Consider the following 129,939-nt stretch of genomic DNA (forward strand, 5'->3'; position numbering starts at 1 on the left):
CTTGGGATCAGTCCATAACTGATTGGAAGTTTTACGTATCAACTTTATTAACAGCAAAATCTAATAAACTTTATTCTTGCTTTTTTGTAAAATGATTTTAGTGAACATGTGTGAATAATCGTATTTGAAAGTCATCACAAAATAAAGTAACAGGACATTTTGCACATTTGCAGAAAGAATATCTAAAGCTATAAGATGTTAAAAAAATCCCATTAATAGATGAAAATAATCTAAGATTTTCTTTGCAAGTGTAACAATTGTTATAGCTGAAAAAGGAAAATAATTCCATTATTACTACTTTTTTTTTTTTTTAATGCAGACCTTTCAGAGTAGAAATCTCTCCTAAAAAAGATTAAATCTCACTGACAAAGCAGAACTGATGTATTTTTACCTAAGGATAATGTAAGGTGACAAGATCAAATAAAAGAAAAGGAATTATTTGAAAGCAAAACAATCAGGATGGATAGTAAAAATTCAGACATGAAAATATTTTTCTCTATTTGTATACCTAACAAAAACATCCTCAATTTAATTGCAACAGGGGGGAAAAAAAAACCCCCAACTTTTAAAATAACTCTGAAAAATTAAAGGAATATTTATTACAGCTACATGAATTCTTAAAACTCATTATAACATGCATCGCTAAATAATAATTCCGCATCTTCTCTTGTGGCCTGTGTAACTTCCATGTTAAGCCACAAATAAACAAAAAAAAGCCCCATCAGATTTCATCTGTAACAAGAAGTGAAATGTATGTTTGTAAAAGCTGTTTATTAAATCTTATTTGTAGTACTGCAGTGCTCAGGCTCAAGTCGGGGACTGGGATTCCATTTTGCTTGGCGTTCTACAAAAATTAAATAAAAGACACAATTCCTTATTTTACTGTCAGAGCACCAAGAACATTTTGATCAGGAAAAGTTACGAGTTGCCAAAAGAATAGGGAAGTTCGATATATTCAGGATAGTTTTCCTCTACTTTCAGACTCTTTAGCTGTTAAAATTTCTCTATTCCTTGGTTTTATAGTTTTAGTGATGTCATATGTAAGCATACTTTCTTTTATGTAAACATCGAGGGAAATGAAAATGTTAATCACATTATTCATGTAGCCCTTTGTTGTGAGAACCACCTATGAGAGATACTACAATACATATTTTACATTGCTAAGAAAAGACTCAAGTCACTTTATTTTTTTAAATCTTTATTAGATGGTAAATTATGATTTCATTGCCATTTCAATTATTTGAAGTGTAGATGTAAAATAAAGCCGAAACAGAGTGGTTATTGTTATAAAAACCGGGAAAAGGGAGACAGCCATAAATATATATTTATTTTTAAATATATAAAGTAAGCATAGCTACAGATAAAGTGATCCAATTCAGTATGCACGATTTTACTTCCTAAAAAAACAATCTATACTACAAAATACATTTACCCTCATGATTACAGACCACACGCTAGATTATGATTTTAATGATTTTTAGGGTACTTGATAATTCTATGTCAAAATGGGCAGCAATTAGGCATCTGCTATATAAATCTAATTTTTATCACTTTTTATAACATGACTTTATGGAAATACGTGACATTTTAGCCTCCCTTCTCTAACCTTTCACGGTTAACGTTTGTGCAATAAAGCAGAAGGGCCGCTGCAGTAAGCTTTCTCGCCATGCCAAGCACAAAGCTCAAGCAGCAGGCTCGTACACTGAGCTCGCGAGCCTTGGAAACATACATATAAAAATGCTCAACTCAGCTTCCCCGCACTTGCAATGAAATACGGTTTAAATTGAATTTTGTTAAAAGTTATATACAGGGAGCTTCAGGGTCTTTACGCACAAAATATTTTTTGTCTAGTTTCTATATTATTTCAAACATACTTTTGGCTTTGCTTCACAAGTTACATTAGTTAATAATTGGGGCAAAAGAAATACTAAAAAATAACAGCATCCCCCGTTTACATCAATCCCCACTAATTTCATTCTTATTGTCCACAAACAAGTTCATTCTTGCAAGGCCCCAATTCGACCTGAAAAAGCATAGACGCGTTGCAAACCATAAAGACGAGTAATTATGCTCCTTTAAACCCCTTCCACATCTGATACCGATTTTTTTTTTAAGGTTAATTATCAGTGGACTTTTGCTTTGTTTTTATTTTCTTTCCCTTTTTTGACTGTAAGCAGAAAACAAACAGCTACAGCGCAAATCAGGACGTTTATTCGGTACCGTCAAGCTAGCAAAGCCTGAAAGAAATAAATGATTTAATCGCTAATCAGGCTCCGTGCAACATCGCAGCCTTTCAGGAACCTTCGGTAGCTTATCGATCCGCTAGCGAATTACCTCCAGTTCAGCCATAGGTTGCAGGCATCGCCATCCCTCGCCGGTCCCCGCGTTGACAACACTCCTCCTCTTTGCCATCGCTCCCACAAGCCAGAGGATTCGTCAGCCCCCGCGTGTCCGGCTCGGTTGGCGGCAAGAACAATGAATAAAAGCGTTATTAGATATTTGGGTTGGTCTTTTTTTTTTTTTTTTTTAAAGGGAAGTTCTCAAAGCGAGCACCCAGCGAGCTCCTTCACCCTCCCTCCCCGCGGCGGCGACCGCAGGCCAGGCACCCCGACCCGGGCAGGGCAGCGAAGAAACAACGAAGAAAAAGCACGTTTCTGTTTGTTTGGGGGTTGTTGGGGTTCCCTCTCCCCCCCACCCAGAAAAAAAAAACAACCAAAAAAAACCCCCCCAAAAAACCCAACAAACCCAAGGCACGAACCCAGCCCCGGGCACAATGTTTGCAAGGATAAGAAACAACGACGCCTGACACCGGCACTTACGCGCAGACGCCAAACCCGCGGTGCCCCGAGGCCTCCGAGGGGAGCCCGGGGCCGCCGCCGCCGGCTCTGAGGGGAGCCCAGGGCCGCCCCGCGCCCGGGAGGGGCCTGGCTACGGGGGATGGTGGAGCGGGGCGGGATGGCGGGTAGGGGGGAAGAAGGAGGGCCGGGCTTTTCCTCAGCCCGCCTCCCCAGCGGGGCCGCGCTCCCCGGGGGCATTTTGGCTCCGCTCGCTTCCCATTTCTGCGACACTGAAACTCGGTAACTTCTAGCCGCCGCCGCCGCCGTGAAGAGCCGCTTTCCCCCCCACACCGCCTCCCTCCCGCCCCTCACCGCAGCCCCTCCTCCCCGTGCGTCGTATCCCTCCGCGCTCCGGCCTCCCGCAGCTCGCAGAGAAAGCGCCTTTCAGCCGCCAGCCCGCCGCCTTCCCGCCCGCCCCGCCTCTGCCGCTCCGACATCTTCTGCTGCGGCCCGCCCGCCCGATAATAAACACGTAGCGCTCGCCCCTTCTTTCCCCTATCAGCCGGGCAGCGCCGGAGGGGAGGAGGGGGGGCGCCGCTGCTGCCGCGGCGGCGGGGCGAGAGCGGGAGAAGGCGGCTTCCCCCCCGCCCTTCCCCGCCGGGCCGCCCCCGCCGCCGGGCACTGAGGGCTGTGGGGGGGAGGGGGGGGGGGGTGTGAGGAGAGAGAGGGGCGGTGCGGCGAGAGGGGCCGGGAGGGCTGAGGCGGGGGGCGCGGAGGAGGAGGAGGAGGGGACTCTTTCTCCGGGCGGAGGGATCGCGCTCGCTCGCGCTGGCTGGCGGCGGCAGCGGCGGCGTTGGCGGCGGCGTTGGTGTGAGTTGTTGTTTCCTCCTCCTCCTGCCCGTGGGTTGAATGGTGGAGCCGAGACTCTTCCCGGCGAACGAACAGTGACAGCTACCGGGCGGGCGGACGCGTTTCGCCGGGCCCCCGACGCTGCCGCGGGAGCGCGGCCCGAGCCCCCCCTTCCCTCCCCTTTCCCCCCCTCCCTCCCCCTGCTTCCCCCCCCCTCCCCTCCCCGGTTTTCGCCTCGCCATGTCCGGGGACGCCGGCAGCAGGCACACGGCGGAGCTGCGAGCGGGTGAGTGCCGGGGGAGCCGCCGTGCGGGGCGGCGGGAAGCGAGCGGGGAGGCGGGAGAGGGGTGTGTGTGTGTGGGGATAAGAGAAAGAAAAAGCCTGCGGAGAAGGGGCGAGCTCCGGCCCTCACCGCCTCTCCTCTCCCCTCAGAGCTCTACTTCCTCATCGCTCGCTTTTTGGAGGACGGACCCTGCCAGCAAGCGGCTCAGGTAGGGGATGGATGGAGGGAGGGATGGAGGGATGGCGCCGCCGGGCCTGGCGGGGAGGGGGCGGCCGGGCAGGGCGGCGCGCTTGCCGCTTCGTCCCTTCTCTCCCCCCCGCCCCCCCGCCTTTCCCCCCCCCCTCCCCTTTATTTTTAAACCGACCCCCTTTTCTCACCCCCCCCCGCCCCTTTTGTTGTCGCTGCAGGTCCTGATCCGAGAAGTGGCGGAGAAAGAGGTAAGCGGCGGCGCTCGCCCCGCCTGTGGCCTCCCCCCCCCTTCCCTCTCCCGCTTCCCCCGCCCCATCCCGGCCGCCGCCGGGGGGCTCCTCGGAGGCGGGCGGGGGGGGGGCACCGCTCACCGGGTGCCCCCTCTCCTCCCTACCGTAGCTGCTGCCCAAGCGAACGGACTGGACGGGCAAGGAGCATCCCCGCAGCTACGAGAACCTGGTAAGACGTTTAGCCCGTGCGGCGGGCAAAGTTTATTTATTTATTTATTTATTTTTCCCCCCTCTCTCACTCTCCCTGAGCAGCCCAATAAAGAAATTGAATTTCCCGCAAAAAAAAATACAACTTAAAAAAAAAAAAAAAAAACAAGCAAAAAAACTTAGAGGTTTTTTTTTTAAAAAAAAGAAAACAAACAAAACAATCTCGGCCCCTTCTAACTCCCTCCCGGCCCCGAGGGGAGACGAGGGGCTGCGGGCTCCCGCCGGTAAAAAAAAAATATAAAATAACCAGAATCGGCCGAAGGGGAGCGATCCCCGGCCTGGAAACGAGCGGTACGTCATGGCCGTGGTGCGGGCAGGCGGCAGCGCGCGGGGCGGGGCCAGCGCGGGCAGCGCGCGGGCAGGCAGCGGCGGGCGGGGGCGCTCTCCGCCGCGCCGCCCGCGCACACAATGGCTACCCCCCCACACCCCTTCCCCCCGTCGGACCGGGGCACGGTGGTGGGGCGGGGGGCGAGGATCGAGGGGGAGGTGGGGTCCCCGGTGGCCGTGCTGAGGCGCTTTAGGTTTTGGGGGGTTTTGTTTTGTTCTTTTTGGGGTTTGTTGTTCCCCCTCCTCCCCCCCTTCCCTCGCTGCGCTGTGAAGTCGGGGTCTGCATCGTTTGGGCCGGGGGCTGCATCGGGGGTGGGTTTGGTTGGAGGGGTCCTTCCCGGTTCGGTGTGTGCCCACCGAATGCTGGCAAGATGTGTTGTATGGCTTGGGGGTTTTTAATATACCGCGTATCCGGTGTGTAGGGATAGCTGTACTCGCCAGGCTCACATCACAAATTTGACTTGTGTGTCTTTTTGTTGCGCCCCCACCCCCCTTTTTTATTTTTTTTTTTAATCTCCCAGTGTGTGCTTTTCATCAATCAGGGATAAAAAAACCAAAGTATTACTTAGTGGTGTAGTTCTTGCTAGCAGACAGGGGCCTGGGTATGTATTTATTTTTTTAATATGTTGTGGACTACAGTAGCTGGGAAAACAGCAATTAAGATGTCTGAACTGTGTCTGTTAGCAACTTGTTTCCAGTATTGTTTTCATTACAGGTGCACTGTTGTATAATTTAGTCTCTGAGTTTCTGAATAGGGTTTCAGAGGAAGACTAAGCCCTGCCTGTAATATTCATCAAAGCGAAGTTTCCCTTCAGGCTTTCTGGTTGGTTATAGTAGTTCTGAACTCCAGTACTTCTGAGATTTAAATGCATGGAGAACTTTGGAGCTCACACAAAAGGAGACGGAACAGTTCCCATCTGTAGTGCGTCCGGTAAAGACTGTTGCATATGCGTTATTTTAGTTGTATTACGAATGTTACAGTATGAATCATAGGTATTTATTGTAGTTGGAGTGGGTTTGCTTACTGCATTGGTTTTCTCTGGAGCAAGAGGTGGATTTGCCCAGGCATTTTAATGTGTGCAGTGTGGAAGAATTGATAGCAGTTGACTTCTTGAAAACATACTCATATGTAACAATACATTTAAACTTTCCTGAAATCAAAGATCATAAAGAAACTCAACTGGGAATTTCAATGTGCTGATACTTTTTGCTTGATACGTTATGCTATTTATGTATTTATTTGTAAGACCATAAGGCTGTACTATACCTTTTAAACAATGGTCAGAAGTTGCTTGGCAAAACTTACCATGAAATCTCTCTTTTATCCTATAAATTACAAAGAATTGGAGCTGCAGTCTTAACATAGAATGTGTTTGGGGTTCTTTTATATAGTCAGAATATAAAAGGACATGAAGAAAGAGAAAGTGAGGAAAAAGACATTTTAAAGGTTTGAAGTAAGAAGGCGATGAGGAATAAGTTCATTCAGACTCTTCTTTCCACGAAACTTTTGTTTCTTGGAAAGCAGGTAAATATTAATTTAGTCAGAATAGGTATGTGATGACATAAGATGTACTTCCTCAAAATTTGGACTTGATCTTGCATACTTGCATTTGGAGATGTGATGCTGACTAGGTCCTTCCTCTTTTCCTAGTCTTCTGTTCCTAACAAAGATTTCTTAGACTTCCTATAAATGTTTATATGCCCTTTTCCACCTTGTCCCTACCTGGATGTTGGGGGGAAGGAAGGAGGGGAAATGGGTTACTTCATTCTTGATGTTTCTCTCCATCCTCTCTCTCTGCTCTTGCTTTGGTTGTCAAAGGTGTGTGAACTTTTGTATTACTTAACGTTTTAGGCTTGTGAAAGCTGGCACCGAAGTGTATTTGCAGGGTGACAGTTACATTTCATGCAAAAGAAGTGTTTTTCACAGGGTCTTGTTCCATTAAACAAAAACTTGTTTATCTCAAACCAAAGACTCTTTAGCTTTTAAGGCAGAGGCTGATGATGAGCTCCCTTCTGTTTTTTAATTTATTTTAATTTAAAAAAAATAATCCAGTTTAAAGATGCTGACTCTTCTTTCTGAAAAAGGTGTGTTTTGTCATGTTTTGGTACCACTTCTCAGACTTTAATGCCTTGAGTTTTCACTAAATGTCACAGAAGGGGCTGAAGGGAGAAAAGCTAGGAAATAAAAATAGCAGTAAATGTAGTTAGATGTCTGGCTTTTACTCTAGGAGGGAATAAAGGCTCTGTGTAACAGGGGATGAAATTTAATCCCAGGCTTCTGTTTTGTTGATTGCAAAATCGTGCCTTTTATTATACATCTATTTAGGTGGATATCTTTTCAAGAGATGATGTTGTTCCTGTTTGGTTTTTTTTTCCTCATTTTGAAAACATTTATTTGGGAATTCTTATTAAGAGTTAACTTTCTGCTATTAGACTGAAATTCACAGCCTTAGATATTTAATTTCTGTAACTTAATTTCTGCAAATAATGTTAAATCCAATGTAATTTTCATCTTGTAAATTACATTCATTTTTCATTTTGGTCAGTGAAAGTAAATGTTTCATTTTCTTTTAAGCTAACAGCATGCTGTGCAGGCTTGTAATGCTGCAGGAAAATACATGAGTTCAGAAATGCAATTATACTATGGTTTATATTCTTAAGTGATTTTTCTTGAATTCAAATATTTCTATATTATTTTTTTTCTACAGTCACCATTTGTGGTATAAACCACTTGAATCTTGCTTTGAGAGTGTAGTCTCTTATTTCAGAGTGCCAATCTCATTTTTATACTGTCAGCATTAAGATTTCTAGTTGTGCTGTAACCAAAGGCTTTCTGAGAATCAAGTCCCTGGTAGGCCATTTTCAACGTTGGTGTACCAAGGATGGTGGGACTCTTCAGTAATGGATCTCAGGACATTTGGTATTCTCTTGCATTTGTTGTGAAAACTTAAGAATTGTAAGCCAGCTGTTTTTCTCTTCTGTTTGAAAGACTGAGGATTTCTCATGATGAGGGGCAGAAATTGAGTTTTAAGAGCTAATAGAGCAAGGCAGCCTTGTGAATTGTTTATAGATTGTGGTTAAATGTGTTGTTTAAGTGTTGTGTCATTAGGCTTTAAAACACATGTGTTAAGGCCTTGACACGTGAACAAGCTGTGGTGCATCATTTGACTCCAGGGTAATTGCTTTTTCATGTTTCAGTTTCACTATGGGTGTAGCTACTCTAATTGTGTGCCACGGATGAAAGCTATGCATTTCTGCTGCATCCTTTGTGTAGGCAGGCACGAGCGCTCTTCCAAGTGTGCGGTCAGTCGGATAAGGGAGCTGAACTGTCTGAAAAATGAACAGTACAAAAATCACTTTCAGGTGGTTCAGCTTTCCTTTTGTGTGTGGCAACACAGGTCCTACCACCACCATGAGGGAGATGACAGGAGTGCGTGTGGAGGGCTCGGGGAATGTGTTGGTGTTGCTCCTTTTGGGAGCAAAGTGGACTTCAGCTGGATGAAGCCGGCTGTTAAGATTCACCACAACAAGTTAGAGCTACTGTAGAGGGTGGTGGGTTTTTGACTTATCAAATCATGAGGATTGGCTAAGTCAGCAGTTTTGTGCTAGCTCTCTTAATCTGAGACTGAGACACTGATGAAAAATGGTCTAAAAAAACCCCTAGGTTTGGTGTGGGGTATGTGTTTTTGTTTGTTTTTTTTTAAGGTCTTTTAGGGTACAAACATCATAGTGTACGTGATCAGAACCATTGTGTTACCTTTCTCATCTAAAGTATTCACATAACTGTTGCTTTCTCTGTTGAATTAGGATTGTATTCTTGGTGGTGGTGGTTGAGGAAAGAGAAGGCAGGGAATTCACATCAAGTAGGAAGGCGGCATGATGGGTTTAGTAGGCAGTATGCATTCTTGTTCTCAGGAACTGTTTATTACTATTTTGCTAACGTTTGTCCCTTATTCTTACCCTGCCCACAATTACTGAATGTGATTTAGAGTGAAAAGTATGTGAAGTTACAAAGAGTATCTGTGGGACTGGGACACTAAGTAAATTGACACTGTATTTCATTGTTCATATAATACCTAACATAGTAAACTCTTGTAGGCACCACTGTGGTTACTGTTTAATAATTCTGTTTCTTAATAAGTAACCAGATAATAAGTGGTTTGTTTCTTCAGGAAATCTTGCACTGTGAAGGTATTCAAAGAAATAGGGACCAAAAAATAAAACTTGCATTGAATGAGAGAGCTGTGTCATCATCTAGTTTTTGTTATTAACAGCATTTTGGGGAAAGTCTGTACGGTGTTTTGGAAGGTGATCTGAAAGACTTGGCACTGGAGGTGAGAAAACCTGCAAAACGATTGCGAGCCTTACCATTTTGGTCTCATTATCAGTGCTTCTGTTGGACATATATCAAGTTAAATTATTTCCTTTTAGTTCTAAAAGACAATAACTTTTGTTCTACGGTTTATTCCCGTAGCTGGGAATTTAGGTGATGTTAGAGCCTCTCTTTTCAAACTATTTTATTTTGATGAGGAGGAACTCCAGTTCATTGTGTGAAGTACCACACATTTGTTAAGTCAACTGTCTTGTGCCAGTTCTTTCAAACTGAGACTAAGAAATGCTGATGAGAGATGGGCTGAAGAGGAATGTCAAGTTTCTAATGTGTACCTTTTATTAAAAAAACAAATAAAAAAAAAACCCAAACCAAATAAACCCCAAAAAGAAACACAAAAAAAAAACCCCAACAAAAACAAACAAACAAAAAAAACCCTGCTGTGAATGTGTTTAAGATGGGCAAATAGGTACAGGTAATCAACAGTAATAGATGTATTTGAATATCTTAGTCCATAAGGCTGAAAATGCTACTATTGTTCATACTTTCTCATACCTTGGTAGGTAGCAAGCTTGCAGCGGTCTGTTTATACTAAGGTTTGAGTTTGTCTGCTCTGGTCTCGCACCTATAAAAACATTAAGTAGTTGAAAAACTAGTATGTTCTTGGGATGGCTGATTTCGTAAAGAATCTATTTCATTAGAGAAAAAGTAATCTCACATTGAAATCATAGGCATTCCTATGGGAAATAGTGTCTAAGTATCCAAGCTCAAGCATAATTATGTATATGTATTGTGTATGAAAAATAAACATGCTTTGGGGAAAATAGTCAATTATCAAATTCTCCCCTCTCTGTTGCCTGTTGCTTCCCCCCCCCAAAAAAAAAAAAAAAAAAGAATTTGAATGCTTCAGAGAAAAGTAATTGCACTTTACTGCAGTTCCTAATTTTAAAGTGATAAGGCAGTGGCTGGTGGTACAGGGTGCTCAATTAGATTGATGGTCTGATACAGTACAACAATTACTGTAATTCAATTTGGAGCTTGTTTTGGGTAATATGTTACATAGCAGAACAGTTAAAGCTGGGATAGCTGCTGGTATTAGTTAGATTGAGCTCTTTCATCTTGAAATATAGGTAGCTGACTGACCTAGGGTTTTTTTCTTAAATGTCCTTGTGTGGTAATGTGTTTTTCTGAAAGATATTTACAGTCAAACTTGTAGTTAAGCGTGTTAACTGTTAGCATAGAGGGGCAACAACAACAATACTTCGGAGAACGTTTTGGTATGCATAGTGCTTAGAGCAGAATCCAGAATAGGGTTATATTTTACTTCATGTCTAAAACACTCGCAGTGAATAACTGCATTATGTATTACAAATTTAACTAAAGAGTCTAGGTCAAATCATGATTCTGTTGATGCATTCGTTGTGATTCTCCTGCTGAATTATTCTGCAGAGTCATGCAGAATGAAAATATAAGTGCTTAGGCCTATTTCAAAGATAATAAAGATTTGAATGTTAGTCCACATAGCTGTGTAGCTGTGTTTTGTGTGTTCCCATGCTGTTTGTTTGGAATAAGTAAAGTCGGGGGTAGTAGGTAAAGGGTGAAGTTGAAGGTAATTCTGCTGCTTATTTTCTAGGAAATATTGTTTGTGCTAAAGATCTGAAAATTTTGTAGTAGCTAACAGAGTTCTGAATTTTATTACAGTAATGTTTAAGAAATGTTGTTAACTTGTTTTATGTGAAAAGTGTATTTCAACAAAAAGAGAGCTCATTATTACACTTATAAAAGCATATCTCTGGTGCATTGCTGATGGAAGAAAAGAGCAGAATTAGATGTTGCCAGAAAGTGTTACAGGAGGAAAGAAACCAGCTAGAATTTCAGCTAGGTGGGACTGTCAGGGAAAAAAAATCTGTGCTGTTTATATACTGCTTGACATCCCAGTTTTGGCATAAAATTTTAGAATACCTGTTTGTAGAGTCCAGTTTTCACTTTTCATTTAGAGCTGTATGAATTTTAAGTACTTGTACATCTGTGTTTTTTTCCTTTCACTTTTACTTTCTTTTTCTCTAGCAGATTTTACAATGAAATGTATCTTATTTTTTATTATTAAAAGTTTCTTGTGTGTGCTTTAGTCTTATATAGGAAAATGGGAGCCAAATTTGGCTGCGTATAGTTCATGAAATGGTTTTTATAAACTTTCTGGAACTGACAAGTATTTAGATGGCCAGTGTCACTTTTTTTTTTTAAGCCTAGGGCTCACTTAGTATTGTTGAATCAGTTTGTTAATGAGGTGTTAGCAAATGCTGTTCAGTAGCGAACAATGATTATTCAGACAAATGCTGTGCAGAAGCATCACAAAACTACTGCATAACTTGGCATAAATAGCTGTCTTCACAAAAATGGACTTAAATGAGGAAAGACTATAGTGTGGTTGTAAGGTATGTATTAAGGTCTTTATTAGGTATGATTAAGAATAATACAAATAGACCCCCCCTTTTCAAAACATTTGCTTTAAGAACTGCACGAGGAATTGAGCCTACCTAGTTTCTGCTAAAATAAAAAAGTGAACACATGGCTTATGATAAATCATGAGAAGTATGACTCAAGATGTCAGCTAGCTGTAGTTTTGGAATGTGCCAAAGCTGATTTGCTTCATTTACTGTAGATTTTGTGCATTTGTGAGCATGGGTAAAACTGAAGGGTCTTGAGCAGGATAAAATGACAACTGCACTGCATATGTAGTTCTAATATTTGTGATTAAACAAAAAAAATTACTGATAATTAATCCTGCAGATATGAAGTCTGGTTTCAGATAGAATTATACGACGGTCTGTATTTGTCAAGTTTTTGCACTCCTTTTGATAGGAGTGAAGGAGAACAAAAGCTAAGGAAATGGATCAGGGCTGTTGATGGCAGAAACTGTACTTAGCTTTGTCACTACTTAAGGCTATTCTGATATTTTAGGGCTCTCAAGTGTGTATTTTGACTGTTAACTCCTTTAGGTAGGAAAAAACAAGTTTTATTTGCATGTTACTGATAAGAACAATGAATCAGAATAGCAAGTTCTGAATTCAGTTGATTGTTTTTTGCAGCTCTTCTAACAGACCGCCTGTTTGATATTAAATTTAGTTATTTTAAATTAATAGGTCCCTCCAGTCAATTTAACTTTATTAAAAATATATATAATTTCTAATATTCTCTAAAGAAAAGTATTTTTTTAACTTGTGTGAATCTAGTAAGTTATTTAACTTTTAGGCAGTCAAGTTCAGACAGCTTGCGAGGCATTCTACAAATGTAATACAATTCAGAGAAGGAAAGCCCCTCTTTCCTGGAAACAGCTAAACGTTTGCCTGCTGATGGGAAGTAGTGAATGAATTCCTTATTTTGCTTTGCTTGCTGTGCAGCTCTTGCTTTACCTACTAAACTGTCATTACTTCAAACCCGTAAGTTTTTGCTCTTTTATGATTTTCTCCCCCATCCCACCGTGGGGGGAGAGAGTGAGCAGCAGTGGGGAGGTGAGCTGCCTACCAGGGTTAAACCACAACAGGAGCAGAAGAGAAAAGAGGAAATTTCCTCCTTCACTAGAAGGTTGTGTTGTTGTGATGGGAATTCCTGGTGTAAGCAAGGCTTTTCCAGAGCCTTGGTTTCAGACATCAGCACTTCTTATGTTAACAAACTGCTAGACTACATGAAGTGATTACAGTGTGTCAGCAAGATAGGAGCACATTTGATGAAGAATGAGGTATGTTCCTGTTAATTGGGTGTAATACAGAAGCATCGTTCTGCCTAAAATGTCAGTCACAGCTGTCTGTAGTTGCAGAAGATAACAAAACATCACCAGCTTTTACTGCAGTACTCTTTTTTTTTTTTTTTTTTTTTTTTTTTTTTTTATTCTGTGAAGTAAAGCACTGAAGAAGTTTTGTCAGGCTGTATGAAGGATAAAGCTACTACACGCCAAATCCTGTACAACAACTGAAGAAAACTGAGTTTCTATCCTCCCTCTTTATTATTTTAAATTTTCTTTGCTATACTCTAAGCTGACAATAGCTCATGCCTTTTAAAAATGCTATTTCTTAAAAAGCTTTATGTTAACAGGATTTTACTGTTGTCACATACATTTTGAAGCTTTTTTTTCCCTTGTTGTGTAAGATGGTCTTTGATCTAGAATTATAGTAGTTCAAAAGAATGAACCAGTTTTGTCTGGGCAGTCATTAATACTGGTTCATCATAATCAAGCGGTGAGAAGATCTATTGCTGGTAATAGGAACTTGTTTTGGTACTGTGTGGTTGAAAACCATGAGCAGTTACAAAAACTGGTCACGTTCGTAGCCTGATAGAGGACCTCATATACCAATTTTGAAGTTGAATTACCTAAGCCAACATTTTTGTTTAAAAGCTTTAGATGTAAAAAAAAAAAAAAAACAAACCAAAAAAACAACCCAGTGGTGGAGCTTTGACAAGGTCTTGTAACTTAGATGAGCTGAGGCAGAATATTTTTGTGTTGTCTTCTACAAAGCTATGTTACTTATGTGGTATCCAAGAATTCTGTAAATGTTGCTGTTCTTACGGTCTTTGTCTCATCTTTATTTGAGAGTAGCTTAAATTGACTAGACCACTATTTAAATATAATATTGAATGTATATTTTACATTTTTTGCTGTGATTATAAAGGAGCTTGTTAGTTTGTGACCAACTGTGCCTTAAAGTCAAAGTAGTAAATATCAACAGTTCTCTGTACAAAGTAGCATGTGCTGAATAGAAGAATTAATTAGGACCAGCTGGAATGAGTTATTGTACTAAAAGGTCATTATTGGTTTTTCTCCTTAATATACTATGATATTCTTATGAATTTGTGTAACAATCTGGGGGGGGGGGGAGATTAAACCAGTAATTCTTCAAAAATATTATGTTCTTTATCAAATGTTTTGTTTGCTTTTTCATATAATAGGTGAAATACTACAGGCACTTGGCACCTGATCACTTGCTTCAAATATGCCATCGACTTGGACCGCTTCTAGAGCAAGAAATTCCCCAAAGTGTCCCTGGAGTGCAGACGTTATTAGGAGCTGGCAGACAGTCTTTGCTTCGTACAAACAAAAGTATGAGAATTTTTAGAGTTCTTGATATTTCATGCCTTTTCCGTGTTTTCACATGAAAAAATGCTCACCTACATTTTTTGTATAATTCTTTTAAAACAGGTTGCAAACATGTTGTATGGAAGGGATCTGCTCTTGCTGCACTACATTGTGGGAGGCCTCCAGAGTCCCCTGTAAATTATGGCAGTCCACCCAGTATAGGTAAGTCAACTCTATTCTGGCATTGCCATTGTGACACCTGACTCCCAGGGTGATTGATTATTGTGATGATGAAAGCTAAGTAGCAGTTCTGTTTGTATTTGTCCTTGTTTGTGCTGTATACCTTACCTTTAGTATGTTTTTGTTAAGATTTTTTTTTATTTTTTTTAAGATGTAATTTATTTTTATTAAGATGTAATTTACCAGGAAAAAAATGGGTATTGTAAATTCATACACTACCTCTGTTCTGAAGCTAATTTTGTCTTTGAAGTATGAAATAGACTAAAATATATTCCAACAGTGAATACATACAAATAAAACTCTTATTCTTAAAGAGGTAATAAAGCTGTCAGTAGATGAATAATTAATACTATATAAAAACTTAAAACCAGGACAGCATGGCCTGCACCCATCGTTGGGGAGAATAAGTCACATAGACTGGTAATGGTTTTCTTTGGAAAGATTTGAGTGTCTTGTAGAAGTTACTCTTTCTGCTGTGGTCCATTCAGTAATTTTGTATCTGTGCTTTAGTTTACTGTGCTATACCATGAAATGTGCATGTGCTGTCTGTACCATTGAAGAAATGAGAAGCTGGAGGTCAGGGGTATTCTTTTTCTTTCTTCTAGTTAATATTTTTAAACTCTGATATGGTCACTAGAACATGTTCGTTAGCTTTCAACAAGAAGATACTTTTTGAATTGCTAGAAGAATCATGATGCATGATATTTCATGAGATTATTTAAGGAGCATCCTTTTTCTTTTGTCATGGATAGGAAAATGTGCAAAATCACTTGTGTCTTTTCATCTTTCTCTGCTGATATCCAGGGAAGGGGGAACAGCGAAGACCAAATTGCCAGTGTGGATTATACCAAAATGGTAGTTGCAGATAGATGTGTGGTGTTGGCTGACAGTGGGCAGAGAATATCCAATTGATTGGTTCCTGATGAGGTGCAGCTGCTGCAAAGACAAAGGTTTCTGTCTTGGCAAGAAAAAGACAACTGAATATATATTGGTGGAACTAATGAGTAACAGTACAAACACATAGCCAGGTGCTTTTTGGAACAGAGGCATTTTTAAAGTGTTAACTTGCCATTACAATTTTTCAATCTCCTTTTAGAGGCTATTGATAGCCTGGAAGTTTTCCATGAATTGGGAGAGGTGTGTGTATATATCTAGAAATAATTGAGAGCGCCTTATTTGGGCTATTCATCTTATTTCTAACATTGAGGAAACTCAAAATCAAATCCTCAAAATGCATGCCATTACACTTTACCCAGAGAATTATTGTTCTCCTCTAAAAGCTGAAGCAGAAGCATGCCACAGCTAAGAACCTCTTAGAATGAGCACAGCCAATTTTGACTTGGTCAGATGGCAAAGTATTTGTTGTTATAATAGCTCATCCATTTTAAAGCACAAGTTTCATGCTTTTCACGGTGTTCCTGTAGATGCTTGGAATATAGGAAGAGAACATGGTTTTGCAGGGTGTTTAGAGATAAGTTTTCAGTACCTTCTCAGCTAGTATGTGTGTTGGCCAGAGGTGGTTCCCTTAAACCCTCGTGTAGCACCTGCATCCACTCAGTGTGGTTTTGTTTTGAGCTTCTGTTTTGGTGTTCATGTAGAGAGTTGTTTCTGTGTTGTGCTCTGGATGTGGGGGAGAAAATGCTTGTTGCTGAACAGAAGAATTGTGCTTTTGAGTGGCTGTGCATTGGCTTGAAGATTGTAAACTTGGAAAATGTTGGACTAGATGAGCAGCTATTTCTGCAAGGGGGCTGGAGGACTGAACCTTCTAATAGCTAAGATTTCTTCAGTGGTTGCCTTACCTTTTCCTTTACTTGGAAATACATTTTAAAACATGTTGGAGAAATCAGAGTGGAAGAGGACTGTTTTGCATTGTACTGTTACTTGCTCCAAAACTATGTAGTTTTTAAAGGGAAAAAGATCAGTGTATGAAATCCATGGCAGCTGGAGTTTAAAGAAAGTTGTAGAGTTACAGTGGTAGTGGAATTAAATGTTAAGAAAAATAACTTTCAGACTCTTTTTAGGGAAGAACAAGTAAGGCTTTCTAAATAAATGTTATTTTTATTGAACCTTTTGCAGAGCACTGAATATTTGCAAAATTACAGTTATTTCAACATATCCCTTTTCTCATGACCAATAATTTCCTTTTCCAAACATTGAGATAAGTGCTGGTAACTGAATGTTTTTAACTGTGAAGTGTATTTGGATTTTTTTGGTGTCTGGTTCAGAGCTGCACGTGAAAGCATTTGTTTTTGATTTATCCTATCCTATTCTGATCCTCTCAATGAAATCATGAACTGGAATGACACTTGCTTATAAATTGAACTAGAAAATTTTGTTCTGTTTCCTTTAATAACTTCTCAGTTTTCCCCCGGGAAGGCTGTATTTTATGTATTTGCCCAAGAAAAAAAATTGGAATCTATTCTTCAGGCTGTATGAATTTCAGGTGGAGAACACACTAATGGTTGAGGAATAGAGAAGATACTGAAGTCTTTTTATCTTAAGGAAAACTTAATTTGCATTTCACTGGACATACAGAAATATTCATTCGTTTCCTAGCCTGATGAACCAATGCAATTAAGATGCTGATGGGATATTCTTTAGAGTACATTGTGCCAGCTGCCTTTTAGGTAGCTTGTTTATATGCGGTTAAAATGCATCTGTATAAATACGTACTTCTCCGTAAAACTATAGAATATCTGTATAACATAATAAACAAAACTTGAATATGGAATAATCTTTGTCCAGTTGCTATCACTTGTGCAATGTATCTTATAGAAAGTTGCTGAAGTGCTTAATTAAGAGCAAAAATAGCTATGTCATATGCTAATTTGTTTAGTTAAAGGTCCCATCTTGGATCCTGAAACAGAAAAAGAATTCTTTTTCCGTAATTTTCAGGAACGGCTGAAAAAGCGTAAACCAAAGCATAAAGCTTTGAGAGCTTTGAGCTCATAGCTCCTGGGGAAGCTGGTCGCTCAGGTGTCAAGACCTGAATGGGTCTGGCTTCTCATCCCATACAATAAGAATGTTCTTCCTGACCAACAAGTATATCTGCATTTCAAAAATAGTATTACATGGTCTTGCTCAGTAGTCCGCTTCAAGAAAAGTTCTGAGGCATTTTGCACTTATCTCACAGTTTCTTTATTAAATGGTGCTGCTGGTTTGGCTGTAATGAGAATGTGAAGTTCTGAAAGTGGTGTAGATGTCTGTTTCTAGAAATACAGTAAATACATTAGGCCTAAGATCTAACCTAAGAGTCCTTTGTGTCATTACATTATTCTGTTAATTAGAGTAAAAAACTAAAAGAAAAGACAGTCTTGTGTTAAGGAATCTGTGTAAAAGTAACACGTTGTTACACCTGTTTATTCAAGTATAAAGTGAATTATACTTAAGTAAATGACTTCTTGTTATGCAAGAAGAAATGAGCTATAGAAGCGTTATAGTACTTTCGTTAAAATAGAAACTGAATAAATACATAGTGAAAGCAAGTGGGATCCTGCTTTTTCAAATATCTCACCACTTACCTCTCTGAATTAGTACAGATTGACAGTTACTTTCATTGAACAAATAAATATTATATGTAAACTTTTAGATGTATGTAGAATTTCTGTATTTTAACTTTATATTTTCAGAAATGCTCCAGTGGCAGTGTACTTTTACCTTCGTGAAATGCCCAGAGGGAAGTGCTGGCTTGATCAAATTGGTAGCTTAACCACTTTGTTTGTCAATCATCTATAAGCCAGGAGAACTGGAGTGCTGTATAGAGTTTAGAAGTTGAACAGAAAAATGGTGGGAAGACAGAAGTAAATTCAAGCTGCTTTTTTGATATTGGACATCTTTACAGAAGAGGGCTGGGGGTGGGGAGGGCGCGTGGAAACAACCCAAAGTGAGTGCTTGATACCTTTAGTCTTGCTGGCTTGGAGAGTGAAGGGAGGAGTCTATCAGTCTCTTTTTTTTATTGTTATTTTTAACAACTCTGAATGCCTTGGTATTCATTAGAGGCGTGTCTAGCCTCTCAAGTTATGAAACTTGATTCAATATGAGTAAGTTGTTAGTGAAATTTATTCTTTAGGAGTCCTGCCAGGTTTCCCCTTCTGAAAAGGGAACGAAGGTGGGTTCTGTTCTTCAGAACAGAACTTTTATTGATTAAATACAACTCGAGAAAGGAAGAAAATGAAACATAAGTCATAATGATTTTTGTGTGTGCTTTTTAAAATGTAGCTTATACTTGGTACAAAATTAAATTGGGTTTACCACTGACGAGTGGATAAGGCAGATTACTGTCTGCCATCTTTAAAGGTATATTTCACATTCCAGGATAAGGCCATGTAAATAAGGTGATGTAATTGGTCACTTTGATAAGACTAAAATAAGAAAGTCAAGGCAGGGGGGTGGGGGGAATTCGGCATAGCTAATACTGCCATATCTTTCAGATCCCCAAATTTATCTTCCTTTTACCAATTGATGTTTTTCTCTGAGCTGCTGGTTCTATTTTGGGCGGGGAGTGAGTTAGAGAGATTCGAAAACTTTGAAGGCATTCAAGTTGGTGCCTGTTGCATGCCTTTTGAGTGTGAGAAAACCTGCTGTAAACCTGCTATAATCTGACAACTCTTACCACTTTACCTTCATCAGCTTTACATGTATGTTTGATATTAAATTTTTCAAAGGGAAGCCAAACACATAATGTGATCTTCGGTCTTTGAGATGTGTGGTTTTCAGATTAAGGTTGTTGGCAGCAATGAATTATAACAGCAGAAGTGAGACTTTAAAAAACAAAGTTCTATTTTACTAAGTTGGTTTAAGAGCCTAACTCTCCATTCACGGTGTAGGTTCCCGAGACGGCTTTACAAAAAAGGAATTTAAACTCACCTTTAGAGCTTAAGGTTAGAGCCTTTGTTTCCTATGTTTCTCACCCTACCCCACTTTGTTTTTTTCTTTTTTTCATACTTTAGTAAAAGGTCCTGTGCAACTTGTTGTATTTGACCCTGTTTTCAAAGGAGGATTAGACTAGATGATTTCCAGAGGTCCCTTCCAACTTCAACTATTTTGTAATTCTGCAGTAACAATAGTCGAAGTTCTGGCATTAAATCTGGTGAGGGACATGAAGGAGCACAAAACGGGCTTTTACAGGCCTAACAGCATCAGGAGGAACAGTAGGGCTTGCTGCTGAACTGGGTAGGGGACCTAATGACAGAAGACCTGGAGAAACTGAAGTATTCAATGACCTGTTGGCCTTGGAGGAGCCAGACTCTTCTCATTGGTGCCTCTTGATGGGACAGAGGCAATGGACACAAATAGAGGAAGTTCAGTTTAAACATTAGAAAACATCTTATGTTTAAGATGTGGAGGTGATCAAAGCTCTGGCACAGGCTGCCCAGAGAGGTTGCAAAGTCTTCATCCTTGGAGATATTCAAAACCTGACTGGACACAGCCCTGGGTAGCCTGCTGTAGCTGACCCTACTTGAGCGGTGGGGTTGAACTAGGCAGTTTCTAGAGGTTCCTTGCCACCTCAACCGTCCTGTGGTTCTGTGATAGCAGGCCATTTCAGTCTTTGTGGTTGGTCATATTGTGTGAAGATGAGCTCAGTTACCTAAACACTAGGAGCCAATTCATTTTATTTGGAACCAGTTGGTAAACAATTGATAGCAACTTAAATCATAAAGTTTGTGGCAAAGTGTTTTTTACATGTTCAAAACATCAACAATACTCCTGGCTTTCTCAGGCCTTCGTTTCTGCTGATCAGTTAGCTTCATTAGTAAATATGAAGAATCCTGATTTTTTCAAACTGAAATGTCATTTTGAAATAAGTGGTGGATTGTCATCCTGTGTTGCACAGCAACCACGTAGTAACATCTGCTTTTTGTTTGTTTGCTTGTTTTAAATCTTATTTATTATTTTTAAAGTAGGTTCTAATGTGAGACTAGTAGATGGGCTTGTAAAGCTAAGTTAATTTTGATTTCCTTAGTTGGCCAGGCATTGGATGGGAGTTCTTTCTGTGCAGCGTCCACTTCACAGTGCTCTTCCAGCAAGGAGCAGGCACTCTGTTCTGTTGTTTTCTTCTGTCTTCCTTTCAACCGTTCTAACTTCTCTTCATGTTGGTTGATTTCACTGTAAGGCCCAACCAGTGCTCAACTCTTCCTGCGATAAAGTCTCATCCTCTTTCCATGCCTTATTATGTATGGTTTCTGGCTCCCACTGCAGCTGTTTAACTGCTTATACCTTACCACACTCTGTGATGAACACCCTTGTGCATACTGACTCATTTGTTTGTTTGAGGCCAGGCAAAATTTAAGCGAAGACAGAAAACTGCTAATATGGCTAAAACAAGAGAGAGACTAGATTTGCTGTCACAGCAAGCTTCTAAAATTTTTTCCGAAAACAGTTAAAATCAAGCTAAAATAGATTAGAGACCACATAAAGCCTGTCAAGCATTGATGCTAGATACGGGTAACAATCATTATAAAACAAAAGGCCTGTAATTAGCACAAAGGCATTATTGTTATTAACAGTTGGTAGCCTTTCTCACCCTGGCTTGTACCAGAAAAATCAATTTTATTATCTGCTGCAGGAATTTATTTTTGAGAGACAGCTATTTTTAATTTTTACCTGTACTCTGGAGGAAAAAAGCAAATGCTATTGTGCTAACAAAGTGTGCAGGTGACACTTTGGAGTTGTCAGTGTTTGGAGTAAAAAGTGGGAATATGTCAGTTAGAGAAATCAAGCTGGATCACTTGGAAAATTCAGTGAGAGCAAATATAAATGTAGTTAAATGGAAGGCCATATTGAAGAACAATGGTGGGTGTGAGAATTTAGTTTAAAACAAGAAAAAACCAGTTTGGGAAGTCTTTTAAAAATTACATATTTATGGATGGTGTTCAAACCTGCAGGAGATTGATTCTTACCCCCAGTCATGTGCATGCCCCCCCCAACTTGTATGTGCTTGGTAAAAAAATTTCTTCCCATAGAATGTAAGTTCATAATAAAAGTACTTTAAAAGGCTTTTCATAAATTCAGATGTATATTACAGATTACATGCTTATATGAAGTCATTGGTTGTTTTATCCTAAAGATACTGCGTACACTTTCAATTTATTGATAGGCATTTCTGCGGATTAAACTTCTAGTTAAGCTTTTTTCCCTTTTTATGAGCTATGGTTTCATTTGAAGGTGTTGCTAGAAGCTGATTTCCAACAACCTTTTCCATTTTACATTAAAAGCAAACAAAAGGTAACTTCTGAGTAGGTTGAGATTATTGTGTAAGCTCTCTCTATTGTTGTGACAAAGACCTTCCTCGTTCTGTTAGTTAGTGTGAGTTTGGGGTTTTTTTGTTTTTGTTTTTTTTTTTTTTTGGTGTGACTTTTCTGTTTGGGGTTTGTTTTTTTTAAACTGTAGGATGATTTGTCAGAAACCAAAACTAGATTTGTCTTGTGACTGAACTAATCTTGGTTTCCTCCTGCTGTTCTAAAGTAGACTGTTGGCAAGGAGAAGCTTTGTCATACAGCAGATGCAACTGCGTCTTTTTCTTGTATGAGGGGAGAGCGAAGAGGATACAGTAGAGCCTTAAGGCACATTGACTAAAAGTGCCTTGCTCCACAGCTAATGATCCTGCTCCTTTACAAAGCATCTTGAACTAGGAAAACTTCCTTGAATCCTTGGGCTACATAGGCAGTCAACTGAAGTGTTTCAGGGATGTTCTTATGGCCTGAGGCCAGTGGGCTTGGCAGTTGTCCATACCACTAAGTGCTTCTACTTCTTATAGAGGAGCTACAATCCAGTTTGCATATTTAATGTAGTTTGACCTGTGCTGACTCATGAACCGGTGTCTGGTTGGTCTGGGCCAAACCCAAGCGATGCCAGAGGATTGTAGCTGTTCCACGGTTGATGCTGTGGAGTGAGCGTGATTCTGTGCCCGGACCCCCTGCCCTGGTCCTGATCAGTTCACTTGTACAGACGTAGCCTTGGTCACTTACAAAGAATGGCTAACTAGGGGCGTAATGAAAGTATTGGCTACCTCTCTTGGCACTGGTAGATCTCATTTTTCATGTGTGCGTAGTGCTGTGGATGTTGTTGGGTGTTTATGTTTTTACTTTTCATGTATTCCGAAGTCAGAGATCTGAATATGTTACCTGCTTTATCACAATTCTGTAGAATATAAAATCTAATGCCATTGCTATTCATCGATCTAATGATGATATGGGGAACTGCTTGATTAATGTCTATGTATCCATTCATAAAAGCATTATACTCTGTTGCTTTATCATTGCATGAGTAGCAGTTTAAAATTAGTATCACTGAGCTTTATTTTCGTTACTGAAGCTCTCTATTGAAGATTTCCATTTTGAAGATTTCCTGCTCCTGGACCTTCTTAGCTTTTAAACTTGAAAAAAATCCCAAACTCTTTGAATAAGGTTCTGTTAGTCAAAATCAGAATTTTCTGTAAGGTTTTGGTGAATTGATACGTTGATATTTTCTTTGGTGTTTTTTTGTTTGTTCAGCTGTAGTGGGTAGCAATATTTTTAAAAATAAACTGATTGTCTTGCAACATTTGATTGTGTAGACCTCAAAAAACAGGTGGCCTTGGAGAAGGTTTGAATGTTTGCTGATCTTCAGTTAATAGCTGTATGGAAGCTCTTATGTTTGTTAAATTTGAAGTAGTATTCTCCTCTGCAGAAGCTGCCTCAGTCCTAAATTTCTAACACTAGATTATAAAATCAGAAGCATAGGTTTCAGCACTTAAAGTTGAAAGTTGTACTGCATTTTTATGCTCTGCCTTGCAGTTTGTTACTTTTTTGCATGTCTGTATCAGAGGCTGCTTTTGTACGTATTTTCCCTAACTATGGCAAAATGAGAGAATTACTGTAGTAAGCTATGGCAGGTGGTCCAGTGTTGAAATAAACTTTCCACCCTGAAGAAGTACTTTAGTTCATGAACCCAGTATAAATGCTGTCTCTTCTTTTGTCTTTCCCCATTTGGCAGTGGATACCCTGTTTTCAAGAAAACTAAATGGAAAATACAGACTTGAACGCCTTGTTCCAACTGCAGTCTATCAACATATGAAGATGCACAAACGAATTTTAGGACATTTATCTTCTGTATACTGTGTAACTTTTGATCGGACTGGCAGGCGAATATTTACTGTAAGTACAAAATCTTTATTTTTGTAGATACAGGTGTTTTTTTTAAGTACAGATAGCATGTCACCTAATTGGTTTCCAAAATCTGTATGTACTGATGCTGTGTATCAAGAACAGATGAATGCTTTACTACTGTTACTCTCATATATGCTTTTTAATAACCATGCTGGTTTGTGTGTTAAAATAGTTTTGGCATACATGTCTTAAGACTAGATGTGATGATAATTACTGATGTGTGTAGTTCAGTCAGAAAACTCAGGTTATTTTTGGTGGAACTACTCTTTGTAGATTCTTATGCAAAAGCATAAGCAAAAGAATGGATCACCACCACAGAATTTGATTAGAAGGTCAGAGAAGACAATCAATATGGAAATAAAGATTATTTTGACTCTTAACTGTAACTTTTGTTAAATTTAAAGAATGGCTATTAAGTTTAATTGTCTGGTGATACACTTAAATTTGGTACAGCACGCTGATGGTAATGAGAGCTGAAAATTCACATGGTGTGTTGTAACAAATGTTGGTTCACAAGGAATTGTCTTTATGAGATGCCAGGAACTGTGTTTTGGTTTGGTTTTTTTTTTTTGTACCAGTGTTTTTAGTATTTTTAGCTATTTCTTTTTTGTTGTTGTTTAAAAAAATAATATTGGACTGATGTCTGAAATCAGTACTGAAATTACAAGTTTCTCAAGGAATGGGAATTATAAAAACCAGACAGGTGTCAGTGTAGTCTGGATTTCTTGGTAAGTAGTCAATTTCAGTAGAGCCAAAGATCTCGTAAATACACACCTCATGCCAGTCTGGGACACTTTGGCTACATGTATTGCCTTCCCAGAAACACTGGATGTAATTGATACCTCTGTGGATCTAGGAGCTTGATTGCGTGCTTTTTAACCTCATGGCAGTTCTCCTACTTTATATATTACAGTCTAAAATTCTTTCGAGGTGGTTGTAAATATAATTCGCCCTCTCGCCCACATGTGTTTTTCTTTGTTGTGTAGAGGGATGTATGGTTGCAGGGATGGGACACTTAGTGTTTTGAACAGACTTCTGTTTATTTGTTCGCTTGTTACTTCAGGCATAGCAGAGACTTTTACTTATTTCTTTAGCTTTCATCAGCAAGCTAAGTCCCTCAACAGTCACAGGCGTTAAATCTTATGTCCCGTAATTTATGTGTGATTAACCTGTCAGGAAAAGCCCGCTCTGTTGTGGTTTTGTTTTATATATGACATGGCAGAATGGATTAGAGATTTTATGTGTACCAAGTATAAAAATCACCTATGCTCTTCCTGCTGACATTTAAATAAAAACTTCTGTTTGTGCTTACTAGATGAAGTATGTAAAACTCCTTGCTAAGGTCTTCTAATTCTCCATTTTCCTAAACCTTTTCCCATGTTCCTAAAACCTTCCTTCTTCCAGAGGTACTTCCTCTTGGGTGCATCTGCAGTTACCATTCCTTCTTGCACATTCCCTTGCTTTTTGTAGTCTGACTAAAAGTGGTTAAAGGGAGGGAATTCTCTTGACTGTAACAGTAATTTGTTTCCAAAAAAAAAAGTAGAAGAACCTGAAATAAAATGGGGGAAGCAATATTGCTTCTGCAACCCCAGAGCTTTGCTGGCAGTCCTTTGCTGACTGATACGCTGGTGTCCTGCTATGATTGCTTGGAAAAGGTCCTAGTTTAGATCATGGTTACTTCAATCTAGTGTTACATAAAATGTCCATAGAAATTGGTTGTCACTGGTGGATTTTCACCTGGGAAAGACCTTCTTACCTCAGTGTTTGCAGGTAAATCCAGTGGTTTTTTGTGTAGAAGTTTTAAGTGGTTGTTGGCAGATGGAAAACGAATGGGTTGTATTCCACACTGCAGTAGAGTCCAAGTTGCTGTAGCTGGCGTGATGTACTCCGTGGATAAACGTTCATGAACTGTCGTGTTGTAATTGTGTCTGTATAATGGAATGGTGCCAATTCTTTTCATTCTAGGCCACTACAGTTTCTTCAGCCTCTAGTGTACTAAGTAGAAATAGGAATTTATAATCAAAAGTAAGCCAGACTTCATTCCAGACATGTCTGTTGCCAGCATGTAAATTTGCATGCATCAATAGGGAATTACTCTTGCTCTACAACCTCCAGCATTCAGTGTGGCATTAGCTAGATAAGAGGTTGTTTTAGATTTATAATTGGTTCTAGAAGATGCATCATAACTGTTTCCTTTTCCTCCTGACCTCTGAAGGATTGAAAGCCTCTAAATTCAAGTTCTGTTTATGTTTTGCTTCAAATTAAAAGGAAAAGAAAGTGATCTCAGCACATTTTTGAGTCATACTCTTCTGGGAGATGTTATCTTTGCTAGGAAGAAGATGCTCTTAGTTTGCCTAAAGGCAGTGAAAACAGGACATTATGCAGTTTTCCTACTAGCTAGTAGGTCATGCAATGACTGTTTCTGTTTATAATCTTTTACAGATTTCACAGGAGATTTCTGAAGAAATCTCTTACCTTTTTTTGAATATACTAAAATATTCTTAATATACAAACTGTGGTGTCTTGGTAATTTAGTTTTGGGGTTTTTTTTAATTAACTACAAGTAAGGCATGTTTACTTGGAAAGACACAGCTAAAAGAGCTATCAGTGAAGAAAACCTAATTATTTCTGAGACTGTGTATTCTGTATGTCTTGAAAAGTGTGACTTGCAGAACCCATGCAGGGTAATAGAAACAAGCATTGTCTTCTCTGGTTCCTGTGCCACTTAACTTTCTGACTGCAAAGAACAATGGCCATCTCTTTTTCCCAACCTTTATCTTCCTGTCTTCTCTGAGATTACTCTTTCTAGGGAATAATAGACAGTGTTGTGTAATAGTCTGTGTAAGGTTTCCAACCCAAGATTAATTTGTACGTTTCTTGGCAGTTTCATTTCAGCCCACAAGTCTCTGTAACGGTAGGAAAGTGAACCACTTTTACTCCATACCTTGGCAGTGCTGTCATCAGTTCTCACTTGGTGCTGAGCTTGTTCTAGGATTCACTTTTGACAAATGCTTTTTAATAGGCACATAATTTGTAGCAGTTGTAGACATAAGGTTGGAAACATGAGCTGTGGTGTAAGCCAATGCCCTTGCTAGCACAACTGCAACTGTATATTGAGAGTTGTGAATTGTCCCATTCAGGTCAGGCAGAATCCCATGAATGTATTTGAACTCTTAATACTGTTATCTTGCCAAAATGCTACAGAACTTACAATTTTACCAAGTCTTTTTTTCCTCTTCCTTTTTTTTTTCTTTTTTTCTTTTCCTTTTTTCTTGTTTAGATTTGCTAACAGTCAATCTTTAAGTTGTCTATGTGCAGGTTGCTCTCCATCAGTTACATTCTGCAAGCAGCATTTCAGGAGTCTCGTAATGCAGAGTTTAGTTCATTGATTTCTTTTTCTTTTTTTTTTTTTTTTTTTTTGCTGTGTTTTGAACAAACTGTTTATCCTGTAAAATGACTGCAGGCTGTAAGCTTACAGTAAAGTCAGTAGCTTATTCATATTATTGATCTGTACAATGTGAGAATTGCAGAAGTATGTTTATGTAATGTGTATAGTTTGGTAGACAGAGTATTTTTTTTCATTAATTTATGCAGTTCCAAGAAAAATGGGACCAGTGGTTTGAGATTTCTAGACTATAATGCAATTAATTTTAATGGCTTGGTTCTGTTCTCACACATGTACTGCTTTGAGAAAGAGATTAATCCGCATGTGAGTGATTTCTCCCCCCGCTATAGCGTTCTGGAAGTTTTGGGTTCCCTATTCCCTTCCTCGAATTTCAGTTCTCTCTTGAGCAGTGAGGCTATTATTTGTCATCATCAGTTTTACACACACAGGTATGCACGCACGCCCTTTTTGTCTCCTTCACTTCTTGGGTTTTTTTGGTGGTGACTGCACTTCCGTACAAGTTTCTTCATACTCTCAAGTCTCTCACCATGATATCAGTAAAACAGAATGAGCTGATACTATTTTGCAGGTAATTGTGGCATCAAGTAGGTATAGAGTTTGCAACTTTTTGAAGCTTTAGATACAGAAGTGCAAATTTGAATCTAGAAAGACAGGGACAGTTATGGAAACCTATTGAGTAGCATGGGAAAAAAACACCAAATCTGAGTGCTTTTTAGCGTGCTTGTATGTTTGTTGTAATGAAGCAAAGGGATTAAAACTGGATCTGCTTAGAGCTTTATAAGCAGAGTTTAGAGAAAAAAAGGGACCCTTTTTACCTCTAAACTCTGCTTATAAAGCCCTAAACAGCAAGTTTGCTAGTTCTGGTGTAAACCAGTGTTAAGTTGTTCATTGGAATTGGTTCGGAGGTGTGCATTACTGAGCTTGTTTACCAACTTTTTTCCTCTTTCTTTTCCCTTCTTTTTAGTGTCTCAGCAACTTATTAGAAGTGAACAAATCAAGCTATAACTGAAATTAGCCTGGATTGCAAAAACATTCTGTGACTGAGCTAATAAGTTCAGCTCTTTTTTTTTTTCTTAACAAATAACACTGTGTGCGTCTCTCAAGGTATTCAATATGAGTGAGATTTGGAGCCTTTTCAATAGCATTAAATGCTAACAACTACATTTAAATGCAGTTAAATAACTGGAAATTTAAGAGGTCCTTGAATCTTCTTTCTTCTTGTAGAAGTTGTGGGTAGGTGAGCATTTTACTAGGGGGTCCCAAGTTTTATCTATTAATTAAAAGCTATTCCTGATGGTGGTTTACGTTCTTTTCATACAGGTGTTTGAGCTGAGCTAAATGTAGCAATAAAGATAGAATAAGGTGCATAGTAGGTTCATTTATTGAGTCTTAGTTCAATGGGTCTGAATCAAAAAGAAAAAAAAGAAGTCAGTGATGTAGAAGGAAGCGGTCATTTCAAGTGTTTGGTAAAGATTTTGGGAGAAAAATAGAAATAACAGAAGGTAGAGTATTGAGCACTTGATCTTCATATTCATACAGTCTTAACATGATGGGGCAAAGAGCAAAGACTGCAAACGCTTGTTACAGTTTGTGAGGATACAATTTGAAGAAGTTCTGAGGTAATTCAAAAGGACTTTTGAGGTTCACACCAAATAATTGGATTCATTTACGCTTATGTTGCTCTGTTGTGGTTAAAATTACTACCAAAGTCCTAGCTTAGATGAAATTAAGAAAAATTACAGACTTTGTGTTGTACTTGCTGCTAGACTGCTCTGGGGTTTTGGAGTGGGGTGTTTTGTTTTTGTGGGTTTTTTTGTTTTTTTAAGATAACGCCCTAAGGATATCGGGGGAAAAAATTGAAGATTAATGCTCAGAAAAGAGTTGTGGCATTGTCCAAAGTTTTGGAAAACTATGTCTGTTAGTAAGGTGCTCTAGCATGCTTGAGGTATAGAACTTCTAGTGTAAAAGCAAAGGAGTGGTTTCATTATTGTGCAGTTTTGTCTATGGAGTACATTTTTTTTTCTTTGGATCCTGTTATAACTGCATTAACAGAGTAACTTCCTGTTAGAACAACTTTATCGAGGGCTTTGGTAATTTTTAACTTGTGAAGGTGCTGAAAGTGTGCAGAGGAGCGGAAGTTTTTTGTTACAGATCCTGAGGGATGTGAAGAGGAAAATAAGAGGCAATTACGGGGCAAAAGTATCTGCCTCAACAGGGTGGCTAGTCTGGTGAGGAGAGTGTTCCAGCAGGAAAGATATGGACAGGAGAAAAACCACAATCATGTGAGCAAGTGGTAGACGAGGTGGGTAAGCAAAGAATGTGGAGTGATGTAGGCAGGAGAAACCCTGAAAACAACAAAAAGGGTTGAAGGGGCCCCACATCAAGGGTATGCACATAGATCAAGAGGTGGATTTTGGGGAAAGCTTTCATGCTTTAAGAAATCAGCCTGACTAGGTGTCCATCTGAAGTGCCTGTACACTAATATGCGCACTATGGAGAAAAGCAGGAGGAATTGTAATTCTGTGTGTTGTTGCAGGGCTACAACACTATTGCATTGGGACCAAAGAGGTGGGCTGGGGTTGGGTAGCTCACCGGACTGGGCCACTGCTGTGGATGGATACAGGCTCTTCAGGAGGAGTGGGCCAGGATGGAAAGGAGTGGGAGTTGCCCTTGATGTGAGAGAACAGTGTGAATAAGTGCATGGAGCTCTGCCTGGGGGCAGGTGATGAGCCAGCTGAGAGCTCATGGGTGGGTTAAAAGGCAGACCAACATGTGTGACATTGAGGTGTGTGTCTGCTACTGGGTGCCTCACTGGAAATAAGTAGAGGAGATCTTCTTCAGGCAACTGGAAGAAGCCTCATCTGGTCCTCTTGGTGGACTGGAACCACTCTGGTATATGCTAGAGGGGGAACACGACAGCACGCAAGCAATCCAGGAGGCTTCTGCAGTAGTGCACTGACGGCTCCCTGGCACAAGTCATTGGGGAGCTGACAATAAAAGACATTCTGCTGGATCTGATAGTTACAAACAGTGAAGAACTGTTTGTGGATGTGAAGGTCAGGGGGGTCAGGCGCAGTCTTGGCTGCAGTGACCATGAGGTGATGGAGTTCAGTATCCTGTGAGGAAGGAACAAGGCAAAAAGCAGGATCACAACCCAGGACTACAGAGGAGTGGACTTTGACCTGTCTGGGGGCCGGCCTGGAAGAATCCCATGAAATATGGTCTGGGGGAGAGAGGAAGGGTCCAGGAGAGCTGGCTGGTTTTTAAGGACCATCTCTTACTGAATAATGGTCCATCCTGGTGTGCAGGAGGGCAAGCAAAGGTGGCAGAAGGCCTGCATGGATGAGCAAGGAGTTTCTGACAAAACTCAAACACAAAAAGGAAGCATGCACGAGGTGGAAGCAGGGACAGATGACTTGGGAGAAATAACACAGAGTTGGTCCCTGAGAGTTCAGCGATGGGATTAGGAAAGCTAAAGACAGCCTGGAGTTGAATCCGGCAAGGGACGTGAAGGGCAACAAGAATAGCTTCTTAAGTATATCAGCAGCAAAGGGAAGGCTATGGAAAATGTGGTCCTGATGATGAATGGAGCAGGAGACCTGGTGATGGAGGACACAGAAAAAACCAAGATACTTGACTGTCTTCTTTAGTGGCAAGACTTGTCTTAAGGGGTCCCAAGTCCTTGAGACCAGAGGGAAAGTCTGGAGCAAGGAAGACTTCCCCTTGCTGGAGGAGCACTGAGCTAGGTGGCTAAATGAACCGGCCGTACACAGGTCCATGGGACCTGGTGGGAGACACTGAAAAGTGGCATTGGCACTGGCCAATGACACTGTGAAGCCATTCTTGATTATCTTTGAAAGGCCATGATGAGCAGGAGAGGTTCTTGAGGATTGGAAGAAAGCAAATGTCACTCCTGCCTTCGAGAAGGGCAAGAAGGTTGTTCCATGGAACTACAGACCACTTGTCTTCATCTTAATTGCCTGAGAAGAAGGTGATGGAGCAAATCCTCCTGAAAGCCATTTCCAAATGTATTAACAGTAAGAAGGTGATCAGCATAGATCTATGAAGGGGAGATCATTCCTGTCCAACTTGATAACCTTATACAATGAAATGACTAAGTTGGATGAGGAGCAGTAGTGGTTGTTACTTTTCCTGACTGTAGTGAGGCTTTCGACACTGTCTCCCATGGCATCCTTACTGACTTACTAGATAAGTCAGTGAGATTGAAAATGGCCTCAACTGCCAGGGTTGAAGGGTTGTGATTAACAGCATGGAGTCCAGCTGGAGGCCAGTCACTACGGGTGTACCACAGGGTTTGGTGCTGAGGCCAGTACTTTTTAATGTTTTCTTGCAGGATCTGGGTGATTGGACAGAGGGTACCTTCAGTACACATGCAGAAACTAACAAAAGAGGAATGGCTGGTGTGTCATCCTGGGTGACCTGCTCTAAGTGACCCTGCTTGAGCAGGGCGCTTGGACTAGGTGATCTTCAGAGGTCCTTTCCCATCTCAGTGGTTCTCTGATTCTGTCTGTCCATTGCTGCTCAATTCTACAGACTCCGGTTGTTTTCCCTGGGCTGGCACTGTAGCAGTCCAGCAGTCAGATAAGGCAAATGTGCCACAGAATCTCAGCATGGAAGTTTTATGCATAAGTAGAAATAGTACAGTCTCTCCTTACCCAAGAGACAGAAAATGTAATTATTAACAAGCTTCCCTTATTATCTCCTTTGTCAAATAGACATGTCCCTGCAACACTCCCTCTTATGACAAAGTTTTTAGAAGTAGAAACTGGCTGTTGCTTGCAGTAACTAACCAAGACTGCACAAGGGAGCAGTCCTTGGTTGAGTGTTGGGATTAAACGTTCAGAGTGGTACTCTTCTGTAATGCTGATTGCTCAGCCGCAGTGTCCTTGGAGGACCAAAGAGAAATCTGAAATTTAAAATCATACTTCTGTTTGAGGGAAGAGGGACCTTCTCTTAATAGAAGTACTTGTTTAAAATGAGTATGCAGTGACACAGAATTTGTTTGACAACTTTAATTGGAGGCTCAGAAGTTTATGCCAAAAATAACTAGGGCCAGAGGTATGGGAGAACTTGTTTTGCCGATATCTCTGCATTCGTGGGTGCACCTGTTGAAGGGTTGGGAAGAAAGAAAACTCATGTCCGCTTGAGGAAAAGTAGAAGCAAGGCAGCTGGTAAATCAAAAATACCTACCAAAGCACTCCAGAAATCAAATACACAGTGAAGTTTTAAATTATCTTGGTTTTGCATGTCTGGAGTCCCCTGCAAAACATTCTGCTGGATCATTAATGCTTGAAAGTAGCCTTTTTGCTGATGCTAAAGACCTCTGTAGAGAAGCAACCTGTATTTGTGATCTGTAGAAAAATGTGTCCTCTCAATGTACCTAAAAACTATCAGATTTCTTTTTACTGTTTCAAAAACTGGGGCTATAGTTATATCTCATTGTGTGAAGAGAGATGTGTCTTGTCTGAATTGATATAAATAATACAGGAAGAGAGAAACTGCTGTGGATAACTGCCTGTGAGCCAGAAACACCTTCTTGTTCACTAAACAAAAAGTAAGCCTGAGGAAGTTGCCTGTTTGCAGGGTTTTGCTGCAAATGAGAATGGGTGTACAATTGTTAGGTAACCGCAGGTATGCGGTTCCTCTCCTTCTCCCAGATAGTAGTTTTGAATCTGAACTAATAGAATGAGTAAAATGTAGCTACCTTTTCAGGTAGACAAATGAAATTTTTTTTTTTATAGTAACGACAAAAAATATTGGGGAAATAAATTGTCTGTTCATCAGCATTAAAGTAATGTAAACAGGCTAGTCAGTATTTATCAAAAAATGGAGGCGGGGAGGGGGAAGCTTTCCAAATCCTTTTATGTATTCCGATAACTGCAGGATGTATCTGGGTTCCTTCTTTGAATGCTTTTCCCGGAGCGTTTGCCTGGCTCTCTGCTGGGGTAGCTCTACTTTGTGCGCAGGGGCTGTGTCCTTGAGAATTTCCCAAGCTGGCTATTGGTGCCGTGGGATCGGGCTGCCCAGAACAGTAGCGGAATGAGCCCCGGTGGTGTGTGATTTCTATAGTTATGTGGGTGTAGACTAACAAGCGTACTAAAAAAAAAGAAAATATATGTCATTTAGCTGTTTATAGAAGCTGTAATGTTGTAAATAGTGTAAGTAGCCTCTGAATATTTTTTGAGACTTTTGGTCATTAGATGCTTACATTCACCAAATGCTTACCAGTCCTTTAAAAATCTGTCTGTTGGTCCCTGTACTTTGGATAACTTTTTTATAAAAAGTGGACAACAGTATAGCCCTGGCTTCTTTAAAGAATAAATACTAGATAAGCTTGTGCAGAGGCACTGTAAGCAGATGGAAAAACTCAAGTGAAATTTTGTAGTGATGGTGTCACATTGTAACTTGCTGCGGTGCCTGCGTCTGCCCAGTAGCAGGCCAGTGCTCCAGACATTAAAAACCCAACACCCTGCTTTGTATTGCTTCTGAACCTGAGCAAATAAATGAAATGTTTACAGCAGATCTCCTCTGTCAGTGTCTCCGTGCAGTGTTCACATGTCATTGTGTTGAGCAAGGTGCAAAGATACTAAGACTTTCAGGGAAGTGCAGGAATACAATGAAAAATGAAGAGCTAAGTTGAAATTTTTGCTAGGGCTGTGAATTCGTTGTGTACAGACAAGCAGCTGTTACAGTGGTGTGGGAACACCAGCAAAATGTGAGTTAAGTATGACTAGGAAGATTAAGCCCCTGAAGTTTGTTGAGAAAGAGTGGTCATTTCAGTTGTCGTGGTTTTGGCTGGATTGGCCGATCAGAACGACAGATGGCCCTCCCCTCCCTCTCTCCTCAGAGAAGAGAGGAAGAGATAAGGAGATTTACGAGTTTAGAAAAAAGAACTAAACTACTTTAATGAAAATAATAATAAATAAGAAAATAGTAAATAATAATAGAATAATAAAAACTAAAGAAAAAAAATGTATACAATATATACAAAACCATATCCAGCTCCCAGGATGATGATCGCATCACCAGCAGACACAGGGAAAGTCCCAGACTGGAGTCAGCGATGGACAGGAGCTGAATTCCGGAACTAGAGTCAGGAATGCCCCTTTGATCGAGATCAAAAGCAGACGAACAGACAGGGTCCTCCTCAGTTGTTGGCCGTTGAAGAAAGAGCGAGCCAGAGCAGCCTTGCCCCTTTGATCCCTCAGCTTTTATACTGAACATGGGTCAGATGGGATGGAATACCCTGTTGGTCAGTTTTGGGTCACCTGTCCCATCTGCTCCTCCCTGCAGGTGGGACCTCTCTATGCTTCTCCGCTTCCAACCCTCTAACGGGGCAAACAGTGAAGTTAGCTGACCTTGGTTGTTACAGCAATAAGTCTAAGCAAGAGCTTCTGTGTGTACCGTTCCTTGGTATAATTAGGTCTTATCACTCTGAGAGAGAACAGTTTCTGAACAATATGCTGTTAATTTCAGACTTCAGTCAGTTAGAAGAGGCCCAGCTAAAAAGTAAAATTACAAATCAGAAAATTGGTTCGGTTTTACCTCAAACCAGGACACAGTGTTTGTTGGTGTAAATATCAAAGCAGATTTATAGTACTTCAACTTAATAATGGAATAGCTGTTCATACAGGCTCTTTACCTTGCTGTTACTGTGGTAAGTGTACTACAAACGGTGGTAGGGCATGACGATCAAACTAGGAAGATGAGGAACATAAGTGAGTATAACACTAAATGACAAACATAGTACCAATTCATAGCTCACTTAGTGATTAATGTAAATTTTCGTTTTAACGTATTGCAACAGCTTCTTCAGTTTGTGGTGGGGTTTTGGAAGAACTGTCTTACTGAAGAACATGACTCCAACTTGCCGTAGGATTTGTGATCTGTATTATAAATGCATCATGCTTTGTATATACTGTTGAGAATTAATGTAATCTTGTGTTTTGAATGCGGTGTGGGAAACTATTGAAAACATGGGGGGGAATATTTATCCATGTATGCCACTAATTCTGTTTATCAGTTCATTGTGTTAGTTAACTGTAACATCAAAACAGCTAATGGTATATGGTTGAAATGATTTCTACCTTACTTCTAGGGATCAGATGATTGCCTTGTAAAAATCTGGGCAACAGATGATGGAAGGTTGTTGGCTACCCTGAGAGGGCATGCAGCTGAAATATCTGATATGGCAGTGAACTATGAAAACACCATGATAGCTGCTGGAAGCTGTGATAAAATGATCAGAGTTTGGTGCCTTCGGACTTGTGCACCCTTAGCAGTTCTGCAGGGTCACAGTGCATCTATAACATCATTGCAGGTAGGTTTTTGCTTTGCACACTCACCTGAGCAATAAAATGCATCATTTGACTGAAAAAGGAACCACCCAAGAATGTTCTGTATAATAAAAATGTGTGCCTGGCAACTAAGCTGTGAAGCGAGAAGGAATGGTACACACTGTGAAATAACACGTGTTTATTGTCAAAATGCCTGACCCATGAAAAATGCCAGGCATAACCCTTGTTCAAAAAAATTGCATGATGCATGTGGGCAGTTCTGTTTCAAAGTATTCCTTTGCGGGTGGTGATTCTGAGCACAGGTACATTAAGAACTGCAGTCACTGCTGAATACTTTGGTTTCTGTTTGGAGTTGCATGCTGTTGCACATCTTGGGTTGTGGGGAGGGAGAACCCAGAGTGCTTTGGCAAGTAACCCTGAAGGGGCTGTTCCGAGGGAAGAGAGTGACTCTGAGCAGCATCGTGTTATTTTGGTGTTCATTGCAATTTATTTTCCTTATACTTGGTTATTTCTTTTTGGTAAGAAGTCAATGACTTGAGGAACTCCTTAGCACATCTGGAACAGATTAACAGGAGACCTTCTCTTTTTTCTTCCCCCCCTTCCCCCAGTTCTCTCCACTGTGCAGTGGCTCAAAGAGATACTTATCTTCAACCGGGGCAGATGGAACAATATGCTTTTGGCTGTGGGATGCTGGCACCCTTAAAATAAAGTTAGTTGCTATTTTATTTGTTGCCTCTTTTTTTTATTTTAAATTAAGACTGATTTACAAATGTTTGAGAAAAATTTGAGTAAACAAAATTTGAGTTACTGGCTGGTTCGCTGTGGTTGTTGGGTATGATCTATTCCTGATGTAGCTATAGCTTGCTTGCTTATCTTTTAAGGACTAAGTTGATAATACAACATTTTGTGGAATGAAGCAAGTAACTGTGTACCCAGTTTTGCTGTATTTGTTAATTGAGTAAAAAAGTCTTAACGATTTTTTTTTTTGTAATGTGGTGTCAAAGTTGGTGCTTTTTGGTTCTGTTCTAATCTCTTAATCCCAAATGAAATGAAAGTTATTGGTAAAATGATTGCAATTTAGACTTGAAAATCCTAGTATAAATCAGGACGGGATATTTTTGATGTTCTTTCTTTATCTGCATTACCTTTTCATAGTTGCTCTTTACTGTAGCATAGCAGGAGGCAGAATTCTTGTGCAGCTGTGTGTTGGTGGCTGAAGTTGAGCCCAAAATTTCTGCCTTCAACATGCAAGATATTAAAAATGTTGTCAGGACCCTCAAATAGAGATAGGTTGGGGTTTTTTTTTTTAAATTAACGTGTTCAGTGGCTTTCAAATGGTTTTTGCTCCTTCTTTTCCTTTATCACAAAACACCTGTACGTTAACATTGGAAATTGTTTTAGTAATTGTTAGTAATTTATCTATGGAGTGTGTTCTTACAGGAATATTTTCCTGGCAAGTAGGTTCCATTTTCTTGTAGTTTTGGTAATTGCTGTTAGAATATCTTTCTTGCAGTGTGCCAAGGCTTTGCAGGGCTTGTAGGTACGTTTGCCTAGGTACGTCTCTGGTTGTCTGGACTGTAACTATTTTGATGTTCTCTGGGTGTTTGGGCTCTTTTTTGATACTGTAGATGAAGCTACTTCTCAAGCTGTTAATCCTCTGCTGCCTGGTGCATGCTGTAAAGACAGGCTTTTCTTCTTACTGAGGAGAGGGCATGGCTTACATGCTTATTTTTAACGTGCGAACGAGAGGAGTTGCCACCACGTTATTTTTCTTAAGGTCCCTTAAGTCTGAACTCTTGTTGACAAGGTGAAATCTTAATTTGCCTGATTTGTAAACCTTTTGAGCCCACATGCTTCTCTGTCTTGATTTTTTTCCTTACTTTCTTTTTTTCTCCTTTTCCTAAGTAAAGTTCTGGTCTATGGAATTGAATTTCGAAACCACTTCTGTTATTAGAGAATAGCAGAATCCATGAGACTTAAGCGGGTTATACTATATGAGCTGAGAGACAAATGTTTAGAATTCATGAATGTTTGGATGCATCGTAGAGTTGGACAGGATTTGGCTTGAGGTAAAACTCATAGAATGAGATTTCTGATTTTTTTTTTCTTTTCATTTGAGCTGGCATCAATTATGGTGGGGGATTCTCAACTAATTCCTTTCCATGGTGATAATGTAAGTGTAGAATAAAAATTTTCAGTGAGATGCACTCAGCAAATATTAAAGGAATAAAAGGTTTTTGAGTAATGCTTTCATCTCCAAGTGGTTGCAGCAGATGTGGTCAGGCACAGCGGCATAGAGAAAACAGATTAGTTCAGCTGTCTCGTGCAGCACAGCAAGGAAGTGGTTCTGGTAACCCAAGTCATGCAAGTGATGCATGTTGCTTAATGACAGAGTACAGAGTAGATTTTGAGGCTAAAATTTGTACCATCCTTACTTTTTGTTTGGGAAGCATTTTATACATTGTGTTTGAGAAGACAGAGGAACCCTTTAAGCTGTGTTTCTTCAGTCTGGAAAAAGATGACATGTAGTCACGAGGGTCTTGAGGAGGGCATGTAATGAGTAATTACTTGTTGACCCTTACTGTACTAGAGGATATCAAGTGAAGGTAGCCAGTTCCAGATTGGAAGGAGATGGTTCTTTATGAAACATGCAGTTAAGTTTTGAAACTCCTTACCATAGGGTATTACACATTATGTGAAGATATTAAAAGGCATCACTGTGTACTTTTTCTGCTCTTACATACTCCGTTTTGGCTACTTTGGGGGCAGGATACTGGTATTAGATCTTTGTTTTGAACTTAGTAGAGCTGTTATGTATTTGATGTAATTGATGCTTTTTGATCCAAGCTGAAACTTGATAAAAATATGGTAAAGTTTAAATAAGAAATAGATATGTCTTTTGGGACTGGAACATAACTGTATGTTGCTTACGGTATCGAAATAGTTGGAAACACAGAAAAGTCTTAATTTAGCTATTCCTGGATTGAACAGTATAGTAGTTCAGGGGAATTTCTTAGTTACAGGAAGTTCTAGTTAATGTACTAAACTGTAAACTTCTCAAATTCTATTTGTCATGCTTATTCCAGTAAACCAAAATAAATGATACTGGGAAACTAAGAGTCCAGTGTAATTTTCCATAGTATCTCTAAAAAGGAGGAAAGCTGGCAGAGAAAATAAGATCTCTTACCACAAGTATTCAAGGTCTGAGCTTGCTGCCCTGTGCTTCAGTTCCAGCACCACTCCCACCCCAGAAAGGAGAAATGGGAGCTTTCAGGCAAGACTGAAAGATCTGGATAGTACAGGTGAAGGGTGCTGTCACATGCTTAAGTCAGAACTTGATTTCATGCTCCTCCTGAGCTTGACTGCAGCCTGTCCTTCAAGAATACAATTGCTGTCAGTGATGAAAGCGTGTTACTAAATCATCCAATACTTTTAAATGGTGACTGGTGGCAAAGTCTTGAAATTTCATCTGCTTAAAAGAAAAAAAAATATATATATACACACACACACTCCACCCCATGCTTTTTATACTCAGCACTACTTAAATCATCTGACAATGAGTTAAGATTATGAGCTGTTGGGTAGCCTCATGATGATCATGTGGTTGATTGTAGTTTCAAGATGATTGGCAGTGCCAGCAATACTTCGCTGCACTTTTTCATGAAATATGGGAAAGGCAGCGTTTGGATACACTACTATGTTCAGTGTGCTCTTGAATTAAAAATAATCACTTTTTTTCTTAACTACACTGAAAACTGTTTCAGTGGAACCCAACTTGGATGGTTAAGTCTATTAGATAACTCCCCCTCTCTAACTGAAAATTGGACTTAGTCCCTTCTGGGAAGAGCTCCCTCTGAAGGGAATCTTTCCCTGTCAGCTTCTTCAGGAGATGAGGAAACTCAAAATTGTTCTTTATTCCCCACATATAAAATAAGATCAGACTATTATAGAGCAAGTATTTATCTCAACAGATCATGGAAAAATTGGAAAACTCACTACCTCAAAAACTGGAGTGTTTGCCATTAAAATGGACTTCGGCATCCTTTAATTTAAGCCTTCTAACATCTAGTGCCCTATTCCAGTTCTGTTTGCTTCTCTGCAAATGTTTATTTTGTTTCATTCTTAGATGGCAAAAATCCTTATATTCAGCTTTGCTGGCAGCTCTGCTGCAGCGTTAATAGTATCGCTGAAATTAAAGGCTTCCCATGTTTGTCTCCTAATTTTTTGACAACCTCGTTAATTGAGGCATGTTCAGTATCTAGGTCACACATATGGCCCAAACAGGAGATGCTTGGTGACAGAACTCTGTTTTGAGAAACTGCAAAAGGACACATTACAGTAGATTCGGTGCACAAGGTGAAACATAAGACACTAGCATGGCTGAGCACAAAATTATCATATTGCTCGAAGGAGAGTGATCAGCCTGGTCCACGTGCTTCTGCGACTAGCGTGGGTGCATGTTCTTCAGTATTATAGAGCTTCCTGTGTTGCGCTCCTCTTCTTTCAGCGAAGAGACCAGGTAGTTACCATGTATGCCTTAAAGCAGTGATGCTCCAGGTAGATCGCTTTGGTTTCCAAATAGAGGAATGGTAAAGTTGGTTGTTGCTTTAGGTAAGGAAGACAAGGAATGTGTCCCAAACAAGACAGGAAAACAATTAAAAATTTAGACAGTCAAGACTTTACCTATGTTTAGTCTCCTGTTGCTATTCGGGATGGTGATAGAAAACACAAGAGAAAACACAAATCCTGCATCAATTGACAGTAGAGAGAAGAGAGAAAATCAGCCTTGGGTCATCAGAAATTGGAGAACAATCTGACTCAGTTTTAAGGGAGAATTACTACAACTGGTCAGTGCATCAAAGTTAAATTAGCTGCACTGCAAAATATTTACATATGTATCTTTTCTGAAAAAGATGATGAGTTTTCTTGTTATTCTTCTGACACCTGTTTGGATCACAAGTTTCCAGTGTTAGTCTGTTAGTGGCAAAGCATACGAACAAGGCAGCAGCGCTGTCTCACAGGTTTGGGTAGAGGAGCTTACTCTCCTGCTTTTCTTATTTTCTGGTTTTTTTCCCCCCATAATTTTAAAAAGGGAAAAAAAAATCTTAGGAAAAACATCTGGCGATGATTTTGGTGTTCCTGTTTTGGACAAGACGTTGATTTCTCGATTGTCATCAGTGTGGTGTGATACTTCCCATCTGCTCTCTTAAGCAGAGGGCACTTGATGTTAAAGGGGCTGGTCATACATCAGAATTCAGATATGCTGAACTTTTTTCACTAGCTTGTGAACAAAGACTTAATTTGGAGAGGTTATATCACACATCTGTGTTCTGGGAAGAAGTCATGCTTGAGCCACTATATGTCCAGAGTGAAGTTAGTCTGCAGGGTTTGGCTTAGGTAGCCATTCCTTCACTATTGCGGCATTTTGAAGAAGATGAACTTGAGACACTTATATGGGTGAGTGTGTTTCTTAGTTGAGGCACATAGACCAAATTGGTGCTTTGTCTGCTGCTCTGAGTGCAGGTTATTTTTTGACTGTAGCCCCTCTCATTTCTGGATTTGTGATGAACGGAATACATGTCTCCTCCAGGAGGAAAATGATTTACCAGGGCCTTTCTGGTCCTCTCTATGAAATGTTTGTGAAGGTATCTTAGTGTCTTCCAGCCACTTAGTAGTTGGATTGAGAATGTATGTAAAGCGAAACAGTGCAGTTTCTGTGTGTTGCAAGAAATTATGCTTTTGTCACTTTTCCTTGCTTCCCAAAAATACTGATTGCCCAGCTCTTTTTGCAAAGACCACAGTCTGCTCTATTGTAAAAGAATGCCATAATCTTTTGTCTCCTAATGCCTAAAATAACATACATTAGAGAGACGTAAGTTGGAGAATTTATCCAAACTAGAACGTAAGTGCATACTTGCTCTATTTTGCAGCTGTCCTAACTCCAAAGGCAGAGTTCACAAACCACAGTGGAAGAAAGCAGCAGCCTATTTATCTATTTACACTTGCTCCAAATTATGTAAGCTGCATATTGAATCATCTGATAGTTCTTTTTATGTTAGTTAAGAAGGGCTTCAGCTGTTTTGTAGAATAGATCTTTGTCTTGTTTAGTGTATCTTGTGAAGTTTCCTTGTCATGAGTCTGCAGGGAGCTACCTTAAAACTCCTAGAGGAAAATTCACAGAAGCAGCCTGAATGGACAATTTGGAGAAAGATTTCTTAACTGGTATTCCTGATGTTTATTACTTTGTTTTATGCATAGGCAGCACTAAGGTTTAATGCTTACTACTTTGAGGTAGCAATAGCTGATTTGTGGAGAAAGGTCGCATGCATCTGCCTTCAGCTGAAATGAATTATATGGACAATTTTGCTTTTAAAAGAGAAAATTTTGGATAAGTTATGAATATGCATTCTTTTATGTTAAAACAAATCTTTAGCGGTGACATTTGTGGGTGTAATGCTGCTGTTCTCTAGTAAGTTTATTCTTTGAGTGAAGATTGCAGATGGCATACTGTGCAAGACCACCTACTGATTTGAGGTTGCTGCAGTGCATGAGCAGAATTGAAGTAATGATTGAAGAACGAGATCTGATTTGTTTTGGTTTTATACACTCTTAAAGTGACAAAACCATTGAAACTTTAGTTCTGCTTGCACATCAGGTTCTGAAATGTCTAAAAGAAAGCGCAAGCTGTAAAGTAAAATTTCTTGCAACCTTCTAGCCGTTGTCCTGACATCCTTTGGGCGCTATTTGAAACTAGCCCACAAAGAATAGGTGTCCTCTGAAGAAACTGGTATATTCTATCTAATACTGTGAAAAACACGAAATTTATTTAAATTTCTCTTTTATCCTTTTCTACAAAGAGCACCATGCTCTGTTTCTCTCTTGTAAAAGCAGCTGTTTGCTGTGGGAGAAAACCAGAACTCCAGAACACCCAGGAGTTCAAAACTTAACATCGTGGACAACTGGCTCTAGTGTCTTCTGTTCTGCTTTGCCGGTGACTTAAGGAGACTGTTTTGTATAGCAGTATTGGAGGGGAGAGGGGAATGGGATTTAACTTGTGATACAGCTCTCCTTGATATGTGGATTACTTAGTCCATCTGGATGTCTTAGTTTCTTAAAGATCAGATCATGAAGCATAGTCACACAAAATTGTTTATAGATGGGCAGCCATCTGTTCTTTCGTATTTAATTTTGTCCTTCTGTGCTTTATTTCTAAGATACTGACTTATTTTATGAAGCCCTGTTAGGAAACTGTTTAACTGTTTCTTTATTTGTAGTCCAAGGCCAACGAAGTTTACAGAACGCCCTCGGCCTGGAGTCCAAATGATCTGTTCTTCTTTTAGTGCTGGTAAAAGACTTTTTTTTTTTTTCTTTTCTTTTTCTGCCTTGTATCAATATAGGAAGTCATTTCGAGAGTAAAATGAAGTATAATACAGTTACAGTAGCATATTTCATGCTAATAAGATGGAATTGAGTTTAAAGTAGCTATTAAAAAGCCCAAAATATTTAAAATAGAAATTCAGAATCTATGCATTAACTCTTGGTGATATGGAAATTCTTGAAAACAGCTAAATATAAAACATTGAAAGTGACTTGTGTTGAAAGACTTGTGACTGCGAGTCTTTTAAAACACAGTATATACCTTTTTTCTTAGAGTGATTCTGAGAGTCAACTTTATCTGAGATGGAATTTATAGGGATTAAGACAAGAAGGTGTTGATTACCAGGTTCTCACGGTCTGGATTTCATTGATTCCAGAGTTTGCATTTGAAGACTGCAACGTAAATAATTGGATAAAATATCAAAACGACAGAAACTTTCTGAAAATAAATGTACTGGAGCTCTAGTTCCATTCATTTTTTTGTTAAGATTGAGGCTTCTAAGGGCTTAGTAGCTAACAAATTGCTGTAGTTAGCTAATCTTTCACATAAATCTGCAGATGCGTATTTATCTGACAGCAAATGTGAGGTAATTCAACTCCAGTTAAACTTTTAAGTTTCTAAGTCTTGTTTTTACTTAAAGGTCAATTACAGGCATAGCTGAAATGAGATACAGCTATAAACGTAAGGGAATAAATTTAAGTATTTGATGTTACAGCATTTAAAAATACTGTAATAACATTAGATTGCTCTTTTTTTTTTTAAGACTTATCTGTTTGTTTTTCTCAGGTGGAATGTTTTTGGCCACTGGGAGTACAGATCACATCATTAGGGTTTATTTCTTTGGATCAGGTCAGCCAGAGAAGATATCAGAGTTGGAGTTTCATACTGTAAATACTTTTTTAAAATTACATATGTATTTGATTAAAATAATAATTTATACAAATTTGGGTAATTTGGAATGATAATTGTTACTTTTTTCCTTTTTCTACTCTTTTTTTATATAGGACAAAGTTGACAGCATTCAGTTTTCTAATAGTAGTAGCAGGTAAGCTACTTTTTTTTGACCTTGTGGGCATTTATAAATACCAGTTTCTGGAAGTAGTTATAAAACCATTGGATTCTCACTGTTTTGTTTTAATAATACTCCTTCAGTTTTACAGTTCTTTTCATTGTAATGAATAATGAAAGTATTTTGAATTTGCCAAAATTAAGGATTATAAAAATACTTGAAATTTCATCTTAAGAAACGTATGTGTATGTATATTCACATATAAAATACATGCATTTTTACATATATTTAAATATTTAAACCTTTTTTCATTAAAGTGACTGCTGGATACAGGAAAACTGTCAAACTAGATGTAACAGTATTTTGCTTAGCTAGTCTAATGTTTTTTTAATGTTTCACTTTAAGCGGATGTTGGATGTGAAGGATGCTAAAGTAAACAGTTGTTTATAATGAAGTTTCTGACCCTTCATTTAATTGACGTTCTAATGTGTATACTTTTATTATGATACAAATAGTTGTAAACCAAGCTTCATAGTGCTCCACACACTTACTTCTCCTCCTCCTACCCCTGCACCCCAAAAAGGGGGAAGAAAAAGGTGGAGAGACACTCAAGCTGGGAAACACAGTACTTACTCAACAAACGGTGCTAGCTTATTGGGAGTAGGTTTTATTTGTTTTAAATCATGTCTGTACTTCTGCTAGCAGGTCTCTCCTGGCCCTTCAGCTCGTTTTATCCCTTAAATGTCTTCATTAGCTTTACCTGGAGTGATAGGGTCAGTGTCTTAGAATGCTCATTGCGTTATGGTGTCCCTGTGCCAGAGCAGTGCCATAACTCAACAAGGTGCACCAAGGTCAAGGTACAGTTAGTTCAGAAGGGGCTCAGGGTAGGGAAGCAAGTTCCACTTTTTGCAGGCCTTCAATTTTTTTTACTGGTAGGGGAAGTGTTTTTCACCTCAAAGCAGCTGCACAGCGTTCTGACACTGTTTGGACTTCTTACTTATAGCTTCCTTTTTTGAGTTCTGAGTTCTGGAGATTCAGTTTTCAGGTATCTTTTCTGTACAGGTCTGCCTTTGATCTCTGAGTAACTCTTTTCCCCTTTTGTTAGATTTGTGAGTGGAAGCCGTGATGGAACAGCACGAATCTGGCAATTTAAGCGAAGGGAATGGAAAAGCATTTTGTTAGATATGGCTACTCGCCCAGCAGGGTAAGTGATGTAAAATGTTCTGCTATCAGATAGATACTTGAAGGCCATTGATATAATTTGCTGACTTATTTGGAAAAAAAAAAAAAAAGAAAGAAAGGAAAAAAGGGGGTGGGGGGGAAAGGCCTTCTTAAATTATTATTGCTTAATGCACCAATACCCTTGTCGAACTCTTGAAGTCCAATAAAAACAAATGCTTGACTGCATATTCAGCTGTGGAAACTAGCTTGTCCTGATAATAGCTCCACTAGTATTTCGTGTAGATTAAAAGAATAAAAGATACTCAAAACCCGTTAAAAGTCAAATTTATATGGCTTTTTTATAGGTATTTATTTCTGGAGCAAGAAAACCAGGTCAGATCTGTTCTTGAGACTGCTTGCATTTTAGTAATACCTAAAGATATTGTGGAACCTGCATGCCCAGAAAAGCAGTATTGGGTTCTTTCATACCACATGCCAGAGCAAAAAAATTGCTTGCTCTGTAACAGGTTCTCATTTGTTAAAACAGTCTGAACATTTACAAGGCTTTGTAGGTATGGACACTTCTGTGTACTAGAACAAGTAATAGGAAAAACTTAAAGATGGAGAATGACTTAGCAGGAACTGTGGCTTGAACCTTTTTATTTTTGGCATGGGGGAGATGTTTTCCAACTGACATACGTTAGAAAGGTTTATAATGGGTTTAAGAGGTAATCCTTTTCCCCTTACTGGTCATACTCAGTGGTTTGAAGGATGATATTTAATAGAAAAGAAAAAAAAAAGGTTTCAGGAGTAATTCTGTGGAACGATGTCTGGAAGACGAAGCGAGCGCTGGAAGAGACAGCTAAATAAGCTATAATTTCATTAAATGATCAGATCAGATCTTGTCAGTTATGGGCAGATGCAACAAAACGTGAATGTAAAACTGTTGGATAAGAGTGTATGAAACACTGTCACTCTGAGAAGAGACTGAATTCCTTTCTCTTGTGCAGCCTGTAAAAAAATTCTTAGTTTTAACCAATCCTGGGAAAAATAGGAATAGGTTCTCCTTCGTTGTAGTCACAACTGTGAAACTTCTTTGAGAAACTGAACTGCTCATTTCAGTAAAGCACCTTTAGCTGAATTCTGTTCTATCCTTTTAACTAGATGGATAAGCGCAGTTCCAAATTTGATCTTTTCTTCACAAGCACAATTTTATCAAAGAAAATGAAATTGCTGCACTGAAAGGAAAGAGTGAATTCAGCTTATAAAGCCTCCTGGGTTCTGCACTGAATCCAGAAAGAAATCTGTCTGTAACTACATTTTCTATTATTGAGTTGTACAATATATACTATTGTGTAACGTATTGTAGTGCCTACTATATGGAAGATTCTGTATTTTTCCGCCTACTTGGTGGTAACATGCTGTTGTTGCATTTGGTTGATGTTTTCCCAGAAATTAATGTGCTAGAGAATTCAATGGTGATTCATCTTTAAACCACAGTGACAAAAATGTAATTTGGGAGTATTCTGATAGATTTTATTACAGATGGCTACTGTTTGGTTTTCAAAGGGTAAAAATAAAACACATGCAAGGTTAAGCGCTGTTATTACTCGCAGTAAAGTGATGTAAGGGTGGTGGTAGGTACTAAATACAGCCTGAGAATTTAACTCGTTTAAAGGTATCAGAATACTTCTCTCTGTATTTATAACTGCTTAGTACAAATATTCTGTGGGACAAATTGCTGTTCACTGGTTGACTAGTTTGGATTTTTGCTCTTCAAACGTCACAACAAATAGTGTAGCCATCAAATTTAATTGGGTTAGGTCACTTATCAGAGGGCATCTTCTGGAAAAATAGACCAACGTATTCTTTAAGATATTAAGAATATCTTATGACCCAGTAGCCATTGTTTAAGCATCTACAATTCTTTTGTGGGTTCTATGTGCTACGTAATGGAAAACATCTTTAATTTCTCCAGTTACTTGAATAATGCTTCTATCCTTAATAATAAAGCAAAATGCAGAAGTATTTTCACTTGTTAGGGACATAAAAATGTTTTGGCAAACTAGGATTGCTTTGAAACTTTTTGCCCTTCTGTTTTAGACAAAGTTTACAAGGAGTTGAAGATAAAATCACAAAGCTGAAAGTGACTATGGTGGCATGGGACCGCCATGACAACTCTGTTATAACTGCAGTAAATAACATGACTCTGAAGGTTTGGAATTCTTTCACTGGCCAACTCATTCATATACTCATGGTAAGGCGTTCCATCTTGATTTATCAATCCTGAAATGCAAAATTTATGTATACATCATCAAAAGTCTTCCTTATGCGTTTTTTTCCTGTCTGAAAACTGCCTTAACAATTTTTTCCAGATAATTAAAGTGTAATAAAGTTGTCTGTTAGCTGCTTATTAGAAAATAAATCTTTAAAGTTGCAAATAAGCATTGCCGTTCAAGATGTCTGAAACTAATTTTGGCGGTTTTTTTTCCCTAAAGTGCCATCTTGAAAGGAGAAAAGGAAATAGTTATTTCTTTTTACCTTTACTTAATGTGACAAATGTTTTGAAATACCATTAATGGATAAATTTGCCCTGTTTAAACAGAAACACTTCTGCAACCTAATCTTTCCATGAGCATGAAAAAATAGTCTTCTGTTAGAATAAAGCAAACAACACTTTTACTAATGTCTGATACTTCTTTTTTTTTTTTTTTTTAACTGAGAAAGTAGGTAATTCTAGGTAACTAGATGCTCCTCTAGAGATGGAAATATCTCATGCAAAGCTTTAAAATTTTGTACTAATTTTGGAGGCATTGTTATCTAACTTTTAGTTACGTACTTGATTCTTTATGGGTATAAATTAAATTTCTAACTGCTATTCTGCCTAAACAAATCGAAATCTGCGGAGCATTAAGACCAAAAATACCAAATGTTGTGGACTCTAATCCTTTTAAAATCATGGCAAAAGAATTGGGACGTACTTGTTGTGGAGATGGCATATTGGACATACTTCTTAGGAAGCTAAAATTGCAACTGAAAAGAGAAGAGCATAATAAATTGCTACAAAAAAAAGAAATGTATTGTCAAAGTAGTTGTTCCTTGCTGGATGCTTTCACAGATTAATGTTGCAGTTGCTGGCGTTATATTGAATTTCTGGGTATTTGAGACAATCCTCGTGTTCATCTTGCTGTATCTTTAATTTCAGGGACATGAAGATGAAGTGTTTGTACTTGAACCTCATCCGTTTGATCCAAGAGTTCTCTTCTCTGCTGGACACGATGGAAATGTCATAGTTTGGGATTTGGCAAGAGGGGTCAAAATCCGGTCCTACTTCAACATGGTAATTATTGTGCTTTATGCAGATATGCCAAAGCAACCTTTCTAAACTTTTTGCTTTTAGTACATTCTTATGTAGGCCATCTTGAAGCATGCATTTGTGTATAGGGTAAGATCCTGCATCCAGTGAAGTCAAGAGAAATTCCTATTCAGTTTAGCGGGGCAAAGATTAAATCTGTAGAATGTAAAAAGTTGTTTCTTTGGCTGTGTTTCATAGTGTCATCTTTCTGTAGGCTTCATCCATGTGAAATTGGAGTGTTAGTTTACATTGTCAGAGATCATGCGTAAGAGACAGGGTGACAGAGACCCTCCTTTAGTGCTCTGTTTCCTGCCTGGGGAACCAAGGTGGAACTTGGTTTATTTTTGCGTTGCTAATTCTTAATCTGGCTAAAGCTCTTCAGGAGTCACCTGATCTCATACAATGTTGTTGTATGCTGCCTTGGCTTGTTGGACTGAATGCTGTCAGCCTTTCTGTGTAGAGCTCCTCCACATGGCAGGTTTCATATTTGGTCTGTTCTGCACTAAACTATTCTTCTGGAAGATGGATTCGGCAGGTATTTCCATCTGTTTCTTGATATTAATTGGGTCTTTGTACATATCTTTTTCCTCAAAAAGGTAATGATCTATTGTGCAATTCAGACTTTATCTCCTCAAGAAAATTAAGAAAGAATATGAGAATCGTTGAGAATGCTGAGAGTAGGCAAATGGGCTTCAGCTTTCAGCTATAGTAGAATGGCAGTCTTGGAGACCAGCATAAAGAAGATTATCTGAAGAGGAGACCTGCCATAGATGTACTCGCAAAAAAAAAAAGTCCAGCCGGGAAGGTCACTCTGAACCTAAAGAAAGATTTTGAGATGTGTGGTGTACAGTACAGTTCATAAGGTCTCTGAAGAAATTCTGCCAAGTTTAGTGGGAGAGAGAGCAGCTTAGACTCCTTCAGCACTGACCTGGGTTCAGTATTGTTCCCTCTGCATTGATTCCTGTAACTGAATTTACGAAGGATCCGAGATCTTGCAGCTATGAGTACAAATCTTCGTTACTCAGTGCTATTCACTGTTACAATTGAGGTGTATGTTCTCATTGTGTGGTTAGGTTGCCTTTCCACTACTACTTATGATGGGTGTATGTTAGTTTTCATGGAATTCAAGGTCTTTATAAGACAAGTCCATTTAAGAGCTATCGGAATCTAAATTACAGATGTCCGTGACATTAGGCAACCCCCTGAAGGACTGAAATATTTATTTTAACAATGCAGCGCAACAGAAACATCTAAAAAGGGTAAAAATCACATACATTTTAAGATATTTGGATTCAGAGAAATGTGTAGATAATCGGAAGATCTCAGCAGCTAGTAATCTGCGCTTCATGCTAGAAACGAATGTGAGAAAGTCTGCCTGCTGTGTGAGGTGAGGGGAATTGTAAATCTGGCAATCAGTTGTTTCAAACCAATGAATAAGTCATATGAGCCATGTATGCAAGAGAGGCATCTCTCGACAGTCTCCGAATATTTCACCGGCCAGTCTTCTGTGTCTGATGCTTCAAAAGGCATGGGTGGAAATTAGAGGTTTTCTTAGATGACTGGGGTAGGGAAAATGCTTCTAGACCATGAGACTTGATTGCATAGTCACCTCGGCAGAGCTGCAAATGTTGAGAGTTCTGGTTTACTAAGGGAGGGCATGAATACATACGGAGTCACCAGTCTTCTCCCAGTTTCCTGGCTGGCATATCAGCCTGGAACATCATTAGATGAACTACTATTAAATTATTCTGATAACCATTGTGACCTTCATTGACTTGCTCAATATGTCTTCTCATACTTGTGAAAAACAGTATTTGTATTTAGGGGATGGGAAATTTTTACAGATTGGGTTCTTTTAGATCAGACAGGGAGACGTCATTAGTTGGAACCAAACCTGAGAGTTGAATGACATGAGGTACCTGCTTTACCATTCAAGAACCTCTTATTATCGTTGTCTGATAAAACAGTGTCCGTAGTACCAGAATTAGCACTGGGTGACTTTGTTGTAACAAAAGCCCCTTAAAAAAAAAAATTGCGGACCTTGGGGGTATTGGTTGAAGTAGCAAGATCTTAGATGACTGTTAGCTTAATAATAGTCCAGTCAGGTATTCCCATGCTAAATGGATGACTTGGTAAGTCTAAAGCTTTGTGACAAATCCCTAAAGTAGAGATGGATATTTTTAAGTCGTTTGTCTGTCCCGCCCCTGAATTTCTTCATTGTCAGTATCAAAACATAAATAAAATCAAAATTCAGGGGATTCAAGCAGTGTCAGTCAGTTTGAAACTTAATTCCTTTTACCCAGTCAGCGAATGAAATTGCAAAGCTGTAGTAAGCAAAGACACTTATTGTTTTATATTTAACTCAAATGGGGGAATCAAAGTTCATTTGTGCCTTGCTGGTTACAGATAGGGGTGCTAGGAGACTGTGGTGGTCTTACAGAACTTTCTCTCCCAGGTTTTTGGAGTTAAGATTTGTTACTAAATCGATTGGCACAATCATGGTTAATTCGAAGCATCTTCAATCTGTTTGCCAGATTTGCTCTTTATAATTAATAGTAAACTCAGTCCCATAAGAGACAGTTTTCAAGGCCAGGTTGGATGGGGCTTTGAGCAGCCTGGTCTAGTGGGAGGTGTCCCTGCCCATGGCAGGGGGGTTGGAACTGGATGATCTTTAAGGTCCCTTCCAACCCAAACTGTTCTACGATTTTACTCTCAGTAAGTATGTATATATTTTATATATTCCACATTTTCACTTGTAGTCTTCACTTCATTTGATCTAGTTCTGTAAGTATCGCATAACTTGTTGTTGGAGTTCATGGGCTTTCAGAACTGGCTTAATTCAGTGACTTGAGTCAGCTAGGTTCAAGGAATGTATTCAACTACCCCAGAGAGTGAAACTTGCTATAGAAATATCAAGAGCGTGAGAGGGTTAAAATTTGTTAGACAATTTTGAGATGCAGGAAGTAAGTCCTGGGATGGTTTTAAATTGCATGTGCAAATACACAGGTACTTGTTGTTTTGTGGCCTATGTAATATCCCTGTAATGTCCCTGCCGGTCCTGACTTAATAGAGCTGCTCATGAAAAAAACCGTTCTCAGTGTATTTTTGCCATTCGTTTTTCCAAGGAATCAATGAGGTTGTTGCTTTGGTGTTGTAATGTCAGGGCAGTTTCGCATGCTGTATTTCCTGGGTACAAATAAGAATTTAGGAGACTTCTGAAGAAACCAGGGTAATAAACCTTAAGTGGTTGCTGCAGTCCGCTGTTTCAGAGCTTATATATTTCACAAAAATCAGGGTTTTTTGCCACAGAAGTACAGCACAAACCCTTGTAAATGCTGAAATTGTGGCTTGTTAACCAGGGCCTGGATTCACTGAAGGATTTGACTGTTGTGGCACCTAAGTTATATGGGACCAAGGTGTTTAGTCTCCAAAGTGGAATGCAGTATCCTATGAAATCCTCAGTTTACTGAGCAGTATATGAGATTTAGGTGTCTTAATGGATGTTCCAGGAAAAAAAAAAAAGTGCACTGAATGGTGCGCTGTCTAGCAAAAGCCACTGCGTAATAATGTACATAGAGATATATTTGAAATGCCGTTTCTTAGTTAAAGCTGCAGTGAGGCATCTGGATCCCTTGTGTGGTAAGGCACCTTTCCAGTAACTGAGGGATCTCCCTGCTTTCCTTGAAAGGCGGGTGTGGGTGCAGGTGGCACTCATCTTTTGGGATTGCCTTAACTAATGTTAAGCTGTTGAGTGGGGGAAATTAAAGACCTAGATTCTGTTCTCTCCTCGGTGGCAAGGTGTTCTATTCAGCATCTGCCACTTACCCAGGAAGGCTTCTGAGCTATAAATGTCTAAACAAGAGAAAGTTGGGAAAAAGTGCTGAAGTTGTGCTGCTGTGGAGAGGCGTGAATCTGTAGACTGTGGGTTTGGGCACTTCTGCTAGGCTTGTTTTCTTGGGTATGGAAGTCGTGTTCTAGGTAAATTAGAAAGTGGTAGAAATGGCTTTTGGCTTCAAGCTTCAGGCAAGCTCTTGAACTTGCAGGATTAGTACACAGTTAAGTCATAAATAAAAGCTGTACAACACTCAGTTGTTGTCATAGGATCTGTTTTCTTTCAGGTGTTCTCGCTAAGTTTCTTCTTAATAATAGACCTGACACTGTTGGTTTCTTAGGAATGACAGGGTTGGCACTCTGATGGTATGTGCTGCAGCTTATCCTTACGCTTGTAGTTCCTTTAAGCATTTCTGAGAATGTACGAGGAGGAAAAAGAAAACTACAGGGACTTAAGAATCTTACAGATCATAAAGGAGGTGCCTAGTAATGTTAGGTGAATGCGTGGGGTTTTGTGTGGTTTGGTAATTCAGTTTTTGTTGATGTTGCAATTTGGACATTAACTACCGGTGTTCCTCGAGTCTGACCCCAAATAGGGTTGTGGTATTAGAGTGCTGCCCTTGATTTTTATTTTTTTGGATTTACGTAGTTTTCTTTAAGCAGTACCTCTCAGGGCTGAGCTCAGCTGATTCAGACTGCTTGCAAAAGGCATTCTGTCTGGAGCTGTAGAGTACAGATTTCTCCTCTGGTAAAGCTGATAGCTCTTGTCCCATAAGTGGGCTGCCCCATAGAAGAATATTTTTTTAAAGTTTCCTAAAAGATTGCAGGGTATGTACAGGCCTGTAGCTCTGTTCTTTTTCTCTCTTTCTTTCTCTTTTTTATTTTTTTTTAAATAATTTGATTTACAGTATAGCTTTATGAACAGTTGCAGGAACATATGGTAACTGCAGTTAGTTAAAAGTATGCCGTTGAAAGTATGAAAAGTGCACTACAGTAGCAAGAATGAAAGACATGGGGAGAGCAGACATTTTTACAGTCTCTGTTACTGTAGAATATCGGACTTTTGTACTGTGTCTCTGCACATAATTGCTTTGCCTAAATCTGATACCTGACTCAGCAGATTTTCAAAGTAGGCATTGCAATTACTGCACTGGAAAACTTGTGTATTAACTGTGATAAAGACTAGCCTTACAGCATTTTAAGAAATCCTTGTGTAATGTAGAAATTAATCAAGTAAGAATATTGCTGCCTTTAAGTTAAAAATGGCTCTCCTGGACAACAGATTTAAAAAACAAAACAAAACAAAAAAGCCCCGAAAACACAAAACCCCAAACACACCCAAAACCTTGAAGATCTTTCATGACTCGGTGTTGCTCCTCTGTCTTACTGGGTTGACGCTTATTGCAAGCTGAATCTTTGGGAAGTCAGGCTTCGCTGTAGCTGGTAGCTTTCTTATGTCTGACATGATTTGCGTGCATTGGGGGCCTCCCGTGTGCCTGAACGTCTCTTAAGGTCAGACTTTTGCTTACTTGTAACCTTAATGTATTCCTCCTAGTGATTGTGAAGAGTTCATTTGGACTGATTCTTATTATGTTGCCTCTGCACTAAGACAGTCTTTTTGAACCCTGTCATGTATTAGGGTGTTCTTTGCAACGTGCTGTGGGGGGGTTGTAGTTCTGGAGCCCACTTTAAACTCAGTGCAAAGGTGGCCTTAGTCCTTTTTTATTCTGACGAATGCTTTGAAATACTGATACAAAAAGAATGTTTTTATGATGTTGTATTAAATTCACAGATCCTAATACTTCAAAATCCTCCTACCTTTGTGACTTTATTGGACTTGCTGAAAGGCTAAGCCACCTCAGCCTTTGACACCTAATGGTCACCCTATACATCTCCAGCTGTTGCAAATTTGATGATGAGTCTTTCTCTAAATGCTAAAGCACACTTCATCAGAGCATATAGAATACCATGAGTATATTTCAGAAATGCTTTACAACTTGATCTTTGTAAACCAGTGACTTGAAGCAATCTTCTGATTCTTTTTGAGGAGGAAGGAAAAAAAATAATTCCTCGCCAGACCTGTTCTCCCCTTCTCCCACCTTCGTCTTCCTTTGAAATGGCAAATAACTCTGATACATTTTTGAAAGAAAAGCTTTACTCTCTCCCAGAAACACCATTGTTCTCTTCTGTGTCACTGAGTAAATGTTGCTTGCCCTGGAAACCAGACTGGTACTTTAGAAGCAGTGGATGATTTCTTATTGGCAGTGTATCAGTTACTGGTTGAATTGGTGTTTATCGTTCTTATGCCCTCTGTCCTGCTTTTATGGAAACCATCAGGAAAAAAAAAAAAAAACATACCCAACTTCAAAATTGCAAAGCCTGAGGGGGAGGCTGACCATCCTGTTGCATCAACGTTGAAGATAAAGGGTACAGTTGCATTTCTTGGCTGTTTTTGAAAAACTCTGATCCTGGGGCTAAGACATGCCTCTCTGTTGAGACCTAGAATGACAACAATGTGTCTGATACCTGTAGCTGCTGTAAGGGAGGATGAGGCATCTTACAGATGTAGGAAAAAAATGTGATTTTTTTTTTTAAACTTTATATCTTTATCTAGAACTCTGTACCAGAATCCAAGATGTTTGCTTTCATTCTAGGTACTTTTCTGTTGGAAGCTTATGATGAATAGTCCCACACTTTCATGTAAAATACATTACTCTACATTTTATGTAAATAGGCATTGTATCCAGAACTAGGAAGCTTGTGTCTTGCATGTGTTCTTTCCATTATGCTTATTAATTAGCAACTGGTGATGAAATTTAGACCTTAAATATGAACATTCTTTAAACAAAGTAAGGACTTGAACACTTCTTTGTTTATTTCACAAAATATTAAATACCTTATTCAGAGATTTGGCTAGTGTCATGAGCATGGATTCTTTCATCTGTATCAAAACCCGAACATTAAAACAGGTACAGTGTAAGCAGCTGAATTGAAAAGTGTCAATTTTCTACTAAGTTAAAGTTTTTGCGGTTGCAATTTTATATCAGTTTACTAATCGTAGAATGTGTTGGGTTGGAAGGGACCTTTAAAGGTCATCAGTCCAACCCCCCTGCAGTAAGCAGGGTCATCTTCAACTAGATCAGGCTGCTCAGATACGCAATTTTGTCCAATTTCTTTTAAAATTGTCAGCCGAGAAGCAAATTACTTGAGATCTTAGAATAAAGTGTGGATTTAGCTACGTAAACAGAGTTCTGTTTCGTTTTTTTCTTTTTTCTTCAAAAGAAAATTTGTGACAGCTAGAAGAAAAACGGGGACAAAACTTTTTCGCTCTTGGAGTTCAGAGATTAAAGGACATCTTACTGGGACCTTATGTAAATAGTTATGGATCCTTTCAGCAAGATAAAGTTATTTTGACTCTGCTTTGTGTTGCCACATCAAAACTTAAGTGTAATCGTTCCCCTTATCAGGTACATCAATGGGGAACAGCAACTCTAAAGTTCTTGGTACTGAAAAATTTTTGAAGTACTTAAACTGTTGTGGAACATGCAGTACCAAAAGGGATAAACTACTTTAGCAGTGGAGCTAACAAACCTGTAGGCTGATCTTTTGTTTATGTTCTTGGTCTCAGTTAGGAAAGTACTGCAGAAGTTGATAATCTTTGAAAGAAAAAACAAAAACAAAACACCAAAAACAAACAAAAAAAAAACCACCCAGAAAAGCTTACAGTCTTGCAGCAGGTTAAAAATGTTAATGAAACTGTGAACTTTTTAGCTATAGAATTGTTTGGGTTATGACTACTTTTGTGCAGCATTTAATGTCTTACACTGTCTTACCAAGTTGACCAGAAGCTTGGGTTGGCTTCTCTAATGAAGTCTCATATTTGATGTTTGATGTTTGACAGTGCTTGTTATCTGAAATATAAAAATGCAGAGCTGTACTTGAGGAAGCTGGTCAGAACCTTATTTCGAATAAGGTCATGACCTTACTTCTAACAGTTACCACTAGAACAGTTAGGTAGAAGAAAAGGTGTGTTGGAAGGACATGATGATGCAGGGCTGCTCATTAAAACCTTATTTATTGGTGTGCTGCAGTAGCTTTCATTAGGCTATTTTCTAACTTTTGAGGCAGTGAAGCATGTAATGCTTTCATGTACTCAAAAGAATAGACCTTCTTTGTGAATACTCACAAATTTATTTTTAGGTCCTTTGATTTCCTGACCAGTCTCAAAGCTTAGACCCAAGCTCTTATGACTGTGCTATAGTAAAGAAAAAAAATGTGACTCTTTTTGGTCCTTCATTTTCTTTTTCAGGTGGCTTCTTTCTTGAGAAGCCTTGGGCTGAGGAAACAAAAAATGGATTTGATATGCTTGTTTTGAAGGTGATCTCTGAAATTCCTTTATTTCATTTGATTCCATTTGTTTTCAAAGGCAGTAGTAGAATCAGCAAGCAGATACTAACCTGCCTTATAAGGCCACCCGCTTCTCGTTATGTGATGATTATAGCTGTATAGTTCTAAAGTGCTGCTGCTATTTCAAATAGTGTCTTAATGAAACAGGAAATGTAGTGTTATATGTTACGACAAAGCAATAGTTGTATTTAAAACCTTAAGCTTGTTTTTGAAATTGAAAATGTGTACTGTCACATATCCAGTGGGAAAGCTTGAAGCAAGTGGATGCATTTCATATTGGTTTTGCTTTCCATTCACTATGTTACCATGGTGAATATATGCCTTTTCATAGCCAGATGCTAGTTAATCTGTGTAAATGCAGATAAATGGTTTTTTTATTTAAAAAAAAAAAAAAACCAAACCCAAACCAAAACAAATCCATCTGTTGATGTTAAGGATGAGAGTTCTGGCCACATAGACATTAAGAAGTAAGGATAAGATCTCCGAAGCTGATGTCTTACATTTTTTTTGTCCCCAAGTCTGTAGCTAGCTGGTTGTCTAATTAATGCAAAGTTGTCTGGTACTATTCCTGGTTCCATGCATTTCTTTCCAAGTGGGTCCTTAATTACTTTAATAGGATGTATAGTAGTTGCATTGCATGATCCTTTTTCAAGCTTACACGTTTTTCCCAACTTTCTGACACTTAATGTATCTTTTTGAAAATTTTTAATAGAACCACTTTTCTAGCTTTGTAAGCTTTGGATATATTGTAGATTTATTTGAAGCTATTCGCATAAGCAGTAACTGAAATAGTCATATATAAAACTTGACCATAAAAATGTCAAGTTCAAGCAGCCCATAAGAATTTTCCAGATTTCTAGAATGGAAATTGTAGAGGGTGTAATTTTGACCCTACTTGAAGTTAACAGAGAGTCTGCGCTACGGTTGAAGAATCAGACCATCTGGATGCAGTCGTGTGTTGGTTGTTTTCCCTTTCCCCCCAGTCTATCTGCCCGCTTCCCACATGTCTTAACGTTTTTATATAAATCGGTGAGAAAAATTGGGGAACCCCCACGGAGGTGATAATAGTAATGTATTTCATAATGGCGATGATCTCTAATTTTTGTGAATTTGGACACACGTATCCTGTGTTAATGACTGTTTGAATGTTTTAGTACAGTTTAATCCTTGTTTTGCTTAGAATTTACTGTCAGTGTTATGGCATCAACTAATTCAGGTCAAAAGGGTTTCTTCCTGCAAATTGTCAATCAAGCAGAGGCCTCCTAAGTTGCAATTGGATTTTTCTGTGTGCTCCCGCTCCTTCAGAGAGCTGGTTGTTGACTCTGTCCTTTATTTTTTTAGCTTTGAGTGGACACTTCATTACAGGCAGTTCCTATGCTGTGCCTCCTTATGTCTGGGTATCTTAATGTTGTTCCTGCCCCATCTTCTGAGGTCTGATCTGTGCGATGTGGTTCCTTACTTTCTAATGCTACTTCAACTTTCAGTGCAAAATGGTAAACTCTGAAGCCCTAACAGCATTATTGTATTGCTTACAACTGTGTTTCCTTTTTGTTAATCAGTAAACCTGCGTGGCCTACCTAGCTCTTTCTTGGCAACTACTTGATTAGTTTTATTGTAAACGACATAGCAAAAAATTGGTGTCCCTGTCAGAAGAACAAGCATGGAAGATCAGATTCCATCTAGGACAGCTCAGCAGAATGCTCTGTACATGGATTTTCTGCCACATGAGGTGATTTGTTGGACTAATGTCCAAAAGGCATATCGCTTGCTTATATAGACAATGTCCTGTAATCTCCAGTGTTAACTAGAGATTTAAAAAACGTTCGTTCTTATGTTGTGGACTTCATAAAGTCTAAAGAGACTTCCAGTTCTGGTAGGATTATATGGGATTGTATTTTTAGATGAGGTTTTCTAGTCATCTGAAATACAGAATGACTTAAGATTATAGATGCTTTATTTTTCAGTCAGCCAGTGTGTAATCCTACTAAAATATTTTTGAGAGCTTCCACATTTGAGTATATGTAAAAGCACATCCTGAAGAGCAGATCCTGAAAAGCAAAGCCAGCATAATGCTCTAGTACTCCAAGTAGAAGCCAATACTGAGTTTGCAGGATGTTTATTAAGAAAAATTTTCTTTAACAAAAATAAAAAAGATGTTGTAAATACTTTCTGTATGTATATGCCTTTATATAACTTCAGGCATCCGTAGAGTGGGTGATCTGCCAGATCTTTTCATTGATATGTTTATCTTTTGAGACAAATACACCTCATTCCTGAATGGGTAACTGACTTGGGTGGTAGGAAGATAGAAACATCTTTAGTAAACATCTTACTCTTAATTTAATTACTTCTTGCCCTCTTCCTACCATTTGATCCTTTGTTGCTTGCCTTCTGGAAGCAGCATAGAAGCCCTGTTGACTTTGATTATTTTTATTTTTTTTAAACTGGCTTAAAAATTAAGTGTTCTTTCCAATTCTCCAAATCTGCAGCAACCACTAACTTTGCAGAAAGTCCATAGATATTTTTTAGCTTACCATGGAAGCATGCTGTGATCGGAGATTTTTCCTTAAAGCAAAGGAGAACACAAACCTGCAAAGGAACTTCAGAATACTTGGAGACTGATTTGACTCAAGCAGCTATGATGTAGTTTCATCACTTATGAAAGAGGTTATATGTTTTAATAACAACTAGTTAACTTTGCTTTTTTGCTAGTTTTAGAAAGTTGTTCTAGCATACCATTGTTGTGATCATTAGAAACTAAATTTCAGTTTTCAAGTTTGAATGTTGCTTGTAACTAATTTTCATTTGTTCCAATGCATTTAAGTAGAGTAGTTCTCTTCCTGCTAAAGGTCTTTTTGTATAGGCATACAAAATAGTCCTCTTTCCTTAGTGTCCAAGTGAAGAAGCTGAGCTCTTAGATTTTTTCATTATCATGATAGTGGAACCATGTAGCTATTCCACTTAAAATTTATTCACCTTGAAAATGGGAAGCAAAAATTATGTGTGTTACTTTGGAAGAGTTTATTCTTATCGTTGTCTATTTGTCTAGTACGTATGCACTTTCTCTTCTGGATAGGCTTCTGGTATATTTTAGGAGCATAGTTTTATTTCTGTTGCTGCATAATATGTGACGCATTACAGCGAATACACGGTGATCTTTCTGCCTGTGTTTCCAACTAACTGCCTCGGTCACTTACTGTGAAGGACGGGAGAGAACACTGTCTACCTCAGGCTAGTAGAGACTTAGTTCACTGACTTTTTAAACAGTGCTGTTGACTTGTGTTGGAAGGCGTGATAGAAGTGCATAGCGTTATTGTGTGTAGACTTGAGTGCTGTTATTTTTTCTGGCAGTATGTTTAGTAAGTTATTTCTAATAATCTTACTGTCTTCATGGCCTATTGCATTTTGTCCTGTTGGCTTTTAATTGCTCTAGTTGATACCATTTGTGCTGCATCCCAAATCTGTTCTCTGTGGATAATTTCCTAATGTTCATTTCATGAACAGGCTCTTTTTTTTTTTTCTGTAGTCACTAACAGAAAAGCCTGGCTCGAGGAACTCCACTGATAACATCCTTTTAGCTCTGTGTGTCTTTCCAAAACCAATAACTGTTATCCTTTCCTTAGCAAGTTTACCTACTCTGCATTTCTCCTACTAATTGCAGTCTTTTCCATTGGAATTAAGTTTTCGGTGCCATATCATGGCTGTAAAATCTAGCTAGGTTGAAGGAATTATATTTTCTTGATATAAAAAAGCAGTTATTTTAATGAAGAAAGTCTGGTAAGTTTATCTGGTACTCTTTACTCTTGATTAATTTTCATTTTCCCTCGTGTCTTTTACTTGTCTTAAAAACTAGGTTTTAAGTCTTTCAGACTGTATAACAGCTCAGGCTTATTATTGAGCTCGCGCTCTCTGTAGGTGGTACTACTCTGTTTTCACACAACAAATTATTTTTATGGATCTAAGATATGTTCCTTTGTGTACCAGTTTCACAGCTCTGTTCTCCCTCATTTGGGGGAGAATAGTAAGCTCTTAAAAACTGAGAGGGAACGAATAACTTCCCTTTTTCATTCTCTATTTCATCAACATTCCTTCCTCCCTTCGTGATGTACCAATGTCCATCTCTTCCCTTGCTAGCGAAAATACGGGCTTAATTCTTGGATTTGAGACTATATGTAATCTTAAATTAGTCCTAGTTGTATAGCATCACTGGTTCTTCCCTGATTGTGGCCGAAGGGTCCTTGCTACTTGGTTTTTGCTACCAGCAGTGTCTCAACGTGTTCCCTCTTGGCAGCCCTCTGTTGGGATGCCTCTTATTGACCGGTGCTTTTTCTGTTCATGTGAGCGATCTCTTCCTTTTGCCATTCATATCCTTTTATTCAACAGGTGAAGGTTTCAGACAGAATAAACAGTTCTGTCTTCTTTGGGATACAATATTCATTTAGTTCTTGCATCTTTGATTCAAAAGGGGTGGAGTGGGGAAAGCAGCTTCCTTCTTGCTGAAGTCTTTTACCTAGCTTGCTGAAGTTACAGCTTCACTGATTTACTACAGCTTCCGCTTTTGCAACATAATGTTTAGTTTCTGTTCCAGATGACCAGCTGCGCTGAGTTAGCTTTATTATTGAAGAAATTCCATTGTAAAGTGTCATTTATTAATCCCAAAATATTTTTGTTTTAAAATAAAATAAATCTGCTGAGTAGCACATTGTGGCAGGCTTTGCTCTTTAATTCGTAATAATAATTATATCTTGGAAGCTTATCCGCAACAGTAATTTTTGTTCCTACAATATTAAGGGTCTTTATTTCCAAGTAAATGTACATCAGACTTGAGGGGTTGTACTAAAAGGTTTTACTGTTGTCCTTTCCAAAAGCACTTTTAAAACCAGATTCTGGCCACATGTAGAGTAAAACTATTTGCACTGTATTAATCACTGAATAGTAGATCACTATTCTTTTCCTTTACATAAGAAGGGAATGTCTTCCAACACACACTCTGATTCCCAGGAGTTTCTTGAAAATGGTCCATCCAAATCATTTCTTGCTGGGAAGGATTGAAAAAACCCATCATCTTAATAGTCTGATTTTTTTTTTTTTCCTTCTATTGCTTATTTTTCTCCTCACCATGGTTAGCAAATAGCTCTTCCCAGAACATGCCTTGTCTTCCTTGTGAAACAAAAAATCTTCTAATCTTAGGCTCTAGGAGAATCCTGAGATTCTATTTACGAAGGACTTGAATGTTAGGAAGCTTGATACTTTGATGTTTTCTTCGTTGGAGGAAGGCAAAGGGAACAGAAATCTCTATGTAAAACTACTGCTTTTCCAGGCTTTTACAATACATCTGCAAAGCTTATTCTTGGGCTGAAATTCCTTCCCCTTTCCACCTACCTCCCGGAACTGTCTCCCTCTATTACAGTGAGCTTTCTACAGACAAAAAGCAGCAGAAAGCTGTAACTCTGCCTTGGTTGTTGCGTCTTGCTTAGTGTAAATTAATTTCTGCATTCCTAGCCGTTGTGATGTTAGTGTCACTCGCTTGAAGCTCTGTTTCTATTTTCCATCCCTTTCTGTAGGATACCTCTGTTCATTTCTTCTGGAACAACGAGGAAAAGAGAACATAAAACTTGCATTGGTTTATGTTCCTCTTTTGCTAATCCAGAAACTCATTTGACTTTTATGGAAAGTACTTGTAGTTAAGACCTTTATCAAGTACCTGGAAGCACTGGTAATAGGTGTAGCAGCCTCTGCCGCTTGGGGGGATGTGCAGGGGTGCATGGATGTGTGCTAAGACCCTGGGCAAAAGATTTAGACTTCTTGCCTTTGTCTCAGCCTGTGAGCTAGTGAGAACAGTACCTACCTGACAGGTTTTTTCGAGGCTTGTTTCCTTAACTTTTTAAAACAATGCTGACGCCTCCGGAAGGTGCTACAGAAGTGCATAGTGTTACTGCCTGCAGGCTGAATACCACTGGGGTTTTTTTCGGGTAGTATATAGGCCTGACACAGTTAGGGAAAGAATTTTGTTTGGTGTCTCTTAAAAGAAAATGCAAAAGTGCTTTGCTGGGGAAGAATAGAAAGGGGCTTTCGGAAGAGGTGCTGAAGACATGAAAATTCAGAGTGGTGATTGGTCACCTCTGCTTGATTGACAGGTTGCAGGGAAAAACAAAAACCCATTTGTTCTGGCTTAATGGAACTGGAAAACAGAAAATGAGTATCAGGTAAAAATTCCTTTTTTAAAATCTTTGCAGTTCTCCTTTAAAAAGTGGAGTTTTTACACAAATCTACACCTCCCCCACTCCAATACATTAGGAGTAGGAATGACAGAGACAGGCAGTTGCTAAGTTGTGTAATGTGGGTTGTCTATGTCAGCGCGTTTTCCAGCGGGCAGGTGTTCTGAAACACCGCAGCAGCAGCCAATGCTACTGGGTTAGCTTAGCGGAAAGGCAAAGGATCGAAAGGGTGTAGTGACTAAAAGCCCTGAACTGGACCCAGCTCTCTGGTTAGGCTCATTAGCAGGACGTTCAAGGGGAAGCTTTTATTTTCACTTCCTATGCTGTGCCTGCTTTGTGGATAAATCTGTCAGTTTCTACTACTATCAATTTGGCATCTTTCATGAGCATTATTACAAAATTCACTGAAAAGTGACTAGCTAAAAAGTAAACTATGTTTTAAAGTAACTTCCATCTAGCAATATACTGTCTTACAGATTTTATAAGTTTCAACATCAGCACCACAGTTTTGAGAATCGTAATTGAAAATTATTTATTTCTGGTAACTTAATTATTTTGTATGTTGATGTATTTCAGATTGAAGGACAAGGACACGGTGCAGTTTTTGACTGCAAGTGCTCTCCTGATGGACAGCATTTTGCATGTACTGATTCTCACGGTCACCTTCTGATTTTTGGCTTTGGTTCCAGTAGCAAATATGACAAGGTACAGTGCAAGATGAATATCAAAATGTTTGTCTGTGTTGAATGCATTCGTGCAAGCTTTTCTTCAGAGCTTTATTTCAAGAGGGTCAAAACAATTTTGAGCCATTAATATGGGATGTTTCAGATTCCTGTTGTTGACATTGAGCTTTCTTTCACTGTCTCTTTTTAAACTATGGAAACATGCTACTAAGCTACTGTTTACATGGGAAGTTAAAAATAATTTAAAAGAAAAAAAGAAAGGCATTTAAAAAAATGACCCAGTCACTGTCTGCTCTCTTAAGTGACAAGGCTGCAAGTGTCTACTAATGGATCCACATGGATAAAGTGCATAAACTGCAATGGAATTGATAATCGTTAAACATTTTGCCTTAAATATTTTTTCTGGTTCCTAACTAGGACCAAAAAAGGTGGTTGTGGTGTGGGGTATAATACAACTAATTCCTGTTGTCTGTATTTGAACATTGCTTAGCCTGGGAGACAGTTATTTACAATAAATATACTATATGTTCTAGTGATACAATTTTATGTCTGCTAATGAAGTTCTGTCGTGGATGCCTTGGTGCTTACACAGCAATGTTCCACTGTTACTGTGTGATTACAATATTACATCTTTATTCTAATGTCATAGTCTACATTGTGTATTCTAAGTGTGGGTGTCTTGCCACAGACCCTCATGACTTCAAAGATATGTGGTGTTGGTTTGTTTTTTTTTTCCTCCGTGGATGAACATGCCCTATGAACCATAAAGGTTATCTGGTTTGGAGAGGTTCTAGTTCTAGGTCCTAGTTCTTCTTTTACCAATCGTGGAAGGGGTGAGATGTGTCTCTTCTCATTCTAAGACTTAAGCAGACATATCTGCTCCATGATTTTCATCTCTGCGTCTGGTAGCTGATACTTGAAGGTTGTTGAAGTGCTGACTTCTGGATCTTGCCTCCTGCTTCGGATTTTTGGACTCAGGCTGGCCTTGAAAGCATTTTGGCAAACAGCAACACAGAGGGGAAATAAAGGAGGGAGAGCAAAAGGAATTTTAATGTTTGCCTTGTAAGCCACTGCATTTCTTTCTGTAGTCTTCCAGCTCTTACTTTGATGCTAGTTACAGCAGCATGTGCATATTGGGGATTTTTTTTTTCCCCTCATTGTCTCTTAACTATAATTTCAACTAGTCAGTGCTTGGCTGCTGTTGCTATCTCTCAGCTTTTACTAGCTGTGCATTTACCCCTTCCATTCCAAAGAAAACAAATGTGCAGGGACACCACAAAGAAGGAAAACCAGGATGATCAGGTCATTTTCAAGGTCTTTGTCTTTCAGAGTTCTTACTCTTCCAAACTTTAAAGCCTGTTGTAATAGAAACATTTTTCTCACCATGTCCGTGGATTGTTCCAGGTTTATTTTTCTCTCCAGTCATTTTGGAAGTGTAGTTCTCTGCTACTTGGAAACATTGGAAATGAAGTTGAAACCATGAGCCTTTTTGTCTTTGCTGTGATAGACCAGGAGTTTTCTTTACACTGCCATTTGAGAATTTACCTTGTGAGGGAGTAGATCTGTCTGAAGAATGAAAACAATTGCTTTTCACTTCTTGAGTTCTACAGAGCCTTTGTTCTCTTGGGGCTTTTGCTGCAGTCTCTGAGAAAAGATTATGTTTAAAACTTTTCTCTTATTGGGTGATGTAAAATGATCCTTGCCAGCTGTTACTGTGCCAATGGTAATCTTGGCATTCTTGACCATAGAAGAAATGGGAGCAAATAAGACTTACATTTTTACCTCTTTAATCACAGTCTTCAATTCCTAGAAGACTCAGCTTGGAAGTTTCTGATCTCTTTCTTGTCTGGTTCCATCTCCTCTTTATTTTTGTCTGACCTGATTTCTGGAAAAATGTAACTACAAACAGGTAGATGTTGGAGATCCGGTGTGCTTTTTTCTGTCCTGCCCTTCCCCGCTACTTACCCACACCCCCACCTCCAGACTCTTGGGGTTTTTTTAGTCATCTTGTGAGAATGTGCTCTGATAGAAGCTGCGTTTTTTTTGAAGTGGTTTCCATCCATCTTGGGGAATGATTGTTACAGAAGAAAGGAGTTTGATAACCTGTCTTGTATTCCTTCATTTGTGAGTTGTCCTCAGGATGATAATTATAGCTGAGAACAGTGTTAGCTATAGTGGGGGAAAAGAAGAATACCATTTGCTGCTTGTTGTTGCTCCTTTGTTGTTCAAATTAAGGGAACCTTGAGTCAATCTCTGCTGAGATTTCTGAGTGTGTGAAGATCATCAGAGATGAGCTGAGCTCACGATCAACAAGGCATACGCACTTCAGAAATTCTTGCTTAGGTGGAAACTTGTCCAGGAATGCCTAACGAAGATGCCTTTCAGTTGATTTTAAATCTTAGATTAGACTAGATCTCTGAGCTTTCTAAGGCTTTTTGTTCTGTAGACTGCCCAAACCACAGTTCTTCATTGCAAGTTGACAACTCCCATGTGGTGGATTGGTGCAGTAGTGGGGAAAATCTCTGTGTTTCCGTAGGTGTGCCCATTTGGAGAAACTGAGCTTTCTGGGTGTGTAGTGTAGTTACTGAAGGAGAGTGTACTTGTAGAGCTCAGACCTTGTGGAAAGCGTTCGTGCTCAAACCCAAGCTGGGTTTGTGAAGCCATAGGTACAGAGGACTCATATCGCCCTGATGGTGGTGTAGTGTCTTCTTTTTGTCATTAATTTGATCTCTGATCGTGTATTAAGAAATAGGTCTGATGGTTAATACTTTTAACTGGTTGTCTGCCGAACATAGCCATTTTTAAGATTCTCTAAAACATCTAACTTATCTGATTTTTGTCAGGACTCGGAGTAGCTGAGGATAAGATTGTTGCCCCAGGTCCTGGTAGGGACATTCCAGTGTTCTACCTGAGAGCTGGTTTGAGCTTCGGTTCTCCATGAATACCATTCTTATCTCCTGGAGCAGAAAATTGTTGTTTACGCTACCATACTTGGTTGCAGTACAGAGTACACAGAAACGTAATTGCAAAGAAGTCCCTCATGATCTTGCACCAGAGGCTATTCTGGTAGAGGTCACTGAATCTAAGGAAGGATTTTCAGATCTTCCCTTTGCTTACAAAACCTGTGATGCAGACAACACTGTATGGCCAAATCTCACAGCACATTAGAACTCAAAGGCTGTATGATCATGCCATTGGAATCTCTTCTTTCTTAGTGCGGGAAGCACTTAATAGGAGAATTTACACTAGGTGAAAGTACTGGGTACTCTGCTCTTGTGATTCTAGGTAAAATCTTAAGTCCATCTAGAGGAACCTGTATCTTTATCATATTGAGCTATTTGAGCTGAAGGAACAAAGTTGTTAGGCAGGCCTTGATTCTGTCAGGCAGGCACGTGAAAATACTCGTATCTTTCTCATTCAGGCTCTGTTAAGTTAACAGAGAATCTGGCAACAGGATTTCATCTAGTCAGGGCTTGTTACTGCAGCGGAATGTCACCTTGTTGGTATGTGGCCTGTAAGGGTAACCTTTATAATCCCTGAAGTAAATTCTTTTCCATTGCATCTTTCCATGCATCTTTTCGATTTTCTTCCTGTTGTTACTTTTCTGAACACTTGTGGGGTCCAGATCCCATGATTCCTCTGATTTTTTTATTATTATTTCTTTTTTATCCACCTCCTGTGGATACGTGTAGGCACTTCCTGATGCTGTAATTGACAGATGCTTGTCGTTGTCTTTCCTTCCTGGTCTTCTCATGTCCAGGACAAAACTTTGTCACTAGGAGACCAGATCTCTGAGTAGATGCTACAACCTCTGCCTTACTGACTTCCACGTAACAAGTTACTGGAAACTATGTTATGGATTGGTCACGATAGAGCATGCTCTTTGGAAACCAGGGTATATTCTACGACAACTTGGACATTCCTCTGTTCGTGCTCAAATACCTGTCTGTCTTTAACACCTAAGACAAGATTTTTTTGGAGATCTCTATTAATCATTTTTATGCTGCACTGGAAATCTAATTTGCGTGAACGATGATTTTGTGGTTTTATTTTTACTTGTTCAAATTTAAACTGAGTACATGAGCTGCCAAGGGGTTTGCTTGCCAGTAGGTAATGTTGGGATGTGTAGTATAAGCATCAGCTTGGCTACTGTTCTCTTTCTCTTTTGTCCTTGTGGTTCAGTATCTTTCTGATTGCACGATACTGAGATGCATGTGCCAGCAAGGGATGGAGCATAAGCCTTTTTACATACTATTTGGACAAAAGAATTCCTTAGTCTTGAGTGTCTGTGGAAAGTCATCTAGAATAAATTATGAGCAGGTGGACTGAAATAAAAAAGAAAACTTTGAGCTTGAAGAATTCAGCTTTACGTTAGCTTTATTTTATCTACTGGAACTTTTTCACGTATCTAGCACTATAATAAGAGTACATATGTTTGGCTGCTGGTGTTAAAATATTTGGCAAAGATGTGATGTGATAAATATTTTCCTATTCCTCTTCTTCCTACACCATAGCTCATAAATCTGTGACACAGTTTTCATTATCAGAATGTATATTCAGAGTATAGAAGAAAATTTGTAACCTATTTAATATGTCCGTGCTGCGTTCTGTCAAATGTCTTCCAGTAGTTAAATCCGGCCCCATTCCTCTGTTCTTTAAATGCTCCCCACCCTCAAACATGTGCTTTATTCTCCTTGGACTATAATCTAGAAAAGGAGTACTGGGGAAAAAAAAAATAATCATGGAGTCATTACATTTTCCCTTTTAAGCAGAGATAAACAGATCAGCTTATAACCTTGTTTTTGCAAAAGTGACCATGAGTAACACTGTTAAAAATACTTTTGGCAGTTATCTTCTGTATGCTTTTTTTTAATAGGTTCTTTAAAAAAATTACAAAATGACTTTGTTTACAGATAGCAGATCAGATGTTCTTTCATAGTGATTATCGGCCCCTTATCCGTGATGCCAACAACTTTGTCCTGGATGAACAGACACAGCAGGCTCCACACCTTATGCCTCCCCCATTTTTGGTTGATGTGGATGGCAACCCTCATCCTGCAAGGTATCAGAGGCTAGTTCCTGGTCGTGAGAACTGCAGGGAGGAACAGCTTATTCCTCAGATGGGAGTGACATCTTCAGGTATGGAAAACTTCAATTCAGTACACAGTAGCCTATCTAGTTATCTGCAGGTGTTCTACACTTTCCCTTTCACTTTGTCTTTCTTCTTCATTTCTGGGCATAGTTGTTCACGTAGCGTGGAGGAATTGCAGTGTTTTTGGCACTGATTGCTTGTGACAATTTCACTTACGGTATCATCATCGATTAAGTCAGTACTAGTTGATGGTACAATGCCAGGTAGGTTGGAGCTCATTTCATTATTGGAACAGTGTATGATGCTGAGTGAGCTTTCAGTTGACCTCTTTGGGGTAAGGTTTCCAATTTCAGAAAACCTAGGAAATAGACTGATCTTCCACAGATCAGTTGGAACAGGTAATGCCTTCAAGAAGAGAAGGATGAGGGGACACCTGAAACATGCAAAATCCTCTTCCTCTTTACATGAAGCTTTGGTTTGGTTAGAGAACTCTGAAGACTTGATGAGGATAGAAAATCTAGGAAGTTCCTAGAAAGTTGTATCCTCCATGCACACAACATGGGAGGAATGTGCATATTTTGGGCCACTGGCTGGCTGCTGGAAACTGCTTAAATGTGGCTCGCATGGGTGAGGATGTAAAAATTATGCCTACTTGTTACCTGTCACTAGTTCCATATTAGTATGAATGAGCAAACAGTGACTGGTGAAAGTAGCTTTAAATGTTTTTAAGATAAGCATTGTTAAGTATTTGGATACTCTAGAAGATAGGGGAAAACTGACTGTGCCTGTAAATAGTGGCTTAAATGTACACCATACTTAAACCTGTGGTGTGTCAGACATCCCAGGAAGGTTAACTGACAGTGTTGTTACCAAAAGATCTCTCTATCCTCATTTGTAGACCTGAGGATTACAAGCCACTGAATACTTCTAGTATTTTTTTAAGGAGCATTTCCATATTTCCTCCAAAATTAGAGGAAGAAATGCTGCCTGAGAACCACCTGTAAGAAGGAAAAAGAATCCTTTCTGGTCAATATATACCATGTTTTATCTCTGATGTTTTAGCTAGTGGCTTTCAAGCTAAATTCGATTTCCAAGGAAGGATGCAGTTTTACTTGGTTGTTACAGTTACAGCACGGATCCGTGACATTCTGAAGTTCTTCAAATTTGAAAACGTCCTGGGAACATTCTCCAGTATAATATCTTGAAACAAGCTGGACTCTGCATACAGACCCAACAGTATTAAATTTAATGGTGTGGCTGCATGGCAGGAAGATGACGTCCATAGCATTTTGTTTAATGTCAGGCTGACAGCCAGCCAGAGAGATTTGGGAGAAACAGAAAACATTTTTCAACCTCTTACAGTTTAGCAACAATATGTGCAGTCTTATGCTGAGCTAAACTATGTTCATGTATTTTATATGTTCCTTCCACTAAGGAAGCTCCATTTCTTTCTGAAACTTTATTGTGGGATTTGAGGATTTTCCCTCAGAGCACTGACGAGTTATTTCTTCTTAAGTTTTCTGCAGTGGCTTGTAAGATTAGGGTGAATTTAAATAGTCATGCTTGATTTACTGCGTAGATGTATGTGAAGCTTCGTTAAACCGATGTTTTGAAAAAATCAAATATATACCAGTGTCTTTATTGTTGCATTTTTTTAAAAAAACTTGCTGTTACTTGCAGAGGCAGAAACTCACAAGCTAGATATATAAAAACATTCATTTTGTTTACGTAGCAGTTTCCTTATTTAGGATCATTCTTAGGTCATTAGTAGCATTTCCCATTGTTTTCAGTAGGTAGTGCGTTTGCTCATGAGATCACCAATTAAATCTGACTGTCTCGCTATATGAGTCAGAAAACATCCAGCTGTGGTTACACCAGAGCTCATTCCATGATTCCAAGCTTCTGCTGCTTTAGGGAGGTTGACTTCAACTACAGTAACCTTGAAACTCTGAGAGCAGTATCTTAAATATTTATGTTCTTTCTGCATATCGTCATCTGTTAAGAGATAGCTGCTTCTGTGTAGCCACATAATCAAAGCTCTTCATTTCATAGCACAATTACTGTAATATCTTGTCTTTGATCTTGAAAAGTGCAGTTTATATTATGATATCTCTTTGGAATCATGCTGGGAAAATAATTTCTATAGCTTGTTTCTCTTAACATTGCAAAGTTTTGCAAGTTCTGCTTCTCTTGACCAGAGCTTCCCACCACTCTGCTCCACAATCTGACTGTCCCCTGTGGAGGTGTCTGACTTCTTTTTCCAATCAGTACTGTAACCCTTGTTTTTTTTTTTTCTCCATACCCCTCTAATTTTTTTTGTGACCATTGTGAATATGAAAAGAGGTTTTGTGCTGTTTATGCTCATGTACTGTGTATTTTGCTTGCTGCACAGAAGCAGAAGTGATTACAAGGTGATAATACTGTGAGAACTGTTTCTGCCTTTTATTCAAGAGACCTACCCAAAAGGAGGTTGTTTCACATACCAAAGAAAATTAGTATTACCTAACCTGTGTCATCTTTATGCCTATGTGGAGCTCAATCAAGCATTTTTACTGCTTGGTATTCTCTAGTATAGATAATTCTTTTCTAATTCAGTTAGACCTTCTTTATGTAGTTCTTCCTTGAAGCTTATACTAAAGTGTTTTATAATGCACTTGGGGCAGGCTGAGCAAGCATTTGAACAATTTACATTGCCTGAGCTGACAAACAGCAGTTGTATTAAGTTTCTGTGGCTTGCTGGCACTTGATCAAATTTAAACTTTTATTAGGAGTGTCATGTGATCATCTTGACCCTGCTGTAGAAAAAATAATGCTCTCAATATATTAAGAAAAAAGTTGTCCTGTTTAAAAAATGGCTGTTAAAAAATATGGATTAGCCCAAACTTGCACATATGATTATATGCTGTACTTGTAAGTTTCAAAGCTAAAACTTAGATGAGCTGTTTGAAACATTTGGTTCTTCAAATCAACATTTGTGTGTTGTTTTCTTGTGTATTTTACTTCACAGGATTGAATCAAGTTCTTAGTCAACAAGCAAATCAAGAAGTTAGTCCGTTGGATAGCATGATTCAGAGACTTCAGCAAGAGCAGGACCAGAGACGCTCTGGGGAGGCAGGAACCAGCAGTACCAGCCGGATAAGCAGAGGTAGATTACGGGGGGATTGGTATTGTGGCTTTTCTATTGAAGCAGCTGAGAGTTGGAAAACTTAAATAACTTGTAAATTTTGTTGAACTATTAGAAAGGAGGTACGGAGCCATAGAGAATAATAAAGTTTTCCCATCTTTTTTTACCTTTCTGCAAAATCTCAGTATTCTTAACATTACAAATTTATCTTTGTAAAGTCGTCTGCTCACTGAAGGAACTTGCAGCAACTGTGTTCCTTTAGAAATAACTACGCTACTGTTTAATCTAGAATTGGCCATCCACTTGATTGAAATCTGAATTGTCTCAAATAGGGAAACAGAGGGAGAAAAGAAGGAAGGAGCTGCTTGTTTCTCAGTACAGCTGTTCCATGTTTCAGTGTCTCGCGCCAGATTACATGGTAGTTTTCAGCACTTACCATGGTTGGCAATCCACCTGGGAATGTAAGAATAGCTAGTGTATGGAAAGATGTGGAAAAATGTTGAAATTTTGCTACAGTATAGGCGTTTGGAGGATCTTGTGCATGTGGTTTTGTTTTGGGTTTTTTTATCTTTTGATCATTTCAATTTCTTGTCTGTAAATGTTACAGCTTGGATTCCTAATAATTTCCAGTATTGTGGCTTCATTTTTTTTGAAGGTAGAAGACTGTTTAAGGAATACACTGATTCAGTGAGATAGCTTACCGTTTTAGAATACGGATCTAGAGTGCAATAGCAATAGTCACCTTCTCATAAAGGTTTTCAAAAGCATTTTTGAAGAAAAGCAAACTAATTAAACATTTGCTTCACTTGAGATTGTTGATACGTATGCTCCTTTTCAGTGTGAAGTTTTAAACAGAGTACTGCAGCCCAGTAGCTGTTTAAGTGGGTGTGTTGTGGTGACTAAGAAATTGCTGAAATAATTATATTCAGTTGATATTTGATTTCTCTTGAAGTAATAGATTAAGTAAAATTCTTTTTTTACCTTTCATTTTGAGTTTTTCTTTTTAAATGCTTCCCTTGGAATTTGAGATCAAGTACAACTATAACTTTTTGACTTTTTAGGATCTGTAAGTTCTACCTCAGAAGTACATTCACCACCAAATATAGGATTAAGACGCAGCGGACAAATTGAAGGTGTGCGTCAGATGCATAGCAACGCACCAAGGAGTGAAATAGCCACTGAGCGGGACCTTGTGGCTTGGAGTCGAAGAGTTGTAGTGCCTGAACTGTCTTCTGGTGTGGCCAGGTAAACATACGCCAAGTTTGCGGTGAATTTTAGTTCAGTGTACTTAATTAAATTGGAACAGTTTCGGAATTCACATTGTCATAGAACTGTTGTGAGATCACAGAACAGATAAATACCACATTTCTTACAAAATCAGTTTCAGTTTGAAATCAGTTGTTGTTTGCATATCACTTAAAAAGTCTTGAAATTATACAAGTATTGTGAATAAAAATTGACCATTTCACAAATGGCGGAGTAATTTAACTTGTACATGCAATGGAGTCTAGCTGCCTCAGTGTTTTCTGACTTGTAGCATAAGATTACAGTATGTTTTAACTCCATTTGTTCCTGCCATTATATGGTATTTTACGGCTGGGATGCTGACCTAATCCATTAGGTGCAGGAGGTGAATTTTGATTTCCAAACTGGAACTTTATTTCATCCAGTAATTAACTCTTGTGATGAATACTTGTGTCAATAGCCACCCTACTTGCCACAATCAAACATAAGCTGCTCTAGCTTTCGGAAATAAGATTGAAAGCCTACTTTGTTCAGAAAGGGTAACTTTGAAGCCGTATTCTCACTGTAAAGAGAGAACTACTGTTCAAAGAATGTTATAAATGTCGAACACTTATTCCTTGATTTGGAATAGATCCTCTCAGTTGTAGTATTTTGCTTTAAAATTAATGTCTCAATTTTCTTTTTTCAGTAGGCAGGAAGAATGGAGAACAGCAAAGGGAGAAGAAGAAGTAAGGGTCTATCGATCAGAAGAGAAAAGAAAACACGTAACAAGTCACATTCAAAGAGAAAACAAAATACCTACTTTCTCTAAGGTAAATATTCACTTGTACCTTATCATAGTAGGAAGCATGAAATTTAACTCAATGTGTTAGGCCACATAAATTTACTCTTCTCAGTTTTAAATTTAAAAAACAGGGGTACAGGAATTTGTTCACCTTCCCAGAATGAGGAAGCATGTCTCTACTGACGTTTCACTGTGTTCTAAGTAAACAATGGGGATTGCTTTTAGAACCCCCTAAGTGAGAAGCCCTGCGAATCTGGCGTTAGGGACATGATTTGCTGTAGGGAGTCTGTCACTATTAATCAATACATCCCGCTACTGTTGTCTGCTGTTTGACATACTGTTCTGTGGAAAGGTTCGATTAAAATGCAAGTCATAGTTATTAACCTTAGCACATTTAAATATGTCTCCAAATACAGAATTGGGTATTTCTGTCATGGTACCCTGATAGTCATAGTGAGGTTTTTTTATGGGCTATTTCGAAGTCATGTTTTTTGCTAGAGCTGGAGTGCTTTTTTCAGAAAAGAGGAAAATAGGATAGATGAAATAGAAGGGAATGGGTTGTATTGAAAAAGAAATTGTGATAACTCACTTGACGTTTTCGTATAACTTACAAAAATATTTCATCTTAAGCCTTTATACTGGTAAGAAAATGTGAGGGAAGTATATGTTTACAAAAATCACTTTGTTTTGTTTGTTAGAAATTATTTTATCTATGTATCTCACATGCTTATCTATGCTTTTCTACCTAAATAACCAGTTATATTTTGTAATAAAGGAAGTAAATTTTAAGCAACTGTAAAGGAGAACGCATGCTTTGGGTTTTGTAGTACCCTTATTCTAGATGAGACTATTTCACCTTTAACCAAAAGCTTAGTATAATACAGGCCTTCAAGAACGCCTGCAAATTGTCCATTGAAAAGTAAAAACATTTATGGAGTTCAAGGTGGAAAAATGAAGAAATGAAATATTAAGAACCAAGTATATGCTTTATCAGAGTACCATACTTAATGCCTGTGCTGTTTATTATTCACTTTCTTGGGGAGGAAGGGATGTCCTATAGGCGGTAGAAAGATAAATTTGAGATGGACGAGTTTCTACTTGATACTAAATTTGAGTGTTTGGTTTTGGTTCTTTTTTTCATACTTGACCAAAGTAAAGCTTTCAAAAGAAGTGAGGTAAACGCTCCCCCACCCCCAAACAGTCTCCTAATCGTTTTCAGTTTCTTTATCAAATTTCTTAAATGTTTCTTCAGTTTTTCTTGTATTAAAATTGTGTGCATTGCTGTCTTAAGAAATGGGACTGATAAGCTAATTTCAATTCTGTAGTCACCAACATTAAGTGTGTTTGCCCAAGATAAAGCAAACAAATATTTTTTTCAGTATATCTCCGTTTTTTGTACATAGAGGGAAGAAGCTCTATGCCACTTACAGTTTTGGAGGTGGCCATGGCACAGCTCATTAATGAAATATCAAGACATTAGAAGTAGTGGTAACTCCTGTTTTTCTCTTAGGAATAATAGAAAATGGGCCTCATAAATACAGATTTTAACAGTTATTTCTTGTCTTGAGGGGATGTATTCTGGTGCTGAATTATAGACTTCTAGTTTAATTAAGCGACTGCACTGCTCAAGGGTTTGGTGTTTTTTTTTCTTCAGCTACAGTCTAGTCAAAAGATCCTTTCTTTCTGATAATGTAAATTTCTCACAACTTACCCATAAATTTCTAATTGGGTTACAGTTTTCCTAAAATATCACTAAGACATAAAAATAGCAGAGTAGGCTAGTTGGTCCAGCATTTTGGTTTCAGTAATTATTTTTACTACATCTTTGTTTCAAAGAAACTTAATACGGATGTCTTGGAAAATCTTTTCTCATAGGAGAAATTTTTTAGTCTCCGAACTTTAAAGGTAGCACTGGATCCTTTTGAGCCCCATATTTTCATTGTTGACTTTATGCCCATAAAATCCTTCTGAGGAAAAGCTAGCTTAGGAAAACCTTTCTTCTGTTTCATATATTTACTCAGAGAAGAATGTGCCCTTCATTTATCTGGGTCCCTAGAGCGTCTGTGATCTGGATTGTGATGCCCAGAATGTGAGGAAGAGATAAGTTGGTAAATCCTTTAGTTGCTTCCCACCTTTGTCCTGAGAAAATACAGCAAAAAGCAGACAGTTGTGGTCTCTGTAGTTGAGTATTCCAGTAAATTTTCCATATAGATGTTATTGTGGAATTCAGTAACACTTTCAGAACATTTAAATAAATCCCTCTTAAACCTTACAGGACACTTTTTTGTGCCATCTTGGGACAAAAAACTCATATTCTTCCATAGTTTATTTTTGATTAAACGTGTTTATTTTTGGAGGACTTGGGTTGTTGAGAAATACACTAATTCAAATCCCTTGAGATAAATCTCTGAGGGATTCAGAAATGAGTAGGTATCAAATGGGCTTTTAAATAAGCAAATTTGGAAGAAGAAAGGGTGCTTGATCCCAAGTGATTGAGTCTCCCAAGTAAATGAACTGCTCAGATTTTAGTGATTCTTGTTGTTCCTTATGGTTGGTATGAGCAACACTTTTGCTCAGTATCAGAAGAATAAGAATGGTGAATTGGAATTGTCATCTTCTGTAGCGTCCCTAATAAAATCAAACAAACACCTGGGACGAGAAGCGAGACCAACTGCACTCCAAACGCTGTTGTGTGATATTTTTAGTTTTTCTTTTTTTTTTTAATAGGAATCAGTAACTTAATTATAGCAGCTCTTCTGTTGCAGTCCTTTACAGTGACTGTGTGGCTTTAAATACAAGCTGTGTTAGGTTAAAGGCAGAACTGGAAAGTACGGTGTAAACCTTGCTTTTCCCTGAGTGCATGCAGTAGGTTTTGATACTGATACCTTGTAATTGATACTACAGTAGTGTTGCAAGACTACAGTCCTTTTGTGTTGCGTAGTGAATTCTTAAGGGTTTAATGAGAGAGTTTATGGTCTAGAGGAGATGGGGAACACCTCAAACAAAACGCAGGGGAAAACATCATCTTCTAGTAATATACAGACCTAAGAATTACAGCATTGAGAATTCTAAAAAGTGTGTCATTCTACAGTACTGTCAGCTGGTCTTGGAATGGAGTAAACAGGGCTTGTATTAAAACATTGTCCTCATATGTAATTTGAGTGGTATTCATACCAGTAGGAAATAATAATTTTTATATCAACTTTTGAAATTTATCGGTTCCGTTCATATAATAATGGTCAAATAATATTTTCTTCTGGTTCCCTTCTGACTTAGTCAAAAATACAAAAGTAAAAAGAAAAGGAGGGCAGGAACAAATGTTAGCATTTCAGATTACAAGCTAAAGTGTAGGTCAGTAAGGAAAAATGCAGAGAAGCTGTAATTACTTTTTGAGGAGATTCCAAAGTCCCATTACTAATTTTTAGTCCAGGGTCATTACAGGATGTGTTAAAAGTACTACAGAATTATAGCTCAGTCTTTCTTCTTTGACAATATCTGCAACTTCGATGGAAGTCACATAACCATTCTGATATTTAAAGTGAGAAAGCCCACGTTTCTTTGACACAGGTCATACTGAGAAGTGTTTGTACGTGATTGTTTGAGGGACTACTGGAGTTGTGTGGGAGAACGTAAAAGCTTGGGTATTTTGACCTGAATAGTATTTAGCATCACTGATCTGCATATCGTATCAAGAATTCCCTTTGACTTTCAAAGTCATTGGTGAGGAATAGGATTTTCTCTGATTATTATTGAACAAAACCACTTGAAAAACCAAAACAAACAAAACAAAACCCGTAATGACAGAGGATAGAATGTGGCAATGGCATTTTTTCATTTTCAAAATGGAATTCTTTTTTGGTTTGTGGTTTTTTTGTTTGTTTTTTTTTTTTCCAGGAGCGTGCCAAAGACGAGAAGTGAGATAAATAGCATGTTTAGGTAAATGTTCCCAGTCCAGTTAATGAGAGTATTAGTTTATTTAACCACTGGGATTAGAGAGCATTTTAATAAATATGAAAGAGCGTGAAATTTGGGTATGCTAGAGGGTTGATGTGGTGTGTGTCCTAGTAAAACAAAACAAAAATGGAAATATAGCTAATTACCATTAAGTGGAAATGATAAGTGGCAAAGAATTAAGATTGGAGATTGTTATGGATGGACAAAAGTAAGCATAGGCCTCTGTTATTAGAGGTGCAAATGACTGTATTGTAAACTAACAGAAACCAGTGAGGAGAAATGTGTGTGTTATTTTGCTGAAGGTAGCTTAGTTGTGTTTCCTCAAAAGTAGTAATTTTTCCACTTACACGTTATTTAAACACTACTTCAGGTAAATCAGCAAGATAATGAGGAAAATCTGAAACCCATGAGACTAGCACTTAGTGCTTAGTGTCCGTTATTTTCACTGCTTTTTGTAACATTTCTCACTAATTTCTTACACGAATGTGTTGTGGTAAGAGTAAGATCTAAGTAATGACAAGCACTGATCCGGACTTGAGGAGAATATGGAAAGATGCTTTTTAACCAAAGAGAAAAATGACAGGATAAGAGGCAGTAAGCACAGACTGCTAAAACGAAAGAGGTTTTGCCTGAACATAAGGAAACATTTAGCTATGGGGGTGACTGAGCACTTGCACAGGCTGCTCAGAAGAGCTGTGGAGTCTCCAACCTTGGAGATGCTCAGAAGCTCTCTGGACATGGTCCTGGGCAACTGGCTGTAGGTGGCTGTGTTTGAGCAGGGGAGTTGGACAAGATGACCTCCAGAGATCCCTTCCAACCTCAGCCATTCTGTGAAATTGTTTTATGTACTAACAGCTTGGGGGATTTGTTATATTTATCATCTGGGGAGAACTCATGCTCATTGAGGAATGTTTAACGTGGACAAAGGTACTTATTAATGACCTCAGTGATGCAAAAAAAAAATTTCCAGATAATAAGAACCGAAATTCAATAAGGGCAAATTTAAGTTCAGAGATAAATGTTAGGTTGAAGAATTTAAATAGCGTATCTAGTCAAGAGTGAAAACAGTTATGTAGGCTAATTGAGAAATAGATTATTTTTTTTTTCAGCATAACAGTTAAAAGGTAATGTTGTGAAAACCACAGGCAGACAAAAAAGCCAAAATCTCCTTTCTTAGTCTTGAAGAGGCTGTAAGCATTCGTTTAATGTTGAGATTCTGATACTGGACATAGCCCTGCTCCTGTTTAACTTTCTACTAGAGGCTAATTCCTTGTCTTAAGGAAGGAGGAACCATTTTCAGATGAAGAATAGATACTGCTGGTGAAGGAATACTATGAAATCGCTACAGCCAAAGCTTTCCAAAATTGCTGCAGCCCTATATGAAAGCGTAGCAAAGCTGCGCTTCCTGGTGGAGTCAGGGTCATAAGAACAGTAGAACACAGTGGTCTGAGTTGTCGGGACACCACTGAGTTTCCACTGTGTCTGTCACAAATGGTGTTACAAAGAATCTCAGCAGTGTCCAGGTGACACATTTGTATCTGTCCCTCTCAAATACAGGAAGTGCCATTATTTGTATTTTGTATAAAAACTGTTCAGACGGCAGCTGTAATTTCTACAGATTTGCTCTGATATTGACTGGAAGTCTTGGATATGATACAAGGTACTTGTCAGCATATATGACTGTTCATCAAAGTGTATTGAGAGAGAGAAAGTGATGATAAAATCTCAAATCACAGATAATCTTGGCTTTATTTCTACGCCTCACATTCAGAATCACAGAATGGTAGGGGTTGGAAGGAACCTTCAGACATCATCTAGTCCAACCCCCCTGCCAGAGCAGGTTCACCAAGAGCAGGCTGGACAGGAATGTGTCCAGGCAGGTTTTGAATATCTCCAGTGAAGGAGATTCCACCACCTCCCTGGGCAGCCTGTTTCAGTGCTCCTTATGTTCAGACAGAATTTCCTGTGTTCCAGTTTGTGCCTGTTGCGCCTTGTCCTGTCACTGGGCACCACTGAGAAGAGTATGACCCCGTTGTCTTGACACCTCCCTTTAGATATTGATAAGCATTGATGAGATCCCCTCTCAAGTCTTCTCTTTTCCAGGCCAAACAGACCCAGGTCTCTCAGCCTTTCCTTATGACAGAGACACTCCAGTACCTTGGTCATCTTTGTAGACCTCTGCTGGACTCTCTACAGTAATTCCTTGTCTTTCTTGAACTGGGGAGTTAGTTGAAATTGACAGTACAATTTCAAGCTCTTTCTTTAGGATATACTTTGGGGGGTGGTGGGAGTGGTGAAAGACCATCTAGCTGTGTTTCCTCAGTCATTGTTGAAAATGTTGGTGATAGATTCCATTTTGTCAGAAAAAGCTTGTAATGTTTTATATTTTTAGTTAAAACTTCACACTCAATCCCACCCTTTCCCCAGATAAATAAAGATCTGCCTGACCTGCAGCTTCTCAGATTTTGGCAAAGCTGTGTTGTATGGGAGTGATGTTAAAATACATTTTTTGGCAAGATGTATACCTCATGGTCCCTTTCTGGTCCCTGCTTGAGACAAGGTGACATCCAGAGGTCCCTTCTGACTTCAATCATTCTGCCATTGTGTTACTTATGGATAACTACTTGTGGTTTTGTCTTCGGGGTTTTTTTTTCCCCTTCTTGTTTGGGCATTGCATCCTTCCCAAAGTAGTTTGTTACCGGTTGGCATCACTATGGCCCAATATTTATACGGTGATGTTATTTGCTTCTATGAAGGAATGATCAGGCGGGCAGGGGATGTCCTTTTCCTTAAGCTTTGAACTGCCAAAAAGAGAAGAACTTTTTTCCAAAACCAGAGAGTAATGCAAAGCACTTCAGTTTTCCAAGGATCCGTAGTTCTAGTATAATAGGGAAAAGCTGTATTTAGAATAGCCTTTTGAGAAATCTCACCTCTCACCTCTGAATAAATATGGAGATGTAAATTTTTAGGACTTCTATTTCTATGGAGAAGACATAAGCACTAGTCAGGCTGTAATGTAGCTTCTGCAAAATTTGTCTTCATTATTGTAAAGGATACTTGACTAGTTTGTTTTCATTGAGCTTAGGTGATTCCATTCTGTTGACCGTGCGTTTTCATACTGTTTCATGATACTAAGAGGTTGATGGGCTTTAGTTAAAAAAAAAAAAAAAAAAGTCGCAATTCAGTAGCAGAAGCAAGTTGCTTTCACGCTGGCTTTTGTGACCTCTCTGCTTGAGCAATGAATCTTGAGAACTTGATGAGAAGTGAGCAGCCCCAGAAGGCTGTGTGATGGGCTCAGCCACTAGTTGTCTCAGAGCTGTTCTGGGTCAGGTCAGAGCAGCTGGAGGAGATCTGGTATGTGCTGCCAGTTTGAATCCAGAAGAAGGAATGCCTCTGGTCTCAAAAGTCTTGGGCAATGTTAAAATGCTGATTGCTGAGTAGTCCCGTTAGAAGTTTCTCTGGTAGCTGCGCTGTCAATGGTAGCTTCCCCAACTTGAATTCACTGGACAGAACAGAAACACTGAATAGAGCATAGAGCAGTTTGTGTTGGTCCTGTGCGCTTTGGTGAACACTGTAAGGCAGTTGTGTGGATCAGTGTGCTGGCCTGCCCTCCTGAACTGTTGCAGTTGTGCCAGAAAAAGGTGCGTATCTTCTAACAGGGAGGGTAGGAGAAAAGCTCTAGTTACCAGAGTTCTGCATTTTAAGGAAAATTACTGTGGCTGAGGAAACCCAAATCTTAGCTACTACTGCTTAGCCGGTTTTTAGTACAGTTTTCACCAAAAAGTGTTTTGAGTTTTTTCCTTAATGAGGAGATTTAACCTCATGAACCAGCTTTTATCATACACGACAGGAAAGATGTTCTCTTTCCTACAAAAGACAAAAATCCAAGAGAACTAGGCACAAGCAGTCTGCCTGATAGAAGGCTCTGATAATATTAGTATGTTTCTGTGGTTTGCTCTAGTTCTGCTGGTTTCTTCATCTCAGGGACTGTTTTTTTCAACCGTATCAGCACCTAATTGATTAGATCTGAGGTTTGGAAGCAAGGAGAGCACTGGGGATGCATACATCCTTTTGCGGCATCTAGGAATGTGTCCAAAAACTGCTTCATTGGATCTGAGCTAGGATGAAGTTCAGATATCCATGCCAAAAGAGTTAGCACAAAACTCTTGAAATTGAGATCATAGCTCTCGATTATTTTTTTTGCCAAGGTTTGCGGACTAATACAAGATGATACACTTTGTGTTGAGAGCAAGTGTTTGCCTTACTATACGTTCTACAGGAGGAGCAAAATATTTTTATGCTGGAATGTGAAGTCTTTCTTAATTACAGCCTTATTTCATTCTTCTGAGCTTCATAAAAACTCAGATTCTTTCCAACTGACTCATTCATTTGAAGTCTTCCAAGCGTCATCTTACCATTTAAAGGCCTTTACTTGGTAACAGTTATGTCTGTATGCTAAGGGATGTATTACTGTATGAGTCTCTCTTTAATAGATCTGACCACTCAATTGCAAAAGAACACACTCTGGAGTTTTCTGTAAGAGTCCCCTTTCCTCTGGCCATTTTTAGTGTAACTTTGAGCTGTTACAAGCTCTTAGCAGCCTATCAGTAATTAATTGATACATACCTTGTAGAGAATGAAGAGTTTTAATAACTCAAGATAAGACTTTTCCATTATATCTGGGAAGAAATTTTAATTAATTCCAGAATATACTGAAACGATTGGTGCTTACACTCAACTTACGTGAAGTGTTTTCTTCAGCAGCTCTTTAATTTTGGACTTGTGGTCTGTTTTAAATTTTGTGGTGTTGAAACTTGTATCTTTTTGCTGCTGCAAAAGTTGCTTCCTGGAATACTATTACTAAAGAAAGTGCTATGTATTAATAAAACGTATACTCAAAAATGATGTATTTTGACTTTCATGTTTTCACAGAACCATTCTCATGATCATTTACTAGACACTAGTGACTCAAGAAAACAGCAAGCTAATCAGCACAACTACCGTACAAGATACGCAGTAGAAGAAACTGCAAGGCCTGCTGAAGAGTTAGAAAATGGACATAGTTCCTCAGATGTAAGATTCTTATTCATGAGGCAATCTTATTTATTCCATTTCTACTCATTAAGCTCCTGCTTCAGCTAATTAAACACTTCCTAGTGGAAACTCGGGTTACGTTTTTCATTGTGCTTTTTCTTTCACCTCTTCAAAAATTGATGTTGAATTAGGTTTTCACGTGCTGTTTTATGTGTTTAGTTTTAACTAAAAAGTAACTGACGAAAGGGAGAAATGCTCATTTGTAAGGGCATTTGCAAAGTAAGTGTGTGCAATGTTAAATCTTCCCTATATTTGTGACCCTAATGAGTATGGCCCATGTGGCCTGTCAGTATCATCACCGGCTCTAAGTGGCCCTGCTTGAACAGAACAGGGAGGTTGGACAATACGACCTCCAGAGGTCCCTTCAGCCTCAACCATTCTGTGCTTCTGTAGCTACAGTGAAGAAATGTATAATAAGAGTATATAAGGTTTGTACTGGTGGGTTTTTTTGATAATTAATTGAAAATTTGTGGAAATGCTACATTAAAAAGGGCTGGAAGTAATTTTAAAAAAGGTAAGCTAGCCTCTTTAAATGGAGATTGAGAAGCACTCGGGTCTCCACTGCCTATACGTTTGAAAAAAAGTTGATGTACACTGTGTGTCTGTCCAGGCATAAATATTTTCTTTCTTCTTCTCATTTAGTTAAGTCCATTGGAGTAAAGTAGCTATCTGCAAACTAAAATGCCTTTTTAGCAACAGGAAGCTTTTATAATGCTATATGTTTATAACACAAATAAAGCCTAGAAGAGTTTTAGTCATATTGTCATGAATTATAATTTCTTTGAGTTCCAAAGAAAATGCTTTCTCTTTCCCTGTCTCCCCCACACTTTGTTAGGAAGGAGAAGTAGTTGTTGCCAGTGGTGGAACATCAGAAGATGATGAAAGAGCATGGCACAGTGATGGCAGTTCTAGGTAAGTGACGGCATACCTTACAGAGAAAAGTCCTGCTGATAAATGTTAAATGATCTTCTCTCTAAGCGGTTAATGAATAATAACTAAAACTTGTGCATATTTAGAAGAGAAGATGAAAAGGAACTTAAATTTCAGGATTTAATTTTCAGCTATATTACTGACTAAAATTTAGGGAAGCTTTCATCCTTGTTTGCCGGAAGCAGAGTTGTTTCCAATTGGTTCTGCAGGAGGGTGGTTCTTTGCAGGCAGGCGCACGCTTCAGGCATGTGGTAGCAGTTTCCTATGACTGTCGGTCTGAGCTGTGTGACTGCCTCTGCTGAGCCTTGGCTTGAAATTAGAGAGCAAAGATTGAGATAGCTTCAGCCCATCCTTCATTTCCTCTTTAGCAGATTTTGGGGTTTGGTTAACTTGTGTTTAAACCTATTCAAAACCAGAAGTCCTGAGAACAAGATCCAGACTTTAATACGTATCATCTTGAATTGACCAAGTAAACAGCGGATTCACTTCTAGTGATGCTTGGTTTACTACATTTAAACTGTAGATAGAATATAGGGGTTTAGGCGCTGGTTTTGACTATTAAAATTTTGTAGTTATCTGGACTGTTAACTATAATCTTGTATTGGGTTATGTTATATAATCCAATGCACCCCAAATAATTGCTTTTTAACTTCTGGGGTTTTAATTTCTTTTTTTCTTTGGCATATCATATGTAGCGACTACTCTAGTGATTATTCTGACTGGACGGCAGATGCAGGAATCAATTTGCAACCACCAAAGAAAATTCCTAAAATTAAAACAAAGAAAGCAGAAAGTAGTTCAGAGGATGAAGAAGGACCTGAAAAGCAAAAGAAGCAAATTAAAAAGGAAAGGAAAAAAGGGATTGAGGAGAAGGATGGACCATCAACATCACCAAAGAAGAGGAAACCCAAAGAGAGAAAACAAAAGGTTAGATGTTCTTTGTATATTACAGGATGCTCACTCCTGCTGTCTTGGAAAGAATTGGGTGAATGATTCAGTTACGTATACAACTTAATGCTGTCTAATTTGAAAACACATCATGACTTGTAATAAATGATGACTACTGACTCTTGTAAGTCAAATGATAGATTGCTCTAATAATATGCTTTCTAAATATGATACATTTCACTTAAGGGCCATTTTTAATGTCCTTAACGCCATCTTTTCTCAGACCAGAAGCTTCCTTTCTATGGATGTATTGAGTATTGGTATAACATGTGCTTGTAATTTTTCAGCTGTACTGTCTCCCCCCTTAATTGCAGCTTCTTTTAGCTCTGCGCAACCATGTCAGTTTTTTTTCTACCACCAGGATGTATGATATTTTGCATTATACTTGCCACTACATTTCCATCAAGGCGAATTTCACTTGATCAGGATTTTGGTTTTGTCTGTTGGTGTTTTGTTTGCTTTCTAACATAACAATGTTATTCCAGTTTAGATTAGTACATGGAAATTTTCAGTGACTTTTGTTGTTTACAGTGTGTTGTGGTTTTGAGGGGGGGGTGTTTTGTTTTTAATTAAGTGTTAGATCAGAAGACTTTGTTTCTTCATTCTTCGCAGAGACCAGAACTGATTTATCTGGTAGATGTTAATTGCTTTCATAAGCGCATAGCTTCTATTTTTGCAATACCCAAGGAAACCAATTTCATCATCTAAGTAACTAAATAACTGTTTTCTGTTTGTTTATAAGATTAGGAGTCTTCAGATCATTACCTCAGTATTTCAGCCCTCATTAGAAGGTAGACTGACAAAACAGCTATTTTAATATGCAGATTGGCATAGTATCAGCTCTACTGGGAGTCGCAGGTATGACATGCAGGATTTTAGGTGATAGTCTTTACTCCTTGATTAGGCTACTTTTTGCTTATTGTATGCAGTCATTGGTCGTAGTGTTGATACTAAAAGTATCTTGGTATTGATACAGTCTGAAACCAGAAGAAGGTATGAGATGAGGAGAATAGATGGTGGTGTTTGGGGTTTTTTTGATGGTTGAAACCCCTAGTTTAGCTTTTTACTGTAAGACTAGCCGACAGCCTAGTATTCCCACTTAGATTAAAGCCGAACTGAGTGTTTTGGGAATCTTGCATCTATTTTGGTCCCAGTTATCAAGATGTGGGAGGTCTTTGATTCCAAAAATATCAGACTTAGATATTTCAGATTTTGAAAGATGGGGCCTGCTCCTTTCTTGAATCACAAGAAAATACTAGGCTGGAAGGAATATCAGAAAGTCTTCCCTCTGTCCCTAGGAAGGATTAATTATACCTGTCATTCCTGACAGATGTTTGTCTTTGAAGTTTCTTGTGGTGGAGATTCTACCTTCTTACTGGGCAGAAAACTTACAATTCTTACTGGTAGAAAGTTCTTCCTGATTCCTACCCTGTATCAAAATTAGGGCTTTCCCCTGAGGAAAGAAGTTTTGACCATTTTTGTAGCCGGGCACAGAATCTTAGGAATTAAGAAAGGAGTAGAGAAAGGATGTCATTCTTCTCTATTAGCACATGAGCTGTCGAGATTTTTCAGCAGTGCTTACATTTCTAATCCCCCTCCACAAAAAATCAATCTAAAAAATGATACAGCAGTGAAGAAGGGCAAGAAAGGAGCACTCGTGAAGATCAAAGGTACAGAATATTTCTTTGGGGCAGACACAAAGAGGCTGACATGTAGAATGGAGAAAGTTTGGAGGAGATACGATAAAAAGCTTTTATAAAACTACAAATGATTTAGAAATGAATAAGTGCAGAATTATTTCCTTCCTTATTTTGTTACAGTGAGATGTAACACCCAATGACACAGACATGAAGCTCAACAAAGAGCCCTTTCCCCATTCCACCCCCACCCCCTGAAAGCAAACAAAGACCCTAAACCCCCTGAGCACATAATCAGGTTGTGGAACTAATTACTAAAGGATTTAGTAGAGTTTCAGAAATGATTAGACAAATTCACTGGGACTAGTCTCTTCCTGATGATTAACTGAATTCAGGTTTGGCTTCCAGAGGGTCTTAAACTGATGATTAATGTGTGAAGTTATAACAAGGGAAGATTTTCTGTTTAAAGGCTGTATCTTATTACCTTCCCATAGTTCACTAATGAGCCAGACAGACTTTTCGCTGATGCAGTGCATCAGTTTTTCACAAGACAGGCCTGCTTGAACCTCAGAATCCACAAGCTGCTTCTATGTTAGTGATGTATTGCAAGGGAGAGATTCTGTTTTGATTTGTTGTTGTTGTTGTTATTGTTTGTTTTTACCTGCGTGTAGACTTTTTCTTGTGGTACCCGCCAGTGTCCAGTGGTGCGCTTGAAGCAGTTCCTGGTGAAACCAGATTTGGATTTGTGCAATGGAGTTACACGTGGAGTATCCCATTTGCTGTCTGGGGATGGAGGGTCTTCCTTCAGTCGGTAGCTACATGGAGTGGATTTCTGTACAACCATCCAAGGTTGCTTTCTGTACATGCACAAGATGCTGTTAATAATTTCAAAGCAAGCTGGCTTGAATGGTTGTACAAAAACCTGCTTTACTTGGCCTGTTAGATACAGGCATGCAGCCTGCACCTAGGACCAGCTGCTGCCCTGAGCTTCGTTACTGACAAATACATGATGTGGACATAAAATCTGAAAATGCACTTCCACAGGACATGATAGTAAATGTGCCAGTAGGTAATGTGGATGTGTCCAATTCGGGTCATTTCCATGTGCTTTACCTCCAATTAATGTTTGTTAATGTCTTCTCATTTTGTGGGATGCCTTAATTGGAGGCAGCTGTATAGTTGCGGTGTCTTATGGGCCAAGGCAACTGTGTGAATTTGGTTAAAGAGAATGGTATATTTCAGTTTTATCTCTTTTGGGGCATAAGACACAGTTACTGGAGTGTTAATAAATTCAGTCGTTGTTAGAAGAGCACTACCACCACCCCTAAAACCAACAAACTAAAAAAAAAAAAAAATCAACTAAAAAAAACCCACTTATTTTTCAGATTATTGTTTTTGGTCTTGATGTTATTGTAAGCAGTTAAGTAAGACTTATCTTCACACTGGCTTTTTGCATTCAATATACTTAGGAAATGGCAGTTGATTTTAATAAAGTACGTCCCAAAATACAAGGGTTACTCAAATGTTAGTTTATTCATAATCTTCTGTGTGCATTTTCTTCAGAGGCTGGCTGTAGGAGTTCTGGCAGAAAATGGTTTGACACTGGAAGAATGGCTGCCTTCAGCATGGATTACAGACACTGTTCCTCGTCGGTGCCCATTTGTGCCACAGATGGGGGATGAGGTATTGTAGTTTTTCTGTGTTTTTGCTTCTTTCAGCTTGCTTTTGCCTTTTTTATTTTCTTATGTGCATTTTTCCCAGAGATTTATCATCAGAATATTTGGGATTTTTTTCAAAACATTCTTTGATCTGGCGAAAATTTGTTTTCGCTTCCTGTAGTCTTTCCCATACTTAAAAAATACTCTGCCCAGTGTTGCTTTGACTTTTTTTATTCCATGCTGTTGCAGTAACATTCCCTCTTGTACTACATCCAGTGTGTTAATTTCCTTATGATGCGTGTATACAAGCCGTGTGAGATGCTTTGTCTAGTGAAACTAGTCCTTAGTTGTAAAGTAACCTGTATGCTGAAGAATAGGTAAGAAATCAAATATGAATTTAAGTTGCTTGGGAAGCCTCAGTTTGGGACTTGAAGCGAAAAATAGGAATTAAACCTCTGGGGAAATGGTGGGGGGGGGTTGTGTGGTTTTTATTTGATTTTATTTTTTTAAATTCATTTATTCTGAAGAAAAACTCTGATATTGTCCTTTTCAGTTGTGTTTCTGATACCAGAAAACTCCTGGTCTCTTACAACAGAAAACTACAAGGAAGTTTTGTATTTTATATGAACTAGACTGTAAACACTTTGTAAACATGGCCCAGGTGTCTCAAAATACAGTAGCAGAACACACCCACCAGTTTCTACTCTGGAATATATAGCATCTGAACACTGCAGTGAATTATATGAATAAGTAGTATCAGATAGAAGGCAGTCTTGAAAACCGGAGTCTGTGCATGTTTCCTAAAATCCCCTCAGGTTAAAATAAGAGGAAATAGCTGGCCTATGCTGTAGGGTGTAGTTTGGTGGCTCTTCAGGGAGCGACATGTTTCTGAGGTACTAAACAGAGTTCTCGTATAGCTTACACTTTTAGAAAGCAGTTGGAGATACTTGACGTGGTGGCAAAGCTGATTAACTTTGGTCCTGAGCTAGAGCTGTTTGTAGGCACCACCTTTTAGAAACTGAATGAGGAGCAGAGGCTGCATACGCAAGCAGTTTTGGTTTTACTGGATCGCTTCATCGCTGCAGTTCGCAGCACAGCTATGCCAAAACTACATGGGCATTGCTAGTGAGGGAGGGAAGGAGCACTTCAAAGTGAGAATTGCAACCGGAGAAAATGCTTATGTATTTATGCCCTTCAGCAAGCACATTTCAGAGACTGTGCTGTTCAAAAGATCAAGTCCAAATAAATATATTTGGTGCCTGATGCCATCTAGATACAGTGAAGCCGCCAAGGATTTATCCGTACCATGTTATTCAGGAGACTTTAACATCGTATTGGTTCAGTAAGATAAACTGGTGTGTTTTGTTTGGCACCTGCCAAATAGCATGTGCAGTGTGTACTAGGAATATCTAAGCAGGCTGCATCCTTTTGCTGAAAAATACTTTATATTGGTGAACAGGAAATTTCCTGTCCTGTGCCTAGAAAGCAGGAGTAGTTGCACAAACAGAGAGTAAGTTTGTAATCAAGCTGCTCAGTCTAAAATTCAGCCTCTGATACCTGCTCTCCCCAGTGAAAAGAAGCTATTCATCTAGAAATGAGAGATCCACAGAAATAAAAGATGGGTTTAATTAGAGAAATATGATAAGAGGTCTCGTGTGGCCTTCAAACATTTTGGTGGATGGGCAGTATGTCTTATAAGATTTGGGAGGAGAGATATTTCAAATTTGTTCTTACAGCTGTACAAACAAGTCAGAAAAACAGTAGTGCTATATTTAGTTAGTGCATAAGAATAGCACGTACCATCCCTTTTCCCTTAGTGAATACTGCCATTTACAGACCTTTGTCATGTGTCTTGAGGAATGGTGGAAAACACACCAGAAAGATGGGACTGCAATTTCCCTATCTGATTGTCGAAATACAATGCATATTCGTTGGCGTATTCTGCCATTAACACAGTAAAGAACAGTCTTGTCTGGGTACTACAACAAACGTGCAGAAGCAGGAATTCATCAAGATTTAAAAAGTAACGTCCTGGAAAAAGGCATAAATTCTTTATTCCACAGATATCTTTCTGATGATGACAGAAGATGCAATGCTTAGAGTCATTTACAAAATAAAAATGGTTCACTTGTGTAAACAGTGGGTTGAATTTATGTAGGAGTTTAGCAGAAACAGTAAGTGTAGGAGGAATTGTTTGTAGCCAGTGTCACTAAGTGGATTTTTTGGTTTGATTCACTGGAAAGTATGGGAAACAATTGTCACAACGTTGAAAGTGTAATTTAAAATTGGCATTATTTTAGGTCTGTGTCTCAGAAGCCTCTGTTGCTTTTCCTGCCTGTTTAGATTCTGACAGTGCATAGGAGATTCTCACTGCTTTTCGTGCCTTCTGTAACTACTGTGTGTTTTCTGCCTATGAGGATATTGTCCATGTCGAATACTCTGGAAAAAGAAGAGTTTAAAAGAATTGTAGTGCTGAGTCCTTTTCCATTTCAAAAAAAAAAAAACAAAACAAAACTTGTCACGTGACATGAAGATAGTTCAGTAACTGTTAATGTAGAAACTTGATAGATGCTTGTTTATAATCTTTTATGATGCAACAGCTTTGGAGAGCGTGTCGAAATACAAATGTTAATGTGTTTATTTGTTATAAATGTATTTTAAAACTTAGTGAGGGCTTTTCACTCTGCTTTTTTTGTTCTGTCAGACCTTTACATTTAAGTTGTTGTGTGCTACTTGGTGGAAATCCCACGTTTATGGCTTAGGGCGCTTCTAGAGGATTTTTTTGTGTGGAATGCATCATACCTGGAATACAGCTGTTTATCAGTTCTTTGTTCTGTTTACTTTGAGGAACCTCTGTTTTGCATTTCAGATAGATTCCTTGCATATATGTTTAAGGTTTTGAGCATACTACTTTATTACAATAATGGTTTATAACAAAAATAGTCATCCACGTGGTATCGTATACTACAGGATCAAAGTAAAACTAATAGATTCTGGATGACTGAACCATGGAAATTTATAGTGGAAGGATTTGGAAATTTTTAATAGGCACTTGAAATGTCCATTTTCCATTTGTTAGTGTCTTTGTTAGGCTGTTTGTTCGGTGGTATGGGAGCAAACACGAAAATCTTACCAGAACAATAACAAACAGCTGAATTTTCCTTCTAGAATATATTTCTTATTCAAAAAAGATATGATTAGCCAGATAGTTATTTTAGTGATACGTGATTGTCATCTTAGGGCTCTCCTACAGTGATGAATAACCGGGTGCATTAGTGGAATTCATGTTCCTGTCATTGAATTGTTCTCTAGCGCGATGATAAATACATGTTTTTGTTACTGATTTCATTTTGGTCTCATGTGTAATTTAGGATATTTTGCTCATAGGACAAATGATGTTCTGAATCTTTCCTACTTTTTCTATATGTGTTTCTATGATACCTGCTTTAATTGTCCACCACTTAATTTTTTGAGAACCTGTGACTTTTGCAGAAAAACAAAGTGGAAAAAAGTTGATGATAAAATAGAAAGTACACACACTGCATAGCCGTCGTATGCTCGCATTTCAACTCCTCAAAGTCTTTGTTAGATAACTGTCACATTTCACTTTTAGGTCTACTATTTCCGACAAGGTCATGAAGCATACGTTGTAATGGCTAAGAAGAACAAAATATATAGTATTAATCCCAAGAAACAACCATGGCATAAAATGGAACTACGGGTATGACTTCTTTTTCATTCTTCTTTGTACCTTAATATTAAAAAAGTTGGGAAACCAACCGAAAGAAGATTTTTTGATACGGATGTTTCTAATGTTGTGCTTTTAATATATTAAGATAAGGGGGGAAAAAGTTAAATAGTCAAATGAAATCAGGCCTTAAACTGTACTTCCTTTTGCATCTGCTTGAGCAGATGAGGTGGTTACACTTTGTAGCAAAGTATTTTTCAAAGAAGTTACATTGTGAAATAATAGCTTGTTTTGAAAGACTAAATTTCAGATATGCGATTTTGACATGTTCTGTCAGAAATCTGTTTTTTTCAGTATACTCATATTTGCATGTTTCAGAAGGTTATTATAGTAATCTTAACTTCAGTGGTGGTACATAACATTTTGTTTATTCCAGGAGCAAGAGCTGATGAAAATAGTTGGGATAAAGTATGAGGTGGGATTGCCCACTCTTTGCTGTCTTAAACTAGCATTTCTTGACCCTGATACGGGTAAACTAACGGGAGGATCATTCACCATGAAGTAAGGAAAGCAATATTATATTTAAATTGGGGGCTTTCTTGTGGGGGTTGAGGTTGAAAGTTAAGATACCATTAATGCGACTTGAGAAGTGTTGAATTCAAAGTGTTATTTTTTTATGTATGGGCTTTACTTCCTGCCTTCGCTGTTTTATTGCTTAATAGTTGTGTGTTCTATTGTAATTAGGTACCATGATATGCCAGACGTCATAGATTTCCTAGTTTTGAGGCAGCAGTTTGATGATGCAAAACATAGGCGATGGAATATAGGTGAGTTGTGGGGAGTTTCTTGGTGTGTTTTTGTTTGTTTTTCTGAGTGTCTACCTATTTTTCATGATAACTTATTAAAAAGTAGGTTATAGTAAATAAATCCTAATACTATGCTGAAATCTGTGTGAGTTGAGTGCTGAAAGAGTTGGCAGACATGCTTGCCAAGCCACTTTCCATGATCTACCTGAAGTCATGGCTAACTGGGGAGGTCCCAATGGACTGGAGGGTAGCAAATGTAGCACCCATCTACAAAAAAGGCAGAAAGGAGGATCCGGGAAACTATAGGCCTGTCAGTCTGACCTCAGTAGCGGGGAAGGTCATGGAGCAGATCATATTGAGTGCCATTACAACTCATATAACGAACAAGCAGGGGATCAGGCCTAGTCAGCATGGGTTCAGGAAAGGCAGGTCCTGCCTGACGAACCTGATCTCCTTCTATGACAAGATGACCCGATTATTGGATGAGGGAAAGGCTGTGGACATTGTCTGCCTAGACTTTCGAAAAGCATTTGACATTGTCCCCCATAGAATTCTCATGGAAAAACTGGCAGCTCATGGCCTGGATGAGCACACGATCTGCTGGATCAAGCACTGGCTGGATGGGCGGTCCCAAAGAGTGGTGGTCAATGGAGTTAAATCCAGCTGGCAGCCGGTCACAAGTGGTGTCCCTCAGGGCTCGGTGTTGGGACCATTTCTGTTTAACGTCTTTATTGATGACCTTGATAAGGACATAGAGTGTATCATCAGCAAGTTTGCAGATGACACGAAGCTAAGCGGGAGTGTTGATCTGCATGAGGATAGGGAGGCTCTACAGAGAGACTTGGATAGATTGGACCGATGGGCCAATGCTAACGGTATGAGCTTCAACAAGGCCAAGTGCCGGGTCCTGCACTTGGGCCACAACAACCCCATGCATCGCTACAGGCTTGGGGAAGTGTGGCTGGAGAGCTGCCTGGCAGAGAAGGACCTGGGGCTTCTAATTGACAAGCGGCTGAACATGAGCCAGCAGTGTGCCCAGGTGGCCAAGAAAGCCAGTGCCATCCTGGCTTGTGTTAGAAATAGTGTGACCAGCAGAAGGAGGGAGGTGATTGTCCCCCTGTACTCAGCACTGGTGAGGCCACACCTTGAGTATTGTGTCCAGTTCTGGGCACCTCAATACAAGAGAGATATCGAGGTGCTGGAGCGAGTGCAGAGGAGGGCAGCGAAGCTGGTGAAGGGCCTGGAGAATAAATCTTATGAGGAGCGATTGAAGGAGCTGGGACTGTTTAGTTTGAGGAAGAGGAGGCTGAGGGGAGACCTCATCACTCTCTACAACTACTTGAAAGGACGTTGTAGAGAGGTTGGTGCTGGTCTCTTCTCACAGGTAATTAGTGATAGAACAAGAGGGAATGGCTTCAAGCTGCAGCAGGGTAGGTTTAAGCTGGACATTAGGAAAAAATTCTTCACAGAAAGAGTGGTCAGACACTGGAATAGGCTGCCCAGGGAGGTGGTGGAGTCACCATCCCTGAATGTGTTTAAGACTCATTTAGATGCGGTGTTAAGGGATATGGTGTAAGGGAGAACTTTGTAGAGTGGAGTTGATGGTTGGACTCGATCCCAAGGGTCTTTTCCAACCGAAATGATTCTATGATCTGAGAATAAGCTCTGTCTGCATTTGGATGTGGAGTCCTACTTTGTCCTTGACTGAAGCTACAGCAAGCAAACAAAATAGTGAAGGTGATCTGTAAAAGAAAGTGCAAAGACAATCTCAGCTGTGGGTTTGCAGAGAGGAATTATGAATACTTTTTAGAAATATGATGTTGATTGGTAAGTGATAACTTACTGTCGCCTATATCTGTCTTTTTTTTTTTTTTTTTTGATTGAAGGCTTAGAACTGCATTGCTACTAGATTTTTTTTTTCCATTTATGGAATTTATGCTGGAACTATGGAAACACCTCCACCATTTGAAATCTATGGTCTCTAGATTGTACAAAGAGAATACCTTTCCCATCTCCTTATGCTTGTTTGAATTGTGTTCTAAACCCCATATGGTTTAGCTTCACTGAAGTGTATATAATTATAATTCACTGCTGTGTGATGTGGGAATGTTTTTGATTCATTTTACTTTGCCCGTGATTAGTTATTTTGAAGTGTGGGATACTGGAGAATGTCCATGATGGGCATGTCCTCCAGTCAGATCTATTTCCTAGTCGTCTTTTCCTTAGGATAACAAAGATCGCCTTTCAACAATGAGATATAACTAGGGGGCGACAAAGCTGCATTACTACAAAATGATCCTTTAAGGTGTTGGGTGTTTTTCAGGAGGTCAGGAAATACGTATGTTCTCATTCATAAGAACAGGCTTAGACTGCCCCTGAAACTTAAATCTTTTGATTTAGCAAGTATTACAGATTCGTCAGAGTTCAGGATGAACTCTGTTCCCCGAAGAGAGAAATTTGTATACGAGACCACGTTTACAGAATTACAGGCACCGTTAAGTCCTTTCCAGTATCTCAGTATATTCTGTGAAGCGGCATGTTCCTGAAAGTGAAATGTTGATAGCCTGCCTTTTTTTTTAAAGCAGGTCTCAATGTTAAACACATTTTTTGCAAAGTAGCAGTGATTACTGTGCCAACTGAATTCCTGCGGTGGTTCTGTTCAGGAGCTGTGGCTAGCATGTACGCAGCTGATTTGCCAGCATTTCTTGCCATTTCAGGCAAAGCATCATACAGGAGAAGGAGGATTTTAATACAAGAACATGATAGTCTATCTGATTGCCTGTGTATAAACAACCAATACAACATATGTTTCTGCAAATATGCTGCCTCCTTAGTCTATATTCACTGTTTTCAAACTGCTGTCCTCTCCTGAGTTCATTGTACCTAGGTACAGTAACCTGAAGAAGTGGCACAGCTGGATGTTAAAAGCTCTTTTTTTATTCTTTCTTTCCTGACTTTTCTGCCAGAAGAGATGAACTGATCTCCTGTGCTTTGATGTACATCATGATATCCTTCCTTAAGACGTGTGCCGTAGCAGTAGCTGTATAAATTACATGATGCCGTATTAATAACTTCCATATCACCTCATACTTTACATTATGTTGTCCGAAAAGACGGCTCGCCTTCAGTTCTGTAGGGAATTTGATAAAAACCCTAGGCTTCCGATTGAATTGGAAATGTAAACCTCGATATCTTTACAGATGATTTCAGTTTAAAGATCCCTTAAGAGACAAGATCGGTCAACATCTACTAATATGTCACCAAGATTTGCTCCTTTCCTGATGGTCATGAGTCTGTGATCTTGTCCTCCTCTGCCATGCCGTATGTGTTTTCCCACAAGATCACGGCAGCAGTAGAAGAGTGACCGCCGTACCTTGTATGTGAAGTGCCTAGCCAGAAGTCAGCTGTTGTGATAGAAATCCAAGAGTAGAGGAGGGACTTTGAAATGTTACCCTTGCTGCTCTTAAGACTATGAGCACAGGTAGCATCTCCTTCCTGGGCTGGCAGCTGTATTTCTACAAACTTGCAATGTGGAAAGAATCGGAGCTACACAAAAAATATTGGAAGTGCCGGAACATTTTGTCAAGCCTTCAATGTAGATAACGTGAATTTCAGGCCAGTAGCGTCTAATGCCAGCTTATAACTCTGACAAGCGTGTGTTAGAGTTCAGTTCGTTTTTCAGTTCCTCTTTTGGGTGGTATAAATACTGGTAAAATAGTCTCCTGCTCTGAAAAGCTAAAGGAGGGACAACAAAGACAGTGCTGTAAAAGTGTTACAGCTCTTGCAGGAGCCTTCAAGAGTGCTGCCTGCTCGCTGCATCGATGCTTTGGATATTTTACCAGTGTATGCTTATGTACTTGGAACAAATCGTGCACTGTTTTGTTGCAATGTGCAACACGATATAAAAATGTTCCTTGAAAGTAGATCATGCTTTCTGCCAGGGTAAGGGGAGACGCCTTAGAACTGGACGTGAAACTGTTCCTGTATATTTAACCGCACGAATCTGAAATCCCCAAGACTTACCTGACATGCTCAGGTCTTCTGAACTTTTACCATAGCTCTTCATCAACAAACTGGTATTTTTTTTTCATGTCATGCAATTATTGGTTTGTCTCTTCAGGACTGCTGTTACTATCTTTTCTTATTTCTCTATAATTTCTGGCACTTAGCCTACAAATCAATATTTTTATAGGCTACTGTTTGGAGAGTCACGGCATATTAAATTTTCGGGCTCCACTTTTAAGTCATTAAAACATTGATCTTCTAACCAATAACAATCCTTGGTGTTCTGGTGTGGGTTTTTTTGTAGTGTGTTTTTGGTTTTGTTTGTTTTAGGGAAGAATATTTACTTATCTATAATTTTCTTTTATAGTAAGTGTATATTTATGTATGAATCCTTTCAGAAAGAACAAACTTTAAAAGCTTGAAAGTGACAAGTTTTTATTTCTACTCAGATTCTATTTATTGCATATCTTTGTCTTATTATAGTTTACAAGATTAATACTTGGGCTAAAAGGTATTCCTGTAGCTTTACTGTATGTCTTAGACAGGTGCGCATACCTGTCTCTTACACTTAGTGGCCACTAACACACGTTTTGTATTTTCCTCAAGCTAACGTTATCTGGCGATACACAGTTCTGGAAAATTATGTTAAATCCTTCTTCTAATAAGACTTTTTGGTCTGCTGTCTGCATAGATGAGGTAACACAGAGGACACTGGAAAAATAGTGATTCAAGAGATTGTTCTGTGGGCTTTTAAAATTGCCTTGTTCTCTGCGTTATCATTCTGTCCATTGGAATGCTGTGTGGCTCTTGAGAAATTGGAAGTGGCTGCCAGCGTACGCTCCTTTAAATGGTTTTGATCTGCTTAATGTTCAGCCCTATGAAGGCACTCACAGTTGTACCTCCACATATTTCTTTGTAAAACTGATCACTAGGGAATGCCATATGAGGAGACTGTACTTTAAGAGCTTTTCAGAATAATTTATTCCTTTAAAATAAAGCATCAGCCCTTATTTACATTTTTGATCTTGCATTTCAGATATTTCGGGTATACTTGGTTCTGTTACATTCAGCGTAACTAAAAGTATTAATGGAAGCTTTGTAATTGTCCTAGAAGTACTTGCAATCCATTAAATTAAAAAAAAAAAAAGTGCAGTAAAGAAAGCAGAACATTTTTGAGAATATATTTACTTCCTATTAATTCAGACAACTGCAGCAAGCATTTAGGCAGAGTGTGGATGTACTGAAATAGAAAAAACATGGCAGCAGTTGAGAAAGTGTGTGCATATTCAAATCCCATGAAAACAAAACTGTGCAGTTCTTGGAATCTCAGACTTAAATTACATTTGTACTTGTATTGAGCAAAATGAATACTGCACTAAAAATTGTTTCTAAATTCCATGGCATGTGTTACAGAAAATGTTAGAATTTATGATGGCCTGTAATACACCTATTCTCATGTGTAATTTTTTTTAATAACGTTTCTGACCTTTTTTTGCAGCTAGGCAAATGCTTTGCAGCAGTGGAACCATTTCAAGTCATAGCAAATTACTTTGCTAACCTTTTAAAGAAGCTTTAATAGATTTTATTCTTTTATCAGTCAGATTGCCTGCATAGTAAAGGCAGTAAACCTCTGAGTTACATTTGGGTAGCTGAAAAAGCACTTCAGAAGCTAAGGAGGAGGAGCTCAGCAGCATATAAAATATTCCCCATAGGAAAGTGTCACTGCTCCGTTATTTTAAGATAGATAGCATGTAGTGTTTAAGGCAAGTAAGTTTGAGTCTTAAAGTTGCAGCATCGAAATGTCTTACTTTTTATATGAAATTAAGTAAATTCGTATATAAAGAATATGTAGATAGATTTGTAAATCATTGGGGGTTTAATGCCATATTAACTTTCATTTTGGTTTAAAAGCAGTTTTCAGAAACAATAATTCTTTTAAACTGAGTACGACTCATGTTTGCCTGTTGATGCTACAAGTGTTCAAATGGATTTCTGTATTCAAGATCAAGCCAAATGTATCTAAAAAATGCCCTTTTTTGGGAGGAGTAAGGTGCCTCGTATTGATGACATTGTTTTGTGTTCTTACCTAGGTGATCGTTTCAGGTCTGTGATAGATGATGCTTGGTGGTTTGGAACAATTGAGAGCCAGGAACCTCTTCAGCCTGATTATCCCGACAGCTTATTTCAATGCTACAATGTCTGGTTAGCAGATTTATCTTCAATCTTTTATTTTAATTAGTTATTTCATTTAAAGTACTGACTGAGCAACTTGCTTTCATTAAATTCAGTCGTGCGTCTCACTGTACCAGTTTATTATAATACTCTGTGATATATAAATAAGTTATGTTAGAAACATTAAATAATTACATTGTTGAAGCAGTATTAGTAGATAAATCAGATGTGCTTATTTTTAAGCTGGGACAACGGTGATACTGAGAAGATGAGTCCTTGGGACATGGAGCTGATACCAAGTAATGGTATGGTACATTAATAAAGTAATTTGCTTTAAGAGTATATTTTAAGAAGGGGAAAAAAATGTATGGTTTTACCTAACTAATCCTGTTTTAATTACTAAACTAAAAGTGGATCAGGGTAAACGAACTGCAAAAAAACATAGAGCCATACTTAAACAAACTAAGTGTATGTTAGAAATAGAGAGAAATGTTACAGAAATTTCTAACAGGTAATGTACAGTTAAAGTTAACTTTTTGTACAGTTAGGAAGGATTGAGGATAAAGCTGTGCCCTAAGTCAGCTTTGATTTGGAAACTGCTTGCTCTGGCAGAGGTTCAGTGCGTTGGAGACGTGACACGCACCTGTGAGATGGTTTGATAGCAGTAGGATTCGCTCCCTGCCTGACCCAGCACACGTGGCTGGTAGACCCACTGCAGAGTGGGCAGCGCAGCAGGGGCACTGTTCACAGACAAGAATGTAGTATTTCTTCTTTTCTCACGCAGGGTTTTGGGTTTTTTTGAAGATTTCGTAAAAGTCTGGTTAAACAACGAAGTAGAATCAGCAATTTTTCCTTGTCTTTTCTAGGAAATGTTTGATAATATTGTCACTCATAAGTAACCATAAATAAATTTTTTGAAGTTGTAAATGTGTTAATTTCGATTTTTCATTTTGGTTCAGCCCTTCTTTTAATGGGTACCTCTTCGTCATAAGTAAAATACAGATGTTAGAATGGTAACATGACTAAAATAACTAAATAAAATAGGCAGATAACTAAACCTGAACCTGATAATTTTTTTTTTTCTTTATCCACAAATACTGACTTCTGTTATACCTTCCTTTAAAAAAAACGTTAGAGGAGCACTTTGCATCATACTCTGAAAATCTGCTGTTACATTATGAATTGTCAAAGTTGGTAGGCCCTCAAGAATGGTAGCGTGATGGCACTGTTAACTTCCTTGCTCAGGAGCTCTGGTTTTACCATTTGACCTCACAAAACTGTGACAAGGTGGAACCCCTACCTGGGGAATGCCAAAATCATTTCTTACACAGAAATTTGTGTTTAAAGAAAAAAAAAAAAGGGGCAACCAAAAAGCTTTAACTGTGATAAAGGAGTGTCTTGGTTCTAAAATAAATTCTACAGTTAGCTATTCGGAAGAGGATGAATCTTGTTTCATGGGGGACTTGTACACCAGGCTGCACTGTAAGGATTTAAATTTAACATACAACAGTGTACAGAAAGGATACTGGATGCATCCAGAATGTCTTTGAGCAAATCACGAAGTATGTATTTGTTTCGATTAGGAAAATGATGTTATGTATCTTTGAATTGCGGATATATGTATTGCACAAGATACGACGACTCATGTTTTATTTAGTTTTCATGTTATATTCTAGCTGTATTTCCAGAAGAACTGGGAACTAGTGTTCCTTTAACAGATGATGAACGTAGAACACTGCTCTACAAACCTCTGGATGGAGAGTGGGGTTCCAGGACCCGAGACGAGGAGTGTGACAGAATTATTGCAGGGATAAACCAACTCATGACTCTAGGTAAATCCTGAATCATACAGGAAACGGGTGGTTTTGTTATATTTTTCATACTATGCTCGTGTACTTCTGTAATTACCAAAATGAATGTGATAAAATACACGTTTTATCTCTTGATTAACTGGAACAAAACTTTCTCATTGAACACTTTTAATTTTTTCATATAGTGGGTACCTATAAAACCTAAATTTTCTCCTGTTTTCAAAGTAACTATTGCTTTTTGGTAGATAATTTGATGACATATGCTAGGAATTTGGGTTTTACATGCGAAAAACAAGTATTTGATTTTTTTACTGCAGCTACTGAAGTAGTTTATATATACGTTTAACCCCAACTCTTGTTGGGGTTAAAATTGCAAACAGATGGGAGGGAAAAAAATAATCTTATATACTTAATCAGAGAAGGGATACTTATGCGTAGATTTCCCCTGTATTGGCCTTTTCTAATTCCAGTTTTCTCCCCCATGTTGCAAAATGTTGAGGAAAAAGTAATTGATTAACTTATGAAAAGCTGCTTGCTATTTGGCTGTAGAGCAATTACTCTTTACAGGCAGCTTCTGAAAAGGTAACTGTTAAAACGTTTAACACATCACTGCAACATTTACATGATCAAAGATGGGTGTCTGAGATGGAGATCCGTCAGTGAAATACAGGCTGAATCATAAGTCTGTTGTATGTTTTGTGATGAGCGAACTGTATTAAGTCAGCAGTCTTAGGTTTTGGGGTAACGATGGTCATAAATTAAATATGTAGGTTGTCACAGATAAATTTTTTTTAACTGATTTTTGAAGGACTTGAAGCAAGGTGGGACACTTACGTTTCCAAAAAACCAGAAAACTCTAACTCTTGATATAACTTCTGATACCTAAATGTCCCACATTATGGCTTCTGTGGTGACATGCTGCATAAGAGGCTTCCTTTTGCTTCCAAAAGCAAGGAACTCTCCATACAGTGTAGTAATCCAAATTACAGAATTACATTAAAAACTGGTGAGGAAATTAAATTTTAGTTGTTTTCATTGCGTTGTCTAAGAGTAATGGTTTTACATCTTGCGTTACGTTGTATGGCATACTGCTTAGTTTGGGCTTAAACTATAGCATATGTGGTGCCTATCGGTGCGAAGTAGCAGTTGCTGAAACATTCGTAAGAGTAAGTAAACAGCTTTTAGAAGAAGAGCAGTCTGTTTAGCAATAACATATTTTCTGTTTTTAAAGGCTTTCGACAGAGACTTTAAAGGTTTTTGTATTACGATATTTTCCCTTGAGGTATAACATGTTAGAATGATGTGTCGGAGTGCTCATGATGCTTCTAGGCACAGGAAGAAAAATCCAAGTTTGTGTAGGTGCACAGACTTTAATTGCTCAGCAGTCTCCTGGCATTATGGTGGATTGGTTTTAGAAGGCTTCTTTGCTGTTAGGTAGGGACAGGAGATTGTGTTTCTATTTTATTTTGAGTCTGGATTTTTCCCTGTATGTTAATGAGATTGAAATAGCGCTGTAACTTTTACGGTAAGAATTTAATGAATTGCTTTGTGTGAAGATGGGAGAGGGGCAGTATAAAACCAGATGAAATGAGCTTGTGTTGTAAATAACAATACTGAATTGCTTGTCTTTATATATGTATAATTTATACATTTAAATCTACTTTTCAAATGTAGATTTGACAAGCTTGCCTTGTCTCCGAGGAGTGCACACCAGAATGGGTAGTCACTGCAATGATTGTATTCGCAGCATACACCTCAGCAAAGCGCTTTTATATGTAGGATATCACAAATTGTTTGGGGTATCTAGAGTTGTTATTGTTGTTATTTTCAAAGATGAAGAAATAGCATATGTTGTGGGGGTGTGTTAATCTTGAAACCACTAAGGGACTTTTGTGGTATGTAACTGATGATTTTATTTTTATTTTGTTTCTCACTCTGTCTAGATATCGCTTCTGCATTTGTGGCACCTGTGGATCTTCAAGCTTACCCAATGTATTGCACTGTTGTGGCATATCCCACAGACCTCAGTACCATTAAACAAAGACTGGAAAGCAGATTTTACAGGTTAGATCCAAGTCTCAGTTCCTGCTGTGAAATAGTCCCAGCCATATTTTTGGTAGCTCTTTGTCTTGTAATACCCAACTAGGAGATGGGTACAGGCGTGCGCTTTGCGTTTCTCCCATCTTCTATCCTTGATCTGAGTTTCTGTTTTATAAAACTTCAAAAAGGATTGAACAGCTCTTCTCCAAGATGTATTTTGGAATTATGCGGCATTCAGATTCCTGCTTATGCAAATGACTTCTTCGTCCCATGTGAGATTCAAATTGCAGGACCAGAGACTAGGTCCAAAAGGATGAAGTTTGCACTATAATTTTAAAAAATCTGTCTCTTAATAAGAGAAACCTTAGAAATATGTCAAGTGTTTTTGTTCTAATGCTTTTTGGAAAAAAAAAAAATCCTTCTTTATCACTTTAGAGGCTACACAGAAAAGTAGCTACTTTCAATTTCAAAGCTAAAGTAGCTTTTCAGTTGGCCTTGAAATTCTAAATTGTTGGAAAGCAACAAAAATAAGCTTTAACTTTTTGACACCGTTTTGGCATTTTCCTAGACCACAATTGCAATTGCTGTATTTCTTTTTCACTAAATATTGTCTATGTAGGAGTATGCTCCTTTTAATTACTTCTGTTTCCTTTCGTTCTTGGGATGTTTATGGTTTGAAAATCAGTGTCCCTCTGGTACTTATTTTGAATAAACATGGATAGCATTTTGGTTTTTGTCAAATTTTAACGTTAATTTGCAGTACTTTATGCGTCCTAACTAAAGATCGAATTCTATATTAAAGTCATGTTTTCATTTAAAAAAAAAAAAACTGGGTTTTTATACATTATAATGTAATAATGTGAATTTATTCTTCCATGTTCATTGTGTGAAAAAAGGTAATCCAGCTTTCACTTCCGTAATGTACTGCTTTGCAATCAGAGGTGGTGAGGACTTGCTGGATATTTTTTTTTTTCTCTTGCCAAAAGAGTAAGCGGTTATTTTTGGTAGTCAGCGTACTTTCTTCAGTAAATCTGTTTTTTTTATTAGTTCGTAGTATTGCCAAGGCCTGGCTAGGTAATGAGCAACTGCCTTGTGTTGTGCTTTCCAGGGAGATTTTTTTCTACACCTTCTGCAGGAGGGATAGTTCAGATCACTTGTGGTTTTGGTAGCTTTTCATGAGGCTTATCTTAAAACTTTTTTTTTTTTCTCTTCTGAACCAGGAATCTTAGCATGCCTGTATGTTTTTCAAAAACGCAAAACAAACCAGAAAAAACACAATCTTTCCCAGTCGTTACTGGCATTGTATAGAACGAAATACTGGATTACCATTAAATACCATAAACATGATTAAATTACATTTAAAAGCTTATGCTACACTAAACATGTTAAACGATCCCCCGCTTCACCCTTCAAAACACTTGTGCAGCACTTCTTTTCATCACGTTTTACTAGTATGAAAATAGAAGATTGTATATATTTGTAACTTCTATGCCGTCAGAGGTTTTATTTGAAATGGCATGTATTTTCTTTTTTATTGCATCTTTTTTTAGATTTGGATTTAATTTCTTTCAGTTATTTTTGCTTTTGTGCATCGTTTTTCATGATGTTGTGGCTATTCTATAGTTAGGTCATTAAATCAGAACCATGTGAGGAATTCTGATCGTTGTCTGTCAGAAAAATACATACTTTTAATAATTTTTTATGACTATTCTGTTAATTCTCAGCTGTGACTTAAGAGGTGGTACAGGGTGGGTTATGTATGTCATAAAGGAATAACAAAAGTTGAAGCGTCACAGCAGGAAGCCTGAGGAAGCTGCCGTCTGCTGGTCACAAAGAACAACGTTATCGAAGTGTGCATGTTTTCTGATTTAATGTTAAAAAAAAATGATGAATGGGATAATACATTAGAAGAAGGATGTAAGGCTTTTTCTTCTGTTTCACATACATTACTAGAAATTAAGTCTCTCTTCTTCCTCTCCTCCCTCCTTTCACATACAGGCGCCTTTCTTCATTAATGTGGGAAGTCCGGTACATAGAACACAATACTCGCACATTTAATGAACCTGGAAGTCCTATCGTCAAATCTGCCAAATTTGTCACAGATCTTCTGCTACACTTCATAAAGTGAGTTGCTTAGTAGGTCTGTTGTTACTCCTGTCTCTTACCGGGGTATTTAGGCTCTTCAGATTACAGCTTGTCTTGATGAAGAATATGTAAGTTTTCAAAACAAGATGAAGTTCTATAATATGTTGATTGGCATAGATTGGCATGGCATTTAATTTCAAGAGACTTTCTGCTACCTTATAAAAATGGGTCTGAGTATCTTTGTGGAGTGATAGATGTATTTATAGGTAAGTTAGGAGTTCTGATTTAGAGTTTGAATACTGCCTATGTTAATACAATTGTGGGCATTTAATTCTAAAGTCTTCACAATGTAGGATGCGATTGAAAATGCTGTTTGATATGCAAAATAAAAATTGGAGGATTTGTAGTTGACAGAAATAGTAGCTGTCTTTCAGATGTTCTTTTTTTTATTATTGTCTATAGAAAAACTCAATGCGAAATGTTTCAGATGCCTCACAGTCAGCTGACGTGTCTAGATAAATTTGCAGACCTAAAGTTAGTAAGAAGAGTTTACTGAGCGTGTCCACTGCTTTGATTTGCTTGTACACAGTGAAGTGCTGCCATTCCCACATTGCAGAAATGGCGAGATACTTCATTAGTTCTACAAAAATCATGACATTTTTAGCGATTTAGTTTCTCAGTTGAAAATTGAAACTTGTTCTTTTTTATTTCGTATGTTCTTAAAAACATTAGAATTGCATTATGTATTTGGAAATCTAGGACTTTGACTCCATGCGTAAATCTTTATGTTCAGTGCCTGTGATTTCTGTGATATACTGGCTGGAGAGTGAAAAATACTTGACCTGGTTCAGATGTTAAAACTTTTAGTGAAATATGCCTTTAGGAACAGATACGTATCTAAAGGGCTTCTCTCTTACTTTGTTCTTTAACGTTCTGTCCTATGTTGCTTTTTTCTGATTAATTAAGCAGCTCAGGGTTTTTCAAAGTGTGTATTTTTAATTGCCTTAGTTAAATTAGTGCAACACATGGATATTCTTATTTAATAATGGCCTATAGCTTTTATCTATTAATATACTCATTTAACTGAACTAGCAATGCATAAAAAGCCCAGAGTTTTGGGTTGAGTCTTTTTTAGGGTTCTAAATGTAGGGTAGAAAGCCTAGAGTATGGAAGGCAAACCCTGTGTGGTTGTAATGAGAGTGAAATATCCAGATGCCTCTGAGAATCTAAGGCATAGTCTAAGTTACCGAAGTCTTAAAAAGCAGAAGGTGGGGGGGGGCGGGGGAGTGGCTTGATTTTTATTTTTTTTTTACTTTTTTCCCCCACCTTCTCCCCAGCTGTTGTAGTGCTAATCGCAGTAGCCTGTATTATGGATTACAATTCCAGTCCACAGTTGCTGAGTGTTTACTCCTTTTTTCTGGTGCTTTGTATGGCTACATAGCAGAACACCTTTGGGCTTTCTTCTGTGTGGGAGCTTGCTATGTTATACAAGAACTGAAAAATTAGTATTTGTTTTGCTGAGTTAATTATGCAGGTTTGTACAATAACAGTGTTAGTCCTTACATAAATAAACAGTAAATTTCAATTGTCTTACATTGTGGGTGCTAATGTATTTAATTGCAATTCTGTATCCTAAATCCACTGTAGTGTTTCTCAGAAAGCTAAATGAGCCCCAGAGCCCTTTATGTGGTGTAGTATTTTTCTAACGTTAATAAATTCGTAGTAAAGGATTATGATTTTTAATTTTAAAACTTTGACACTGTTAAGTGGTTGATATTTTACAGAATGCTGATAATATTTTACAGCTTTTTGAGCAGAAGATTAGCTTTTCGTATTACCGCAGTCCTCTTAGTATTCATACAGAACTAAACACTTGATCGTTTTATTTGGGAATGGCTTCATAAATGTTTTCCTTATCCTAGGTGAAATACAGTTGATTCCATAGGTGAAGATGGAAAATAAACGTTAGTATGTATTTCTTTTTACACAGAGATCAGAGTTGCTATGACATAATTCCATTATACAATGCAATGAAGAAGAAAGTGTTGTCTGACTCTGATGAGGTAAGTGGTTGTGTCTCGGACATTGGCATTGATAGACTGGAGAAACGGGAGCACTGTCTCTGTCCTACTGGATATAAAAGTACTGTTTTCAGGCACTGTAAGGAGGGAATGGGGTGTACTTTTCAGTCAGTTAAATGTTTCTTTGTGTCAGCTGGGAAACTGCGTAAAAATCCAGCTTCCTCCTTTAGTGCAGGCAGTGTGAACAGTTTATTGGAGAATTGAGGTGCTTCTTTATAATTCTGAGAGGTTCTCAAAACTGATGGTCGCATGAAATGCTTCCCAGAGGGACAGGGATAGAACTGTAAAGACTCAAATTATAAGTGAAGCATAAAAGAACTCACCTACTCATTATATGCTTATATTTTTTTAACCTTTTTATGCGACTCATTATCTTGCTCAAAGGAAGAAGAGAAAGATACAAATGTGCCAGGAACTTCCACTAGAAAAAGAAAGGTAATTTTTAAAAAATGATTTATAGTGCTATATATAATTAGAAATGCATTTGTAAACAAAGGATTGTAAAACTGAAAATGTTCTTATTACCATGTAGTCTCAGCTTTTTGGAAGGTTTTGAACTGAAAGTGACTGAAATGTTGTTCTACTGAGCTGTTCAATCTCAAAGCATTTCCGTCTGTGCTGCTGAATGTACAAATTAATTAATTAGAATTTATATTCTGCAGGGTACCTAGTTTATCTGTTATACACCAGACAATATTGTCATTTCAGGATCATCAGCCGAAGCGGCGACTACGTAATAGAGCCCAATCATATGACATTCAGTCATGGAAGAAGCAATGCCAGGAGCTGCTCAATCTCATTTTTCAGTGCGAAGACTCTGAACCATTTCGACAACCAGTGGATCTCCTTGAATATCCAGTGAGTATTTTAGAATAGGAAGGCTGGTTATAATCCAGTTGTGAGGTTGTTTTTTTTTCTTCAACTGGGACCATTTTTCCAGCTCTTCTAATTGAAACTTCAGCAGCTCCGTTGACAGACATTTTTCCCAGTGCTTGGTTGTCACCCAGTAATAATGTTTTTTGTCTTTTTAAAGTAATTTCAAAATAAATTGTACTACTTTGCTCTGTTAAAACATTTTGCAACTGAAGTATTTATATTCAGGGATGCCTATGTTGTTAAGTAAATTGCATCTTTTGCAATTAAGATGCATCTTTCCTTTTCTGGGTGAAAAATGGAAGGGCATATGTTTGGTTGTTGCATCTGACAAATGTTGTCATGGATCATCTTTAGTTTTCATTTCAGAAGTATAAAAACTAAAAGTAATTTTCGTATCAGAGTCATCTGGGCTTGATGCAGAAAAAGTACCCGCAGAAGAACTGTAGTGAAACGTTAACTGTAGTAACAATGACTTGCCCAGATTTTGCTTTCTTCCTGAGTGATTACACTGGAGTTCAGAGCATGAGCAGCCATTTGTAACTACAGAATATTTTAACATGAAAGTCTAGCTTAAGTTTTTCTTTAAAATATCATGCTAAGGTGATTAACTTTGGGGAAATGAATCGTCCCAATTAGAGAAAAGAAATGCTTTTTTTTCAGAAGTCACTAGTAGGTCTGTCTTGACACTTCTGCAGCCATTGGGCACCATAATTTTTGAAGTAATCTAAACTTTATGCTGTGGCCAACTACAAGTGGCCCTTTGCGTTTAAGATCCTCGAGTGACTGACAGAACTTATGAGGCTTGGGCTCCCTGGTGTCACAAACCTGTTAAATGTTCAGAGGCAGCCACGTAGGTTCTGTTTGCTCTGATGGATTAAGTTAACTTTTTGGTTAATTTTGGTATTCTGTTTCTTCCACAGCCTAGAAAAATAGTTGGCTTGAACAGGGTATTTAAGCCTGTGGAGCTTTCATTATTTTAGTATTACTTTCCTAAATTGTCAGGTCTCCATGTGGGAAACTGCTGAGGTTTCAGCAGGGATGTGCTAAGCCTCTGATCAGGTTCAAATATTCAAACCTCGTATTTTAAAGCTAATATGTAAAACCAGTATTAGGCTTAGTACCAAGTTTGAGCTGCTAAGCCACATGGAGAGCTTGTAGTCACACTTTCATATCACAGTTATCTTTGTGACAGTGTGCCAGTAATATAACCCTTAGGGCACAAAATTTTGAGCTCTGTATTTCAATAAATCTGTGTACCAAATGAATTAAATCTTATATCAGTTAATTTCTGACCTTGATCCTGTCAAGTATGTGTGTGAGGAATTACGTTGTGTCTGAGTAGAAAGGAGCAAAACGTGGTTAGGAGTATTCCATACCTATTTAAAGAGGACGGTTTCGTTTAAACAGGTTTATCAAATGCATCCTAATGAAAATGATACATTAAGCCTTGAGGAAGAAAAAATGTAATACATCGCTTTGCTATTTCTTAACAGGATTATAGAGATATTATTGACACTCCGATGGATTTTGCTACTGTTAGAGAAACACTGGAAGCTGGAAACTATGAGTCACCAATGGAGTTATGTAAAGATGTGAGACTTATTTTCAGCAATTCCAAGGCCTATACACCAAGTAAAAGATCCAGGGTACGACTTTTCCTTTTTTGTTTGTTTGAAAGAATACTTATATCTGAAAAATAGAGGGCAGAATACCAGAGAGGCAGTGTAATTGATTACTTTAAAAACAAGTTTAATTATTTCTGATCTTCAAACATGAATATTTCTGAGAAAGTAGTATAGCTTTGTATTAAAGGAAAGGAATGTATGCTGTTTCAATGTCTAAAGTTCTGGTGTTCTGCAAGTGTGTTTCAAAAGTAAATATTTGAAAGTGGATCTAAAGGGAGAGCCACACTGAAGGAAAGATCTGTAGAAACACGATTGTTGGGTACACTAGTGGAATTTAACTGGTATTTTGAGGAAGAAACTAGATCTCCACTTTGGAGATTGCCCCAGACTGAAATATCCGGGTACAGAGAGTAGAGGATAATAAAGCACTCAGGATTTCTGGGTAATAGAACTCTTCACGTAAAGCATGAGCCTACGGAGCCATTCTTAGTGAGCTGATACTGAAATGCACTGCTGGTGATGAAGTTAATAATATTTTCTCTTGAATTAACTTGTAGGTATCTGTTAGCAGTGAAAATTATAAATGTATAATTATGCGTGTTCAAGGCTTCTCTGTAGCTTTTCTTTTACTAATATGCTTTAGGTATTAGACTAGAATTATTAATAGCTTTTATGTTTGGCTCTTCTAAATAGCAAATTAATCATCAGGACTTTATTAAAACGCAGGGACACATTCCTTAGTATGTGACTAGCAAGGACTGATCAGCGTTTGGTCTCTGTTCAGTCAGTAACAGACAATCTCACTCACTGTTTGAGCTGCCGAAGAATCGCTCCGTTGTCTTTTGGTTGCATCAAAGGGCAGGGCTTGGAGGGGTGGGCAGGTCTGGATTCGGTTGCGGTTTTTCTTTTTCGATCTCCTCAAAGCAAGATAAAGAGAGTGCTTGGCATTATCTTAGCTCTGTTGTGGTTTCACAGATTCTTCTGACGTTTTCATATTTTTTTCATGTTTCTTCCAGACAGACTGGTATAGTAGTAAACTTGTAGCTGTTTTTTATTTTACTTAAAGTGGAAGGTTCTGATGTCAAGAATTCTGTGTACTTTCAATGCGTGCAACACAGAGTTGTTGAAAGGTGACGTTTTTACTCTGACTTGTCATTCAGTGATATTTTAGCATCTCTACATCACTGATGCGTACTTGAAGGGTAAACCTGAACCCATCAGCGTGTTTGATTTTTTTCCTTGGTACATTAGACACACATTTTTATATAGTTCCTTACATATTTTCTTATGAAATTTCTTTGGATGTCCTCTCCAGTAATGTATTCGGAATCTGTCGCACTTACTGTTTAATCTGGCACTCTGAGAGTTTGGTGTGTCATTAGGGAGATAACTGTTACAATAGTCTTTGTGCTTCATATTCTAAGGTGCAGTGTCCCCTCTTAAAGTGTCTAGACAGTTTACTTCTGTGTTTTTGTTTCCAAAATTAATAGCAGCTGTGCTCAAATAATTAGCTGTGATCTAAACTTGAGTTTGATCGGGTCTCTCTGTAAATCATCCAAGGCTGGGGCGGGGGGAGAAGAAAAATGTGCACTTACGTAATTCCAGTACATTTATTGTACCTGTTGCAACCAACTCACTGGTAGTATCAATTCATCCATAAGAGGAATAGACTGATGTTCAAATACGGGATATAAGGATGCAGCTTAATACAGAAGAAAACTAGATTTCTTGACCCTAGGTATGATACAGTAAAATTCCATTAAGGATCTCTCTTTGGTTTCTGCCGACGCTAGAAAGGGATGTGTTCTGGAAGGGCTGTTGAAAAGGTGTCTTTTCTAATTTTTCCTTTTGTGTGTGATCTTCAGTTGTAATACACTTTTCAAAGCCATGAAAATAGTTCAAGCAAACCTACACATGGATGAGTGTAAATTTGTGGAGACAGACTGTAAATTTCCTTAAAACATTTCCATATTAATCAGTTTACTTTTCTAGCTATTGTTCAATAATAAATATGTAAAATGATGCTTTGGAAAAGTATAAAACTTGCTTATTTACTGTTTTTTTCTTTTTTAGATCTACAGCATGAGTTTGCGCCTTTCTGCTTTCTTTGAAGAACACATAAGTTCTATTTTATCGGATTATAAATCTGCCCTACGCTTTCATAAAAGAAATACAATAAAGAAAAGAAGAAAAAAAAGAAGCAGAAGCAGCTCAGTTTCCAGCAGCGTTGCATCCAGGTACATTAATTCCTTTATGGTATTCATTAAATGCTGCACAAGTTTGACATACCTAAACAGTAGAACTTGGTGTGTTTGTTTTCTTAATACTTCCTTTACTATTCCCTATATTGCAGAATGGTAGCTTTGACATGCAAGTCCCTATGATGTGGAAGAGTTTTAAACTTTACTTAGAGCTATCCTAGTGTAAGTGCTTAAAATTCAAATAACTGCTAAACATGTACAGTAAAACAGCATCGTTAGGATAGTGATGGCATCATGCTTTATCATATAACTATAGCATTTACTGTAAAGATTCACTTTTCAGAGGCTCACAACTACATGAATTTCCACAGTAAATGTCATGTTTTTAACATACTTCATACAGAGATGATCGTTTTACTCCCGCAATCTCAGACGCTAGCATTTAATTTTATTTATTCCTGTAAAATAAAAAAGTGGTCATCCAGCATACAAATTGTTACTCCCTTTTCAGCCCTGAAAGGAAGAGGAGATTAATAAAACCTCCGCTGAAGGCAGAAACTTCTGCCACCTCTTCATCTTCTGCACCTGCACGGTCAACAGCACCGAGACACGCTCCACCTCAGATGAATGGAAAAGCGGCTGAAACCTCTTCCCTTGTGCGGACTCGAAGCAATAGGGGAATAACGGATGTGGCTGTTACAGAGCAACCATCTACTTCTTCAGGAGCAAAGCCTTTAACAATAAAGCCTTTAATTACAAAAGCTAATACTACTGCAGGGTCAGGAAAGTCAGGCAAGTTGTTTCTTTGGTTTTTTCGAAGCTGTGAATGTTTTTAAACCTAAAACTTGCTTTTTGGAAATCTTATGCATTTCTCTCAGTTAAGACTGGTTCTGTTTTCAAGCTGCTGGGCCTCTGAGGTTCGTCAGAGGAAAACGGAGCAAGTTAGGCTATGTTATTTTATCCAGGACGCTTTCTCACTTCTAGATCACTGATTCCAATTGTTTGTAGAAGAACATGACTTCCTTTTTAGCCAGATAAGATAGAATGTGGTATAAACTACTTAACTTGAATAATTATTTTTTTTCTTCTCCTTGCCCTTCTAGTACTGGAGAATTCAACTAAACATTCCAAGAACCAGAATATTGTATCAGTCCCTAGTCAGTCTGACTACAGTCATAACACTAGGAATAACTCCACAAGAGAAAATCCCGAGAAAGAGAAGCAAATCAAGCGCAAAGTAAAATCTTCCACTGTTAATCAACAAGGTATGGAGTTTCTTTGGTGCCTTTTCCTTCCCAGTTGTTGGTGTAGTGTGGTGGCTGTAATGTTTGTTGTACCTTATTAGCAATAATTTGGGGGTGGGAAATTAGTATGCATTATGATTTAGTAGAATAGGGAAGTCTAGTGGAAAAACTTAGAGTGGGTTTCCTTCTTGATTAATTAGCATGGTTTTGACTAGTCTTAACGCCATTTCCATGGTGTGATAACAGTGTTGTCTAGCCAATTTTGATACATTAACACACCTGTACCTTCATTTAAATTATTGCAAGGATCATGTTATGAGTTCTCGGATTCCAAAGCAGACTTCTGCAGGGTCACACTTTAAACCCTGTGGGGTTTACCTAATAGAAGTTCAGCGGGTTACATTTGGGTCAGTAGCCTGAGTGTGATTACGCCCTCCACAGCCACGAGCACGAAGATCAGAGCATCCCGGCTGCAACTTGGTTCTTTCACTTTTTTGCCACAGCAAAATAGATCTGTGCAGTGTTTACGCTTCTGTTTAGTATATCTGTATGGGTTGATCGGACCTAGTTTCATACAGTCTTCTGACTGAACTTGCTTGGTCTTTTGATGTCTGGATACCTTAAAAGTCAAAGCTTCTGTGGAGAGTGAAATAAGATCTCCTAGTCATAAAAGCTTTCCTATTTATGAAGGAGCTTTGAACTGTGAAGCTGCTGTGAAGCAGCTAGATCCACTAAGCATCTTTTCTCTGAAGATGGAGACGCAGTAGTCTATAAGTTGGGCCGCAGCTAATTAATCTGGTTACTCCTTGTAGTCTTCCTCTCCCTGAGGATTATTTTACTCATCCATGCTTCTGAAAAAACAGCTTGTGGTCTGATCAGTTAAATCATCTGTCTGTTCCTTGCAAACTCTCTCACAAAGGCCCTGGCTGTCACCACATTGCATGGCTAAATATGCCGCCATTATACGACTGGATGCTTGGACATGTCAGAGGTAGCTGAATGATGTTGATGTGATCCTTTCTCTCCTGCGCATCCACTCACATGACGGTGGAGGCATGAGCTGTTAATGCCTGATGGGGCACATTTGAACACAGCAGGAGCTGTGCACTGATGTTCCATCAAAGGACTGGATGAACTATCACGCTGGCTATCGGTCTGTTCCTGGTCATGTTTTAGGCAGGGGCTGTGGTGTCAGAACATCTCCATAAGGGGTTCTGGGACATGCCCCACTGAGGAAGTTGAGCACCACTCCCCTAGGAAAAACTCATAGCCCATAAAAGTCTCCAGTACATTCTGCTGTGTGTCTGTTAACGTGAGAAATCTGCAAATTGCATATCTCATTTTTGGTTTTGTTTGTTTTTGTTCAAGTCCCATGTTTCTACCCCTTTCCTTGCTTATTGTTGAAATAACCCTGGTGTACTGAACTGGCTATAAAGGATGCTACCTCAGGCTGAAAGAAATCTTTTCATTTCTGCAGAGGTGACCTGCTGTGAAGCATTCCTCATCCTTGCAGCAATGCTTCTCGAGCAGCTTTTTGCCTTTGCAGGTACCAAATACGAGGTTTTGTTCACTGGTTTAGCATCAGCCAAGAAAAATACCCAAGCTGTTCCCTTTTTTCTTTTTTTTTTCTTTTTTTTTTCTTTTTTCCTCTTCAAGCTACCTTGATTTAAACCCAACGAGCAGTTAGTCCTCATTGCATACTGGCACGAAGCTCTTTGAGCTCTACTTTGGGTTTCTTAGATTTTGACAGATTGGCAATCGCTGTGAATCCGTTCAGATATTTTAGCGAGAGTTTTATTAAGGCAGTGTGAAAATGAATGTAAACGCAAATCTGTTACGTGATACGTACTCTCATTTCTTTACAGCAGAGTGCAAGAATAATGCTTTGGCATCAGGAAGCATTCAGGTGAATGGACACGGAGGACAGCCTTCGAAACCTCCAGTTAAAAGAGGTCCCGGACGGAAACCGAAGGTGGAGACTAATAACAGTAGCTGTGAAGTGGTGCACAAGAAAAGAGGCAGAAAACCAAAAAAGCTACAAATTGTTGAACAGCAAAAGGTTGCAGAGCAGAATACAATCCAGACTGCAAGGGATATACCAGAAGAAGCCTCTGCTTCTACTGCATGCAACTCTCTTTCTGAAAATAATATGAAGGAAGACTTGTTACAAAAAAAAGGCCGTGGGGGTAGAAAGCCAAAAAGAAAGATAAAGACCCATCAGCCGGGCTCGGACCTTTTAGTTCCTGCGAATGTTAAAATGCAAACAAGAAGCAGGAGGAAAAAGATTGATGAGCCTATGGAGGAGGGGTCTGAAGAGCTTAAAGATTCTGAACCTCACATGAGAACTAGAAACCAGGGTAGGAGGACAGCCTTTTACAATGAAGATGACTCTGAGGAAGAGCAAAGGCAGCTATTGTTTGAAGACACCTCCTTAACTTTTGGAACGTCTAGCAGAGGCAGAGTCCGAAAGTTGACTGAAAAAGCAAAAGCTAATTTAATTGGTTGGTAATTTTTACCAAGGGTTTTACTTCAGAATGCTATGAAGCAGGTACAGTTAAGGAACAGCAGAACAGACTTCTGCTTCCCTGCTGCTATTATGGGTTAGAAGAATATGTTCTGATTTGGGGAGAAAAATTTAGCAAAAAATAAACTGAAAGAACATTCTTTGAAAGAAAAATATATTTTAAACGTTTGCTATTTATTGCCCTCCAAATAGGTTATGCATTTCAACAGTCATTTTGTCCACAGTTGGGAATAATTGAAGCAATTTCTGACTAACGTACGGAGTTGAGAACTACTCTGCTCGAGTAGTGCGTAGTGTCTCTACACAATTAAAAAAAGGTGATAGAACTTTTAATGCCACAAACTGAAAACAGAAGTCTATTTTTGACCAAGCAAGGTACACGTTGATTGTAAAGTCGAGTTGCCTAGGAAGGCAGATTATGGCAAAGAGTGGCAGTAAATTCACTTACATTTCTATTAAATACAAAAAATACCAAACTTTGCTAATCTGAAAATGCTTAATTTCAGTTGTGATGGAACGTTCAGCTGCAAAAGAAGCCTAGCACAGGCCGTTGGTTTATCCAAGTTCTGCCAAACATAGCAAAAATGTAATCACAAATATATATATATATCCACATTGGAAAAAGTTTGACTAATGTCTAATTTTTCAGACCTTGATTCTTGTATCAATCACTAACTCTCTGTTTATTGTGCCAAAGACTGAGAATCAGTGCAGTGGAAAGCCTTTTTTCTTTTTGAGTGTCAGTACAGCATACCATTTGCAGTGATACAAGCTGTGTATTGTTTTAAATAGTAAGTTGTTAACATTGTTCTGAAATGTATCCTTTTTGGTACTTTGGTAGAAAATAATGCACTGGTGGGGTCCTTTGACAGAGATGTTTTAGACAAAATGTATAATTGGTTAAAGGATTCAAGGAAATTACAGGACAGGTATGGAATTACGATGTTTACTTTCTGATCCAGATTGATTGTTGTTTCTACAACTTTAGACATGCTTAAGAGGCTAAAATGACCTACAAAGAAGAGTGTATGTGTATATATTAATATATACATAAACACATACGTATAAAATATTACCCAGGTATAAATTTTTTTCAGGATTTTTTAGATAGCACTAGAATTGAAAATAAATTTTAAAATGTCATACTTTATAGTTTAATTTTAAGGGGAAGATTGGTTATTTTCAATTATTAAGGTTCAAAGGCCAAATCACTTTTTATGCAATCATGTTTTATACAGTGGTCTCATTGCACATTGTGTTTTTCTGCACTTTTTATGGTATATCACGCTGACATAAGTCAATATACACCCTAAAGAAAAATTCCATTTAATGATTGTGCCTTGTATTCTATTATTTCTTGCATCCTTAGTAAAATTAAGTTGTCTATTGTAAATGATAACTATATGACTTAGGGGAATGTATTGTTATATGTACTGCTCTAGAAAAGAAAAGCAGTTATTTATTTGTTTATGGTACATTTAGTTATTTTATACCTTTACAAACAAACTTTAATACCATTTTCTATCACTTAAAGTATTGTCCAGTTTTAAGGAAAAAAAATACAGAAGTAGTCATATTTTCTGAGATCTGGTATGGTACAAAAATGTAACCAAAATTTTCTGGTTATACATTATTTTGGAAGTTTGGGTAGTGGGAAAGGGGTTTTTCTTTGTGTGTGTGTGACCCTAACTTAGTTGAAAAAATAAACCTGAAATGAAACCTCAATTCTGTACACCCTTACTTTATAATAATTCTTTTTTTTTTTTTTACGAACATCATCTGCAATATCTGGAAGGGAGGGCATACAGAATTAAGACCTTAAATTTGCACAGATTCTGTATACTTACTTGAGGCCTAATTCTTCATTCTTTATTGTCTGTTACAAAAAAAAGCTTAACTGTTTGAGCAAAGAACGTTGATATCTGGCACCAAGAGGAATAGAAATACGCTTACTGCGGATAGCAAACTGGTATCCACCATACCTCGTTTTATGTAGTCCATTATGCATTTTGCTACAAAAAAATACTATAATATTTTCCAGACCCTCTTTGAATTGTTATGGATATGAATTTGGGGAGCAGGGATTAGTTTGCGTTTCATTTGTTGGTATATTTATTTTTCTAACAAGTATTTCTTTATCATGCAATTAAAATGGAGTCACTAAACATGTGGTAAGATAACAAGCTATGGTTGTACAGTTGCAATACAGCTTCACAGTTCAAAGCTAATTGATTCTACTTGCTCATTTTGTCAAAACTCGCTGATGACGGCAATCATTTGAAAATGTGTAATTTCCTGATGTTATCTGCATTGTAATATATGAAATAGATTATATCTAAAATTCAGCTTCTGTATTTACTCCATTTGTAATAATGTTTTATATGGCATGTTTATGTATATATTTATATATGAAAAATACCTTGTAAGTAAGTTTCGGAGACTGAGATAATGTGCGTTCCCTTAACAGTAGGTAGAAAATTGTACATCTTAATTTTACGAGAATAGAAGGCCTTACCTGCAGAATATGGGTACTGCTTCCCACCCGCTAATATCAGTGACTTCAGCCAGTAACTTTTTAATTCTTATTAGACACATTAACGGTTTTTTTCTTTTGAAATTGTGCATAATTTGGGTCAGATTTTTTATATAAGCAACACTAAAAAATTATTAGAAATTAATACCAGATTTACTTAAAAGTTATATTTTTATAATTTAATTTCACTAGATCACAAACTTTATTTATGAGACTTTTGTCACCATCAGACTGTGCATTTTCGTTGGGGAAAAATGTATTATTTGAGGTTGTGACATACTGTATCAACACAGAAAAAGAGCTTTTGATTACAAAGTCTTAAATTTTTAAATGTGAGCAATAAACTGTTGGTCAGTGTTCTGAAATAATTTAAGAACTATAGCTATATGCATGTTTTATAATGCCATCTCAAGTACTTAACAACTGGTTCAGAAAACGGAGTATCAAAATCTCATGTGCTGGTTTCACGTTTGCATTGTAAATATTACATGGGTTCACAGTCAATATACACGCAAACGATCTTACAGACCTGGCAGCAATTAATGCAGTTTTAGTCATTGAATTCTTTTATAGTTGACATGGATATGAGGATACTGTTCTGGTGTTTCTACTGGGAAACATTAAAGGTATTTACCGCTGAGTGGTATCTTCATAACGGTGTGTTCTCTGACTACCAATGAGGAAATAACTTCTGTTTCTGTGATACCAGTGCGCTCTAAATGTTTAACAGAAATCATTGTACCTGTGCCTACGTACTTAACAACTCTTTAGCCATTTTGTTTCTGTTGTTAGTGTGTTCTCTGGGAACTGAACTTAAATTTTACCACTATAATGTTCATTATTGTCAATATTTGTCACTCGGCAATGATGAGTGATACAACTTTACAGAAAAATGTCTTCCTCCAGTGATTAGACTGCTGTGATATATATTTGCATATGTTTATTTGTACAGTGTCCGGTTTGTACATGTGATCAGTTTGTTGATAGACTTGTAAGATTGAGTTGGTTGAGTTAAATATTACTATGGCTTAATATTTGTAAAACTATTAATTGATAAAGGACCCTGATGCAGCACGTAGGATATATTAATAGCTATAAAAAAATAAATTTTAGTGTAGAGACAACTCACTGTATTGCTGTACAAATATTTCTAAGTACCAATTCTGATTCTGTGCCAGAGGCTTTTGTCTTACCAAAAAAAGACTACATACAACTCAAAAAAAAAAAAATAGCCTGTCCATTCAGTAACTTCAAGCTTGTTACAATTTTTACACCACATTGTTAAATCTTTTGCTCACATTTGTTGGATCAAGGACTACAAGTGAATGCTTTAGCGTGTAATTTGAATTTAGGCACATGTTAAATGGTTGACTGGTTCTATAAAAGCAATAGGCTTAACCGAATGGGACCCTTTCACCCCATACTTACATAGTAGATTGGAGGTTAGAGGTTTTTAAGCTCACTTTCATCAACGCTTGCATTTAATTTGAAGCATGCAAATCTTGCTGAGGTAGTTTTAACATATTGCTGGTCAGTCAACTTACCGCCATACCACAATTAATGACATTGTGTCCCGAGGTCTTACCTTACTCTGTATTTTGTCCATAGTAGTTTTTCAAAAGTTTTTCTTTTTGCGTTTTTTTAACACAGTTGAGTGTTTAACAAGAATTTAAATACAACTGTGCAACAGTGCTGTGATACAGAAGGTAGAGGGCTTTAAAACCTCACCTAGAAATGGCAAAAGCTCATTTTCTGTTTACTACCTGATGAAGCCAAATTAACTGTAAAATTACTATACAATGTATTTGCTTTTATCCCTGAAGTTCTTGTAACAGATTGGTTTCCAAGGGGACTTAGATCTTCAACTGATGAAAGGGCTGTCAGTTTTATGCTGTAAATTACTGTACATACGCATTTGTTCATATGCAGAGGAAAGTGTATTCAATTTCATAAAATTGGCCAAGGCTTGACAGTGTGTTTCCAATAACAAATCTGGGATTGACAGTTTACGTAGTTTCCTGTTCTTGAATCAGGAATACAGCGCTTGTACACTTTCTACTGTGTCTGGGGGAAATAACAGGTAGCTTTTAAACTAGAGGTAGCCTCTAGGTGCTTTTACGTTTGTGCTAATTTTAATGTGGGAATTAGCCACGTCATTTTACAGTGTGTTAGAGGAGGAAACGCACCAGGAAGGCTAAAATAAAAGACATTTTAAATTGCAGAAAAAGGCGATTAGCTCCCCGCCTCTTCCCCCCCAAGGGTATAACAGCCTCAAGGCACTCTAGAGAGAAACCTTACATGCGGCAATAAAATAAAGGTGAATAAATTTAGCTTTTAGGGGGTTGGTAGCGAAACAAGTAGTCATTTGAATCCTTTTTAATGCAGATAAATACATCAGGAAATTCACTTCAGATAGTGCAAACAATACATTTTAGGAAGGGAAAGGTAGTACTATGCTATGAATTCCTACCCTGAAAGAACAAAGAATGAGATCATACGAATTAGGAGTAGAAAGAAATACAAGTACCTATCACGTACACGTGCCCCCATGATGTACGTGCACTGTTCTGTGCTTGGTTTGTTACACATTGAGACTGTACAGAAGTTACATTTTTGGACCATACTAAAACTGCAGAAGTGTGGCGGGCAACTGGATAATGATCTTGCGTGAATTAAATTCTGTCATAATGTTTAAATATGTATAGAATGGAGCTCAACTTCAAGGAAATTACCTAGAAAGGTTAATTTTGAAACTGACACATTTTCAGATTAAAAATTACGCTTATTTTGTACAGAATTCTGTAAAACACAAATCTGTTGTATGTAATGAGTAACAGTTTTGAAAACTATAATTCTTTAGCTTTATCAAGGTTTTTTTCCTTCCAGAAATCTGGATTATCATGTTATAACCTGAAGTATCTCGCCAGAATAACAGTGCCCTTTCTTTTTGTACATATGGATTGGAAATTTCTTTACTGTTACGTGGACACTTTCTATGTTAGTTTTGATGCATAATACTTTGAATCCTTTTATACAAACTAGAATGTATGTGTAAGAATTACTGTCACTGCAATGTAGTAACTACAAACTTATTTTTAAATAAATAGAAAACATGTTTTTCTAAGCTGTCCAACAGTGTTTGTTTCTATCTAGTGATTTACTGTGTTATGGGACAATTGCTTTCTTAAAAACAGCCTAAAATCAGCTTGTTTTGATTCCTTGTGGAATATAGCATAGCTGTATATAGTAATGTTTTACGTGGGTCCAGACAAAATTACAACCAAGGCACTCTGATAGAGATCAAAATTTGCCATTTGGTGAGGTTTTTCACTAAAACCACAGTTCTGGAGGCAATATAAAGGCACTAGTATCTGGCACTGAAGACGCCATGTTGCCAGTCATCTTAGCTTACTTTTGTGTGTGCAACAGGGTACCCCTCATCCTCCAAGAAGCCATCCCTGTTCAGGTGACACCTGTTTGTACCAGAGCTACGTCCAATCTATCTGGAAATCTCTGCTTCCCAACAACTCTAGAAGAAGCTAAAAACAACTAAGCAGAGAGAAGTCCCTCGCCTCCCTGCACGTAGAGTACTGCTCTGCTCTCTAGTTGCCCTGAATGGGTGATGCACAGAAAAGTCAATACAGGATGTGTTTGCACAACGCTCTGGGTTTTGTTTGTTTATATCTACCTGTTTCTGCTCAGTGGGCATAAAGCAAAAGAAATGTTTGGTATTTCAAATACTGCACCGTGTAGATTTTGTTTAATTTCGCCTGTTATTGCTTTATCAGATGATCTTTTCCTCCTTGCGTACCTTACCTGAAACCACAAGGAAGTGACGGAAGAAGCCCTTAACCTCAGATGCAGGTAGGTGTGCTGCTGGGCCACGGGGTCAGGGGATGGTCAGAGCTCCCTTCAGCTTTCCAGACGTGTCCACCGTGGAGTCTGTGGCAAAGGCAAGACTTGTTTTAGCATATAAGGAAAAACCTCTGTTGCCGTAAGTATCTGTGTGAGTTTTAGTAATGGGTATGTTCTGCTTAGAGAGGAACAGTTTTAGAATACTGAAAATGCAACACCCTTGCATATTTCTGTTAAGTACTGGAGGTGGTAGTTTTACTGTATATGCATCTCCAGTATTACAGCATTCTAATAATAGTGGTGTGCTCTTCCAAAAACAAACTACCCCAGGTCCAGGGTTTTCGTTTTAGGCCTGGGTTTAGTTCTGTTACTGAAGCAGTTTGTCTTAAGCAGTTCATGATTTATTTTTTTTCTTTGTTTCTTCTAAGGGAGATTTTATAAGAAGTCTACAGACTTTTGTTTTTGAAAGATCTTTTCCTGTTTAACTTTGCCCAGAATCCTTGAAATACAATGATATCCCAGTTCTCTCTCCTCACGTGTGACAGGTGTCTTTTGAAACCTTTGAAAGTTTTTGAGTGAGAATCAAGAATTTGCTTAGGATTAACAGATGCTGTGAAATGTTGGTATCTGGCAGCTAGATGCTGACTGTGCCAGTACTAATGCTTCATTACCTTCTTAATACCTTTTACTCCTGTTAGAGTAAATGGCTCATTAAAGGAAGGAAATTACGTATGATCGTTGAAGATGACCATTTTGATTCCAAAGTGAGAAGTTCTTGTACCAAAACCTGTGCTCTTTGCTGCTCTAGCAATCAATATGAGCTTCACGAAAGAGTTTGTCATTTTTCCCAGAGACAAATGAGCAAAGTGTAATGGCTTTCAAAATTAATCAATGTTTCTATTTGAAGCACATGTGAAAATAAAGCAAATGCCAGAAAACTAAAGCCAGCAAGCAATGTAGAAGGTGACTGGAATTTAAATAGCATATAATTGAATTATTGTACACAAAATTAGCATGCAAAATGTAGGTTTTGTGGGTTTTACTAATACGGGCAGGAAATTCAAAGCCCAAACTGTCACGTTATTTTTCTACCTCCAACAAATCTTGTGCGTTAGATATCTGAAAAACAGGCTTAATTGACTCTTACAGGAGTGTAGTGAGGATTTATGAATCCTGTCTCGTGCTTTGAAATCTGTGCGTGCTGAAGGGTGGACAGGGCAGAGAATTCCGGAATGCTGTTTCTAATCTGATAACAGCCCTACAAATTTCCTTTGTGCTTCCTCTTGCCTCAGAAATGGGGAGGGTTTACCTACACTTGGTCCTGCCTGCCTCATTTTATTTTAGCTTGTAAGCACACCAGTGAAAAAAAAACAAGAACGAAGAATCAAGAGCACAGGTAATCAATTCATTCAGCATCAGATTTCTGCAGAGGCATATTCCTTAAGACGCCGAGTTCACGCTAAATGTTAGTATTCAAGGGCCCAGGCAGCCTTATCTGTTCATTTGTGCTTTGTCTCAGGTCTCTGAATTTGACTTTGAACAAGGATATTCAAAATAATAAAGACTGTAATTTAAAATGCAAAGCTAGTTAGAATATGACTAAAACGCTAGAAAAAAACCTACATTCTACAGTAGAGAAATCTAGTGGGGTTATTTTTCTCATATTTGAGCACCCTAATTCAAAATTTGAGTTCTCTTTATTATTAAGGAAGGTAGTGTAAGCTTCCATTAACTCCTAAGAAAGGGAATACAGTTACCAAAAACTTCCTGTTCACCAAGGTTTTATGTTGAGGACACTTACAGAACAAAATTACTCAAAACAGTTGAACTTTTTAATTAGTGACCATGCCAATATCTTTCAGTACACAGTGCATTTTTACCCAACTAGAATCTCAACGTGAAGAGCTGGGTGCATGTGCATGCTGTCCGTGCACGCTGTCCTTCGGTGACATCAGTTAATCTGAATGCACAAGGATACTGGGAATGATTAAAAATCTAGTCCTCCAAATTTTTATTCTGTTTAATGGTTGAAAGGGTTTGAGTTGTAAAATGTGTGTAAGTACTAAACTCATCTGATAGATTAAGTTATAAGGGAAAAGAGATGCTAAACTATTTAGGAAACTTACTAGAAAAATCATATAAGCTACCTTAAAACCTTATAAGCTACCTGAAATAAAATCTACCTGAAAAGGTAGATAGATCATCTGAAATTGTCTTAGGGACAGAGTTTTGTCTTACATGCTAATTTATCAAGTTGTAATTTTCCTCTGGCTTTGGAAATGTTCCAAGACAAATCTGTGCAGCGTTGTCTCTAGCCTTTTTACAAAACTTACATTCTTATAAACTTTTTGTGAGGTTTGGACCTTATTTTTGTACTTGTCTTGGTGCCCTTGACTCCCTGCTTAGCTGCCTCTCCCCTTCTTAGGGGACTGTTACTGTCAGGGAAGACTCGCGGCAGAAATGGAGTTCACTGAGTAACAGTTCCCTTATCCAGGTTTCAGAGATCTGTTGAGAATTCCAGCTTCCCTCTGTGCATGCGATGTGATTGTACCAGGTTTATGGAAACTCTGTCCTCATGAAAGAGGCTGTTTTGAATTTTTACAAAACAGAAAGCAATGTTCCTAGTTTTCTACAGCTTGGTAATTGCTGTTGTTTCACAGCCCTGTGAAAATATGCCTGTCTTATTAAGTAAGAGAAATTTGGTTCTTTTGAACATCTGGAAATTCTTGCTTCTTCGTGGAGAAAAAGAATGGTCGAAACCATGAGATTTTACACATGCACCTATTTAAGAAATAGTTTCTTAAACTTGGGATCTCCCCCCAACTCAGAGTACTCCAAATAGATGGTAGATCTTTACATATGTCATTCTCCCCCCAACTGTCCAAAAAACATCTGCTTTCTGAGTATTTGGTCTGAGGTTCCCTTTACACCTCAGGAAAATTTTTCTGATTTTTTTTCCTTGGGTATTCCAATAAATCAAAACCTTTAGGGCCCTTTTAAGGTATTTTTCTTCCTTAAAAAAATCACAGTACAGCAGTGCTACAGCTGGTCTTATCCAAGTCCAGGACTCTGTTTGGGAGCCAAAATGTCAGGAGCTGCTGGGGCACAATCGTTTTTTTTATAATCGTTTCTCATGCCCCTGACACTGCCTGCTTTGGCAGAGACTGAAGCTGCCCTCGCTTTTAGGGCCCTTAGAGCCCCGCTTTTGTGGTCTTCCGTGGAAGAATGAGAGCTCAGTTTGAGTCTGCTCATGCCAGAAGCAGCTCTGACCACTGATGCCTTCCTTTCCTCACAGGGGGTGCGTGTTGTGCATGCCTCCATTTTGGGGGAGAGACAAGTCCGTTTAAGTAACTACAGAATGTCTGGTGCTAGTATGTGCTGCCGTATGCAAATGTATCTGGTTAAACTTGCGTGAAATTCAGTTGCACAGAACATTAAAGATCTTCACAGACATTGAAAAATGTCTGACGTTCATCTTCAGGAAGATCTACTACAGGCTGTACTGCGCAGGCTTCTCCACCTTAGATTTGTAAGAAAGAACATTCTGAGGGAAAATGAGAGACATTTAATATTTAACCACTACAGCCCTCAGAGGTGTTTGTCTGGGTTACCAGTTAGGGACAGGTAGAGCTGGTGCTGTAAACTTCCTCTGAGCATTTTGTGCTGACTTCTCCAGCAAGAAAAAGAAGTAGTTTGGGAAGAGGTCTCTCCCCTCCCAAACTGCTGCACTAATCACGCGGTTGCGGTTGGGCTGCCCCTTTGCCTGTGCTTGCTCTGCCGGCGGCTCTTGCATGGCTGGCTGCACAGGGGCCCAGCTGTGGTAGGAAAGTTGGGAAGTTCTCCTGCTGCTATAACTGATGCCTGGTAAGAAGTGAAACCACTGTGATCCTGTGCCAGAATCCCAGTGCAATTGGACCATGAAGATCCTTTTAGTCAAACCAGTACCAAGGCCTCATGCTTCCCCAGTGAACAAGGAAAAGCTCGGCCTCTTCTCTGCCCGCCTCTAAGTCACAGCAGAGCACACAGAGGGTTGGTTTCTGACTGGCTCTTGCACCACAAACCTCTGCTCGAGCACGTGGAGAGCAACCTGCTTCGCAACCAAAGCACCTTGCTATTTGAATTACTTTGTATTTCTGAAAGGTCTTTAATGTATGGGAGTAATTTGCTTGAGTCGCACTTTGAAACCTTCAGGCTCCCTGAGGTGGGATCAGGTATTTATGTGGCTCCTGAGCTTCTGCCCAAGAGAGCGGTTAGGTCCCTCTATTTACTGCAGCCTCAGCTGGCGAGATGCAAACACGGCCACAATGGCCCCACGGAATCTGTTCTCCTTGGAGTGGGCTGTGGGGGGCAAATAGGAAATTGCTGTGGACTGCAAGGCATCTAGAAAGGTTCCTTACTTTGCATATCTTAGGCTAATAGAGATCGAGCTCCAGTCTGAAAGCTCTCTGGTGCTGAGGCGCACTGTTCGAAGTGCTCATAATTCCTCATTCCCACTCAGGCGCCACGGAAATCCAGGTGTCTCACTATGGCTTAAACTTACAGCTGAGTTTTAAACCTGAGCTAACATGCAAACCCTAGAAGTGAGGAAGAATTAGAAGACACAGGGTGCAGGAATATTTTTATCTTAAGATTGATAGATGACCACATGGTGACTGAATTACCGCACTGACTGCATCTGAGAACGGTTGCAAGTCACTTCAGTAGACAAACACTTCAGACAGCCCCGATCTGCTACCAGGACAAAAAAAGGGAAAGTGTGACAGATGTAGGGAAGGGGCTGGCTGAAGAATGGATGAAGAGCAAACAAACCGAGCTTGGGCCTCATGTTACTGTAAGGACAATCCAGTAAACTGCCAACATCCTGGGACAAAGCTGAGGTCTGTGTTCTTTTGCCAGGCCCGTTAGCAGGTACGTTACTCAGGCATTCTGGCACATGTAATTTCCATTCTACTAATGCAAAAAGCACACGAGGGTAAGGAGCATTTAGATAACATGCTTCACCTTCACTTTGCGTTGCCTCTGGTGCAAAAAATTTCAACAAAATGATCCCAGACTCTCTCTAGAAACCTTTTCTTGTCAAAAAAATAAACTGGTACTCACAAAAAACGAACAGAGAGACTGGAGGGATGGTAAATGTAGGAGTGGCGTGGCTTCTGATGCCTCTAAAATGATAAGGAAGGCACTGCTGTCACTGAGTCATAAGTTTGGTTGGGTTTTTTTGTTTGTTTGTTGTGGATTTTTTTTTATTTGATTCACTTTTGTTATAGCAAATTATTTTAATTTGGTTTTCCCCAATCTTATATGTCTAAAAGAACCCTGCAAAACAGCATCTGATCTTTGTGGCAGTACAGAATGTGTTTTATTCCCATGCTGGAGGAAAAAAAAAAGGAAGAAAACGTTTCCTCTTTTGAAAAGGTACATATTTAATCCAGGACAATAAATAGGTTGACTTTAGCAACCTTAACTTCTAATCATATAATTGCCAAGAACAAATAAAGACTTGATGCTGAGAGAGAAAAAAACTAGTTCAGCACCTATTCACCACTTCATGTATGATTCACAAAAAAGTGCGACTTTAGATTGCCTTCCAACCAGCTGACACCCCACTCATACTGTCAAGTCACAGCTATTTTTTCACCAGAAGCCAATAAAATGCAATTCAGCCCATTACATGAGGTGATGGGCCGTGCCTGTTCCTTAAAGTATATAAGTATATATATATAGCGTAATATAGTTATAGTGGAAGCCTTGCTCCTTCCATGCTGGACCAACCCTCGTTGCCCAGAAGATGACTGCAGAGAACTCTAACGTGAGCCAGAGACATGCTCCTTGAGGAACTTCCTCACCAGCTCACTGATGGCTTTAAATTTTTTCATGTCATGAATGTATGGAGAGACTTTCCCACTGCACACATAACCGTTCCGCTGCTAGGTAGGAATATGCTGTCTTGCAGGAAATTGTAATTCAAGTGATAGTAAAAGTAGCACCTCAACCTTTCTACCACTTCTTCCTCAAAGAGCTGCTACCTTCAAATCTCACTAGCCCATTTAAATGCTAGCAACATTATTCCCAGCAGTCTGAGCACCAAGCACCCACTTGGAGAAATGCCCTCCAGACACCAAGTGTACTTTTCTGTTCCTCTTTCTCTTCCTTTCTGTTATTCAAAGTTGCTTTGCCTTTTGATGCTGACTGGGCTGGAAGGAAAGTGGGGCTCCTAGGAAAAATAGATTCTTTCCATTTTTCCTATTTAGGTCCTAAACTTGTTCATCTTTTACTGCAACGGCAATGCAGGAGATGAGATAAACAGGCATCATCTCTTGTGTTGGTGTGGCCATGGTCTTGAAACCTTTGTGATAAGCTACTCCTAAATACCTTCAGAAAACTTAACCTATAATGTTCCCCCATAATGAAACTTTAATTGGGTTGAAGAATAATGGTTGAATTATCCAACTGAAGCTATTGCCACTATATTTTATCTATAGACAAGCAACTTGATTGGTTATGTTTTAAAAACATATTTCTCTTAGGTTAAATTCGTATTTCCAGTCTGTCAGTATTCATGTGAGCTTTCAACTAGGCATACCTGCCATGCTGAATGGGCTTGAATCCATCAACAAACAAAACCCTAAGGCTGGCCACTTAGTTCCCTCATGTTGTATTTTCCACCAATGCTGTCTTGAAATCATTATTATAATTTTTGCCAAGCCCTCATCATCTTAGTACAACCTTACAACTGACAAACGCAGGCAGTCCCCAAAGCAAGAAGGTCTCTGCAGAGACCCTGAGATGGTGGGGGAAAGGAAGATCATCAAGTGGCAGCACAAGCAATGGAGAAGGGAAAGCAGCAGTGCCAAATCCCGATGCTTTTTTTTTCCTTTAGCTTCCTGCCTAGCTACGGCACAGGAATTCAAAGCACTTTTTGTACTAGAAAAATGGATCATCCTTGTTTGTCCGCATGCCCCAGGATGCTGTATGTAAGCCTCCTGATATCATGCTTGCTTTTCTTAACTATCTTTTATAGGCCCTGGGCTCAAAACCACCGCCCGAGACAATTCAGTTCAGCCCAAGCAACAGTCAAACTGTTGCAGCCAACAATGTGTTCTACTTAAAGGCTAATACCATTCCAAACAATTCTATGATTCTGATTCCTCTCCTCTGTCTGACAGATGTATGAGATGCTACATGATTTTCCTCATCTATAGAATGATAGAATGGTTTGGATTGGAAGGGACCTTTAAAGATCATCTAGTCCAACCTCCCCTTGGTTGGGGAGGTCTTCAACTAGATCAGGTTGCTCAGAGCCCTGTCCATTCTGACCTTGAACACCTCCAGGGATGGGGCATCTACCACCTTTCTGGGCAACTTGTTTCAGTGTTTCAACATCCTCATTGTAAAAAAATTCTTCCGTATATCTAGTCTGAATCTGCCCTCTTTTAGTTTAAAACCATTACCCCTTGTCTTATCACAACAGGCCCTGTTAATGAAGAAAAGACTTAATGACTTGTTAGGTGTCTAATAATCATAGAATCATAGAATCTTCATGGTTGGAAAGGACTTTTGAGATCATCGAGTCCAACAATACACACACCAAAAAACCGCATACAATCTCTGCCACTAGAGCATGCCCTGAAGTGCCAAATCTAGACGTTTAAATACCCCTAGGGATGGTGACTCAACCACCTCCCTGGGCAGACTGTTCCAGTGCCTGGCCGCTCTTTCAGTAAAGTCATTCTTCCTAATATCTAATCTAAACCTCCCCTGCCGCAACTTCAGACCATTTCCTCTGGTCCTGTCATTATTCACCTCGGAGAAGAGGCCAACACCCACCTCTCTCCAACCTCCTTTCAGCTCTCCTCTGGACATGCTCCAGCACCTCAATGTCCCTCTTGTACAGAGGGGCCCAGAACTGAACACAGTACTTGAGGCGAGGCCTCACCAGTGCCAAGTACAGAGGCACAATCACTTCCCTGCTCCTGCTGGCCACACTGTTCCTCATACAAGCCAGAATGCTGTTGGCCTTCTTGGCCACCTGGGCACGCTGCTGGCTCATGTTAAGCTGGCCGTCCACCAGCACCCCCAGGTCCTTCTCTGCTGGGCAGCTTTCCAGCCACTCTGCCCCAAGCCTGTAGGGTTGCCCGGGGTTGTTGTGACCAAAATGCAGGACCTGGCACTTGGCCTTATTAAACCTCATACAGTTGGCCTTGGCCCGTCGATCCAGCCTGTCCAGGTCCCTCTGTAGAGCCTTTCTACCCTCAACGAGATCAACACTCCCACCTAGTTTGGTGTCATCTGCAAACTTACTGAGGGTGCACTCAATCCCCTCATCCAGATCATTGATAAAGATATTAAACAAAACTGGCCCCAAAACTGAGCCCTGAGGGACACCTCTGGTGACGGGCTGCCAAGAGGATTTCACCCCATTAATCACAACTCTCTGGGCACAGCCATCCAG

At 38.6% G+C, this 129,939-nt stretch overlaps 1 protein-coding gene and 1 long non-coding RNA gene across 5 annotated transcripts; one reads left to right on the forward strand and one right to left on the reverse strand.

Moving 5' to 3' along the window:
* Nucleotides 1-1,306: 1,306 nt before the first annotated feature.
* Nucleotides 1,307-3,131, reverse strand: LOC134513436 (uncharacterized). Of its 2 annotated transcripts, XR_010070425.1 has the most exons (3): nt 2,820-3,131; nt 2,335-2,455; nt 1,307-2,237 (listed from the first exon to the last, which is right to left on the reverse strand). It is a non-coding gene; the product is annotated as an uncharacterized LOC134513436 (long non-coding RNA). The 2 variants fall into 2 exon arrangements; XR_010070424.1 differs by lacking the exon at nt 2,820-3,131 and having other exon boundaries at nt 2,335-2,813.
* A 326-nt stretch (nt 3,132-3,457) lies between these two features.
* On the forward strand, nt 3,458-120,756 carry PHIP (pleckstrin homology domain interacting protein). 3 transcript variants are annotated; one of them, XM_063330130.1, is made up of 40 exons: nt 3,458-3,912; nt 4,059-4,117; nt 4,317-4,346; nt 4,498-4,557; nt 14,197-14,347; nt 14,447-14,545; nt 23,537-23,697; nt 35,235-35,456; nt 36,042-36,142; nt 42,708-42,778; nt 43,598-43,698; nt 43,816-43,856; nt 44,926-45,024; nt 47,085-47,238; nt 48,187-48,321; nt 63,369-63,497; nt 68,389-68,614; nt 71,575-71,712; nt 72,753-72,936; nt 73,625-73,748; nt 82,607-82,747; nt 83,604-83,680; nt 84,394-84,625; nt 87,847-87,966; nt 91,555-91,662; nt 92,066-92,190; nt 92,374-92,456; nt 98,531-98,642; nt 98,856-98,917; nt 100,289-100,444; nt 102,367-102,487; nt 104,462-104,587; nt 106,539-106,611; nt 107,014-107,064; nt 107,338-107,487; nt 108,999-109,151; nt 111,204-111,367; nt 111,843-112,123; nt 112,435-112,596; nt 114,441-120,756. In XM_063330130.1, exons 1-40 carry the CDS (start codon nt 3,867-3,869, stop codon nt 115,082-115,084), a joined length of 5,472 nt encoding a protein of 1,823 aa, XP_063186200.1. In that variant the 5' UTR covers nt 3,458-3,866; the 3' UTR covers nt 115,085-120,756. The 3 variants fall into 3 exon arrangements, with proteins under 3 accessions (XP_063186200.1, XP_063186201.1, XP_063186202.1); XM_063330131.1 differs by having other exon boundaries at nt 114,444-120,756; XM_063330132.1 differs by lacking the exons at nt 3,458-3,912; nt 4,059-4,117; nt 4,317-4,346; ... (4 more) ...; nt 35,235-35,456; nt 36,042-36,142 and adding an exon at nt 37,591-37,606.
* Nucleotides 120,757-129,939: the final 9,183 nt, after the last annotated feature.

The sequence above is a fragment of the Chroicocephalus ridibundus genome, chromosome 3 (genome assembly GCF_963924245.1).
Source record: "Chroicocephalus ridibundus chromosome 3, bChrRid1.1, whole genome shotgun sequence".
Taxonomy (NCBI): domain Eukaryota; kingdom Metazoa; phylum Chordata; class Aves; order Charadriiformes; family Laridae; genus Chroicocephalus; species Chroicocephalus ridibundus.

Bases quoted from the DNA above. Each gene is read 5' to 3' on its own strand.
- PHIP (XM_063330130.1), top strand. From the start codon at position 3,867: ATGTCCGGGGACGCCGGCAGCAGGCACACGGCGGAGCTGCGAGCGG. The intron at 4,558-14,196 runs GTAAGACGTTTA...TTCATATAATAG, and splicing joins CCCGCAGCTACGAGAACCTG to GTGAAATACTACAGGCACTT. The intron at 82,748-83,603 runs GTAAGATTCTTA...ACACTTTGTTAG, and splicing joins ATGGACATAGTTCCTCAGAT to GAAGGAGAAGTAGTTGTTGC.